This window comes from Bos mutus, chromosome 1 (assembly GCF_027580195.1).
Source record: "Bos mutus isolate GX-2022 chromosome 1, NWIPB_WYAK_1.1, whole genome shotgun sequence".
NCBI lineage: Eukaryota > Metazoa > Chordata > Mammalia > Artiodactyla > Bovidae > Bos > Bos mutus.
This window is the reverse complement of record NC_091617.1, coordinates 10,502,704-10,646,882: the sequence shown is the minus strand read 5'-3', so window position 1 is coordinate 10,646,882 and position 144,179 is coordinate 10,502,704.

The following is a 144,179-nucleotide window of genomic DNA, read 5'->3' as shown; positions in this document are numbered from 1 at the left end:
CCTTCCACCTGGTATGTTTTACCATTTCTATTATTCTATTATTCAGACATTATTTTCTAATATCAAACTACCATTTACTTTTTTTCCTAAAATAAGTGCATATCTCTCTATGCGTTTACTCCAAATCAGTTCTGCTGCTTGATTTCCAGCCCCCTATCCATTCTCACGGAGAAGGCAATGGCATCCCACTCCAGTACTCTTGCCTGGAAAATCCCATGGACGGAGGAGCCTGGTGGGCTGCAGTCCATGGGGTCTCTAAGAGTCGGGCACGACTGAGTGACTTCACTTTCACTTTTCACTTTCATGCATTGGAGAAGAAAATGGCAACCCACTCCAGTGTTCTTGCCTGGAGAATCCCAGGGACAGAGGAGCCTGGTGGGCTGCCGTCTATGGGGTCACAGAGTTGGACATGAATAAAGCGACTTAGCAGCATCCAGTCTCAACATTTATATCCACTTAGTACATCTGTGAAGTGAAGTGAAGTGCAAGTTGCTCAGTCATGTCCAACTCTTTGCAACCCCATGGACTATATAGTCCATGGAATTCTCTAGGCCAGAATACTGGAATGAGTAGCCTTTCCCTTGTCCAGGGATCTTCTCAACCCAGGAATCAAACCCAGGTCTCCCACATTGCAGGCAGATTCTTTACCAGCTGAGCCACAAGGGAAGCCCAAGAATACTGGAGTGGGTAGTCTACCCCTTCTCCAGGGGATCTTCCCTACCCAGGAATTGAACAAGGGTCTCCTGCATTTCAGGTGGATTCTTTACCAACTGGGGCTTCCCTGGTGGCTCAGAGGTTAAAGTGTCTGCCTGCAATGCAGGAGACCTGGGTTCAGTCCCTGGGTTGGGAAGATTCCCTGGAGAAGGAAATGGCAACCTACTCCAGTATTCTTGCCTGGAGAATCACATGGATGGAGGAGCCTGGTGGGCTACAGTCCATGGGGTTGCAAAGAGTCAGACACGACTGAGCAACTTCACTTTACCAACTGAGCTATCAGGGAAGCCCTTAGTACATCTAGAAAATTTTCTTTTGTGATTTATTAACTTTCTCTTGATAAAGATGAGCTATGGAATCTAAAAAATAGTACAAATGAACTTATTTACAAACTCTATTCACAGACACAGAAAACAAACTTGTGGCTACCAAAGGGGAAGTGGTTGGGAAGGGATAAATTAAGAGTTTGTAATTAATGCATATACACTACTATGTATAAAATATATAACCAACAAGGTTCTATTGTATAACACAAGGAACTATACTCAATATTTTGTAATAACCTAGAAAGGAGAATGTAAATATATATATATATATATATATATACATACACATACATATGTATGTATAATGGAATCACTTTGCTGTACATCTGAAACTAACACATTATAAATAAACTATATTTCAATTAAAAAATACAGAAAGTTGAGCTTTTCTTCCAAAGGGAACTCAAGTAGCCAGCATGTGCTTTTAATTCTGAGAAACTTAAATCTGAAGGATTCAGGGATTCAGGATCTCTCCAGAGCCTCATTCAGAACTTTGTTTTTTTATACTTTCCCATCTTTTCTTCTGAACCAGAGAAGAAAATTTCGATGCTGACCTTCTTTTTGACCAAAGCAGAACCTAGGGAATGTCACATATTGAGGACACAGAAACTGTTAAATTAATGGAACATTGAACAGATTAAAGTTGAGGAAAAGGAACAGTTAGGTTGCTTCTTCATATTTCTATAATCTCAGACATATGTTCCCTTTTTAGATCCATTGCAAAATGTCATCTTTTTATGCATCTTGACCATCTATTTCCTATACTCACATAAAAACTTTTAGTGTATTAAAAGCTCCATGAGCCTTTATGAGTCAAGATTTTTTGCTGTGCGATTGAATAGAACTGCATTTTCCTCTGTAAATCATTAGCTTCACAATGACATGTCTAATTATAGCAAATGTCCTTGTAGAATAAAAAAGTCACAATTTTTTTCTTTAATAATTGATAGGAAAAGGAGTATGTCAAGGCTGTGTATTGTCACCCTGCTTATTTAACTTATATGCAGAGTACATCATGAGAAACCCTGGGCTGGAAGAAGCACAAGCCGGAATCAAGGTTGCCGGGAGAAATGTCAATAACCTCAGATATGCAGATGACACCACCCTTATGGCAGAAAGTGAAGAGGAACTCAAAAGCCTCTTGATGAAAGTGAAAGGGAGTGAAAAGATTGGCTTAAAGCTCAACATTCAGAAAATGAAGATCATGGCATCTGGTCCCATCACTTCATGGGAAATAGATGGGGAAACAGTGGAAACAATGTCAGACTTTATTTTCTGGGGCTCTAAAATCACTGCAGATGGTGATTGCAGCCATGAAATTAAAAGATGCTTACTCCTTGGAAGGAAAGTTATGACCAACCTAGATAGCATATTCAAAAGCAGAGACATTACTTTGCCAACAAAGGTCTGTCTAAGTCAAGGCTATGGTTTTTCCAGTGGTCATGTATGGATGTGAGAGTTGGACTGTGAAGAAAGCTGAGTGCCAAAGAATTGATGCTTTTGAACTGTGGTGTTGGAGAAGACTCTTGAGAGTCCCTTGGACTGCAAGGAAATCCAACCAGTCCATTCTAAAGGAGATCAGCCCTGGGTGTTCTTTGGAAGGAATGATGCTAAAGCTGAAACTCCAGTACTTTGGCCACCTCATGTGAAGAGTTGACTCATTGGAAAAGACTCTGATGCTGGGAGGGATTGGGGGCAGGAGGAAAAGGGGACAACAGAGGATGAGATGGTTGGATGGCATCACCAACTCGATGGACATGAGTTTGAGTGAACTCTGGAGATGGTAATGGACAGGGAGGCCTGGCGTGCTGCAATTCATGGGGTTGCAAAGAGTCGGACACGACTGAGCGACTGAACTGAACTGAACTGAACTGAAACTTATCTCAAGCTTCCCAGGTGTGCAGTGGTAAAGAATCCACCTGCCAAAGCAGGAGACACAGGAGACATGGGTGATTGCTGGGTAAGGAAGATCCCATGGATAGAGGAGCCTGGTTGCTTACAGCCTATGGTGCAGCAAATGGAACACAACTGAGCCACTGAACATGCATGCACATTTACCTCAAATATAAAAATAAGTATGCTTATAATACTCTGGATTTTAAGGGCAAATTTATATATTAATCTGATTTGAAATTAATTATTGAAAAAATAATTATAAATATTTAAGAAGAAATATATAATATGATCCAAGTTAAACAGGTAATTGGGCTTCCCTTGGGGCTCAGATGATAAAGAATCTGCCTGCAATGAGGAAGACCCAGGTTCAATCCCTGGATCAGGAAGATCCTCCGGAGAAGGGCATAACTACCCACTCCAGTCTTCTTTCCTGGAGAATTCAATGGACAGAGACTGGAAGGGTATAGTCTATACAATCTGAAAGAGTTGGACATGACTGAGCAACTAAACATTTTCACTTTCAAATAGGTAATAAATTAGACAATAAAATATTAGCTAAGTCAATTTGAAAATATCATTTAAATATATTAATTATCAAGAAAATATTTTAGAATTATTCAAAAGAATGATTCACATTTACCAGTAGCACAGGCTTTGAAATCAGAAAAATCTATGTTTGAATTTCAGATGTTATAACTGTTATGCCCTCAGACAAGTAATTCATTCACTTGACCCCAGTACTAGTTCCTGTAAAACTGAAGTAATGAATGGTCTTGCACTGAACTTTAATCCCTCCTTCTTTGTGTCTAATCTTTCTCCTTATTTCATATTTTTTCCATTAAAAAAAAAAATGAAGCAGTCATTGGATTTCAGCAGATTCTTAAAGATTCAAGTGTCTATTCCATACAGAGAAGTGGTTAAATAACACATCCTTTTAAGAACGTCCTATCTCTTTTATTTATAAATTATGAGGACAGTGACTGATGGATAAAATGTTGCTTATTTGCTTACCTTACTGAAACATTTATTTTCTGTCCCTCTTTACCGCGTACATTGAGTGAAAACAGGCACCAGTGATGGAATATGATTTTTAAGGGATATAAAAATAACCTCCACTGAAATTCAGATCACATGTAGATCTGATTCAATTATCTTAACAAGCTAACTTTTCTGATGATTTAACCATATTACTAATGTCTGTAGATAGCTAAGGTATGGCATGATTATTAATTAATCAGGAAGGATATGGATGATTTATCTTAATCTTGGACAAAATGAGTCTAAACATCATTGAAACAAATAAAATGTCAAATTGTTAGCAAAATACAACTCTTTATACATACATCAGAAAATAGATAGGTGAATAAAATGCAGTGAAAAGAGCATTAACAATAGAGTTAAAGAATATAGCACAATAATTTTTGGCTAAAGGAAATGTGTTGTTCTTAAACTCAGATGTAGCCTTAAATTTCTAACTTTCATCAAAACTAGGAGTATCTTTTCATGAATGAATGCTATCTTTTTCTCAAAAGTACCAAACCAACACAATATATTTTCACAAAATTCAAACATAGAATAAAGCTTCACTGACTCATTAGAGGATCTGCTTCTCATCAATATGCTCATGCAGTTTGCTTCTCCCAGAGCCTACTGAAAGAGATTAATTTTTCCAGTGTATATGCATTTTAGATCTGCGCCTTCTTAAGTATGTCCATTCTCTAACATCCATTTTCGGACATTGCATTATTCTGAATTTTAAAACCAGAACACACAGCCATGGATAAGCCCTGAAGCAGTTATTTTTTTTATATCTCCAAGATTTAGTTCCGCCTTTGTAATTTTTAATAAGACAATATGTAAATAATGAAATTTTAAGTCAGTAAAATGTTTCATTTATTTTTTTTAACTGCTTGGAGAGAGAGAGAGAGAAAGAATGCATTGAGTGGATGTTAACTTACTGTTTGAAATGTGTTAGCTGGTTTCTAGTAACTTCTAACAGTTTCCATATAAATGACTGGTTGTTGTTGTCAGATCACTGGAAGGTACTCATTCTCAAATTATTATGATACCAAAATTTTTCAATTACATCTACAGCAATTTAAGGCAGTTCTTACTCTTTCAATCTGACCATCTTTCAGTTCAGTTCAGTTCAGTCGCTCAGTCGTGTCCGACTCTTTGTGACCCCATGAATAGCAGCACATCAGGCCTTCCTGTCCATCACCAACTCCCGGAGTTCACCCAAACTCATGTCCATCGAGTCGGTGATGCCAACAAGCCATCTCATCCTTTGTTGTCCCCTTCTCCTGCCCCCAATCCCTCCCAGCATCAGAGTCTTTTCCAATGAGTCAACCTTTCAAATGATGCGGCCAAAGTACTGGAGTTTCAGCTTTAGCATCATTCCTTCCAAAGAACACCCAGGACTGATCTCCTTTAGAATGGACTGGTTGGATCTCCTTGCAGTCCAAGGCACTCTCAAGAGTCTTCTCCAACACCACAGTTCAAAAGCATCAATTCTTCAGGTCACTTTTAAAGAAAGAGATAAACTAGTGTACAAACTATATTACTTTTTACATGCTTATTTTATTTAACTATGTAATATCTTATTCTGTGATACAATAGCAAATAATATTCCATCTTCTGTTTCCTTGGACATCTTCAATTTAGATTCTACCTCAAGACGCCTATTGAAAATATATCCTTTCAAGATTTTACCTCTTTTCATCGGATCAGATGTGAAATCCAGTGCTTACTTAAATTCATCAAGGTAGGAACAGATGCAAAGAACACATTTAAAATCCTTCTTCCCAAGATTAGAAAACAATTTTTTGCCAATGTATTAGTCATAGTTCCTGTTTTATTTTTTGTTTACACCCAGGAAGAGACTTTAAATAATAAACCTTATTTTATTTGAAAAAGAGCATTAACTGTACTTTAAGCCATATCTTGGCAGCTGGTAGTCAACTTCCAAATGATCTGCTTCTGTTGTGAGAGATAACAGAAGCCCCACTGAGACCACTGGGCCACGGGATTTGCTCACAGCCAAAGGAACCAGGGGAAGACTGTAACAAGTGCATTTTCCCAAACTCACACAGGTAAATAGATCATATGCATGATTTTATACATTTCCAAAGGAATTTTTGTTATAAATATAATAATTATCTATTATAAATATATCAACTTATACATATTAAATGCATGCAGATATGTACCTATTTTTTATTTTTTTTTTTATTGAGGTATAGTTGCTTTACAGTATTGTGTTAGTTTGTGCAGTACACAAAATAAATCAACTATATAGGAGACCCAACCAGTCAATCCTAAGGGAAATCAGCCCTGAATATTCATTGGAAGGACTGATGCTGAAGCTGAAGCTCCAATACTTAGGCTACATGATGCGAAGAACTGACTCACTGGAAAAGACCCTGATGCTGGGAAAGATTGAAGGCAGGAGAAGGGGACTACCAGGGGTGAGATGGTTGGATGGGACCACCAACTTGATGGACATGAGTTTGGGTAAACTCCAGGAGTTGGTGATGGACAGGGAAGTCTGGCGTGCTGCAATGCATGGGGTCGCAAAGAGTTGGACATGACTGAGCAATTGAACTGAACTGACATATATATCCCCTCCCTCCTGGAACTCCCTCCCGCACATGTTTTAAAAAAAAAAAAAAAAATCTCTCTTCTCACTGTAATTTTTCTCTCCTCATGACAACAAATCAAGAGATAATGCTTTGAAAAGTTGAGTGAACCTCTGCTCCAACTTTATATAGTTGGTCGGTAATACTTGGGAGATAGAAAACAGGGCTAAAGTCAGTTTTAAGACAGAAATTCAGCACCTTCCTCAAAGGATTTGGTTTGAGGACTGCAGTAGACGGTGTGTGTGAACCCTAAGCTGATAGTGAACAAAATGTAGGTGTCTGATTTTAATTAACTAATTAACCATAGGTAATTAAGGCACTCTGTTTTAAGAATAGGAAGGAAATGCACAGTCTGGAGTCCTGAGATCAGATTTCAGACCTTCCACTTACTGTCTCTGTGACCTTGGTCTGGGTACTTAGCATCCCCAGTGGCTCACTTCCATTCCTTTTCTCTGAAATGAGGATAAAGACAGGTCTCTGACTCAAGAGCTTGTAATAAGGATGAAAAAAATGACTATTTGCAAAGTGCTGAGAATGCTATATAAGTACCTATGCAATAAAGTATCAATTACAAAATAGAAGATTCATAAGAAATAATTAATAGAACTGAAGCACCTCAACAAATTAAAGTAAATGTAATGACATATATAAGACAAAAGGAGATTAATAATTAGTTTTATGTTGTATTAACACTCATCACAGAGATATTCATTCTTCATATACATGTGCCTATATATATATGCATGCGGGTGGGGTGTGCTCAGTTGTGGCTGACTCTTTGCAACCCCACGGATTGTAGCCCACTATACACAGGCTCCTCTGTTCATGGAATTTTGCAGGCAAGAATACTGCAGTGGGTTGTCAATTCCTTCTCCAGCGGATCTTCCCATTGGCAGGCAAATTTATTACCACTGTCCCACCTGGGGAGTCCACATATATATGTATATATGTATATGTATATATACCAGTTATATTATCTAGGGTGAGGAAATTCCTAATGAAATTCCAGAGTTCCTAGGTACTCTGTATTCACTTGTCCTTAATATGCTTACTTCATCAGCCTCTGCTGGTAAGATACCCAGCCACTACTTCATCGAAAGGTCCCATGTTTGTGGCAATGAGAGCTCCACCTTCTACCTTGGGAAGCGCTCACACTGCCTCCTTTGAAGGCAACCCAGCCTTCCAGCAACTGCTCCTCTACCAAGTGCCCCTCTTCATTTCCCTACAGGCTCCTCCACGTGACTTCAGTAGCTGCTCTTTCCTTTATGACAGCCCCTGATGTGAACAGACTACGCAGCAGTGTGTGTGTTACCAGGCTAGCCAGCAGTAGGCACAGTGAAGTGCAGGTAGGGAATGATACTTTAAAAAATGGGGGAGAAGTAAGATCAAGAGAAAACAGTTACAGACCTGTGGTTTTCCAAGTCATAGGGTTGAGCTGGGTTTCAGGATGAAAGGAAAGCGCTAGTTCAAGCAAAAAGAGAATTTGGGGTAAGGTGAGACAATGGAGTGAATTGGGGTATAAGTAAATTGTTAAGTTAGTCTCATTACTGAGAGTCCCCCAGTATCTCAGATTGCAGAAATTTCTGAGAGCATTAAATATAGTACCATGAACTGTATTTCAAATGTTATAAAAGCACATTTTTTCCTCTTTCATTTTCCCTGAAGTTCATCATCATTGAACACATCTACTGAGACCCTGTTAAATGCATGTTTGATTAAGCAGCACTAAAATTAAGATCAAGAAAAATCTTCACTAGCTAATATTTTGTTGGCTAAGCAAAGGCATTTATTGTCTATCATTCTAATTTCATTTTCACTGAGATTATTTTTGTTTCTTTTGGTTTAAATTATGCCTCCCATCCATCCACTTTTATTTACATTTATATTTTAAATCAATGTTGTATATCATTTAAAATTGCACATTTTAAAACATCTGGTTTAATTATGCTTTCTCTCTTATTACCATCTCTGCTGCAGCTGTTTCCCTCATTGACTGCTACCAGAAGTTTATTTTGCCTTATTTTTCAATTTTGTTTCCTTGTTTTATACAAGAACGTTTTGTTTCCCCCACATTAGAGAATCTATTCTCTTAATTATTTTCTTTTTCTAATAGTTGATTATGGGTCCTACAGGGAAGATACAGTGTTGATGCAAACCATAGGAGATAAGCAATAGTGAACGTACTGCAGGGACGGAACAGCTTTGCCTGTTTAGCTGGAGATTTGCTGCACTTAACAATGGCTTCCACCCAGCCTGACCCCACCTTTGGCAGGGCTTGATGAGCAGAGAACCTGAAACTGGGAACACAAGATTGAGGCAAATTTCCTGGTGTCCAACACTACCTCAGTAACTCTCACTGAGATCTTAAATAACATTAGGAAATACTTATGAAACAGATACACATGAACGTTTCCATTTTAGAGGCATAGTTGTTTTTTGTTTTGTTCTTTTAATTTGCTGAGCTGGCAATTACTTTAGTACTGAAGGAGAAGCAAAGAGATAAGGGTTGGATATAACTTCTCCTAAGTTAGATAAAATAGTGTTTAAATCTTCTTAATACGAAGTTGAGTTTTAAAACCAAGATGGCTATACAATATTGAAATTAAACGTAGATCCCATGTTGTACTATTAGAGTAATATCTAAAATTAAAATATTACTTCTAAAGGACAGCTGACTCATTTGAAAAGACCCTGATGCTGGGAAAAATTGAAGGCGAGAGGAGGAAGGGACGACAGAGGATGAGATGGTTGGATGGCATCACCGACTCAATGGACATGAGTTTGAGTAGACTCCAGGAGTTGGTGATGGACAGGGAGGCCTGGACTGCTGCAGTCCATGGGGTCACAAAGAGTTGGACACGACTGAGCGACTGCACTGAACTGAACTGAAAGGAGACACAGAGCAGTGCTTCTATGTTTATAGCATTATATCAAAAACACCTACAGTGAAAAAATGTTTGTGATAATGAAATAGCTGATGTTCAATGGCACCACATGTGTTCATGCTCAGTCATTCATTCATGTCCAACATTTTTGTGACTCCATGGACTATAGCCCACCAGGCTCCTCTGTCTATAGAACTTTCCAGGCAAGAATACTGGAGTAGATTGCCATTTCTTACTCCAGGTGATCTTCTTGACCCACGGATGGAATCCACTTCTCTTGGGTCTCTCCTACTGGCAGGCGGATTCTTTAACACTGCACCACTTAGGAAGCCCCAGTGAAATTTTGTGTGTGTCTGTATGTGTGTGTGTTAGTCACTCTTTGTGACTCCATGGACTGTAGACCACTGGACTTGTCTGTCAATTCTCCAGGCAAGAATACTGGAGTGGGTTGTTATTAAAAAAAAAAAAAAAAATGTTGTTGTCGTTCAGTCGCTCAGTCATGTCTGATTCTTTGCAACTCTATGGACTGCAGCACACCAGGCTTCCCTGTCCTTCATCATCTCCCGGGGTTTCTTCAACTCATGTCCGTTGAGTCCATGATGCCATCCAACCATCTCATCCTCTGTCATCTCCTTCTCCTTCTGCCTACAATCTTTCCCAGCATCGAGGTCTTTCCAATTAAGTCAGATCTTCACATCATGTGGCCAACATATTGAAGCTTCACCTTCAACATCAGTCCTTCCAATGAATATTCAAGGTTGTTTTCCTTTAAGGTTGACTGGTTTGATCTCCTTGCTCTCCAAGGGACTCTCAAGAGTGTTCTCCAACACCACAGTTCTAAGGCCTCAGTTTTCAGGGGTCAGCCTTTTTTATTGTCCAGCTCTTACATCTGTACATGATTCCTGGAAAAATCATAGCTTTAACTATATGGACCTTTGTAGGCAAAGAAATGTCTCTGCTTTTTAATATGCTGTCTAGGTTTCTCATTGCTTTTCTTCCAAGGAGCAAGGATTTTTTTAATTTCATGGCATTCATGGTCCATAGTGATTTTGGAGCCCATGGAAATAGTCTATCGCTGTTTCCATTGCTTCCCCATCTATTTGCCATGGAGTGATGGCAACAGATGCCATAATCTTAGGTTTTTGAATGTTGCGTTTTAAGTCAGCTTTTTCACTCTCCTCTTTCACCTTCATCAAGAGGTTGCTTAATTCCTCTTTGCTTTCTGCCATAAGATGGTGTCTCTGCATATCTGATGTTATTGATATTTCTCCTAGAAATCTTGGTTCCAGCTTGTGTTTCATCCAGCCTGGCATTTGACAGAATGTTTTCTGCATAAAAGTTAAATATGCAGGGTCACACATGCAGCCTTGATGTACTCCTTTCCCAATTTTATATCATCAAATCTTCATAATGATAAATTGTTACAGTCTTCACTAAGCAGATGAGAAAGGTGAAAATCAGAAAATATAATGAATATGCTGGATGTCACAAATATTTTAAGAAACAGAAGTGGCATTGGAATTCTAGCCTGTTGACTGCTCCAGTAAGGTTCTTTCCTCCTTTGTGAGGCTAATAAAGTTTCAGCAGTCTACAGGTCAAGAAGCTGAGATTCTAACTCAAGATTTGTCATTCATGAGATATTTGACCAATGAAAAGTCATTTTGCATCTCTGGGACCAGATCCAGAGGTAAATCTCAGTATTTCCCTTTTTAACAATAATGGTAAATGATCTAACAACACTAACCTCCTGCAAAAAGCCCACAGTGTCACTGAGACCATATTCTCTTAGTATTTGTGACAAATTAATAAATGTTATAATCACATGGTAATGAAATTTCCAAAATGTATTTATTTAATTTACCTGTCATATAAATGAATGTTTATTTAATTTTAAAAATTGTCACCTTAAATAAGAGTGAAATATTTAACAAGAGATTCTGAAATTTCCAAATTTCAGTGGATATTATTTTATTTAACCCTTCTATATCAAACCAGTAAACGTCTAACTTTTTAAAATAGTTATTTTAGGAACAGAGATTCCAAATACATTTTCATTTGTGATTATTTTGGTTATAGTAATAACTTCTTAATATTTAATACTTGGTTTTTCATTATGTCTTTGGTATGCCAGAGTTTTCACATTATTGCAATAATATAAAAGAAGAGAGCTTAGTGAAATACACATTTAATTGTCAAATGCTAAATGACAGGAACGAAAAGCTTTTCTTTTACTCTTTAAAAACTACATTTGAACAGCTTGCATTTGAATAGTTTGCAATTTACAAACTGATTTATATTTGAAACAGTACACTTATTCATTTAAATGTACAAGTATAGAAATTTATTTATTATGGCAAATTACTTCATTTTATTCTGTAATTATTACAGAACCATATTCTGAGGTTTATATTCATAGATTCTGATTATGGATAATATTCCTCTTACAATAGGACAAAAGAGGATAAGAGGAATTTATCATAATTTGGTATCTAAATGGAATGAGAAAAATCTTGCATGATTGCTATGCTAATTGCTGGGGTAGTTCCTAGCTAAGAGAGCTAAAAGAATTTTAAAAATTCTTTTGAAAACATTAAAATAAATTCTTCATTTTATAACCAGATGTCTAACTGTAAGAAGTAGTCAAATAATTTTTTTAAAAATTCAGAATTGCACTGACCTAAATACACACAATACTTTTAAATGAATTATTGGAATGATGAATATATTAACCTTTTCAGACACGAAAGTACTAAGAAACCATCATAATAAAGTTCAGCTTTTAGAGCAAGTTTAAATTATAATTTATAAAAGAATGAAATTTGATGAGCTTGTGATTCTAGAGTAGAAAAATTCTGAAAATTTTGGTAAAGACCAGATCATTTTACAGTCTCTTCATCTGAGCTGTAAAGTTGTTTATGGTTTTGCCATGGGCTAACTGATTCTATATCAATAACCTCAGATATGCAGATGACACAAACCTTATGGCAGAAAGTGAAGAGGAACTAAAAAGCCTCTTGATGAAGGTGAAAGAGGAGATTGAACAAGTTGGCTTAAAACTCAACATTCAGAAAACGAAGATCATGGCATCTGGTCCCATCACTTCATGGGAAATAGATGGAGAAACAGTGGAAATAGTGTCAGACTTTATTTTTGGGGGCTCCAAAATCACTGCAGATGGTGACTGCAGCCATGAAATTAAAAGACTCTTACTCCTGGGAAGGAAAGTTATGACCAACCTAGATAGCATACTGAAAAGCAGAGACATTACTTTGCCAACAGAGGTCTGTCTAGTCAAGGCTATGGTTTTTCCAGTGGTCATGTATGGATGTGAGAGTTGGACTGTGAAGAAAGCTGAGTGCCGAAGAATTGATGCTTTTGAACTGTGGTGTTGGAGAAGACTCTTGAGAGTCCCTTGGACTGCAAGGAGATCCAACCAGTCCATTCTGAAGGAGATCAGCCCGGGATTTCTTTGGAAGGAATGATGCTAAAGCTGAAACTCCAGTACTTTGGCCACCTCATGCGAAGAGTTCACTCATTGGAAAAGACTCTGATGCTGGGAGGGATTGGGGGCAGGAGGAAAAGGGGACGACAGAGGATGAGATGGCTGGATGGCATCACTGACTCGATGGACATGAGTCTCAGTGAACTCCGGGAGTTGGTGATGGACAGGGAGGCCCGGCATGCTGTGATTCATGGGGTTGCAAAGTCGGACATGACTGAGTGACTGAACTGAACTGAATTGAACTGATTCTATTCTTTTTAGTTTCTCTGGCTGCAAGTAGTAGTCATATGTGTGTGCTAAGTTGCTTCAGTTGTGTCTGACTCTGTGACCCCATGCACACTAGCCCAACAGGCTCCTCTGTCCATGGGATTCCCCAGGCAAGAATAGTGGAGTGGGTTGCCTCTCACTTCTCCAGGAGTAGTCATATGAGTGGCTTGAATAAGAACCTTTTCGTTAATACCAATGAAGGATTATCATACTGGTGGCCTATTTTGGCCTATTTTTTTTCTCTTTGTTACATTTTTACTTATATGCCCTAAAATATCAGTATTAGACAATTGTAGGTTCCTCAAATACTTTCCTAGGACATGAATAATGGCTGGTTGACAATATTGACATTTATGTTTCTGAAAGATGTGAAGGGCTTGGGGAAAAGATACTAATCAGACCCAAATGCTTTAAAATTCATCTAAGTTTTGACTGTTCTGAAATATGTTTCACCTCAGTTCAGTTCAGTTGCTCAGTTGTGTCCGACTCTTTGTGACCCCATGAATCATAGCACGCCAGGCCTCCCTGTCCATCACCAACTCCTGGAATTCACCCAAGCTCGTGTGCATAAAGTCGGTGATGCCATCCAGCCATCTCATCCTCTGTCGTTCCCTTCTCCTACTGCCCTCAATCCCTCCAAGAATCAGGATCTTTTCCAATGAGTGAACTCTTCGTATGAGGTGGCCATAGTATTGGAGTTTCAGCCTCAGCATTAGTCCTTCCAATGAACACCCAGGACTGGTCTCCTTTAGGATAGACTAGTTGAAACTCCTTGCAGTCTAAGGGACTTAAGAGTATTCTCCAGCACCACAGTTCAAAAGCACCAATTTTCATTTTAATATTTGGCAAAACTAATACAATTATGTAAATTTTAAAAATAAAAAAAAAAAAAGCATCAATTTTTCGGCACTCAGCCTTCTTCACAGTCCAACTCTCACGTCCATACATGACCACTGGAAACACCATAACCTTGACTAGACAGACCTCTGTTGGCAAAGTAATGTCTCTGCTTTTCAGTATGCTATCTAGGTTGGTCATAACTTTCCTTCCAAGGAGTAAGCATCTTTTAATTTCATGGCTGCAATCACCATCTGCAGTGATTTCGGAGCCCCAGAAAATAAAGCCTGACACTGTTTCCACTGTTTCCCCATCTATTTCCCATGAAATAATGGGACCAGGTGCCATGATCTTCGTTTTCTGAATATTGAGCTTTAAACCAACCTTTTCACTCTCCTCTTTCACTTTCCTCAAGAGACTTTTTAGTTCCTCTTCACTTTCTGCCATAAGGTTTGTGTCATCTGCATATCTGAGGTTATTGATATTTCTCCCGGAAAACTTGATTCCAGCTTGTGCTTCATCCACTCCAGCGTTTCTCATGATGTACTCTGCAAATAAGTTAAATAAGCAGGGTGACAATATACAGCCTTGATGTACTCCTTTTCCTATTTGGAACCAGTCTGTTGTTCCATGCCCAGTTGTAACTGTTGCTTCCTGACCTGTATATAGGTTTCTCAATAAATAACATAGCCTTAGCTAATTACACATTCCTTCAATGTTCAAGCCTTCTTGAGACTTCATTATAAGATTATATAACAAAATATAACATGTCCTGAATATCTCTTTCAAAGAGAGTCTCTTCTTCCCTTACTTTTGTGGTTATTCTTGAACATAGTTTCTGTTGGGAAAATTGTTCACCTGCCCTGTGGAAATATTTAGAAAAATGAGCCAGTAACTCTGGATGGCTCCCATTTCACTAAATATTAATGAATAGTTCACAGTAAACTTATAAAAATTGTTTTAGATGGCAGGAAAAAGTTCAATCTCAAATTTATTATACAAGTGGAAAATAGTCTTGATGTCAAAATCAAACAAAAAACAGTGGGGGAAAAAAGGGTAGGTGTACATTTATCATACTCATAGCAATTGATTCAAGAATCGTAATCTAAATATTAGTAAATTGAGTTCAGTGACACATGAAACCAGTCAATCTTAAAGGAAATCAGTCCTGAATATTCATTGGAAGGAATGATGCTGAAGCTGAAGCTCCAATACTTTGGCCACCTGATGGGAAGAGTTGACTCATTAGAAAAGACCCTGATGCTGGGAAAGATTGAAGGCAGGAAGAGATAGGGATGACAGAGGATGAGATGGTTGGATGGCCTCACAGACTCAGTGGACATGAGTTTGAGCAAGCTTTGGGAGATGGTGAAGAACCGGGGAAGCCTGACCTCCTACAGTTCACGGGGTCCTAAACAGTCAGACTCGACTGAGCCAACAAACAACAACAACAACACATGAAAAAAATAGTAATACAGAATGAACACATTTGGGTGAATCATGAATGCAAGACAGTATTTTAGTATCAATTAATTGATAAATGTGGCTTCATATAATGAAAGAAAAACTAAACTCTTTTATGCCCAAACTCATTACAATTAGGAAAAGAACAACTGAATCCCAAAGAAATGCAATTTCGTAGTTGCCTTTCTCCATTCCCAGTTAGAGAGGCCAGCCCCATACACTTTCATATGGAAACTTGTGCCTGAAGAGGCAAATCCCAGCAGAAACTTTCTTTTTAAAGAAAAGACAGTGGGAAAATTTGTAAAATAAAAGCCTTTTCTTCTGTCTCTACACTCTTTGTGTTTGAGCACTTCACTTCTAGTCACTTTCTTAATAAACTTGTGGGGCTTCCTGAAATTCTATGTCACTCCCTCTCCACTCTCACCCCATACGCGCATCATACATCAGAACTCCATTTGCTCCCATGTTTTCTAAGTTCAGCTTTTAATGCAAATATTGTCATCTTACACCTCTGTTCAGAAACCCTTGATGGTGTCCCCCCTTTTAGGGATAAGTCTAAAATCTTTAGCATGCTAAATAAATGTGTCTTCAAATTCCTCACAAGTATATTTTTGAGGAATAATATCACTTTAAGATTGTTGTAGACATCACTGTTTGTGACCCAATGAACATTCATGCCATTCTCCTTCCAAATAGAACCCATTTGTTGAAGATATATACTTGTTCCCTCTGCCCCCATGATGACCCAGGGGAGGGTGAATTCCGTTGGCATAATCAACCTTAGGACAATCTCTGATATCTTTCCAGAGATTGGTGCAGCAGTGGACTGCATTTCTACTACTATGACTGGTAGCAGTGACCTCAGAAACTTCAGGGAATTTTCCCATTTTAAAGAGAAAAAGATAAGAAGAGAGAGGCTTCTCATTTTCCTCATGATATGAATGTGCGTGGAGCTGTGAAAATTAGAATGGCTATAGCTATCTTCCTACCAGCCTGAGAATGAATTCAGAATTTCTAAAGAGTCCAGTGTTTCAAAATATTGTTGAACTGTTGAAACAACTACCCTCAAGACAACACCACTCTAGTCTTCCTTCATGTAGGAATATATGTTTTATTATTGATTAAGCCAACTTGAGACTAAATTCTGTTTCTTGTAGGCAAAAATATCCTAAAATGTATGCAATATCAAACAGTGACATTCATTGCTTCAGGAAGAACGGTACATTTCTAAATAAATTATTTTTCATGTTTACAAGAGATACTAGTCTTAAAGCAGAAACACTTTGAAAGCTAGGCTGTTTTACAGATGAATTTTAGCGCACCAATGCAAAGAGTCTGAAAGATTCATAGCCTACAGTTTTCACCATGAAATCTACAGAGTGGGAAACAATGGAAAATTACACAAACGCTAGAATTTCTCCCGCAGAGAAAAGAAATGCACATTCAAAAGACTAGAGGAAAGAAAAGAGTAAGAATGCTTGAGGTGAGAAGACAGTGTGCCTACATCTCCAAAGAGTAGTTAGTGTGACTGCGCAACTAACAAAATGTCCAATTCCATTGTCGATTATCTATATTTTATGATATTGAAGTTAAAGGTAGACATAAAAATGTCATCGAGTAACCTCACAGAGACCTGCACACCTCAGCAGAGTGTAGCTGAGCAGTCCAATGGTCAGGAATAAAAGCAAAAAGCCTGAGGATGTTTGGGTGGATCAGATGGAAAAGCCTGCAAAGTGCATGGCCCAGGAGAATGGAGCCCATGACACAAGCATGGATTTCAGTATCTGATTCCAGTGTATGATTATTCAGAATGATTTGAGCAGAACAATATGAGATTTGACTCAGCAGATGCCACCCAGAGAAACTGGTGGTTAAAGACAACCTACCCAAACTGGGCAATATTTATACTTCCCTGCTGACCTCCAATAACATGTGGGATCATCCTTGTTGATCTGGAAGTTTATTCTGAAAGAGAATGATCAGCAAGAGAAAAAGCCATAAATTACCAGCATCATTGTTCTTAAACCTTAGCATTTGGAATGAGAAACTATGCTGCTTTTTTAAAATTTTATTTATTTATTTTAATTGAAAGATAGTTTACAATATTGTGATGGCTTTTGCCATACATCAACATGAATCAGCCATAGGTATACATATGCCCCCTGCTAGCCTGAACTCCCCTCCTACCTTCCTTCCCACCCTATCCCTCAAGTTGTCACAGAGCAACAGCCCTGGGTGCCCTGCTTCATGCATCAAACTCTCACTGGCCATTCATTCTACATATGGTAATGCACATGTTTCAGTGCTATTCTCCCAACTCATCCCATCCTCCCTTTCTCTCACTGAGTCCAGAACTCTGTTCTTTATGTCTGTGCATTCTTTGCTGCCCTGTATGTAAGATCATCAGTACCATCCTACTAGATTCCACATATATGTGTTAATATGCAATATCTGTCTTTCTCTTTCCATCTTACTTCACTCTGTATAATAGGCTCTAGGTTCATCCACCTCATTATAACTGACTCAAATGTGTTCCTTTCTATAGCTGAGTACTATTCCATTGGGTTTTCTTACAGGGGAAGATGATTGTATGTCCTTCTACTCCACTGTCTTACCCTTACCTCAACTTCTTTATCCATTTATCTGCTGATGGACATCTAGGTTGCTTAAATGTCCTAGTTATTGTAAATAGTGTTGCAATGAACATTGGGGTACAGATCTCTGCTTCCTCAATTCGTGTGATTGATTTCTATTGGAAGATAACCTTGTGTCTGTCTCTGGGTATTATGATAACTAAGAAAGCTCAGGAGTTCACTGTTAGTCACTAATTATCAATCAACTATTTGTACGAAAGATCCATCAATGAGTCTGAATTGACCGGAGCTGAAACATTTAACCCATTTACCTTAACTGACTATGAAAGTAAGCAGTCATTTTTAATAATTAAGTGCAGTTGAGGTAGAGGTCAGGTTTGCCAGGATGACCATGATGATTCCTCATGGAAGAGGTTCAGAATTTCATTAAAATGAATTCTTAAAAACATAGATGCAGAATTATTTTCCCAGACTCAAAGTTTGTGTACAGGTCGTGTAAGAGATGCATATGTGCTAAGTCACTTCAGTCATGTCAACCTCTTTGCAACCCCATGGACTGTAGCCTGCCAGTCCTCTGTCCACGGGAGTCTCCAGGCAAGAATACTGGAGTGGGTTGTCCTGCCCTCTTCCAGGGGATCTTCCCAACCCAGGGATCAAACCCACATCTCTTACATCTCCTGCATTGCAGCCGAGTTCTCTACCACTAGCTCCACCTGAGATGGCTTGCTGTAAGTTAGAAAGCTAAGATTGTGGAGAAGTTATAGATGTGGTTGACTCCTACTTGATGATATTGAGGAAAGGGCTGCCAAAGTCTTTATTATGGTGAGTACTACTCTTTGAAAACAAAAATAGGAAAGAGAAACAATATATATGAAGCAGATGAGCATAATTAGAAAGTTGTGAAGTTAAAGATCCCAAAATGATTTGGAAAGACATAGGAGAAGGCAATGGCAACCCACTCCAGTACTCTTGCCTGGAAAATTCCATGGGCAGAGGAGCCTGGTAGGCTGCAGTCCATGGGGTCACGAAGAGTTGGACATGACTGAGCGACTTCACTTTCAATTTTCACTTTCATGCACTGAAGAAGGAAATGGCAACCCACTCCAGTGTTCTTGCCTGGAGAATCACAGGGACGGGGAGCCTGGTGGGCTCCCATCTATGGGGTCGCACAGAGTTGGACACAACTGAGGTGGCTTAACAGCAGCAGCCACTGAGAATGAGGGAAAAAGACAAGATAACACATGTTTTTAAGATTCTAGCTTATTGAACTATATAAAGGGGAATGTCATGAACCAAAATGCCTTAAAAATGTTCTTTGAGGGATATTGATGAGGATGACTTTAGTTTTGAGCCTATAAAATTGAACATTCCATTCTAAATTAGTCAGATTCCATGGTTAAACAAATGTTATATTCACTTATACAGAAGTGGTCTGGAATAGGTGATTTCTGTGTTTTTTTTTTTCTTTTTAAGGAAGAAGGTGTAATATTTTTAATTCTGCTTCACACCACAGAGAACACAGTAACACACCCACAATGACACACACATATGTGCATACATACATATATACATGGTGAGAACACACAGATCTGTTTTTGATCCTCTTGTGTACCTTCTTCTCCAATTGAGTACTTAGTGGTGACAACCAACTTCAAGGCTAGGCAAAAAAAACATGTTTGTTTTCTTAATCGTGCCCCACCCCCATCCTCCACCCCTTGAGTACTTCACTCTTCTCCGTGCATAAAGGGGAATGTCATGAACCAAAATGCATTAAAAATGTTCTTTGAGGGATATTGATGAGGATGAGTTTATTTTTGAGGCTATAAAATTGAATATTCCCTAAATTTCTAACATTTAGGGAATGTTCTAATGTTTCTAACATTAGAAATGTTAGAAAAGTTTCTAAATGTTCTAACATTTCTAAACACTTACACACCATTATACATACTCTGTTCATTGAATTTCTCAACATTCTCAACAGGAAAGTAAGTTGTATGTGAATGTGTACTTCTTTCCAGAAATAAGAAGTTTTAAGGTTGTGGCTTCTTGACTTACAGTATAGCATACATTGTCTATTACTCAGAACATACTTCTATACATTAACTGACTGATTAACTTGTATATCTCCTCAATATGAACTTATCCCTTGTTATATTTCCTGTGTGTCCTAGTGTCTAGAACACAGTAGTATATGTTGACTTAATTAATGAATTAATTAGCTATTTGTAAAGAAGCTTGCCCCATGAGGGCTTTTGTGTACATATCAGAATATGTAAATGAAATGGTAACTTTTTAAATTAATCTACTTAGTATTCTACCACCTAAGTTGCCATTGTAAATAAAGTTCAATTTTACCCAAACATTTGAAACTAACTCAGATTTCATAAACATTAGTCACTAATTCAGCATGTGTTTGTTCAAATTCTGTAAAGATTTGTCTCTAACTCCTAAGCATCAATATAATCACTACCTTTGCCAATGTGATTGTTGAAGGTTTTGTTTCTTTAAACAGTCTGTGCTGCTGCTGCTGCTAAGTTGCTTCAGTTGTATCCAACTCTGTGCGAACCCATAGACAGCAGCCCACCAGGCTCCCCTGTCCCTGGGATTCTCCAGGCAAGAACACTGGAGTGGGTTGCCATTTCCTTCTCCAATGCATGAAAGTGAAAATTGAAAGTGAAGTCGCTCAGTCATGTCCAACTCTTCGTGACCCCATGGACTGCAGCCTACCAGGCTCCTCTGCTCATGGGATTTTCCAGGCAAGAGTACTGGAGTGGGGTGCCATTGCCTTCTCTGAAACACTCTGTAAACTAATCTAAATAGATCCTTTAAAAATCACTGACTTAGTTACAATTTCACTCCAAAGTGCATGCTTCCATTTCATCCCATGATCTCTTTATGTCATCCTTTACATATCCTTGTCATGTGTCCTACAATCATAGCCAAGAAATAGTGATATGTAAACAGCAATAGATGTGATCTCAAGGGAAACAAATGTGTAAAAGCAGTCATGCATAGTGAACACAGAAGCGCCAGATAAAGTTCTCCAGGTAATTGTTCCTGCAGGATTAACATAGAGATGAGGCAGTAAATACCAGCAAACAGATTCAAGAACACTTTAGGTTGACCTCTTACTGACCAATTCTTTCACATTCTATAATTGAACTCACCTAAACAACAGTTATTGTGGACTGTGATTGGAGTTTCTCTTTTGAATTATAAATAAATGTCAATTGAAAGTTGTTTTCCTCCTATCATAGAATGAATGTGTATAAATAGCAGCCAAACCAAGCTTGCTGCTGCTGCTGCTAAGTCGTTTCAGTTGTGTCCGACTCTGTGTGACCCCATAGATGGCAGCCCACCAGGCTCCACTGTCCCTGAGATTCTCCAGGCAAGAATTCTGGAGTGGGTTGCCATTTCCTTCTCCAAAACCAAGCTTAAGGAAGTATTTAAGATTCAAGTGCAGGTGACACGTGCAGATGGCCTGACAGAACTTTGTCATATGTGGTTCTGGAGCTTGTTCACAATGTGGATCACAAATGAGAACTAGGGCAGTGTCTACAACAAAGAATTCAGAACACATGAAGTTATACCAACCAGAGTCATTAAAGGTCAAGACCAGCAGGAACTTAACTGATGTGCAGAGAAATACCTAAGAGAAGGAAAGCATCCACAACCTTAGAATTATAGTGTCCAAACTCTAAAGGCAAGGAAAAAGAGAAGGTTATACCTGTGGTCATGATGAAGCAATAGGTCACATTTCTAGAAAATTTGCATACTAAAAACTATTTTCTTTCCTAAACCTGAAGAATTTAAGTAGTTTTGATTGTGATTTATGATCAAATTACAAATGTCAAATTATATATATATGATTTATATGTCTAATACCCCAGTTATATTTTGTAAGTGAGATATATACATATATATGCTGTATATATATGCTGTGCTGTGCTCAGTGGCTCAATCATGTATGACTGTGACCACATGGACTATATAGCCCACCATGCTCCTCTGCCCATAGAGATTCTCCAGGCAACATATATGTATGTATATATATGATTAGTAGTGTGATGTAAAGATTTCCAGTGGATCAGTCCATGAAGAATGTGCTTGCCAATGCAGGAGACTTAGGCTTGACCCCTTTGTTGAAAGATCCCCTGGAGAAGGAACTGGCAACACAATCCAGTTTTCTTGCTTGAGTATCCCCATGGACAGTGGAGCCTGGGGGGGCAAGGGGCTACAGCCTATGGGATCTCAAGAGTAAGACACAATTCAGTGGCTAAACAATCACCACTGCCTTAGTGTGATTACTTTATCGAATTAACTTTTGAGACTACAGTGGTAAAAATAACTTGAGTATAAGTTGTGAGACAGACGTTTTACAAATATTTTCTCTAGGCTTTAAAACACTGGAAAGATTAGTCTTATATTTCTTATATTATCAATGACAATCTAGATCTGAAACCTAAGTCCAAAAGTTTGCTCAAAAACAACAAGAAAAAGCAACTGGCAGAATAATTCAAACTTGGAAAAAGAAACTATATTTCCAAAAGTTGAAGTCATCGTTCTACCTTCATTTTCCCACTATCAGACATAGATATAATCATGTATGATTTTATCCAAATTATGTTATATTGTTTATCTCTTAAGAGCTTATTGCCATCTGGATAATTTACATAACAGAAAAAAATAAGACAATTGCATGAGGAAATTACAACAGCTCTGAGTTAATTTGCAGATTCATGCTGTGCTTTGAATGGCCATGTGAAATAAGTCTGATGTCACCAATCAGCAAAGGGGAAATGGAATTCAAAGACGTAATTTTCACATGAAATTATGATCTTAAAATAATCACTCCATGCTTTTCCTTCTATTATGAAAATAAGTTTAAATAGAAGTAAATCAAATCAAAATTGCTACAATATCTTTTGAGCTATAAGTAAATTCTCTGGTACAGATATCCTATTAAATTTTCATTTAAATTAAGTATATATATATATATATACACACACATGTATGTATATGACATATGCATGTATGATTATTATTTTCTATAGAATTTATTATATCATATAATGATTTACTATCTATATTATATATTTTTATATATAAATAATATGAAAGTGAAAGTATTAGTCACTCAATCCTGCCTGACTCCTTACAACCCCATGGACTGTAGTCCACCAGGCTCCTCTGTCCATGGGATTCTCCAGGCAAGAATACTGGAGTGGGTTGTCATTTTCTTCTCAGGGATCATCCTGACCCAGGGATCGAACATAAGTCTCCTGCATTGCAAGCAAATTCCTTACCATCTGAGCCATAGGATGCTTATTAATAATACACTTATACATTAATAATATATTTATTTAATATAAATAATATATTTATTAATATTATGTATAATATGCCTTGGTATATATATTAATGATAGCTCTGAATTTCTAAGACTCATAGGTACTACAATTTGGCTTTTTAAAATGGTTGATGCCGCAATGGCAACCCAGTCCAGTACTCTTGCCTGGAAAATCCCATGGACAGAGGAGCTTGGTAGGCTGCAGTCCATGGGGTAACGAAGAGTCAGACACAACTGAGTGACTTCACTTTTACTTTTCACTTTCATGCATTGGAGAAGGAAATGGCAACCCACTCCAGTGTTCTTGCCTGGAGAATCCCAGGGACAGGGGAGCCTGGTGGGCTGCTGTCTATGGAGTCGCAGAGTTGGACACGACTGAAGTGACTTAGCAGCAGCAGCAGCAGCAGCATTGTCATTATCATCCATGCAAAGTACATAACATTAAGACAGAATCAGTAACACCAAAATATAGAACAGAATTAATCTCCCAACTTCACTTTCCAAACAGGTGCAGTGATACCAATCACATGCTGAAACTTAACTGGTAAGATATATTAAAATAGCTTTTAATTGCTTTTTTTACATATACATGTATCTATTCTTTTTCAAATTCTTTTCCCATTTAGATTATTACAGAATATTGAGAAAACTTCCTTGTACTATACAGTTGGCCTTGTTGATTATCTGTTTTGAACATATTAATAACAGTGTGTACATGTCAATACAGTGGAATTTAGTGGGAAGACTAAGACAGAGTGATTAGCAAAGACATTCCAAGATACCCTGAAATGCAACTGAAAACAAAGCAGCATGCCCTCAGCACACCAGGGAACTGCAGGTTAAGTGTCCCTGAGCTGTTGTCAGATTAAGGTGACTTGTTTAGCAAAAGTTCTAAACGTAGTTCCACGTTTTTCACTCTCCAGCTATGGAACAGAGAGTGCTGGAAATCCATCAGTCTTTCAGGCTATAGATGCTCAAACAGGTGGGATCAATGTCAATGGAGCATTACTATTTCGTTCTCACTGTAGCCACGGGAGACAAGAAGGAGACCGTAGAGGAGAGTTCAGTATCTTAGACTCTCAGAACAGGGGCAAGCATTCAAGTCAGTAAATGATGTTGTTCCCACTCTGACTGATTATTCTAACAACCTGTCATACTTTATGAATGTACTGATTTATATCATTCAAGCTTGCCTAGTCTAAATTGGTAGTGTTGGTAATGGGACTCTGGAATCTATACATTTTCAAAAAGTCACAACCCCACAGAAAAAAATTATAATCAAGATCCAATTTTCAGAATCACTGATTTATTCAAGCCCTCTTTTTACCTCTAAAAGTGAAAGTGAAAATCGCTCAGTCATGTCCAACTCTTTGTGATCCCATACACTCCATGGAATTCTCCAGTCCAGAATACTGGAGTGGGTAGCCTTTCCCTTCTCCAGGGGATCTTCCCTACCCAGGGATCAAACTCAGGTCTCTCACATTGTAGGTAGATTCTTTACCAGCTGAGCCACAAGGGAAGCCCTTTTCCCTAAAACTCACCACTTTAGTCACTTGCTATTTATATATCCCTGAAGAATAGATGTCTGATTTTGCCCTGAAAGAACTAATGGTGAAAAAATTAATGGAAGGGGGAAAATTACATTACATTTTCTAGCAACAAAGGTAACAGTGAAGCTGTGTTCCTTTGGCATCACTGACAGCCTGTTTTATTTTTATTTTTTCCTTTTCTTTATCATCTGTATAAAGTACACATTGCCGATGCTTTGTTCTCCCATCTTTAGAATCCCCGTGTATTTCCAACATCCTTTCCTTACATTGAGTAATTTGATCCCAGATTCCAGGAAACTGTACACACACACACACACATGCACACACACATACACAATGGTACTATACTTTCCAATGAACCCCATTTATCAGGACCAAATAGTCCAGAAATCCATGGCTAAATGCAATTAACAGAATAGCCAAGCTACACACTAAGCTCTCACAAAGAAATGGAAAGAACCCAATGAGGCAGATAGGAAACTTGGTTTCAGAACGACGTACAGGATACAGCATATTTCTGATCCAGATTATTTTTGCTACATTATAATGCTTAATAAAACAAAACTTGGTCTATGGTCCCACCTAGGGAAGTAAGTAGTCCCAGAACATACAAGTTAAGCTGCTTAACAGGACTGCTGGAGGAGATACTACCATCACAAGTATTTTAAAATGATTAGACATTTTCCTCCCTAATGTTGAAAGGCTAAGGTCAATGGTTTATACTCCCATTTAGAATAATAAATTGTTTCAATATTTTTCTTATTTCTGGTTGGTCCACATTTTTCTAATATCCTAAATACAATATTATGAATCATTTTTGCTACCTCTGATTGATATAATATGATAATTGTACATTTTATATATCCTAAAGTAATAACTCCACTCAGCAGTCACTCAGCAGCCCCTTAGAACAAAACAAGCAAGCAAAATAACTAACAAAAAATATAAATTCTCTTCTGTTGTTGAGAAATTCCTATTTGGTTTCAGAAAATAAAGTTGGCTAGTTAATCATTCCACCAAATTAGTCCACAAATATGAATGCTTAAATAGTAATTATCTGTATAAACTAAATCTGAAACTTAGATACTATCTTACCCTAATACTGCAGAAATAATAATAAAATCCAGTTCTCAGGGTTTTTTGAAAGGAACAAATTAATTAATTCAAATATGGTCATCAGAAATCTTGGTTTAATATCATAGTTGACATGACTTGTGTTGAAGATAACTATTTCATATTATGAGACAATTGCTTTATGTTTCAATCATCTCTTTAAAATGAATTTGTCCATCTATTTATTGATTTGTATCAATTAAAGAAATTTTTTTTAATGTGTCCTATATTTCAGACAATGTTCTAGGCACTGGGAATTTTAGAGAGATTAAGGTAAAGATCCCTGCCATCATGGAGACTAATTAAGGAGAACACCACACATTCATAAGCAGTCACACAACATAAGAACATATGAATGTTCTCAAGAATGACAAACATCGGTAATGAAATAAAGCCAGGGTAGGGAAAGAATAAATTTGGGGCTGCATGTTAGGTGCTATGATCCAGGAAATTCTATTTGATGATTTCACCTCTTAGCAGAGATTTGAACATATTGAGAGAACAGTACACATAGCTGGTAACAGACAATTTCAGTGAAAAAAGCAAATGTGAAAGCTCAGTGTGTTCTTGACATGCATGAAGAAATGAAAGTGGTCAATTAAGATGAAATGAGCAATGGGTAAAGAGGTAAGACATGATATTGGAGAATTGTTCACAAGCCAAATCAGGTAGCTCTTTATGAAAATAGTAAGAAACTTAGAGTTGGAAATGAAGAAATGAGGGCTTTAGAAGAAATGTTTTTCTTTCCTCTAAAAATATAAATTTGAGCATATATCTGCTTTGAAACTCTTATATACAGAATATTTACTAACTAAAGAGTTAAAACCTCTGAAATCACAAGATGAAAAAGAGAAATAAAATACATTTGGTAAAGTAGTATACATTTAAAATGGATGAACTAAAGCTGGTTTAAAAAATAATATACACAGCAGTTTAATAACTTCATAGTTTTAACATTGAGTGATTAATGGTTTATAAATGATTTACTCTTATATTAAAATTGCATATTTTGTCAACTCACAATTACCTGTGCATTCTTTACCAATCACTGAGTGATCCAAATTATACATTATGTTGTTTGAAGAAGTGTATGTAATATCACAACTATATTCCCCATTCACAGATAGCACATCTCAGGCAACTCATATCATACAGGGTGCTTTTTCTCACTCAGAAACCTTAGTTCTCAAATGTTCAGCTTAAAATCCTGCAGCAGTGAATGTGATGTGAGAATTGCACTGTGTGCAAGTCAAACCGTATCATTTCCTTAACTTCAAGAAGTGCAAGCATTAAGGATAACTTTGCTTTCCACTGGGACAGTCAGAAAAACTGAATTTATCTTACCTGCAGATTTTTTTTTTTTGGTCCGAAAGAAAATAATGCATTTAATAGCAGTATTGTTTATTATCATATATTATGTATACTATTTAGTACAGGGGCTCCCAACCTCTGGGATCTAATGCCGGATGATCTGAGGTGGAACAGATGTAATGATAATAGAAATAAAATACACAGTAAATGTAAAATGCTTGAATCATTCTGAAATGACCCTCTCCCCCCACCAGTCCATGGAAAAATTGTTTTCCCTGAAACTGTTCTCTGGTGACAAAATGTTGGGAACCACAGATTCAATACATAAATCATATATATGATACTCATTGATATATGTTTCATATTTGTATGTGCATGTATAAATAAAATAAGGAGCATTTAAACACATACACACAGACATAATGTGTGTATTTATAGTAAACATCCTGTCCATGTTCCCCTTTTTCATGACTTCCAACAGCAATATCTGGATCTCTTTAGCAAGGGGCTTTCTCTTACCCCTGGAACACTCAATTCTACTCTTGGGGCAGACTGAAAGTTCCAAGGAACTAATGTCCTTAATAGCGATAAGTGGATGATAGTGCACAAACATTTCACCTTCCTCTCTTCTCTGTTAATGACTCTGAATCCTCCTATTACCAGAGTTTCCAGGAAAAGTAAGCTCTACTTGTAACTTCCTTTATAGTCTAACCTTTACTGACTTCCACCTCTTATTCATTCAAATACCTCATTCCTCTACCAGTGTTTCCTGGGTTCTTTAGCTGAAAGTAGTACATCTGTTTGATCCCTTGTTTTAGAGTTGCCTTTGGGGGAAAGCCAATCATAACAATGAAATACAAAAATGCATGTAAGGTTTAAAAATTGGTGTAAATGCTGTGAAAGGTATTGCACTCACTAGATATCCATGTATTACCTGGCACTTTACATTCCCCCTTGAGGTTGAATTGAAGACATACAAATACTTCAGGACAAAGGAATGTGACTGGAGTGGTGTATTTCTGATTTAGGCCATGGCAGATAAAAGCTCAGAAAAGGCAATGGCACCCCACTCCAGTACTCTTGCCTGGAAAATCCCATGGATGGAGGAGCCTGGTGGGCTACAGTCCATGTCGCCAAGACTCGGACACGATTGAGCGACTTCACTTTCACTTTTCACTTTCATGCATTGGAGAAGGAAATGGCAACCCACTCCAGTATTCTTGCCTGGAGAATCCCAGGGACGGGGGAGCCTGGTGGGCTGCCGTCTGTGGGGTCGCACAGAGTCAGACACGACTGAAGCGACTTAGCAGCAGCAGCAGCAGATAAAAGCTAATCAGCTTCTTCCATCTTACTTTTCTTCTACCTTCTTACACCGGAGGCCAAATACCCTCCATTGCATTAAAGGGAGCCACTGCTTATTTGAATTTTTCGTTACTGGGAATTGTTATTTGTGTGTGTGTGTGTGTGTGTTAGGGCACAGAGAAATTAAAATTCATGTCTGCCTTATAGTGACCTAACATTATAACAACTAAAGTATGGTAACACTAAGTGGAGATCTGATGGAAAAAAATCTCAAATTTAGGTCATTATCTTTGTGATAGAAGTAACACATATTGTAAACTGAGACCAACATATTGTAAACTATACTTATTTTGTATTACTTCCAATCAATTCCTCATGGGCTTCCTTGATGGCTCATTATGCTTTAGAATTGTGGTGCTGGAAAAGACTCTTAAGAATCCCTTGGATAATACTGTAGTGGTTTTGCCATACATTGACATGAATAATTAGCCTCCAATTAAAATAAATAAATTTATATTAAAAAAAAAAGAATCCCTTGGACAGCCAGGAGATTCAGCCAGTCAATCTTAAAGGAAATCAATTCTGAATAATCATTGAAAGGACTGATACTGAAGCTGAAGCTCCAATAATATGGCCACCTGATGTGAAGAGCCAACTCACTGGAAAAGACCCTGATGCTGGAAAATATTGAGGACAGGAAGAGACTGGGATGACAGAGTTTCATCGGTCATGAACTTGGGCAAACTGAGGGAGGCAGTGAAGGACAGGGAAGCCAGTTGTGCTCGAGGCCATGGGTTCGTGAAGAGTTGAACACAGCTTAGTGACTGGACAACAGCAGTCAGTGCTTCATCTCAGCTCTTAGCCATGTTATGACAGGCAACTAAGTTGACGTTTCTAAGTCTCAATTTCTACATCTATAAAATGGGTTTATATTGTACGGGTTGCATGGGCTATTTTAAAAATGTGATGAGATAGTACGTATAACATTCTTAGAAATAATTTTGAACACAGAATTTTCAATAAATGTTCATCATTATATTGTTTTTCTTTTACTTGCATATACATAAAATAGATGTGCATATATCATGTATATAATTATATTTATTGTTTTGTTATTTGTATCCTAGTCACATTGAATTTCTCTCAACAAATCCAAAATACAGAATTTCCCATCAATATAGTTTTATCCCATCAAAGAATTTTCCCAAATACAGAAGAAATCTTATATTTATTATAATTATTCAATTTGTTCCTGTTCAAAAATTTGTCTAGTTAAAAGTTGAAACTATTTCAGTAGAAATGCAAAGCTTTCTAATGTTGAGTGACTAAAAGAAATAAACTTGAGTCTATAGGAAAAAATAGTTCTCTATTACTAAAGAGTTATTAATTTTAAACATTTTACTCCAAACATTGAAAAAAGTGGTTATAATCATTGTCAAAATAAGTAAAATAATCCTAGTATTCCTAATGTGTGATATTATAGGAACAATATGGTGTTTATTCAACTATGATTTACCTATCAATAAAATAATGAAAATATTTATTTTTTGTGCACGGAACAATTCTTTTGTACAGGAGTATTTTCTCTCAGAAAGCTGAAGAATCTAATTATCCTAGACAAGCAAGATTTTTGCCTCCATATAATTTCATTGGACAAAATAATATGTTTCATTTGTTGTTCAAGCTTTAAAACAAGACAATATAATTGTGCAGAACTGTAAAAAGACCTCAGAGAGCAATAGGGATTGATGAAAACCATCATTCCGCAGGCAGTAAAGAAATTTGCCCTGATATCACCCTTCCTTACTGATAAACATTCAGTCCTAAAAGTAGTCTTAAAACTGGCTTGTGGATGAACATAAACATTATTGGTAAAACTTGGGAAAATGGAAAATGTTCTCTTAATATTGCATATCAGCATGAAAATTTTACCACATTATTAGAAATGCATTCCTTTGAGAATTATTTAGTAAAAACAACCCCAAATATAATTGTAGCAATTGTGTTCTACCCTACAATGTACATTTGTGACATTATTTACTATAATTTGTCACAATGAAAACTGTACCAGGGAGACTAAGCAACCCTTTGGAAAGTTGTGCTCTTTTAAGCCACTTGGATATTATTTAGGAAATTAGCACACATTATACTGAACGATATACTTGAGACTTAGAAAAGTCAGTAAAGTTTTCTAAAATTCTAACTTGTGAGATTATGACTGAAATGGCCATAGTACTTCAGCTACATATTTGCAAAGAAGGATCTTATTTACTAATAAGAAATGAATTTTTTTCTTTGATTCAGCTACCTCAGTTTCTGAAAAGAAGATGATATATATGTTTACATAGGTAAATAAAATAAGTATTATGCAAAATTTTACAAAGATAAATATTCCTACAAACTCTGGAAGTAAATTGATGAACTCATTACTGACTGGGTGGCTATATATGTTTAATGGAGGGAAATAATCCATGTCCATTATCATGGGTCCATTAGGAGCTCAAATTAGCCTGGATTTCAGAGTCTTAGAAAATGACTGAATATTCGAAATCCTAGAAAATATGTGTTTTTTTCCCACTATTATATGCATACTTCCTAATACATATCTGGAGAAAGCAATGGCAACCCACTCCAGTACACTTGCCTGGAAAATCCCATGGACAGAGGGGCTTGGTAGGCAGCAGTCCATGGGGTCACAAAGAGTCGGACATGACTAATCGACTTCACTTTCACTTTTCACTTTCATGCATTGGAGAAGGAAGTGGCAACCCACTCCAGTGTTCTTACCTGGAGAACCCCAGGAACAGGGGAGCCTGGTGGGCTGCCATCTATGGGTTCGCACAGAGTCGAACACGACTGAAGCGACATAGCAGCAGCAGCAGCAATACATATCTAATTTATTGCAATTTCAATTCTTATAAAATTTAACAAAGATGTTTATCATTTCTATTTGACAATGTAAAAAAAAAAAATACTTAGAATGTTTAATGCAGTAGGCTGTTTAAGAGTTACTGATTAATTCTTTATGTCTATGCATAGTATAAGTTCACCATTTCCTGCATTTTGGCTAATTTTACATGTCAAATTTTCTGGGCCTCAGTTTGTTTAGACACTGGGTCCAACAGTAGTCTGGGTGTGCCTGTAAGCATCATCCTGGACGAGCTTAATATTTGAATCAATCAGTACACTGAATAAAGTATTGTCCTCCTTAGTAAGAGTGCATGCATGTTCAGCTGTGTCTGACTCTTGATCCCATGAAATCAAATGAAGACCTTAGCTGGGACATTGGTCTTTTCCTGCCACAAGACTCAAACTGAAACATTAGCTGTTCTTGGGTCTCAAACTTCCTGTTTTTCAAACTGGAGATTTCACATCTCCGAGTGCCCAGACCTTCAGATCAGATTGGCTCCTTTGGATCTCCAGCATAATATGAAATTTTAGGACTTTTCAGCCTCCATAGATCGTGTGAATTCTGTTCACATTTAAGAGCAGAAAGAGTTGAAGTCAAGTCAGAAATAACACTATCCTGAACCACGCATATAGCTAGCTGTCTTAGAAACGTCAAAACTAATACAATATTGTAAAGTTTAAAAATAAAATAAAATTAAAAAAAAAAGAAACGTCTTGTTTATGTGTGTGTTTTTTCAGACTGTATTACACACAACAGAGTGGTGAACTAACCTGTTCACTGAAATATCACTAATCTGAATCAGATGTCCAATTTTGAATCTTCTAAGCAACCTTTATTCTTGTGTCCTAAGAGACGGTGTTGCAAGTAGCACAGAGCAGTGAACTAATACAGTCCTTGCAGTCAAAGTAACACAGCTAGCAGAAAGGAGCTGGGGGAGCACAAGAGGGCTAAACAAGCTATCAATAGCTGTTCTTCCTCAGACTGATATTGAAACATGTGCTCACCGTAAACACAGAAAGGATTCTCAGAAGGCTGTTCTACAGAGTTTATTATCTTTGGCTACAGTTCTTGTACCTACTTCCCTTTAAGTAATGTACATTTAATTTAAAATATTTGAAACACTGTTTGACTTTTGCTTTAAGAAAATACACATTTTATTTGTAAATTAAACATCCCTATAAGCTAGAGAAATTCATTTTTAGAACATTATCTATTGAAATTTCTATTCTACAAATATCTGTATCATAATTAGTATATCCTTCTTGATACAACTCATTAGTAAATTTTTTCAGTAAACGTTAAAGTCCTTGGCAAAATAAAAGCTGATTTTTCTCTTACTACTGGTTTTTTAGAAAGCTGATGTTTAATAAGAGTTTTTAGTCTAAAATAAATCATCTCGAAATCCATTTCTATTAACATGTTTTGTTGTATTCAACCAAAGTAATAATCAGGAATAATTTTACTGTATAGATTCTAGTGATTTATTTATTCATTCACTTAAGAAAACTTCATTAAATATTTATGATTAAAAAAGTTTACTTAACTTTATTTTGCATGTAAGAGTTCCAACACTCTTACATTACAAAATAGATTCTGAACCTGGTATTCATACCAAGACTGTGTATACAGTTGTAGATCACATCCCTTAGCCTTATATGTATTTCTTTCTTCTGTTTTGTTTGCATAGATATTTTGGAAAATGGTATTACTAATCATGATGCTGCTACTTTTATTCCACTATCTCAAAAGTGTGTTTTAATTTATGATTCATAAGAATGGAATAATTCATGGGGCATAAAACAGTTATCAAAAGAAAATTGATAACAACTGCCTATAGCATTCTTCCGGATAAACATTCTTCTTGGGTTCATATCTGATTAACTCAGATCTACATCTTACAGAACTAATCCAAATACAAATTTCCTATCGTTAGGCCAAGTTAAAAAAAAATAGCACATTACTTTGTGAGTTCCATGATGTTGCTCAAGAAGCAGATATATTTTAGCCAGAAACTTTATGCCTCCATGTTTAATGCACTTGTGGGTTGAAGATTTATCAAATTTCTTTTCCCATGAAACTACTACAGATAATGACTGGTCATGTCGGTTAATTACTTCCTAGAGTGTATTGAAAGTACTAAATCTATGGTTTTTTTGCAGAAAGGTGGGCTACAGTCCACAGGGTCACAAAGAATCAGACACAACTGAAGTGATTTAGCACATACACACATCACAATCTTAGGTTAATAACATTTGTTTTCCAGATTATCAAAATTATAAAAATAAAAACTATAAAGTAATTAAAATCATTTTTCATAAAAGCTTAGCAATTATTCACAAACTATCAAATGTAAAAAATCAGAAAAGGAAAATGTTTATAATATCAATATGCTAGAATAGGCAAGAATTTAATTAAATTTAATTCTCTGTTGCTTAAGTGTGTGGATCAATAAATAACCAAAAACCTGTCATAACCATATCAAAATTTTAGAGTCATCAATAATACAAGACGTTTTCAAAATTCAGAGCACTAGACAGAGTATTCAGAGAAATGGAGATTATTTTAAATAACTCCAGTTTGCTAAGTCTCCCCTAGACCTTATCCTCTGAGACATTCCCTTGTCTTTGCAGATCAACAAACACCTTGCCTTAACAGAAATACTTTGCCCGTCTGAGTTTTATCAGTCTCCTTTTGTTTTCTTTCAAGGTGGTGATAGATTTTTTTTTAATTTATTTATTTTAATTAGAGGCTAATTACTTTATAATATTGTATTGGTTTTGCCATACATCAACATGAATCCGCCACGGGTGTACATGTGTTCCCAATCCTGAACCCCCCTCCCACCTCCCTCCCCATACCATCCCTCTGGGTCATCCCAGTGCACCAGCCCCAAGCATCCTGTATCCTGCATTAAACCTGGACTGGTGATTCATTTCTTATATGATATTATACATGTTTCAATGCCATTCTCCCAAATTATCCCCCCTTCCCTCCCCCACAGAGTCCAAAAGACTGTTCTATACATCTGTGTCTCTTTTGCTGTCTCGCATACAGGGTTATTGTTACCATCTTTCTAAATTCCATAGATATGCATTAGTATACTGTATTGGTGTTTTTTCTTTCTGGCTTACTTCACTCTGTATAATAGGCTCCAGCTTCATCCACCTCATTAGAACTGATTCAAATGTATTCTTTTTAATGGCTGAGTAATACTCCATTGTGTATATGTACCACAGCTTTCTTATCCATTCATCTGCTGATGGACATCTAGGTTGCTTCCATGTCCTGGCTATTATAAACAGTGCTGCGATGAATATTGGGGTGCACGTGTCTCTCTCAATTCTGGTTTCCTCTGTGTGTTATGCCCAGCAGTGGGCGGTAGATATTTTAATAGATTAAGTTTTAATCTTAGGAGTCATGTCTAGAGAAAAAGTCAGTTATTTAAAAGAGAAAGCAGCCACATACACAGTTGTGTTCTGTAGGAATGAGGGGGATTTATCAGGCTAAACTCCTTTGGTGGGTTTCCAGCACAATAAAACAACCTAAAAAATAAAAATAAATAAATAAAATCTTTAATAATGTTCAGGAGGTCCCACTTGGGCTGGCAAATGAGTTTTCTCATCTAATGACACTTTCTTTCTCAATCAGACTCTGCTTTTTTGTGATATTCCTAGAGGATTCAGTTGGCTTGGAATATTATTCACTGCATGTACTTTTTCCTCCTTGCAGGCCCATGGCAGCTAGCACAGCACTTTTCCACAAAGTAATCCAAGCTGATTTGACCAATAGTTCAGAAATGATTTATGAGATTAAACCTACTTATCACCCAGAGTCTGAAACTCTATGAGACAATTTCAATGCCATGGAATAGCTTAGAGTTACTGAAAACTGTACAGTGATTTAAAAATCTCCAAAGCTTTCTTGGGAACATCCAGTAAGAATGACACGTTAATAGTGCTCTTCCCAATACTCATTATACAGTCTAAATTGAAAGACAGAAGGTAAATCAGTCTAATATGGAGAGAATAATGTCAAGAAATCATTGAAATATGTGAAATTTTGAAGATCAGATTTTTGCCTCTGAGAAAAAAGTGAAATAATGCACCAAGAGGCAAGTCACTATAATCTTTACTGGGGGAAAAAAAAAAAAGTGCATTTTTCAACACAAATCTAAAAAAGTACACTAGTACTCCCAAGTTGGAAAGCTAGAAATAAATATAGTCATAAAAAGAGGAAGATCTTTTTGTGAATTATTTCAGCAAATGCACATTATCTATATATGGCATTTATAAAGGTGTAGAGGGCCAATCCATAGGTCACATAATAGAGAAAGCCCATGAGGTTAAGCATTACTAGAATTCATCAATATGCAGGGCTCTTTTCTTCTGGAGAACTGAACCCAGGAAGGGTACATTACCTTCCCACTTGTTAGGGTCATGTGACAAATTCCAGTGATAGTCTTTGATGTGTCAATTTTGGGTTGAAGCATAAAAAGATAAGACTTTATTTTGTTAGCATCTTCTAGATACATATCATAGACACCTATGTTCCAAATAGTACAGAAGGTGAGAAAATCAGGAGCTGTAATTTTACAGTATTTGAAGACTAACCAATTAACTTGTCACAGTTTCATTTTTGAAAAATGATCAGTCACCAGAAAATATAATGTACATATTTACTCAACTTATTTATATGTTACTTATGTTTTAAATTACTCCAGATTTTTGAACTGCTATCAATTGAACTGCCTCTCTCAAGTTATATATTTGAAAACTGACTTGAAAAAGAACTGTCTAGACACTGGAAATAAACTGTTTAATAATTTCTGCCAACCTCAATGACCAAATTACACTTTCTTTTTTTATTATTTTTAGTATAAACTAGATCATGCATACACTGAAGTTTTTTTTTTTTTAATTTTATTGATTTCAGAGTGGACTTTATAATTCACCATGCAAATATATATATATATATATATATATATATACATACACACACACACACACGTGGCATCACAGTGTTATATATTTGTCATATAGGTTATATTAAAGTCACAGAAAAAGTTAAAAATGGAAATATAATGTTTGGATGCTAGCAGAACACTTGAGACTCCTGGGTCAGAGACAAATGGCTTTATCCCTCACAGTACAACAAAAAGCAGAAGCTTCATGTTCACATAGGTTCCCCTTGCCCACAAGTCCCATGGGAAATATCCCAAGGGAATGCTGCTGTACAGTGAGTTTTGTCCAGTTGAGGAGCCCAGGGGTTCAGAAACCCCCAATATTTTAAAGGGACTTCTAACAGATCAGTCTAGCCTTTGTTCCAGAGACAGAATTTTTATTATCTCAATCAGGAAACAAGTCTTCCCTGTCTCTAAAAGATGATAATACTGCTGTTCTAAGACTATTATTCAAATTAAATACTGCTGTTCTAAGACTATTATTCTATTCTTAAAAATAGAATCTGGGAAAAAACCTTCCAACATCTCTATTAGGCACTGCAAGTGATTCATGGAGAATTCTCTTTTAACAGACAGTGTCTCCAAATGCCCAGGTATCTGAATGACTGAGAAGCTGATATTACCCTGTTAACTCATAACTGATATATAACCTGATAGGGAAATTTTTTTTTTCTGTTTTAAGCCACTGAGATGTGGGGGTCAACTGAATGTTCTAATATGATCTAGTAGTAGTAGTAAAGGCCCATCTAGTCAAAGCTAAGGTTTTTCAAGTAGTCATGTATGGATGTAAGAGTTGGACTATAAAGAAAGCTGATCACCAAAGAACAGATGCTTTTGAACTGTGGTGTTGGAGAAGACTCTTGACAGTCCCTTGGACTGCAAGATCAAACTAGACAGTCCTAAAGGAAATCAGTCCTGAATATCCATTGGAAGGACTGAAGTTGGAGCTGAAGCTCCAATACTTTGGCCACCTGATGCAAAGAACTGACTCATTGGAAAAGACCCTGAGGCTGGGAAAGATTGAAGGTGGGAGGAGAAGGGGACGACAGAGGATGAGATGGTTGGATGGCATCACCAACTCTATGGACATGAGTTTTCATAAGCTCCAGGTGTTGGTAATGGACAGGGAAGCCTGGTGTGCTGTGGTCCATGGGGTTACAAAGAGTCGGACACGACTGAATAACTGAACTGAACTGAACTGAACTGAGAAATAGTAATGTTAGTTGCTCAGTCGGGTTTGATTCTTTGCAACTCCATGGACTGTAGCCTGTCAGGCTCCTCTGCCCACAGGATTCTCCAGGCAAAAATACTGTAGTGGGTCACCCTTCCCTTCTCCAGGGAAATCTTCCCAACCCAGGAATGGAACCCAGGTCTCCTGCATTGCAGGCAGATTCTTTACCATCAGAGCTACCAGGGAAGCCCAATACTTTGGCCACCTGATGCAAAGAACTGACTCATATGAAAAGACCCTGATGCTGGGAAAGATTGAAGGAGGTAGGAAAAGGGGATGACAGAGGATAAGATGGTTGGATGGTATCACTGACTCAGTCGACATGAATTACAGTAAAATCTGGGAGTTGGCTATGGACAGGAAGGCCTGGCGTGCTGCAGTCCATGAGGATGCAAAGAGTCAGACAGGACTGAACAACTGAACTGAACTGAACTGAACTGAACTGAACTGACAGAACAATAGAATCCTAAAATGATATTTATTTTCATCCTACATATAAAATTGACAGTGATCTCATTTCTACTACTAGTACAATATATTGGAGTGTATTTCTAGTAGAAATTAAAGACATTGAACAATCAGTATAACACAAAGATTACTCTTTGTAATCAACCCTAGACTCAAGACTCAGAGGCAACAGCGCTCCTTTTGTAAAACATATCTATATATACCGCAAGTGACATTTTGACAGAGAGAGACGTTCATCTGACGTTTCCTGTTCAGAAATTTCAAAGGGTTTCAGCCATATAGTAACCACTCAACAACCTGGTAGAACTACTTCCTGATGATTTCAAAGAAATCCCTGCAGTCAGTGTCTTGAAACCGAAAGCAAACCTACTTTGAAGAAAAAAATAGTAAATGTTTACTTACTAGGTTGAAAAACTGAAAATGAAATAACCATAAACCTATATTTTTATTTTGATCTTGTATTATGCTTAATGTTTACACAGTAACTGGATACATGGTGGGAAATCCGGAGACTGTCATGTACTCATGAGCATTCTGTTTCTGGAAAGTAAATTGTATGTGGTTGTAAAAGATCTCTGATATCTGTAAAACTAGATGACTCCAGAACATTTACAGACTCTGCAGCTGCAACTTGGCTCCTAATTCAAATATTTATTGTTGTTCAGTTGCTAAGTCATGTCTGACTCTTTGGGATCCCATGGCCTTTAGCATGCCAGGCTCCTCTGTCCTCCCAGAGTTTGCTCAAATTCATGTCCATTGAGGTGGTGATGCTACATAAGCATCTCATTCTCTGCAGCCCCCTACTCCTTTTGCTTTCATTCTTTTCCAGCTAATATGTACCACAGAAAATTTCCACACCCCTGGGAAGATGCTAGGAATCATAAAGGAAATGAGAAATTGGTCCTGGACAATAGGGTTTTATGTTTTGCTCTAATTAAATAGTTTTAAAGTTACATCTTAAAATTTTAAAAGTATTCAAGCCAAAAATAAATAGATAGAAACATTCTTGTCTATTCCAAACATCTTTCTCAGCAAGATCTATCTATAACATCCCTTTTGGTATATGTGAAGAAATTGTTAGACACTTTATTTTAAATCTTAAATGTTGCCATTCAAATTTTACATTTTTAGAAAAAATGGAAAAAAATAACTTTAAATAGAAAGGATGAGAATACATTGACATTAACAGCCTGAATATCAACAAGTCACCAGTCTAAATGCCACAGAAAGATTTTCTATGGAGATATAAGCAGTTTGAAGAACTGAGGCCACATATAAGATATGTAAAAATATGGCCCAATGGACATGAATTTGAGCAAACTCCAGAAGACAGTGAAGGACAGGGAAGCCTAGCATGCTGTAGTCCATGGGGGTCACAAAGAGTTGGACATGACTTAGTCACTGAACAACAACAACAAAAAAAGGTAGCTGAAGTTTCCTGCTACTGAGAAATATGAAATGATCCCTGTAGAGTGATGTGGAAAAGATTAATGTTTTCATGATCAGATTAAAGATGAATGTCTGCCCTGTGGTATAATGCAAAGAATGAATACCAGGATATGAGCTCCAGAGGATGGAGGGATTTTTAAACTTTGCTCACTGCATCCATCCTAGCTTCTGATCGATGAAGATGCTCAGTGAGTCTGCTCAAGGTATGAATGCATTAAAAAAAAGAAACATAACAAATTAAAGAAGAAAAGAAAAAAATTCCTTCAGAGCTGTAGCAAGCATTAAGGTAAAATCTTTATATATTTGAAAGAAGACTTTCAAAACTAGATAATGAATCTGAGGAAGCCTTAGAGGTGATAGCCAGTTAGAGATGTTGTGTGAGTGTGAAAGTCGCTCAGGTGTGTCCAACTCTTTGCCACCCCTTGGACTATAAAGACCATAGAATTCTAGGCCAGAATACTGAAGTGGGTAGCCTTTCCCTTCTCCAAGGGATCTTCCCAACCCTGGAATTGAATCCAGGTCTCCCGCATTGCAGGTGGATTTTTTACCAGCTGAACCACAAGGGATGCCCAAGAATTCTGGAATCAGTAGCCTATCCCTTCTCCAGAAGATCTTCCCAACCCAGGAATCAAACTGGGGTCTCCTGCCCTGCAGGTGGATTCTTTACCAACTGAGATATCAGGGAAGCCGTTAGAGATGTTAGTAACAACAGAATAGGATGAGACAGTAATATAGTACTGCTTTTTCATTATACAACAGAATAACTTGTACATGGTGTAAGCACTCATTTAATATTTGCTTAAAGACTAAATAGAACTTTGAAAGGGTCAGGTCTGAGACATTTTGTATTACATGTTGTCACTAGATATAGTAGGTGTTAATTACTGACCACAATAAGTAGGAGTCAAACACATATACCACAATTACTGGAAGGTTTTATACAGACAGTATTTACCAATGTATAGGCAGGTTGTGAAAAAACCACAGGGAACACTGCAGCAACACAGAAGCAGAATGATCAGTGTTGCCACTTGTATTCCCTAAGTAAGATGAGAGGGAAAAGAGGTTACCTAGATCCAGAGGAGAGAGTCCTGTAGAGAAATTACAGAAAGGGAAGCAGTTGAAGTCCCACACAGGGGAAAAGGGAAATATGTACCCTGAACATATTCTCTATCATCATTGGCCAAATAATGCTGGAACGCAGAGGGCAATGAATTATTTTAATATTTCCTGTGAGTTAAGTCCCTTACATTAGGAAAAGTCAAAAGCAGCCTAGGCATTAAGTGGATACTAAGGAAGCATAATGCTGTTGCTTAGTCGTTAGTTGTGTCCAACACTTTGTGACTTTATGGCTCTTCTGTCCATAGGATTTTCCAGGTAAGGATACTGGAAAATACTGGAGAGGTTGCTATTTCTTTCTCCAGAGGATCTTCCCAATCCAGGGATCGAATCTGTGTCTCTTGCATTGGCAGGGGGATTCTTCACTGCTGAGCCACCAGGGAAGCCCAAGGAGGTATAATACCAAAATATTAAAAATTGAGCATTCATAATTATGAGAAAAATAGTTTGTTTTCTCTAAGGTATTTGATTGATTTATATTTACCCGAATAATTGTCTATGGGAGCACTGCTTGATAGACATATTAATGTTCTGATGATTATTTCAAAACTGTTTCATTTTTTTCATAGATCTAGATATACTAGATTGAGATGTCACAATAGAGGAATCACAGTAGAATGACTGAATATTCATAATGAATAGAAGTTCTCATGAGTTCTAAAGGTCAAAAACTGAACTGACACACAACAAGGAAACCTGAGAAAATATTTTATTTTATTCTTAGGAATCTCCTGTTCTTTTGTTCTTTTAAACCCCTACACAATGAATCTAGGAAAAAGAGAACACTATGTTCTCTCTGCTTCAAATGGATTGTCAACTTTTAGATATTATGAAGACTGAAATTTCTTTTTTCTGTAATAGCTATTATGATTTCATATTTGTGAAGTACTTAGGAAATAATTCAATTAATATGTTTTATAGCCATTGGCTATTCATCTGTTTCATTCTAGTCATTCATTTTTATGATCAGAGAAAGTCACAGGGGTTCTATATGGAATTCAAAATTGCTCTAAAATACAAAGGAAAAAGATTGCTTGTATTTCAAACTGTCTGAAAAATGATTTATTGCTACATTTCCTCTGAGTACTTTATTGTTTTGGATTTCAGAAATACATTGGTTGTAAACTCTTAAGCCTTTCCATTTTTGTAAGTAATTAAATGTAGATCAAACATTGTAAATGTTTTGACTAGGGTGTAATTTTAGTCATCTTCTTCATTCCCACACTCACTGGTTTATCTGAGTTTGAAAAAGCTGAAGGTCACAGAGATCAAAGCCACACAATTATAGTGTGGCTATATAGAAGCTATGTCAGGATAACACTGGCTTTCTAAATTTGCACTGAGATCTTATCCAGCATCCTAGTGGTTTTAAAAATGATATATTTGGGAATTTTGGAATTCCTAGTAGGGAAAGTTCTTGTTTAGTTACTAAACTGTGTCTGATTCTTTGCAATCCCATGGACTTTAGCTGTCAGGCTCCTCTCTCCATGGGATTTCCAGGCAAGAATATTGGAGTGGGTTATCATTTCCTTCTCAAGGGGATTTTCCTGACACAGGGATCAAACCTGGGTTTCCTGCTTGGCAAGCAGATTCTTTACCACTGGGCCATCTGGGAAAACCATAGTAGAGAAAGTTATTGAGAGACAAAAGTGTAGACAATCTAGGTCCTGCTATCTTGCTTGATTCAACCAGAGTCTGCCAATATTATATTCCTTTATATGTCAGTTTTATGGTTTTATCTCTTCTGTTATTTGGTATAGTTTTATATGGTTTCATCTTTGGGCGAAATGTTCCCTTGAAATTTCCAATTTTCCTGAAGAGATTTCTAGTCTTCCCCTTCTGTTGTTTTCCTCTATTTTTATGCATTATTCATTGAAGAATGCCTTATCTCTCCTTACTATTCTTTGGAACTCTGCATTTAATGGGACATATTTTTCCCTTTCTCCCTTGCTTTTCACTTGCTTTCTTATAGGATCTTCTTTACTCTTTAATTAGTTTACTTGTTCACTAGTTGATTTTCTCCAAAATTGTTTCCTCATGAAAACATAAGCTCCATAGGGGCAAGCTGAGTGTAGCTAGTTTTTGTCAATTCCTTGTAGCCAATATAACTTGGTATATGGTAGGATTTCCATAATAAGCTATTGAACAAATGAATCCATCAAAGACAGCTTCATAATATAAAAACAATAATAACAAACAATGAAACTAGCAATTATACTAAAAACAGCTAACAGTTATTGAGTGTGTGTTACATTTAAGGCATTGAGGATAGTTTTGTACTTACTCTCATTTACATAGCAAAACACCCTATGAAAAAGGTCTTATGTTTTCCATATTTTCGATAAGAAATGAATGAACTTGCTCTGTATAACATGTCTAATAAACAATTTAGATCCATTTGATTTCATGTTCTATAAAATTAGTAATCAGTATATGACACTCTCATAGCAATAGTAAAGCCATAATCTACCATTGTCATTGATCTGGTTTATCTGATTTTATTGTGCTTTTGTAAGTTATACTTTATATGCTCTTTAGCAGCTAATTTAAACACATTTTAGAAATAATGAGATGTTTATATTGGGTAGATATAGAAGTAGATTTAAATTTTATGTAAAGATAAAGGAGCTTCCCAGGTGGCACCAGTGATAAAGAACTCTCCTGCCAATGCAGGAGATGTAAGAGATGTTGATTTGATCCCTGAGTCAGGAAGATCCCCTGGAGGAGGGCATGGCTATCCACTCCAGTACTCTTTCCTGGAGAATCACATGGACAGAGGAGCCTGATGGGCTACAGTCCATGCACAAAGATATAACAAGACTAACAAAACTAATCTTAAGAAACCCTACTAAGTGTGAGCCTGTCTGCATGCTATAGGGTTTTCATGGAAATACAAGATACAGTGGCTGCCAGAGAAAAGCTAAAACACTAAAAAAGAAATTTCTATATTTAAAAAATAAATTAGTAGTGCAAAGTAGTAATGAAACGAACATCTGGATTTGTAAGCAGATACACCATCCAGAAGATCAAGGAAGGGAAAAGCTTATTAGCATCTAAATATGAAGCACAGTTAACTGGCTAGAGAAGGATATATAATTCAAACTGGGCCCAACAATGACTCCCTCCTGGGAATGTGCATTGAAGCATTGCCACTCTATCATGTGGTGTGGCCACTTAAGCCAAAATATTGTATAGAGATGATCCTAGAGGTGTTGACTTGACCAGTCAGATCTACATGTGAGAAAAATAATCTAAGGGAAGAGAATTCACAAGTGAACAAAGGGAACTATTTTGCAAAAAAAGCATGAAACAGATGCAGAGAAAAAAACAAAGATGAAAGAAAAGAGTGGCCCCATCAGAAGGAGGAAGCAATTTCTGCTTCCGCTTTTCCTCTTAACTACGTTTTTTGGTTTTGCAAAACCAGTGAGGTTATCTGCTAATTCAATGTGGAAATATCTGTTTTCTTGGGATAAAATCTATAATGTAAAGCTATAAAGGAAAGTCTCTGATTAAGACAAGGTAGTTGTGGGACTCCCCTGGCTGTCCAGTGGTTAAGGTTTCGCCATGCCATGCAGGGACTGCAGGTTTGATCTCTGGTCGGGGAGCTGAGATCTCAGAAGCCTTGTGGACCAAACACCAAAACAAAAAACAAAAGTAATATTGCAACAAATTCAATCGAGACTTTAAAAAATGGTCAACATCAAAAAAAAATAATAATAATTTCAAAAAACAAAGTAGTTGCTTAAAGAATTGAGTGTATAGTATGTTTTGAGAGAGTACTTAAATAAAGAAGTAAAGTTTTAGTTTCAGTCTTTTTTTAGTTAATTTATTTTTTTCAAATTTATTTTTTTAGTTGGAGGCTAATTACTTTACAATATTGTAGTGGTTTTGCCATACAGTGACATGAGTCTTGTCTGACTCTTTGCAGCGCAATGGACTATAGTCTGCCAGGCTTCTCTGTCCATGGAGTTCTTCAGGCAAGAATACTGGAGTGGGTTGCCATTAATATGCAAAAACTTGGTGGAACTCATTTCTGGAATTTAAGATGTATCTTTGGCAAAAGTTTAGAAATGATGTAGATATCTTTGGAGACTATTGATCTAAATAAATTCAGAACAATGAAAAAATAACATTGGTTGAGGCAATAAGTAAGGGGATTTAACTATTTAATTTATATATAAATAAAATCAAAGTGAGTGTAGCTTGGTTAAGAATTAGTTTTCCGTCTCAATCTCTAGGCAAGTTCAATTTATTGCATATTTGTTAAGACCTTTGAATGTAAGAACAGAAGTTCAAATTGACTTCACTAAAAATAAAGTGTGTATATAACTTTGGTTCTTAGAATTCAAGGTCAAATTGAACTACTGGTGTAGGAAGGGCAGAGACAGATCTGGACCTCAGGGGCCTTATGAAGATTTAAATAATGTCAATCTTACTTTATCTCTGGCTCTTGTCTCTAAATCTGCATCTGTGATGGATTCTCTTTACTGGCATATTGCCTCCAAATGGAGAGAAACATGTCAGCTAACACTTTTATAATTTTAAAATGTATAGCTTTAGACACCATAAAAGAGAATGGCCAGCAAGCAGTCCCAAAACAAAATCCCATGGATGCACTCCTTGATCCAAATTAAATCAGGTATTCATATTCTTATGGGTCATCATCAACTGTCAGCAGACAGAATAGAAATTAAATTAGGATGAGAAGGATGGTTGGATTTTACTAGATTATCTGAGCAGAGTACCATCTAATCAAGGGAGTTCTTAAAACTGTAGGACCTTTTCCAGCTGTGATCAGAGAGAGAAGGCAACATGAAAAGAACGTCTGGCCACACTGCTGATTCTGGCATGCAGGCAGCCATACGCAAGAAGCAGAGGGAGACCTCTAAAGGCAGGAAAAGGCAAGAAAAATAATTCTTATCTAGAGCACCAGAAAAAATGCAGCCCTCCTGATGCTAGTGAGACCCATATTGAATTTCTGACATACAGAATCTGGAAATACAAGTTTTGCTAGTTTTTAAGTCACTAGGTTGCAATGATTTGTCCCAGCAGCAATAGAAAAGCAAAACAGGGAGGAAGGGAGATACCCTATAAGAGGGATATTTTGATGGCTCTCACATATGCATCTAGTATCAATTGCATTTTTATGGGTGATTCTATCAAAGTCTATTATAATCTTTTACAGTTCTAAAGGCTGATAGATGCATAAATAATAGATAGATAGATAGATAGGCTAGTATGACTCAAAATAGCCTTAAAAATCAAATCATCAAATTGTCTTTCTTCATAGTTCATGTTAATTATTATACCTTCGGTTGTTTGCTTTAAGTGCATTAAATTTTTAAAAGGGCATGTTCAACAAAATACTTATTGCAACCCTGGTTCATGGCACAAATATCAGATCCTAAAACCCTTATAAGTAAGGGTGCTAAGAGATCTTTTTTTTTTTTTCTAATATTTAGTTTTTGACTACAGTCCCTGACACAGAACTCCTAAATCCTTTGGAATTTCCTGGGTGATAGAAACACCTTTTGTTCCAATGTTGTTCAGTCACTGAGTCATGTCCAACTCTTTGTGACCCCATGGACTACAGCACACCAGTCTTCCCTGTCCTTCACCACCTCCCAGAGTTTGCTCAAACTCATGTCCATTGAATTGATGATGGCATCCAAACATCTCATTCTCTGTCACCCCCTTCTCCTCTTGTCCTCAATCTTTTCCAACATCAGGGCCTTTTCCAATGAGTCAGCTCTTCATATCAGGAGGCCAAAATATTGGAGCTTCAGCTTTAGCATCAGTTCTTCCAATGAATATTCAGGGTTGATTTCCTTTAGTATTGACTGGTTTGATCTCCTTGCTATCCAAGGGACTCTCAAGAGTCTTCTCCAACATGACAGTTAGAAAGCAACAATTCTTCAATACTCAGCCTTCTTTATGGTCTGACTCTCATATCCATACATGACTACTGGAAAAACCATAGCTTTCACTATACAAATATTTGTTATAATAAGGTAGCTCATTAGGTTTCTGGAGGGGCTTGGTTACCAGAAAGACCAAGCCATGATTAGAAACCTAAAACTTTCAATCCCCCTCCTCAAAGAGAACTTTCAACCCCCCTTCTCCAGAGAGACGAGAGAAGCTAAAATTGGATTTAGTAACTGACCATGCCTACGTAATAAGGCTCCATAGAAATCCCACTAATACAGAGGCTAGGGAGCTTTGCATTGGTGACCACATCGATGTACCTGTGGGTGTTGCACACCTATTTCCATGGGGACAGATGTTTCTGCCTTTGAGATCATTCCAGACCTCTTGTTATACACCCCTTCATCTGAGTGTTCACCTGTGTCTTGTATCATATCCTTTGTTTTATAGGCTCCCCTGTCCCTGGGATTCTCCAGGCAAGAACACTGGAGTGGGTTGCCATTTTCTTCTCCAATGCATGAAAGTGGAAAGTGAAAGTGAATTCACTCAGTCGTGTCCGACCCTCAGCGACCTCATGGACTGCAGCCTACCAGGCTCCTCCGTCGATGGGATTTTCCAGGCAAGAGTACTGGACTGGGGTGCCATTGCCTTCTCCGAGTTAGTTAGTAAACATAAGTAATTCCAGTTAAGTTCCAGAACATTACACAGTTCTGTGAGCTGTTATAGAAGATAATCTGATCCAAAGAGGGGGTTGCAGGAAGTTCCAATCTATAGCCAAGTCAGAAAGAATGGGAAAACTCCTGGAGATAGTGGATGACAGAGGAGCCGGGCATGCTGCAGTCCATGGGGTCAGGAAGAGTCAGTCGTGACTTAGCCACTGAACAACAACAGAAGGAATGTGCAGGTAATGGGGACCTACCACTTGCAATAGCCATCTGGAGTGGATGCAATCTTGTGAGACTGAGTCCTTAACCTGTGGGATCTGTGCCAACTCTGGTCAGTGTCAGAACTGCATTAATTTCAGGAAACCCAGCTGGTGTTAGAGAATTGTTTAATAGGTGAAAAACCCACACATTTGGTGACCAGAAATCAAGTAGTATTGAGAGTACAAAAATATTTCTTCGATAATGAGTAAGCGAGAAAGAAGAACATATTAGATACATTTTGTAGAGTTATTTTTAAAAACAAAATTTTTTGCAACATAAAGAAATCATAATATCTAAATTGTTTTGTGTGTGTGTGTGTTCAAATTTTACCATGGTATTTATTTTATGGCAGTAGGGTTTTACTTGAATTTGGAATCATTATATGGAAAGTTTAAGCAAAAACATCATACAGGCTTGTGCCTATTTCTAGAATAAGTACATGAATAGCTTTTTAAAATACACACCAAATACTGACCTTTAATTTTCCTTGGATATTTATTGGAAATCAATCTCTGTTTTAGAAGAAATGAGCAAAACTATCCAAACATATTATCCTAAGCATGGCAATGAGACTTGGAATAATAAAAAGTCATCAAATAGTAACTTGAATTCTTTTAAGAATAGAGCAGGTGTGTAATTAGCCTTCAAAATAATGGGAGTTGTTATTGTAAATAATAACAATAAAATACTCAATTTTGGAAATGTAGAATTGGCTATTGTCTTTATCTCATGAAGAAGTGGTTAAAATATTTAAATAAAATAAAAATAATAACTTTAAGATGTTTACTTTCACTTACTCAGGATTATAATCACCAGATGATTCCCTAATCGTCTTAATCACATAATACTGAACAAAGAAGAGTGAATTTAGTATTAGAGTTTTATATTATGAATAAAACTTGCTCTTCCAAGACAAAATCCTGGTGATGATCACTTGGCACTATGATTTCTATGTACCAAATTCTGCACTTCCATATTTATATGTTGAAGTAAAATTTCAGAAATAGAGAACTAATTAAAATAAAGAGGTACTTATTTGAGGTTTATCAGGATTATAGTCCAGGAGACACAAATTTGAGAAGCACTTGAATTATGTTCCACTAGAATTAAAAATGGAGGAGGCTTATGAAGGCAAAAACTTAAAAGCTCCAGTTAGTAACATAAGTTATTTTTCAAGAATTTTAATTGGAGCTGTCAAGATCTAAGGCTGTTGGTTAAGCAAAGATTGGTTGAGTCTGAAATAGTTATATAGTAACAAGAGGGGATTTTGAGATCATAGATTTCTCTGGTCAATGTTGTTCTAATATAGATGTGGTGTCATTGAATTCGGTACAGTTCAGAGAAAACCCAAGTTTTCAGAGATGCATAAATATGTTTGAGATTAGATACTCAATGGCTGCCCAACTCCATTTTTATGCCTGAGCTATGCTTACTCCCAGAGAAGGCAATGGCAACCCACTCCAGTACTCTTGCCTGGAAAATCCCATGGATGGAGGAGCCTGGTACACTGCAGTCCATGGGGTCGCTAAGAGTCAGACACGACTAAGCGACTTCACTTTCACTTTCCAGTTTCATGCATTGGAGAAGGAAATGGCAACCCACTCCAGTGTTCTTGCCTGGAGAATCCCAGGGACGGGGGAGCCTGGTGGGCTGCCGTCTATGGGGCCACACAGAGTCGGACACGACTGAAGTGACTTAGCAGCAGCAGCATGCTTACTCCATTATCCTTTTATTTGTCATCAAGCTCTAGTCCCCAGTGTGACTGTATTTGGAGAGAGAACTTATTAGGAGATAATCAAGGCAAAATGAGGTGACATGAGTGAGCTGTAGTCCAATAAGACAAATGGCCTTATGCAAAAAAGGAGGAAAGGCCAGGAACGCACACAAAGGAAAGGCTGTATGAGGATAAAGTGAGAAGGTAGCTATGCCCAAGGCAGAAAGGGAGGCCTTGTGAAAAATTAAAGCTGCTAACATTCTGATCTTGGTTGGATTTTCAGCCTCCAAAACTGAGAAAATAAATCTCTCTTGTTTAAGCCACCCAGTTTCTTGTATTTTGCTATGGCAGCTCTACCAGATTAAAACAATGGTGTTGATCACTCCTATATTAAGACCAAATAAAATTTTACAGCATAATATCTCTTATTACATCATCTGCTATGCTTCACATTGTAATATATTTCATATTATTCTTATGGAAGTATTTTGCAATGATAGATTAACAGTATAGTTAAATATGCATCTAAATAAGATCATGGCATCTGGTCCCATCACTTCATGGGAAATAGATGGGGAAACAGTGGAAACAGTATCAGACTTTATTTTTGGGGGCTCCCAAATCACTGCAGATGGTGATTGCAGCCATGAAATAAAAACACGCTTACTCCTTGGAAGGAAAGTTACGACCAACCTAGACAGCATATTCACAAGCAGAGACATCACTTTGCCAACAAAGGTCCATCTAGTCAAGGCTATGGTTTTTCCATTGGTCATGTATGGATGTGAGAGTTGGACTGTGAAGAAAGCTGAGTGCCAAATAATTAATGCTTTTGAACTGTGGTGTTGGAGAAGACTCTTTTTTTTAAATTTTTTTTATTATTATTATCATTATTTTTTTTTACTTTACAATATTGTATTGGTTTTGCCATACATCAACATGCATCCCCCATGGGTGTACACATGCTCCCCATCTTGAACCCACCTCCCTCCCCATACCATCCCTCTGGGTCATCCCAGTGCACCAGCCCCAAGCTTCCTGTATCCTGCATCAAACCTGGACTGCTGATTTGTTTCTTATATGATATTATACATGTTTTAATGTCATTCTCCCAAATCATCCCACCCTCCCTCTCCCACAGGGTCCAAAAGACTGTTCTATACATCTGTGTCTCTTTTGCTGTCTCACATACAGGGTTGGCATTACTATCTTTCTAAATTCCATATATATGCGTTAGTATAAACCAATATATATGTATTGGTTTTCTTCTTTCTGGCTTACTTCACTCTGTATAATAGGCTCCAGCTTCATCCACCTCATTAGAACTGATTCAAATGTATTCTTTTTAATGGCTGAGTAATACTCCATTGTGTATATGTACCACAGCTTTCTTATCCATTCATCTGCTCGTGGACATCTAGGTTGCTTCCATGTCCTGGCTATTATAAACAGTGCTGTGATGAACACTGGGGTACACGTGTCTCTTTCAATTCTGGTTTCCTTGGTGTGTATGCCCAGCCATAGGATTGCTGGGTCATATGGTAGTTCTGTTTCCAGTTTTTTAAAGAATCTCCACACTGTTCTCCATAGTGGCTGTACTAGTTTGCATTCCCACCAACAGTGAAAATGTCTCCAGCATTTATTGCTTGTAGACGTTTGGATCGCAGCCATTCTGACTGGCCTGAAATGGTACCTCATTGTGGTTTTGATTTGCATTTCTCTGATAATGAGTAATGTTGAGCATCTTTTCATGTGTTTGTTAGACATCTGTATGTCTTCTTTGGAGAAATGTCTATTTAGTTCTTTGGCCCATTTTTTGATTGGGTCATTTATTTTTCTGGAATTGAGCTGCAGGAGTTGCTTGTATATTTTTGAGATTAGTTGTTTGTCAGTTGCTTCATTTGCTATTATTTTCTCCCATTCTTAAGTCTGTCTTTTCATCTTGCTTATAGTTCCTTTTGTTGTGCAGAAGCATTTAATTTTATTAAATACCGTTTGTTTATTTTTGCTTTTATTTCCAATATTCTGGGAGGTGGGTCATAGAGGATCCTGCTGTGATGTATGTTGGAGAAGGTTTTGCCTATGTTCTTCTCTAAGAGTTTTATAGTTTCTGGTTTTATGTTTAGATCTTTAATCCATTTTGAGTTTATTTTTGTGTATGGTGTTAGAAAGTGTTCTAGTTTCATTCTTTTACAAGTGGTTTGACCAGTTTTCCCAGCACCACTTGTTAAAGAGATTGTCTTTTCTTCACTGTATGTTCTTGCCTCCTTTGTCAAAGATAAGGTGTCCATAGGTGTGTGGGTTTATCTCTGGGCTTTCTATTTTGTTCCATTGATCTATATTTCTGTCTTTGTGCCAGTACCATACTGTCTTGATGACTGTGGCTTTGTAGTAGAGCCTGAAGTCAGGCAGGTTGATTCCTCCACTTCCATTCATCTTTCTCAAGATTGCTTTTTTGCCTAGATGTATTTTTTGTCTAGATGCATTCCTACTTACTCTTAAAGCTATGGTTGAAAGTCCCTTGGACTGCAGGGAGATCCAACTGTCCATTCTAAAGGAGATCAGCCCTAGGTGTTCTTTGGAAGGAATGATACTAAAGCTGAAACTCCAGTATTTTGGCCACCTCATGCGAAGAGTTGACTCATTGGAAAGACCCTGATGCTGGGAGGGACTGGGGGCAGGAGGAGAAGGGGATAACAGAGGATGAGATGGCTGGATGGCATCACTGACTCGATGGATGTGAGTCTGAGTGAACTCCGTGAGTTGGTGATGGACAGGGAGGCCTGGCGTGCTGCAATTCATAGGGTCACAAAGAGTTGGACACGACTGAATGACTGAACTGAAGTGAACTAAATATGCATTTACTACTTGTAACTCCATGGACTATAGCCCACCAGGCTCCTCTATCCATGGTATTCTCCAGGGAAAAATACTGGAGTAGGTAGCCATTCCTTTCTCCAGGGGATCTTCCCAACCCAAGGGCCTAACCCAAGTCTCCTGCATGGCAAACAGATTCTTTCCCATCTGAGTCACTAGGAAAGCCCATGTATTTGGAAGAAAACTCTTTATTCCAAAAACATTTGCTGTTGTTCATTCATTAAGTCATGTATGACTCCTTGCAACCACATGGACATCAGCTCATCAGGCTTCCTTATCTATTGAGTCAGTGATGCTATCCAACCATCTCATCCTCTCTCTCCCCCTTCTCCTCCTTCCCCCAAACTTTCCCAGGATCAGGGTCTTTTCAAATGAGTGAGTTATTCACATCAGGCGGCCACAGTATTGGAACTTCCTAAAACATCCCTTCATGGTTCAAAAAAATATTGGTACTTTATCAATGTACACTGTATAATCAGGAATTAAACATTTGAGGATGATTTAGTGCCAATACAGATGGACTTATGTCTGTTTCTAAAATTCCTGAAGTGTTTCATAAATATTAAAAGCTAAATTCATGGTAATGTACATTGGTGGGAAAATCATCATTAATTTCTATTATTTGAGTAGAGTGAATAAGTTTCTATTCCTCTTATTCTCCTTTATCCAAAGCAGCCTTGCTTTATGTGTTTTATACATTTTCCTTGTCTAATCTTTTTAAGAAAGGATTTAGGATTAAAAAATTTAAAACTACCACTGAAATACTAAGTTCAGTAGTTAGGCTGTAGTTTACTTACAAATTAATGATAAAACATCTGAATTAACAAACATCAAATTATTGAATAAACTATTACCAATAACCTTCCAAAAGTAACAGACACAAAATATTTTATTGACTTCTTTCTTAACTGTAAGGAACGGTGTTCAGATCAGATCATATCAGATCAGTCGCTCAGTCGTGTCCAACTCTTTGCAACCCCATAAATCGCAGCATGCCAGGCCTCCCTGTCCATCACCGACTCCTGGAGTTCACTCAGACTCACGTCCATCGAGTCAGTGATGCCATCCAGCCATCTCATCCTCTGTCGTCCCCTTCTCCTCCTGTCCCCAATCCCTCCCAGCATCACAGTCTTTTCCAATGAGTCAACTCTTCACATGAGGTGGCCAAAGTACTGGATTTTCAGCTTCAGCATCATTCCTTCCAAAGAAATCCCAGGGCTGATCTCCTTCAGAATGGACTGGTTGGGTCTCCTTGTAGTCCAAGGGACCCTCAAGAGTCTTCTCCAACACCACAGTTCAAAAGCATCAATTCTTCGGAGCTCAGCTTTCTTCACAGTCCAACTCTCACATCCATACATGACCACAGGAAAAACCATAGCCTTGACTAGACAAACCTTTGTTGGCAAAATAATGTCTCTGCTTTTCAATATGCTATCTAAGTTGGTCATAACTTTCCTTCCAAGGAGTAAGCGTCTTTTAATTAGGCATTATTTAAGTGTTTGCAGAAAGACTTACAGATTCAACATTGTATATACTCAACTGTAGGATACAGTGTACAAATGGAATGCACAAGTGTAAATGGAGTAGTCTTCCTTGTCCTTCTCTACTGCTGGGTCTCTCAGGGCATGTTCTGTACAAGATTCAAACTACAAGGGGTGTGCATGTAAACCCTCCACCACCAGGGACCACTGAAGAAGCCCAGAGTCTACTTCTGTTGGGAGTCTAACACGGTGTCACATAGGGACTTTCTAGCTACCTGGAAAGTCTCAACTCTCAATCCTCCAAAAGCTTTGGTGTAACCAAATTTAAGTCATAAATCCAACTGCTATAGTATCACTATAATGCTGAGAAACTAATACATCGTGCCTTAAAATAACTCATGAAACTACAGGTCCAAGAATATCATTTATATACAGTTAATATATTCCATATTGCTCCTCAGGAGTCACTATGGTACTCTAAAATTCTGTTTAAAGCATTCCATGATATAATAGAAGCATATGCATGTCACAATCTGTTATCATCTGACTCCTCACTACCTCTCTAGCTTTACTTGATTGTTTTCCCTGCCATTCTCTGCTCATGTTCACCCTGTCTCAGTCTGCTTCCAGATACAGACTTCCTGATTCTTCCTCCAATGTATGGCCTCCCCTCCCCATCTTCAGGCTGTTTATGCTCCTTGCAATGCCTTCCACATAATCCTTTGTGAGAACATTTCTTTTCATCATAGATCCACTCTCATGTTCTCAGACAGAGCTCCCTGCAACACACTGCCCAACAGTCTGCCCTGTGGCACTGAACATAGTCTGGTTGTATTTACCTCTGTCTCCTGCTTAAATGTATGGTACATAGTAAGATCAAAAATGATATAATTCCAGTGCCTAGAATTGTACTTGTCATATGTTGTTATGCTGACATACTTTTGTTGCTTATTTAAGAATTCAGTTTATTTGACCTATGACTTAGATAAACAAAATAATTTGATTTAAAAACAATGTAGGTGCTGAAGCTATTTTAACTGTATATCAGTAGCATTCATAATCAAATTGGTCCATATATTGTCAATGTTAGTCTTATAGATGTTGGTCCTACTAAGTCATTTAATTTTGTTTTGTTTTTAATTGCATTAGATATTAGGTGGTTGACAACATCAAACAAACCCTGTGTCTCTAGGCTTTTATGCTGTGAATATATGATAATATATATGGTACATATCTTGCATGTTCTATCAGTCTTACATACCATGCCTTTGAAGTTGTTTTTTTTCTTTTTCCTAATTGTTGATTCATATAGAAAATTTGTGGTTACCTCCTTGCAATCCTTCCTTTCCTTTTCTTTTCTTTTTAGATTTCAAAAACACTTGAGAAAGTCTCCCCTCAGGAACTGAATAGCATCAAAGGCAAAGACATGCCTCACCTTCTAGATTGCTTTATAATTATATATAAAAAGAAAGTTCACAGGGATTAATATCATTTGCATGCAATAATATTGTTTAATCATTTGCTTTGGGGGAAATGATTTGTACAATTTCATTTTAGTTCTCATTTCCTCAGGTTAGCAAAACCTATCTCTTCCTTTCAAAACACACTGGAACTTAAAACATTGATAATTAGGGCTAGCTACTGCAGTTCAGCCTTTGGGGGGAAGTCAGTCACCTTTAAACCTAAGGTATTAATCTGAACATCAGTATTAAACTGATCCTGGGCCAGAACCATAACTAAAGGTTTCCAAGTCTCAACCATTCCTCCAATGATGAATGGAACAGATGCTACAAAATACTGTGAAGAAATAATGCTTTTGGATTGCTTGTTGGGCAAAATATCTTGTGCAAATAAAGATTTCATATTGCTTGCTTTGCCATCTTGGAGCTGAAAGATCTATTTTTCTTCTAACTCTTAAGGATAAAAATGCATTAGTCTTCTTACTTCTAATCCAAATGGTACCATTTTTCCTTTTGTGATTGATGGGTTGTGTGGAGCATGTCTGCCATTTTAGCTACTGGTTTATGAAAACTTTGGTATAATTCATAACTCTTGTTACCCTCAGTGCAGGACTGAATGACTGGAAATGAAAAGGTAAATACTTTCACATAAAGCTACTTTTAAACTTTATTGTTTACCTTTAGGTCACTGCAGATGGTAACTGCAGCCATGAAATTAAAAGACGCTTACTCCTTGGAAGGAAAGTTATGACCAACCTAGATAGCATACTGAAAAGCAGAGACATTACTTTGCCAACAAAGGTCCATCTAGTCAAAGCTATGGTTTTTCCAGTGGTCATGTATGGATGTGAGAGTTGGAGTGTGAAGAAAGCTGAGTGCCGAAGAATTGATGCTTTTGAACTGTGGTGTTGGAGAAGACTGTTGAGAGTCCCTTGGACTGCAAGGAGATCCAACCAGTCCATTCTGAAGGAGATCAGCCCTGGGATTTCTTTGGAAGGAATGATGCTAAAGCTGAAACTCCAGTACTTTGGCCACCTCATGCAAAGACTTGACTCATTGGAAAAGACTCTGATGCTGGGAGGGATTGGGAGCAGGAGGAGAAGGGGACGACAGAGGATGAGATGGCTGGATGGCACCACCAACTTGATGGATGTGAGTTTGAGTGAACTCCGGGAGATGGTGGTGGACAGGGAGGCCTGGCGTGCTGCGATTCATGGGGTCGCAAAGAGTCGGACACGACTGAGCGCCAGAACTGAACTGAACTTAGGTTGGTCTTTAAAGAATATCACTGTGATAATTATCCTGTATAGAGGAGTAACAAGTGAGTTTTTAATATTTACATTTTTTTTAAATGCAAAATATTGCAATTATTATGAGAGGCAGCATAATGCATTGGCTAAAATAATGGATTTAAGGCAGATTTTATTTGTTGTTCAGTTGCCCAGTCATGTCCGACTATGTCCAACCCCATGGCCTGTAGCATGCCAGGTCTCCCTGTCCCCAACCATCTCTTGGAATTTGCCCAAGTTCATGTCCATTGCATAGGTGATGCCATTCAACCATCTGGTCCTCTGATGCCTTCTCCTTCTACCCGCAATCTTTCCCAGCATCTGGGACTTTTCCAATGAGTCAGTTGTTTGCATCAAGTGGCCAAAATAGGCAGATTGTCTGGATTCAAATCTCTTTCAGAACCAGTAATCTATTGTGTAATCTTAAGCAAATCACTTATTTTTATTGTCATTAATCACTTCTGTTTTCCCACTACAAGATGCTAATAAAAAGTGTAAGAATGTAACCACTATGTAAAACTATACGAGTGTTTGTATATTTCTCAGCTGTGTATATTTACTTCATGCTGATTTTAAAATATTTCATGAAAAATTAATAAATCTGGATGTGGCTAGTTTTGCATTGCACATAATTGTGTCCAATAACTAAAAGTTGAGTGTGTAATAGTTTGAAACAAAACAGCATAGAAAATTTATGTTAATCTTTTGTTGTATCAGTTTTGTGCTAATCATGACAGCACATTATTGCTAAATAGGCAAATATCTGTACATGTTTACAAAGAAGATGATTTTGCTCTGAACATGCCTGACACAATCTTTCAGGTATGTGATTCATGATACAGTTTCACTATGAACGATATTTCTATTTAAGGGAGAGTTCAGTTCAGTTCAGTCGCTCAGTCATGTCCGACTCTTTGTGACCCCATGAATCGCAGCACACCAGGCCTCCCTGTCCATCACCAACTCTCAGAGTTTACTTAGACTCACGTCCATCGAGTCAGGGATGCCATCCAGCCATCTCATCCTCTGTCATCCCCTTCTCCTCCTGCCCCCAATCCCTCCCAGCATCAGAGTCTTTTCCAATGAGTCAATTCTTCGCATGAGGTGGCCAAAGTACTGGAGTTTCAGCTTCAGCATCATTCCTTCCAAAGAAATCCCAGGGCTGATCTCCTTTAGAATGGACTGGTTGGATCTCCTTGTAGTCCAAGGGACTCTCAAGAGTCTTCTCCAACACCACAGTTCAAAAGCATCAATTCTTCGGCGCTCAGCCTTCTTCAAAGTCCAACTCTCACATCCATACATGACCACAGGAAAAACCATAGCCTTGACTAGACGAACCTTTTTTGGCAAAGTAATGTCTCTGATTTTGAATATGCTGTCTAGGTTGGTCATAACTTTCCTTCCAAGGAGTAAGCGTCTTTTAATTTCATGGCTGCAGTCACCATCTGTAGTGATTTTGGAGACCAGAAAAATAAAGTCTGACATTGTTTCCACTGTTTCCCCATCTATTTCCCATGAAGTGATGGGACCGGATGCCATGATCTTCGTTTTCTGAATTTCTCTGTTACCTGGAGTAACAGGCAAATTTGGCCTTGGAATATGGGATGAAGCACGGCAAAGACTAATAGAGTTTTGCCAAGAAAATGCACTGGTAATAACAAACACCCTCTTCCAACAACACAAGAGAAGACTCTACACATGGACATCACCAGATGGTCAACACCGAAATCAGATTGATTATATTCTTTGCAGCCAAAGATGGAGAAGCTCTCTTCAGTCAGCAAAACAAGACCAGGAGCTGACTGTGGCTCAGACCATGAACTCCTTATTGCCAAATTCAGACTTAAATTGAAGAAAGTAGGGAAAACCACTAGACCATTCAGGTATGACCTAAATCAAATCCCTTATGATTATACAGTGGAAGTGAGAAATAGATTTAAGGGCCTAGATCTGATAGAGTGCCTGATGAACTATGGAATGAGGTTCGTGACATTGTACAGGAGACAGGGATCAAGACCATTCCCATGGAAAAGAAATGCAAAAAAGCAAAATGACTGTCTGGGGAGGCCTTACAAATAGCTGTGAGAAGAAGAGAAGCGAAAAGCAAAGGAGAAAAGGAAAGATATAAACATCTGAATGCAGAGTTCCAAAGAATAGCAAGAAGAGATAAGAAAGCCTTCTTCAGCTATCAATGCAAAGAAATAGAGGAAAACAACAGAATGGGAAAGACTAGGGATCTCTTCAAGAAAATCAGAGATACCAAAGGAACATTTCATGCAAAGATGAGCTCGCTAAAGGACAGAAATGGTATGGACCTAACAGAAGCAGAAGATATTAAGAAGAGATGGCAAGAATACATTTTATGATAGTTTCTATTTTTATGTCTTCAAGTTAACAAATGTTTATTCATTCAAGTTTTAAACTTTTGTTTTTCCCAATTAGTGCATTTTGTTATAATCTTGAACATTTTAGCTTTCCCTATGAAAATTTAAGATTCTTTATATTCATGTCTCTACTTTAAAATATGCAATCTTTTTTCTGGCTTCTTGTTATTGCTGTTCAGTTGCTCAGTCATGTTCAGCTCTTTGCAACCTCATGAACTGCAGTATGTCAGGCTTTTCTGTCCTTCACCATCTCCTGGAGCTTGCTCAAATTTTATGTCCATTGAGTCAGTGATGCCATCCAACCATCTCATCCTCTGTCATACTCCTCTCCTCCCACCTTCAGTCTTTCCCAGCATCAGGGTCTTTTCTAATGAGTTGACTCTTCACATCAGGTGGCCAAAGTATTGGAGTTTCAGCTTCAGCATCAAGTCCTTCCAACAAATATGCAAGAGTGATTTCCTTTAGGATTGATTGGTTTGATCTCCTTGCAATCCAATAGAGTCTCAAGAGTCTTCTCCAACACCACAGTTTATTTTTTTTTTTTTTAGTTTTTTTCTTAATCTTTATTTTGAATATAAATTTATTTATTTTAATTGGAGGCTAATTACTTTACAATATTGTATTGGTTTTGCCATACATCATCACAGTTTAAAAGCATTAATTCTTCAGCATTCACCTTCTTTATGGTACAACTCTCACATCCATACATGACTACTGGAAAAATGACAGCTTAGCATATACGTACCTTTGTTGGCAAAGTAATGTCTCTGCTTTTTAATACACTGTCTAGGTTTGTCCTAGCTTTTCTCCCAAGGATCAAGTGCTTTTTAATTTCAATTGTAGCTATTTTAATATTATTGCTACTAATTAAACAGCTATTAATTAACAAAGCATCTCTTACATCTTGTTACCAACTAAACATCATGTCAGTTCTATACTAGGTCAGCACTGATTTTTTTCTATATTATGATTCATATTTTCCTTCTCTTTGCCTGCCTGGTCATTTTTGGTTGTATGATAGACACTGAGAATTTATCTTTTTGGACCCTGGATATTTTGTATTTCTATAACATTTCTATAGTTTTTTCTGTGATAAAGTTAAAAAAATATATATATATATATACACATACACACACTATTCAGGTATATGGATATTTTCAATAATTACTATAGTTATATAGTTAATTTAGATATATGGTTAATTTTAATATTACTATGTTTCAATAATTCAATAATAAGGCAATAACTTTCTGAGTTATCTTCATCATGGCCCATAATTATCAAATCTTCCATCCAACTTAAAAGAATAGATATACTATTCCTTGTCTTGTGTTGGCTCCAAGTACTCTTTCCTGAAACACTTTTGTATGGTTCTTTCCTTGACTTACCCAGTTTCCTCATACATATACGCTGATTAACACCCAGAGGAAGGCTTGAAGAGGATCTTACAGATTGCCAGAATTTTCTCTCTGCAAAGCATTCTATTCTCTGTTGGCCTGCTTTGGAACTCTGGTTGCCTAGGCCTCCACAGAAGACTGCTTTATCATTATAACTCAATGAGAGCAGCATTCCTCACCTGTGTGCCTTCTTCCTGTGCTACAATCTTGGAAAATGTTTCCAACCAGGAATTAAACTGAACTTTAGTGATGGAAAATCTTGGATACTCATTCTCAGGACTCATTCGTTTTTAAGAGCATGTATTGACTCAGGATCAATTCGAACAGGGCTCCTTCAGTATTGGACAGATCAATCATTGCAGCATTTGCTTTACAGAAAACAAGAGTGATTACGAATAAAACATCTTCTCAAAAAATTCTTGAAAAGGAATGAGCATCATAGGTTCCAAAAAGAAGAAAAATACATTACTCTAAAACCAAACGTATGTTTCAATTGAAATAATCCAAAGAAAAAATTAAAATTCTTTACTCAGATCAAAGAACTATTAAGGCAAATTTAATGGTTGATTAACCTATTAATGGCAGTAAAAGAGACTCTTGATTGTCATTAAATCAAGGGCGTTTCAAACTATAAGGCCATAGGGCTAAAAAATGGTGATACAATTTGCAGTAACATGACATAATTTGGGTCCTTAATTCTCTTTACTCATTTTGGTGTCTGCACTCTTATAACCATATTAAATTGTACAAATAAAACCATAAGTGAAGATCTGCTTAAACATTTGAAAAATGATCAAATACCAGAAAATATAATGTACATACTTACTCAACTTATTCATATGTTACTCATATTTTAAATTACTCTAGATTTTTGAGCTGGTATCAGTTGAATTGCTCTGAATTCACATATTTTAAAATTGTCTTTTAAAGGAAATTTCTAGGTACTGGAAATAAATGTCATTAATTTATGCCAGGCCCAACTTCTAAATTATACTCTTTTCTTTATTTTAGTATAAGCTAGATCATGCAAATATTTGGATATTTCTGTGTATTGATTTCAGAGTAGAAACTATATAATTCACCACACAAAATGATAAATATTCTGGTATCACGGTGTTACATGGTTGTGATACAGGTTACAATTAAGTCACAGAAAAAAATAAATTGGAAATATGTTATTTGAAAGCTATTTTTTTTATCCAAAAGTACTTTAAATATTTCTTCTTTCTCATATATTTATTTGGTTATGAATGTAGCTTTTAAAATATTATAGATTTCAAATTTTCCATTCAATCATATCTTGGGCAATTATAATTGAAATTAGCAAAAGGAAAAATGTTACATTTTGCATTTTTTAATATATAAACTGCTGCTGCTGCTGCTAAGTCGCTTCAGTCGTGTCCGACTCTGTGCGACCCCAGAGACCGCAGGCCACCAGGCTCCCCCATCCCTGGGATTCTCCAAGCAAGAACACTGGAGTGGGTTGCCATTTCCTTCTCCAATGCATGAAAGTGAAAAGTGAAAGTGAAGTCTCTCAGTCGTGTCCAACTCTTAGCGACCCCATGGACTGCAGCCTACCAGGCTCCTCTATCCATGGGATTTTCCAGGCAATAGTACTGGAGTGGGTTGCCATTGCCTTCTCCGAATACATAAGCAGAAGAAAATAATTATCAGGTTGGTACAAAAGCAACTGAGATTTCAGATAATGAATTTTACATCGTTATAACTAGACTCAAAGGTATTTTTATTAATAAAAATAGGAACGGTTACAATCAACACATTTTTGCCAATGAGAAATAAGCTTGTTTATTCCTATAGGGAAAAAATCATGTTTTAGGATTTGAACCCTGGAAAGCATTTTCTGCATCCTGCTGGGTGTGGAAGTGTTTTCCCTACATAAAGTTGTGGAGATGCTTGAAGAAGTGGTGGTTGGCTGGTGAGAGGCCATGTGAATATGAAATATGAAGCAAAACTTTGTAGCCCAATTTGTTCAACTTTTGAAATATTGGTTGTATGAAGTGTGGTCTGGCATTGTTGTGGAAAAGAATTGGGCCCATTCTGTTCACCAATGCCAGCTATAAGCGTTGCATTTTTTGGTGCATCTCATCAATTTGCTGAGCGTACTTCTTAGATGTAATGGTTTTGCTGGGATTCAGAAAACTATAGTGGAAAGATGGACAGCAGACCACCAGTGACCATGATCTTTTTTTGGTTCAAGTTTAGGTTTAGTAAGTGCTTTGGAGCTTCTTCTCAGTCCAGCCACTGAGCTGCTTGTTGCCTATTATATAAGATCCACTTTTTGTCACACATCACAAGTGAAATGTCATCATGTAACACAATCAAATTGAGAAATGGTTCATTGTTGCATAGAATAAATATAATACATTTGAATCAGTTCTAATGAGGTGGATGAAACTGGAGCCTATTATACAGAGTGAAGTAAGCCAGAAAAAAAAAAAAAACAATACAGTATACTAATGCATATATATGGAATTTAGAAAGATGGTAACAATAACCCTGTATACGGGACAGCAAAAAGAGACACTGATGTATAGAACAGTCTTATGGACTTTGTGGTAGAGGGAGAGGGTGGGAAGATTTGGGAGAATGACATTGAAACATGTATAATATCATGTATGAAAACAGTCGCCAGTCCAGGTTCGATGCATGATACTGGATGCTTGGGGCTGGTGCACTGTGACGACTCAGAGGGATGGTGTGGGGAGGGAGGAGGGAGGAGGGTTCAGGATGGGGAACACAAGTATACCTGTGGTGGATTCATTTCAATATTTGCAAAACCAATGCAATATTGTAAAGTTTAAAAATAAAATAAAATTAAAAAAAAAGAAAACGACACTTCAAAATAATGATTTTTTTGATTTGCAATCAGCTCATGAGGCACAAATTTATTGAACTTTTTCACCTTTCTAATTTGTTTCAAAAGCCAAATTATTGTAGGACGGTTGATGCTGAATTCTTTGGCAACTTCTCCTGCAGCTGTAAGAGGATCAACTTCAAAGATGGCACTCAATTGTTTATTGTTAACTTTCGATGGCAGGCCACTACCCTCCTCATCTTCAGATTCTTATCTCCTTTGCAAAAGGTCTTGAAGAACCAGTGCACTGTACATTCACTAGCAGCTCCTGGGCCAAATGCTTTGCTGATGGTGCAAGTTGTCTCCACTGCTTTGTGACCCATTTTGAATGTAAATTTAAAAATCGCTCAAATTTGCTTTTGGTCTAACATCATTTCTATAGTCTAAAATAAATATAAAATAATCAGCAACTAGTGAGTGATTAGCAAAAAACACACACACACACACAAACACACACACACAAGGAAAACCATCAGAAATGAGCATTAAAGATATATAATATAGCCACATTTATTTCAGAATATATTCCAATATCAAACAGCAAAATTCAACAATGCAAAACTGCAATTATTTTTGCACAAACCTATATAATAAATATAATAAAAAGCAAGCATTGAGAGATGACATATTTCCACCACAACTTTGTCTAGGCAATTGATTAATGTGTGGATTTATTTATGAGCTAAGAAAGCAACAACATTCTTCCCTAGAAAACTCTATGGACAGAGAAGCCTGTGTTCAACCATGGGGTCACAAAGAGTCAGACATGACTGAGTGACTGAGTGCCACCCCCATACACACACACACACACACACAAAGCAAATCCTGTTGCTGTGTTTTGTGTGGATTACTAGACCAGAGAAAATTCAGTAAAGATACAGTAAATCTGATTGACACAGTTAACAAAACCGACAAATGAAATTTATGGAAAGTCAATTGCATCTGAGTAAAACTAATTATGCATTATTTCATGCTGGCATAAAACGTTTACCAAAATTGATTGGTAAATAATGATTAATTGACTATAAAATGAGACAAGTTACTTTTAAGGACTGTATCTATTTGTTTATATTCTCTAAGAAGAGCAGAAATAAATTACATATATTTAGAAATCAAGTAACAGAATTTTAAATAACCTTGACAGGAAGAAATAAATTACAGAGAAACATAAAATATCTTCACCTGAAGTATAATAAAATACAGTAAGTCAAAATTTGTGCAATGAATTCTGGCAGTGCTTTAGGGATATTCTGGTCTCATATGCTGTATTAGAAAGAAAAAAAAATCTGAAGATAAATGATTCAAGAATCCATATTATAAAGCCTGAAAAAAAAAAATTGGTACAATTTAAATCTATGAAAACTAAGAGAGTTAAGAAAGATATCAATGAAACGAGACAAAACAAAATATAAAAATAAATTTAACAGAAAAAAAAACACTAAGTCATAATTCGTTATTTTAGAAAGGCTAAAAAATTGTACCTAAACAGACTAATCCAGGGGAAAGGAGAATAAAAAAAGTTCTCGAGATCTCTCTAGGTACTAGAGATAATGAAAATATATGATAAAATTAGAAACACTTTTATGCCAATAAATGTAAAAACAGATGGAGTAGAAAATTAATGATTGCAAACATCCTCTAACTTAAAGATATAAAAGACTTGAATATTCTCAATTATTAAAAAATTAAATCAATATTTCAATAACTTCTTTCTTTGAACAATTTAGTTTAAAACTACAAGTATCATGGGGAAAAATCATTAAAATTAAATCAGAAAAAGTATATAACAAAGTATCCTGTATTTATTCCAACAATTTATCTCCTAATTAAAAACCTTCTGTGAAATTAAATACTGGCTTAAATAGCTTCATTGGTAATTTTTCTCCATTATGTGAAGAAAAAATAAATAAAACCAATATTTTAAGAAACACCTTGCAACAATTTTGTGAAGCTGAAATCACCTACCGAAATCAGGCAAATATATTTTAATATACAAATAAAAAAACTAAATTAAAATTTGAAAGTTAATATCCTTAATAACTGTAAGATTTCTGAATAAAGCATTAACAAAAGTGAAGTAAAGAGAAACACTGTGTTTTTACAGGGGAAATATCCTTAATGTAAAAGATTTTACAGAATGCTACAAGAAGTGGAAAACATAATTATTGAAAGTAAGCCAGTGGTATACATTAGAATAACTCGAAAGTGGGTACTCTTCATGTGAAAACTCTGATTGCAGTGGAGGTAGACACATTTATCAATAAGGAAAAAATCACTTAAATAGTTTTTATTTAAAAAATAACTGCTGACTTCTAATTTTCAAAAAATCAATTTCTACACAAGATAATATAACACAATATATATAATATAAGACAATAATAATATAACACAATGTGACCCAGGATAATATTTTTATGATCTTCAAATTGTGTAATGTCTTAAATAAGGCAGAAAATATAAAGCAATCTATGAATTGAAAATAAATGCAAATTTGTAAAAAAAAAATAAAATAAATACAAACAATGCCAAAGAAAAATAGATGCAGAATATAAGTAAGTATTTTACCAAGTAAACACAGCGTGTAGCCAACATATCCAATACTAAATTCTCAGTCATTGGAAACTTAGATGATACAAATTAAACCTCTAAAAAGAATTAAATTCTATTTTTCACATAGGTTTAGCAAAAATTGAAGTCTGATAATAATGAATTTAGAGAATATCAGAATCAACCAGAACTCAGGCATTCATCAAAATAAAAATTTCACAAGTATGTTGGAAAACAGTTTGGAATAATCTTCTAAATTTAAATATGCATGTGTGGTTTCAACTTTTTTTCATCCATGTCTTACAGTTTTTAGAATACAAGTTTTGTGTTTTTACCTCTTTGGTTCAATTTATTCCTAGGTATTTCATTCTTTCTGATGCAATGGTAAATGGGATTGTTTTCCTAATTTCTTTATATATTTTTTTAAAATTTATTTTAATTGGAGGCTAATTACTTTACAATATTGTATTGGTTTTGCCATACATCAACATGAATCCGCCACAGGTGTACTGTACAGCAAAGTGAATCAGCTTTATATACATATACATATATATACCCTCATTTTTGGATTTCTTTCCCCCAGGGGGGAAAATGGTGGGGTGGGATGAATTGGGAGATTGGAATTGACACATATACACTATTGATACTATGTATAAAATAGGGCTTCCCTGATGACTTAGTGGTAAAGAATTTGACTACAATGCAAGAGACACAGGAGATGTGTATTTAATCCCTGGGTGGGGAAGATACCCTGGAGAAGGAAATAACAACCCACCCCAGTATTCTTGCCTGGGAAATTCCTTGGGCAGAGGAGTCTAGCTGGTTACAGTCCATAGTGTTGCAAAAGAGTAGGTCATGACTTAGCAACTAAACAACAGCAACTGGTGAGATCACTTTCTGCTTTCAGACCAAGATCAGATCAGATCAGATCAGTCGCTCAGTTGTGTCCGACTTTTTAAGACCCTCTGAATCCCAGCACGCCAGGCCTCCCTGTCCATCACCAACTCCCGGAGTTCACTCAGACTCAAATCCATCGAGTCAGTGATGCCATCCAGCCATCTCATCCTCTGTCGTCCCCTTCTCCTCCAGCCCTCAATCCCTCCCAGCACCAGGGTCTTTTCCAATGAATCAACTCTTTGCATGAGGAGGCCAAAGTACTGGAGTTTCAGCTTTAGTATCATTCCTTCCAAAGAAATTCCAGGGCTGATCTCCTTCAGAATGGACTGGTTGGATCTCCTTGCAGTCCAAGGGACTCTCAAGAGTCTTCTCCAACACCACAGTTCAAAAGCATCAATTCTTCAGCGCTCAGCCTTCTTCACAGTCCAACTCTCACATCCATACATGACCACAGGAAAAACCATAGCCTTGACTAGACGAAACTGTTGGCAAAGTAATGTCTCTGCTTTTGAATATGCTATCTAGGTTGGTCATAACTTTCCTTCCAAGGAGTAAGTGTCTTTTAATTTCATGGCTGCAGTCACCATCTGTAGCGACTTTGGAGCCCAGAAAAAAAGTCTGACACTGTTTCCACTGTTACCCATCTATTTCCCATGAAGTGGTGGGACCGGATGCCATGATCTTCATTTTCTGAATGTTGAGCTTTAAGGCAACTTTTTCACTTTCCACTTTCACTTTCATCAAGAGGCTTTTGAGTTCCTCTTCAGTTTCTGCCATAAGGGTGGTGTCATCTGCATATCTGAGGTTATTGATATTTCTCCTGGCAATCTTGATTCCAGCTTGTGTTTCTTCCAGTCCAGCGTTTCTCATGATGTACTCTGCATATAAGTTTAATAAGCAGGGTGACAATATACAGCCTTGACGTACTCCTTTTCCTATTTGGAACCAGTCTGTTGTTCCATGTCCTGTTCTAACTGTTGCTTCCTGACCTGCATACAAATTTCTCAAGAGGCAGATCAGGTGGTCTGGTATTCCCATCTCTTTCAGAATTTTCCACAGTTTATTGTGATCCACACAGTCAAAGGCTTTGGCATAGTCAATAAAGCAGAAATAGATGTTTTTTCTGGAACTTTCTTGCTTTTTCTATGATCCAGCGGATGCTGGCAACTTGATCTCTGGTTCCTATGCCTTTTCTAAAACCAGCTTGAACATCAGGAAGTTCACGGTTCACATATTGCTGAAGCCTGGCTTGGAGAATTTTGAGCATTACTTTACTAGCATGTGAGATGAGTGCAATTGTGTGGTAGTTTGAGCATTCTTTGGCATTGCCTTTCTTTGGGATTGGAATGAGAACTGACCTTTTCCAGTCCTGTGGCCACTGCTGAGTTTTCCAAATTTGCTGGCATATTGAATGCAGCACTTTCACAGCATCATCTTTCAGGATTTGGAATAGCTCCACTGGAATTCCATCACCTCCACTAGCTTTGTTCATAGTGATGCTTTCTAAGGCCCACTTGACTTCACATTCCAGGATGTCTGGCTCTAGGTCAGTGATTACACCATCATGATTATCTGGATCATGAATATCTTTTTTGTACAGTTCTTCTGTGTATTCTTGCCATCTCTTCTTAATATCTTCTGCTTCTGTTAGTTCCATACCATTTCTGTCCTTTAGCAAGTTCATCTTTGCATGAAATGTTCCTTTGGTATCTCTGATTTTCTTGAAAAGATCCCTAGTCTTTCCCATCCTGTTGTTTTCCTCTATTTCTTTGCATTGATCACTGAGGAAGGCTTTCTTATCTCTTCTTGCTATTCTTTGGAACTCTTCATTCAGATGTTTATATCTTTCCTTTTCTCCTTTGCTTTTCACTTCTCTTCTTTTCACAGATATCTGTAAGGCCTCCCCAGATGGCCACTTTGCTTTTTTGCATTTCTTTTCCATGGGAACGGTCTTGATCCCTGCCTCCTGTACAATGTCATGAAACTCATTCCATAGTTCACCAGGCACTCTATCTATCAGATCTAGGCCCTTAAATCTATTTCTCACTTCCACTGTATAATCATAAGGGATTTGATTTAGGTCATACCTGAATGGTCTAGTGGTTTTCCCTACTTTCTTCAATTTCAGTCTGAATTTGGCAATAAGGAGTTCATGGTCTGAGCCACAGTCAGCTCCTGGTCTTGTTTTTGCTGACTGTATAGAACTTCTCCATCTTTGGCTACAAAGAATATAATCAATCTGATTTCAGTGTTGACCATCTGGTGATGTCCATGTTCAGACCAAAGTTAGGGAAAATTTGTTTCTAGGACTTGGTTGGACTCTACTCTCCTAGCTGAACTGATCTATCAGGTTGCCAGGCACCTGTTTTCCTTAGAGACAGAACACTCTACAGGGTTCTAAGAGGTCAGCTGTGACCCATAGAACCAGGGCCCTCTGAGGCAGAGTTGTGGAGTTCTACACAGCCATGGAGGGCTAGCTACCTGTCAACTGATCCACTTTCCTTATCCTTGGAGCACCTGGAGGGTACTCTGCTGGTGACTGCTGAAGGCTTGAGAAAAATGCCAAATCTCCCTTCATTTTCCTGGGATATACTGGTATGCATTGTGATGCTAGTAATAAAGAGACTTCACATTTTAAGTTGCTAGGCAAGAAGTATTTTGTGCACATTGAAGTCTGTGGAGAATGCAGTGAGAACATCAGACCAATGACAAAAGCCGCAGAAGCCCTCAGGAACCCCTAGGATGGACGTGAGTCCTCTCGTGGTACAAACCTTGTGCTTGTTGGCACTGAATATGAACCTGAAGAGGTCATCTCTTCTGAGCACTGTGGACTTACTGGAAAGGCACAGAGGAGCCAGATTTCTCAACTATCCCAAGTGAATGATGGAAAACCCACCATAAATGCAGGAAAAAATGGAGAACAACTTCAGAAGAAAATAATGAATGATGTGAATGAAAATACTTATTTTCCAGAAAGTCCAGAAATGCTCAATTAAGAAATTGTGAAATGGAAGCAGAGAGTTCAAGGAAGAGGAGAAAGAAAGGCTGGAGCAGTCAAACACACAAATGGAGCAAATCCTGAATGATGAAGTCAGCCAGCTAACACCAGTGGCTGAACACCCGCCGAAGACAATCCACTTGCTTGACCTCTTTGGAGACCACGTGGATAATGGGAACTTGAAAGTCCTGCAAGTGCTCTTCATATGGAAGCTGTTTGTCAACATGATTCTGGAAGAGGAGAGGAAAGTGGTGGCATCTGAGCCCAGTGGCTGCTGTCACTAGAACAGGAAAAACTGCTCCCAACTTCTGTTCTCCTGCCTTCTGGTTTACTACTGCAGCCAAGACCAGAAGATTCAGCCCTCGGCGCACAGTGGATCAAATGAAAATCTGAAAAATTCTGGTGAATGACCAGACACTTACACTTAAAACTTGTGTATGTGCATGTGCGTATGTGTGTGTGTGCTTTGCCTTCATTCACATCTGTTTATTTGGTAAATATCTATGAAGCTTATAAGATATCCTCAGCACTATTTTATGGACTTCCCTGGTGGCTCAGATGTTAGAGAATCTGCCTGCAATGCAATAGACCTGGGTTCAATCTCTGGGTCAGGAAGATCCTCTGATAAGCTGCTTCAGTGTTCTTGCCTGGAGAATTCCATGAGCAGAGAAGCCTGGCAGGCTAGAGTCCGTGGGGTCACAAAGAGTCAGATATGACTAAGTGACTAACACTCTCATTTTCACTCTTTTAGCACTCTTTTGTGTGTTTGGGATGTAGCCATTAAAAAAAAAAAAAAACTCACCAGGTTTGAGACCTGTGTATTCCAGAGGCTAAATTTTAGTGAGGACTAGGTCCCAAAGAAAGGCAATGCCAAAGAATGCTCAAACTACCGCACAATTGCATTCATCTCACACGCTAGTAAAGTAATGCTCAAAATTCTCCAAGCCAGGCTTCAGCAATATGTGAACCATGGACTTCTTGTTTTCAAGCTGGTTTTAGAAAAGGCAGAGGAATCAGAGACCAAATTGACAACATCTGCTGGATCATCAGAAAAGCAAGAGAGTTCCAGAAAAACATCTATTTCTACTTTATTGACTATGTCAAAGCCTTTGACTGTGTGGATCACAATAAACTGTGGAAAATTCTTAAGCAGATGGGAATACCAGACCACCTGATCTGCCTCTTGAGAAATTTGTATGCAGGTCAGGAAGCAACAGGTAGAACTGGACATGGAACAACAGACTGGTTCCAAATAGGAAAAGGAGTATGTCAAGGTTGTATATTGTCATCCTGCTTTTTTAACTTCTATGCAGAGTACATCATGAGAAACGCTGGCCTGGAAGAAGCACAAGCTGGAATCAAGATTGCCGGGAGAAATATCAATAACCTCAGATATGCAGATGATACCACCCTTATGGCAGAAAGTGAAGAGGAACTCAAAAGCCTCTTGATGAAGGTGAAAGAGGAGAGCGAAAAAGTTGGCTTGAAACTCAACATTCAGAAAACTAATATCATGGCATCTGGTCCCATCACTTCATGGGAAATAGATGGGGAAACAGTGGAAACAGTGTCAGATTTTATTTTTGGGGGCTCCAAAATCACTGCAGATGGTGACTGCAGCCATGAAATTAAAACACTTACTCCTTGGAAGGAAAGTTATGACCAACCTAGATAGCATATTCAAAACAGAAAGATTACTTTGCCAAAAAAGGTCCGTCTAGTCAAGGCTATGGTTTTTCCTGTGGTCATGTATGGATGTGAGAGTTGGACTGTGAAGAAAGCTGAGTGCCGAAGAATTGATGCTTTTGAACTGTGGTCTTGGAGAAGACTCTTGAGAGTCCCTTGAACTTCAAGGAGATCCAACCAGTCCATTCTGAAGGAGATCAGCCCTTTCTTTGGGATTTCTTTGGAAAGAATGATGTTAAAGCTGAAACTCCAGTACTTTGGCCACCTCATGCACAGTGTTGACTCATTGGAAAGACTGTGGTGCTGAGAGGGATTGGGGGCAGGAGGAGAAGGGGACAACAGAGGATGAGATGGCTGGATGGCATCACTGACTCGATGGACTTGAGTCTGAGTGAACTGCGGGAGTTGGTGATGGACAGGGAGGCCTGGCGTGCTGCAATTCAGGGGGTCACAAACAGTCAGACATGACTGAGCGACTGAACTGAACTGAATTGAGGTCAGATTTGCAATTCTAAACTAGAAGTTATTTAGATTATTTATTAAATAAGCTTGTTTTGGATTATTTAGCATTACAATCGGAGAAGGCAACAGCAACCCACTCCAGTACTCTTGCCTGGAAAATCCCATGGACGGAGGAGCCTGGTGGGCTGCAGTCCATGGGGTCTCTAAGAGTCGGGCACAACTGAGCAATTTCACTTTCACTTTTCATTTTCATGCATTGGAGAAGGAAATGGCAATCCACTCCAGTATTCTTGCCTGGAGAATCCCAGGAACAGAGGAGCCTAGTGGGCTGCCGTCTATGGGTCGCACAGAGTCGGAAACTACTGAAGTGACTTAGCAACAGCAGCAGCTGGTCAGATAATAAAGGACAAAGAAACATAGATTGCTGCTATCTGCTTTGCTTGGGCTATGGGGCAGGGGGGAGGGTGTCACAGGGTAACACCAGGAGGTGATGTTTATGCTGACATTTATCAGGTAAGAGGAGTTAGACTGGGAGGTTGGGAGGCAGGATATTTCTGGCACAGAGCTCAGAAACTATGAAGGCCTTAGGACTGGGCTTCTGCGGCAGGGGAAGGTGGCAAAAATGACAGTGAAGAGTGGGTATGAAACAAAGCCCACTGCAGAGGTTAGGGGCTCTACTGCAGTTAGTGACACTATATGGAAGAGTAGACCTGGAGAGAGAGTGTTGAAGGATATGGACACAATGTGACTTGGTTTCAGAGAGATTGTAATGTGGGGAGGGAAATGCAGGGCAGGACTTAGGGAAGGGCTGCATAGGGATCTATATGGAGCTGTGGGGAATGGCACTGGGGTGTTAGTCACAGAGATGCAGGAGAAAGACAGATGGGGGTGTGTTTGGGAGGTTTGAGTTCAGGAAAAACAGATGAAGAAGGGCTCATAGAACTTTTCTAATAGTGCTCTGTGTCATTTAGCACTAAGTAAATCCTAATAAATTTAAGGGACCCTGATAAAGGTCATCAATTCATGGAAGTATTACAACCAGTGAAAGCATGGTTTTCACAGGAAAAGAGTGTGGAGAAGGTATGTCAATCCATATGGACACCGTGGTGTTTATTCCATTCCTGAAGACCCCCCATGATCAAGGGATCCATCTCTCTGGTGCCAACATAACAGAGACTCCAAAAGCAGGTGGTACAGTGGGGTTTGAGTGCAGGGTGATGATTCCAGTGTGATGAATTTTCTATTTGAGTTGAGCTTATATAATCCTACTCACGGGGAGAGCAAGATGAATAACAAATGTATCCACAGAGTACACAGCCAGTGGAAGAGAAAGACCCATGGACTAGAAGCACCCATGAATGTGACCTTTGCACTCATTGTTGCCACCATGCCTGACCCTAACTGTCCTTTCAGTAGACTGGGTGTGGGATGGGTAGGTCATATGGGGCTCTCTGGAGGAGATAACCCCTTTGCTGAATACTGAGAATAAGTGGGATTTATCTACAGTGCTTTTCACACTTTAATGGGCATATGAAGCCCTTGGAGGTCTTGTTACAAAGCAAATCATGATTCATCAAGTCTATGTGGGTCTGACCTCTGCATTGGTCCCAAATGATGCTCATATTGAGATCAGGCATGGAATAGCAAGGATTTTTAGATGATTATGGGGTAGGAGTTTGGGGAAGATAAAGTAGACTGGGACATTTCTGGCCAAAGGCATTCCAAGCAGAGGCATGAATGGCCTGTCAGAATTGATGTACAATTTATACAGGTGAGTTCTTTGTGATATGACTCTCCGAAGCTCCTATCTGCCATGGAGAAATCTTGTCCTGAGGACAACATATTTCAGAGAGACACAGTGAATCAAAGACTTCAGTCCTCCTTGGGTGATCCAGTCTTAGACTATTAATCATATCTAGAATCTCCTGTGTCAGTAGATAATCTCATGTCCCCTCACTTGCCCAGACCAGATACTTGAGGACCCCTCCTGACCTTTCCTTTGTGCCTCATACCTGCATACAATCCATCATGTAGTTCATAGATTATTCCTTCAAACTCCCTGTTTGCTCTTAGTCTCAGGTACCGTTCTCCAGTGAAAACCACTATTCTCTGTTCCCTGGTTCATGCTAATGATTGTCCCTCCTACTGGGACCCACTCTATGTGCTTCCTTCTGCCCATCCTCTCCCAGCATCCAGAATGGACTCTTTATCCTATGACCTGAGTGAGATAAGAAGGAAGCTATACCTTGACATGTTGAAGATAAAAGTACAGCTGACCTCTGCCTTCAGTCCCCTGTCTCTTAACTCTGGGTCGCAAAGAGCAAGGGTTACCATCATTCCAGTGCACCCTGGACAATTCTGAGGCTACATGGTACTGTCTGCTCCCATTTCATTCATAAAATTAGTCAGTTAGGAGAATATATAGTCACAAAATTAGTGGTTCACTTGAATATCAATTGATGTGAAAAACATCTGTTAAGATTGAAATTGCTTCTGCTTTTTATCATCTTTCTTTCTAAAATCTGTCAGTAACTTCTTATTAACAGAGATATAATTTTCCAGTAGCAAATTTTGTCTGTTTTAATTTCAGACTTAATTCAGATTATTTCATTTAAAAATTATTGGGGTATAGTTGATTTGCAATATAGTATTAGTTTTTGCTATACAGCAAAGTGAATCAGTTATACATACATATACATATCCACTGTTTAAAAAAATTTTTTCCCACATACATTGTGTGTGTGTATGTGTTCTCCGTCACTCAGTTGTATCTGACTCTTTGCGACCCCATCGACTGTAGCCTGCTAGTCTCCTCTGTCCATGGGATTATCCTTGAAGGAATACTGAAATGGGTTGCCATTTCCTCCTCCAGGGGATATTCCTGACCCAGGGCTCAAACCTGCATCTCCTGTGGTTCCTACAATGGCAGGCAGATTCTTTACCACTGACCCATCTGGGAAGCCTCCCATTTAGGTCATTTGTATTCAAACATTACCAGAGAGAACTACAAATTGAAAAACACACAAAACATATAGTCTAATGAGATGGACAATGTGAGTTAACTTGCAGGGACAGTTAAATAAACACCATCATTTTTTCATGTGGGCATATCACATTTTTGTTTAAGATTATTCTACATTTGTGAAGGGGAAGTAGAGGCCATCTTAGTTTTTTGAAGGTCCCAATGAAAACAGAGATATGTGGAATAAACACAATGCACAATTTGCTTGGATTCAATTCAAAGCCCTTCTGATTTACCATGGAATCAGCAAAACCACTTCATGAAAATCTTTTCACCAGATTCTGTCTAACGTAACCTTCATGATATGCAATATTCATGTGGATTGTAGACAAAATATTTGTCTGAATCTGATTCAGGGGCATTTTGAGGTATGTTAAGATATAAAGTTACTGTGCCTAGGAAAGCTCCCCAAGAAAGACAAAACAACTAGGAAGACACTGCAGTAGCCAAGAGGCATTCTCTGGGGCCCTTCGCTGGGAGGCTCTGATTCAATTGCTCTTGGGTAGGACCTTCCTTGATATTTGTATTGAATATTTTTTCCAAGCTCCTCCCAAGATTCTGATGCATATAAATGATGGGGAACCCCTGCAGGGGGATATTAAATCCAGACATATGATGAAGAGATCAGAGTACAGAGAATTCCCAAGTATACTCTGTATCTTCTCACTCATCTTCCCGATCAAAGTGGACATTTGTTGTGATTGACATATCTGCATTGACACATTAGCATAAAATGTGGTCCACAGTTTACATACGGGTTCCCTCTTGATGTTGCACATTCTGAAGGCTTTGACAAGCATAAATGCATGCATTCATTATTATAGTATCAAACCAAGTATTTTATATGTTATAATTGGCAAAACTAATACAATTATGTAAAGTTTAAAAATAAAATAAAATTAATTAAAATTCCTCCTTGTTCTGCCTGTTAATTTCTCTCCTCCCAGCCCCTGGAAACTGCTGATCTTTTTACCATTTCCATAGATTCATCTTTTCCAGAATGCTATAAAGTTGGAATCATAAAATATATAGTCTTTTCAGTTGGGCATTTTCAAATAGCAATGTGCATTTGAGTTTAATCATATTTTTCATGGTTTGATAACCCATTGTTTTAGGGTGAATACTACTCCATTGGGTCTATTTGAAGTTTTTAACTCTCAGATTGTCCCATTTGAGCCTTCACAGTAACAATATATGATTGTTACTTTACATATGCGGAGGTCAAAAGTCCAAAATGAGTCACCCTGGGTTAAAGTCAAGGTGTTTGCAGGATGAGTTTCTTCTGAAATCTTCCGCTGCCTTTTCCAACTTTCAAAAATTGTCTACATACCTTGGCTTATGGGCTCTTCCTTCATCCTCAAAACCAGTGGTATACTATTTTCATCTCTTGCTCTCTCTGGCTCTCTTCTGCATCTGTGATCACATCTCCCCTTACTGTGACCCTCCTGCCTCCCTGTTTTAAGGTTAGGATTGATTATATTTAGAGCTATTGTTGTTCAGTCACTAAGTCATGTCCAATACTTTGTGACCCCATGGACTGCAATACAGCAGGTTTCCCTGTCCTTCTCTTTCTCCCAGTTTGCTCAAACTCATGTCCATTGCATTGATGATGGCACCCAACCATATCGTCCTCTGTTGTCTGCTTCTTCTCATGCCTTCAATCTTTCCCAACATTAGGGTCTTTTCCAATGAGTTGGCCATCATGAGTTCTCATCAGGTGGCCAAAATATTGGGGCTTCAGATTCTACATCAGCCCTGCCAATGAGTATTCAGTGTTGATTTCCTTTAGGATTGACTAGTTTGATCTCTCAGCAGTCCAAGGGACTCTCAAAAGTCTTCTCCAGCACCACAGTTCAAAACCATCAATTCTTTGTCATTCAGCCTTCTTTATGGTCCAACTCTCATATCCATTCATGACTACTAGAAAAACCATAGCTTTGACTATATGGACCTTTGTTGGCAAAGTGATGTCTTTGCTTTTTAATATGGCGTCAGATTTGTCATAGTTTTCCTTCCAAAGAGCAAGCATCTTTTAATTTCATGGCTGCAATCATTTAGAGATATAGAAAGTAGACAGAAATCTCAGTTACATAAAGTCAGGAGATCAGAAGGAGCTGCTTTCATGCTCTGTGAAGATAGTTGAGCCCAACAGAAAGGAAACTCCTTTGCTAGTAAGGACTAGGCCAATAAATTTATGAACTCTGTATTTGCTATAGTCTTCCCAAATTCCTTTCTCCTCTGTAAAAATATTCTTCTTCCCATGCTGTGAAGTGATTTCATTTGGCTTAGCACTGTTGTGGACTGTAAATTGCAATTCTCTGCTGATCCCAAATAAACCCATTTTGGGGATAAATACCTGGTAGTCTATTTGTTTCAGGTCTGCATTTTGGTGGCCTGTACTGGGATCAGAGAAGACTCCCGAAGGCCCCAGACTGGTGAGAAGACAAGTGCAGTATTGGCAGTTGAGTCCTTTGGGTTCACTTCTTTGCTCCCTGACCCTGAATTTGAAGGCATGTCTTTCTCCTGGTTCCAAACTCATGACCTCTTTGCATCTGAAGCTATCCAGGATATATTTGGGATTGATTTATTTATATTTTTAAAAAATTATGTATTTATTTACTTTTGGCTGTACTTGGTCTTTGTTGCTGCACGTGGGCTTTCTCTAGTTGTGGCAAGTGGGGGCCATTCTCTAGTATTAGTGCAGGTCTCTCATTATGGTGGCTTCTCTTATTGCAGAGCATTTTGATAGCTGTGACACATGGGCTTAGTTGCTCTGTGGCATGTGGGGTCTTCCTGGGCCGGGGATTGAACCTGCATCCCTTGCATTGGCAAGGGATCTATAGACCACCAGGGAAGCCTGGGACCTATTTAAAGGTTTTGTCCTTCTGGCTAAGGTCTTGTTTTGTATATGAGTAGTTGTCTGAACCCTCTATCTGATCTTAAGACAAGACTGTTTCAACCAAAACTAGCTGAAAATGCCTTTGGCCCAGTTCTTTCTGGAATGGGTTGCTTCAAATGAAACTGTGCCAGTTCAGTCTTTGGTATAGTCCTTTGAAGGGCTATTCCCTGGAAACTGGCTTAAAAAGCCTTTGACCTGGTTCCTCCAGTAAGAGGTTTGTTTATGTTTTTGTTTGAATTGGCTAGGATTGGCTTGCAAGCTGTTGGAATTGAACTGTCTGTGCTGTAAGCTGTTTGAACTGCTTTACAATTGTTCTTTACTCTAGAGGAAAAATCTCTAGGAAATGGGATCCCAGCCATCTTAGTACTTTGAGGGCACCCCTCCCAACAAGAACTTCAGACAATTTTATCTTTCAAAACCACAGTCTACCCTCATGTGCATTTCTAGCTGGATGGTCAGTCAAGGCAAAAAGCTATTTAGAGTACTCTGCTCAGTCCCTGAGTTGTGTCCAACTCTTTGGGATCCCATGGGCTGTAGCCTTCCAGATGACACTGTCCATGGAATTTCCCAGGCAAGAATATTGAAGCCAGTTGCCATTTCCATCACCAGGGGAACGTTCCAACCCAAGAATCCAACCCACGTCTTCTGTGTTTCCTGCATTGACAGGCAGATTCTTCACCACTGAGCCTCCTGGGTAACCCCATTTTGGATATTAATTAACTCCTTATTGCATGTATCATTTGCAAATACCAGACCACCTTACCTTCCTCCTGAGAAATCTGTATGCAGGTCAAGAAGCAATAGTTAGAACTGGACATGGAACAACAGTCTGTTTCCAAATTGGGAAAGGAGTATGTCAAGGCTGTATATTGTCACCTTGCTTATTTAATGTACATGCAGAGTACATCATGTGACATGCTGGGCTGGGTGAAGCACAAGCTAGAATCAAGATTGCTGGGAAAAATATCAATAAACTCAGATATGCAGATGGCACCACCCTTATGGCAGAAAGTGAAGAAGAACTAAAAAGCCTTTTGATGAAGGTGAAAGAGGAGAGTGGAAAAGCTGGCTTAAAACTCGGCATTCAAAACATTAAGATCATGGCATCAAGTCCCATCACTTCATGGCAAATAGATGGGAAAACAATGAAAACAGTCAAGACTTTATTTTCTTGGGCTCCAAAATAACTGCAGATGGTGATTGCAGTCATGAAATTAAAAGATGCTTGCTCCTCGGAAGAAAAGCTATGACAAACCTAGACACCATATTGAAAAGCAGAGACATTACTTTGCTGACAAAGGTCCATATAGTCAAAGTTATGGTTTTTCCAGTAGTCAAGTATGGATGTGAGATTTGGATCATCAAGAAGGCTGAACACCAAAGAATTGATGCTTTTGAAGTGTGGTGTTGGAGAAAGTCTTGAGAGTCCCTTGGACTACAAGGATATCCAACTAGTCCATCCTAAAGGAAATCAGTCCTGAATATTCATTGGAAGGACTGATACTGAAGCTGAAGCTCCTGTACTTTGGCCATCTGATGCAAAGAACTGACTCATTGGAAAAGACCCTCATGCTGGGAAAGATTGACTCAGGAGAAGGGGATGACAGGGCATCACCAACTCAATGGACATGAGTCTGAGTAAACTCCAGGAGATAGTGAAGGGCAGGGAAGCCTGGCATGCCACAGTCCATGGAGTTGCAAAGAGTGAGACACAACTGAGTCAGACACAACTGAAAAACAATGGCATGAAGTGAGAGTTGAAGTTCTTTTTCTCCATGTCCACTTGTTTCATATCATTTTTAAAAGGTACATTTGCTTTGACATCTCTGAGAACAAACAAACAAACAAACAAACTATGAAACCAATAAGCTTGGTTTATTTCTGGAAACTCTATTTGGTACCATGTACTTATTTTTGCCTATTCTTTAACCAGTACAGTGTTGACTTGATCACTCTAGCTTTGTTTTAAATCTCAAAGTCAGTTATTGTAATTTCTCCAAATGTAGTCTTTTCAAAATTGTGTTGGCTATTCTAAGAACTTTGAATCCCCATATAAACTTTAACACCAGTTTGTCAATTTTTATTATTAAATTTTTTTTTGATTTTTGAGTTGGGATTGTGTTGCATCTATTGATAAATTTGGGAACAACTGACATCATAGTGATGTTATCTTCCAGTCATTGAACACTGTCAGATTTCCATTTATTTAAGTTTTCTTTCTATTTCCCTGTTTTGTTCTATAATTTTTACTATAGTGGTCCTACATGCATTTTGTTAAACTTATCTCTAAGCATTTCAGGATTTGGATTCTATTCTAAATATATTTAAATTTTTTTTATTTTCCAACTCCATTCCAGTGTTTCCTACCCACTCTAGTATTCTTTTTTTTTTAATTTTATTTTATTTTTAAACTTTACATAATTGTATTAGTTTTGCCAAATATCATAATGAATCTGCCACAGGTATACATGCGTTCCCCATCCTGAACCCTCCTCCTGAAAAATCCCATAGGAGCCTAACATGCTACAGTCCAAAGGGTTACAGAGTCAGGCATGACTGGGAGACTGAGCACACAGCACACCCGCCCCCCTCCCCCACACACACACAAACACAAGTATATATGTATGTGTAATTGAGGTTTTATCTACATGCACAGTTATCTCTATTTGACTACAGATTTCTCTATCTACCATCTATCTCATTTGTTTGAATTTCCATTGTTCTGAGTTGGATAAATTACATTGTAAGTCCATGACAAAAATTCACTATTGGTACATGATTGGAAGGCATGTTTCATGTACCAGTTGCATTTATTTTTAGTAATGTTAAAAGCACCCATTTATCCACCTCCAAAAACAAAAGCTTCACTGACAATAAACTACATCTCACCATAAGTCTCCTCCCAAAATCCTCTCCCCTGTTCCCCATATTCAAGTACCAGCTTCCTGAATCTACCATTGAGTTTATTGAATCTTTCCTCTGTGTGTAGACTTTAAGTGATGTTTCAGGCTTCTGTCATTACAAGTAATTCAATAATAAATATTTGCAGTATATCTGCAGCGTGCATATGTGCTAGTCACCCAGTCATGTCTGACTCTTTGAGACCCCATGAACTATAGCTCGCCAGACTCCTCTGTCCATGAGATTCTGCAGGCAAGAATACAGGAGTGGGTTCCATGCCCTCCTCCAGGGCATCTTCCCAACCCAGGGATCAAACTCACATCTCTTTTGCCTCCTGCATTGACAGGCGTGTTATTTACCAGTAGTGCCACCTAGGGAAGCCCTTATGCTACCAACTTCAAGGAATAATGTTGAGTGACACACCTAAAGAAAATACTGACTGCTAGCTGGACCTACAATTATCTGGAGACCAGAAAGTAAACATTTCTCAGAACTGAAACTGATGACATCTGAAGAAGACCTGCTGAAGCCACATTTATGTAACAAGATGGGTAGAAGAGAGAACTCTGAGATAATTTTCATCTAAGAACTTCCTTTTCCTCTCTCTGAAAGCATCTTCTTCCCTTGCCCTTTAGGGACTTGCATGTAGCCCTCCATGGTTGCAGACACTAAACTTCAATTGGCTGACCCCGAATAAACTCATCTTTTCTGGAGAAATACCTGACAATCTATTTGTTCAACAACTCTATAATTTAATTATGCATTTATATTCTAAATCACATAAATTCTCAAGGATAAATTACAATTAGAACAAAAGGAGGAGTGCATTTCCAAACATCCAACATTCAGAGTTCTTTGGCTGCTAAGGGAGAGCTTACAAAAGAAATTCAGATTCTAAAATCATTTCTGCAAAAGATTTTTAGCCAATTCAAATGAAAATTGTAAAACTCTTTCTTTTTATATCCTGAAGTCATACCTCAGACCTAAGAGACCTTATTCCACTATTCCTTTTTTCACCCTTATAATTCTCCATTATGCTTTGCTCTGACCCCCTCTTCTGACCTACTTCCTCTCCCCGCTGCTGAACAGCAAACCTTCATATTTTAATTACCTTCTTAAGTTAAACATTCTTGGATTAGAGCAAGCTCTTTGTGACCAATTTTAAGCCTTAGCTTCATTCTTGTAAAGAGCTTTCCAAAGCCTAGACATCAAAGAACAAAATTCCCAGAAGGATTCAGAACAGATCTAGGAAGATACAGAGTTCCTGTCCATATTAATTTTTTTTAAGATAGTAGAGACCTCAAGTTCAAACAATTGGATGGAAATGCAAGGCAGAAAAATCTCAGTGTTAAGAGAAAATCTTTCTCCCCACTTCAGTCCATTCATTACATTGAAAATCAGAGAAGTTCTTAGAAGCTTCACAGGTTCTTTAAGATATTTTGGAGACTATCTCTAATGTCTTTACTAAGAAAGTAGATTGGACTCTAATCTGTACTTGCAGGTAAAGAAGAAATTAGTCCATTTGAAATTTCAGGAATAGATTTTCTAACACGTTTAGGTAGCACTAAGCAGTTCATCCTGAAGTATATGTGAGCTAAACTCTTCTTTTTGAGAACAATATAAGCCAGAAATGAGAATATAATGTGAAAAATATATAGCAGTGAGCATTAGTCCTGTTACCAAAACTCCGATACTTCTATAGATATTTTGAAAGAGCCTACGAACCAAAGCATAAAAAGATACAGACTGAGTTGGTGGCCTTAGATTCTTCCACATCTGTTATTAATCATCAAGGTGAGGGAGACTTTTGATAAAGAAAAGTGTAGATGTGATAGATGAATGAACATTGGAAAAATAATTGTCTTATACTATCTAAGACACTGAATGAAAAAAAAAAAAAGGTTGAAGATTAATAACACTGCTCAAGGGACGGCCAAGTGTCTATTTTACACTTAAATTCACAATGAGAATTTCCATGCAAATATTTGAACAAAACACTTGAACATGTGTGATTGACTTGCGTGCCACAATATTTAATGTGCACCCTTTAACCGGGCACAGCTTCTTCCTCAGGGTCAAAAACTAATTACAGGACAGGTATCTCTCATACTTCTCAGGTTTCTCTCACCTCTCATCCTATAATCAATATCTTCAGACCTTAAAATTGAGGGATAGTCTTTTCTATTTTGTGATATCACATCTGCTAATCAAGAAGAGGTTTCCTATGCAAATAGAATTCTCAGATCAAATGCTCTCTAATGTACTGTTTTGTTTTGTTTTGTTTTTAACTTGAAGGACAGCTCAATTTATAATCAGGCCATAGCTATTTTGAACACTGCCTTAGCAATATCCGTGTGTGTACGTCAAGCCCAAATTAAAGATCTCTCTTTGCAAGCCAAATTTCTACTGAATCACATAATTATTGGGGCTAAACCCACAAAGGTACCAATTGATACATAATAACTGCAGAAGCAGGCTTGCACAGCACCCCTTAAAACTAGAAATTAAAGAAAAACTAAAAGACTTGTTCCTAATAGGGAAAGGAGTACATCAAGACTGTGTATTGTCACCCTGCTTATTTAACTTATATGCAGAGTACATCATGAGAGATGCTGGTCTAGAAGAAGCACAAGCTGGAATCAAGATTGCTGAGAGAAATATCAATAACCTCAGATATGCAGATGATACCACCCTTATGGCAGAAAGTGAAGAATTAAAAAGCCACTTGATGAAAGTGAAAGAAGAGAGTGAAAAAGTTGGCTTAAAACTCAACATTCAGAAAACTAAAATCATGGCATCCGGTCCCATCACTTCATGGGAAATAGATGGGGAAACAGTGGAAACAATGGCAGACTTTATTTATTTATTTATTTATTTTTGGAGGGGGGGCGCTCCAAAATCACTGCAGATGGTGACTGCAGACATGAAATTAAAAGACGCTTGCTCTTTGGAAGAAAAGTTATGACCAACCTAGACAGCATATTAAAAAACAGAGACATCAATTTGCAAACAAAGGTCCATCTAATCAAAGCTATGGTTTTTCCAGTAGTCATGTACGGATGTGAGAATTTGTCTATAAAGAAAGCTGAGCACCAAAGAATTGATGCTTTGAACTGTGGTGTTGGATAAAACTCTTGAGAGTCCTTTGGACTGCAAGGAGATCCAACCAGTCCATCCTAAAGAAAATCAGTCCTGAGTATTCGTTGGAGGGACTGAAGCTGAAGTTGAAACTCCAATACTTTGGCCACCTGATGTGAAGAACTGACGCATTTGAAAAGGCTGGGAAACCTGATGCTGGGAAAGATTGAAGGCAGGAGGAGAAGGAGACTACAGAGGATGAGGTGGTTGGATGGCATCAGTGACTCAGTGGACATGAGTTTGAATAAACTCTGGGAGTTGCTGATGGACATGGAGGCCTGGCATGCTACAGTCCATGCGTTTGCAAAGAGTTGGACATGACTGAGTGACTGAACTGACTGAACTGAAAATCAATATTTGAAGGCCTTGCAGATTTCAAGGTCATCCCTTGCACCTTTCTATGTAATTATAGTCTCTCAGCAAAGAAACTCATCTGAAGAGGCTTATTGAAATAGTAATCACCCCAGGGCCATATTGAAATAGTCATACTACACTTTCTTGTGGTATTGAATGTAAATAGTTATTTATCCCTTGGGCTGCATTATAATTGTCAACCTATGTTCTACCTTCTTTAGTGTCCTTCAGGTAAATACATAATATTTGTTTGTCTTTTCCGGGAAACATCAACATATCTGGATTACTCAGGCATTTCCTTGCACACAATTCTTATAAAGAATTATTCAAGAACTTAAGTATAATTATGTGATTGTCTAATCGCTCTGTTCTAATGGTGGAATGAGCACATTGATTATATTTATTGTCTTATTGTTTGAGCTTCAGAAGGATTTAAAATTTTCAAAGGAAGCTTTACATTTTTATATGAAAGGACTTGGCATAGCCAGAGGAGATAGTCATCTTGCTTCTGACAGATTACAAATAATTCAAACATTCCTGATCTCTTACAGATAATTAAGACAATTTTTGAATCCCACTGGTTCCGGTAGAAAATGGATTCCCAACTTTTATGCAACTATAATGGCAATATTTGACTTAGGTGGTGCTAGTGGTAAAGAACCTGATTGCCAATGCAGGAGATGTAAGAGATGTGGGTTCAGAAGATGCCCTGAAGGAGGGCATGGCAACCCACTCTAGTATTCTTGCCTGGATAATCTGATGGACAGAGGAACCTGGAGGGCTCCTCAAACTATATTTGACTGAAGTGACTAAGCACAGTCAAATATAGTAAAGTAAACATTCTTCCTTAGGAACTAAAAGAGCATTAAAGATTATGCAACTTAAAATTATCACTTCCAACAACTCTCAAATTCAAATCTGCCGTATAATTACCGATCTATCTACCTTTTGGTAGAGTCGTCTGGAGAAGCACTTGATAGAATGATGGCTTTATGGAAATTATCAATAATCAATAACTTACTACAGCTTTTCACCTGGACTAGTGCCAGAAATTTCCCCATTTTGCCTCAATGAAATAACAGCTAAATCTAAACTGGTACAACCCAATGCTGCCTTATTTTAAAGCTTTCACTAAACTACATGGCTCTTAGTGTTTTATAATCTTTTTTAGTCACTGAAAATACACTTTTTTTTCTCCTCTCAAAAATATGACACACTTATCCTATAAAACCCTATTATTTTTCTTTTCATCAATTTCATTCATAATACTTTAAATCTTCAAGTCTTTTCCCATTTCCTAAACAATGAAAAACTCATAACTTTCCAGCATTTCTCTGAAAAACTGCCTGGCTCTGAAGAGATTTATTAGAAACTCTTATAAAAAGAAATCCAGATTTAATATCACTTGTTGATGGGTCACAGTTTAAGATTGATAAAGGAGACTATCAGGTCAGATATACATCAACAGATCTTGACTTACCCCTAGAACATGACTCCTTACCAAATAAAAATCTGCCCAGGACAGATTTCACTGTTCACTACTTGTCACTAAGATAGATAAAGGGATACTGGAAAAAGAATCTTCACAAATTAGAAGAGAATAATTCTTGACACTTTCAGGATGGTCAGTTGTTGGCACCAGAAAATCTAAAAAAAAATAAATAAATAATGAAATCTTTCACTATCATTAAGGACAAGTTGGCCACTGTAGTGAACTGGCATTTCTCAGTCATTGTCAAAAATGTTATGCAGTTGTTATCCCATGAGGATTTCTAACAAGTGATTAGTCAACAGTTTTTTTTCCAAAATAAATGTTGAAAGAGCTGCAATGAGCACTTCACATGTGGCTATATTCATTAGAGTTGATTAAGAAAAGTAGAATCAGTTCAGTTCAGTTCAGTCACTCGGTCGTGTCCGACTCTTTGCGACCCCATGAATCGCAGCACGCCAGGCCTCCCTGTCCATCACCAACTCCCGGAGTTCACTCAGACTCACCTGCATCGAGTCAGTGATGCCATCCAGTCATCTCATTCTCTGTCGTCCCCTTCTCCTCCTGCCCACAATCCCTCCCAGCATTAAGGTCTTTTCCAATGAGTCAACTCTTCACATGAGGTGGCCAAAGTACTGGAGTTTCAGCTTTAGCATCATTCCTTCCAAAGAAATCCCAAGGCTGATCTCTTTCAGAATGGACTGGTTGGATCTCCTTGCAGTTCAAGGGACTCTCAAGAGTCTTCTCCAACACCACAGTTCAAAAGCATCAATTCTTCAGTGCTCAGCCTTCTTCACAGTCCAACTCTCACATCCATACATGACCACAGGAAAGACCATAGCCTTGACTAGACGGACCTTTGTTGGCAAAGTAATCTCTCTGCTTTTGAATATGCTATCTAGGTTGGTCATAACTTTTCTTCCAAGGAGTAAGCATCTTTTAATTTCATGGCTGCAGTCACCATCTGCAGTGATTTTGGAGCCCCAAAAAATAAAGTCTGACACTGTTTCCACTGTTTCCCCATCTATTTCCCATGAAGTGATGGGACCAGATGCCATGATCTTCATTTTCTGAATGTTGAGCTTTAAGCCAACTTTTTCACTCTCCATTTTCACTTTCATCAAGAGGCGTTTTAGTTCCTCTTCACTTTCTGCCATAAGGGTGGTGTCATCTGCATATCTGAAGTTATTCATATTTCTCCCGGCAATCTTGATTCCAGCTTGTGCTTCTTCCAGCCCAGGGTTTCTTATGATGTACATTGCATATAAGTTAAATAAGCAGGGTGACAATATACAGCCTTGACGTACTCCTTTTCCTATTTGGAACCAGTCTGTTGTTCCACGTCCAGTTCTAACTGTTGTTTCCTGACCTGCATACAGATTTCTCAAGAGGCAGTTCAGGTGGTCTGGTATTCCCTTCTCTTGAAGAATTTTCCACAATTTATTGTGATCCACATAGATAGATGTTTTTCTGGAACTCTTTTGCTTTTTCCATGATCCAGCGGATGCTGGCACTTTGATCTTTGGTTCCTCTGCTTTTCTAAAACCAACTTGAACATCAGGAAGTTCATGGTTCACGTATTGCTGAAGCCTGGCTTTGACAATGTTGAGCATTACTGTACTAGCGTGTGAGATGAGTGCAATTGTGTGGTAGTTTGAGCATTCTTTGGCATTGCCTTTCTTTGGGAATGGAATGAAAACTGACCTCTTCCAGTCCTGTAGCCACTGCTGAGTTTTCCAAATTTGCTGGCATATTGAGTGCAGCACTTTCACAGCATCATCTTTCAGGATTTGAAATAGCTCAACTGGAATACTATCACCTCCCCTAGCTTTGTTTGTAGTGATGCTTTCTAAAACCCACTTGACTTCACATTCCAGGATGTCTGGCTCTAGATGAGTGATCACACCTTCGTGATTATCTGGGGCATGAAGATCTTTTTTGTACAGTTCTTCTGTGTATTCTTGCCACCTCTTCTTAATATCTTCTGTTTCTGTTAGGTCCATACCATTTCTGTCCTTTATCGAGCCCATCTTTGCATGAAATGTGCCCTTGGTGTATTGAGAGCTGGATCATAGGAAATTGGCTAATGTGTTTGTGGGAACTGATTAGGTAAGTCCTAAATCTGTAGTCAGATTTCCACAAAGGATAGACAGGAACTTTCAGGCATAGAGTGGAATTCTTCTTCAGAGAACACACAGCTCTGTTTTAAATGCCTTGTAATGAACTGAACCAGTCCCACTCGGATGATCCAGAATAATCTTCTGTCCTTAAAGTCTCTTGATTATTGACTATAATTACTTCTACAAAATATCTTCACAGAAACACCTAATTTATCTTGAGTCTATAGCTTATCCACGTTGGCATATTAAATGCCCATCACAGTTGGCCTGTATTAGTTTTCTATGGTTGCCATAACATGTATGTTCATACACTTAATGGGTGTGCCACATTTCCCTGAGGTGGGGGACGGTTCATTTTTCTTCTCTTTTTTTTTTCCTCTTTCTTCTTCAGATACCCCAATCCATATCAATCTATCTTCAAATTTGCTGATTATTTCTTCTGTCAATTCAAGTATAAATAATCGAGCTCATCTGATGTATACTTCACTTCAGCTATGACACTTATAGCTTCAAAATTTCAATTTTTTCCTTTTATATAATCTCTATCTCTTTATTGATATTCTATTTTTGGTGTGAGATTGTCATCATATCTTCCTTTACTTTTTATTTCATGATTCACTTTATTTATGAGAACATATTTATAGTGATCACCTTGAAGTCTTTTCCTGTTAATGTGACATCTGGTTGCTCATACACACAGCCTGCTTTTGTTCCAATGTATGTACTCTACTTCCCAGATTTTTTGCATGCCTTATACTTTTTTCTTGCAAAGTGGACATTATAATTAAAGTATTATAAGAACGTTGGATACTGCTGGTCTCCCCCACTTCAGAGCTGAATTATATTAGTGATGTCTATATCCCTCACTCAACATTGCTATATCTGTGGTGTTATTCATCAGGAAGGCTTTTTCTTTAAATAATTGTCACTAGTTTCATTGAGGCAAGGCTGCTGGAGCTCCTCACACTGTCATCCTGGAAGTGTTCTCTCTGCTTCTATTTTAAAGATTATATTGTGCGCACTTAGATAATCCAGAATACATCCTATTTTTAAGATCAACTAATTAGCAAATTTAAATTTATATGTAACCTTAAATTACATGTTTCTATGTAATGTAACATAGTCACAGGTTCCGGGATTTAAGAAGTAGATATCTTTTGGGTAATGGAGAGTGTTTCTATCTACTGCAGAGACATAGCAAACAGTGATATTGGACTCTATTAAGTATATCCCCAGAATATAATGATTTATATTCTGGTTTAGCCTAAAACATCACCAACACAGTCAATGAGAATTAATATGAGCATATTCTCTCTTCTTGTGTCAAACCAGACATACTTTTCTGTCTTTGTGTAATACAGGTGCTAAGAGTATTTACATGTTCCTGTGTTAAAAAAAAAAAATACGGAAAGCAAGCAAAACCAACTTTAGGTATTTATTCATATTTATTTTTAAGACAAGACTCTGATCCAAATTCATTAACTATTCAAGAGTGATAGCATGCTTATTAAAACTCCTTTCAAGACATGTTTCTCACTGTTCAAAGCCATTAATTTATAACCTCTCCCCTAATTCAACTAGTCTCCTGCTTTGAAAGATCCATCTCAAGGTCACTCAGTTCATACCATAAAAGTCCTGAACACTTCTTTCCCAAATATCCAAAACTTGTTGACATTACTGAAGCTCTGTTTAGGAGTGTGTGTGTATGTGCATGTGGGTGTTTTGTGTGCCTGTTTTTCTCCATTACTATAAGAAGTCTAAATGCTAAGCTTTGCTTTATTATCTGATTTTCCTGATGATCATTTTTTTTAATTTGACAATTGACAATGAATCAAGAAGGTAAGTAGAGACAAGATATTTACAGTGGAAAGCTAGAAAGTTAAAAGGAAGTAATCCATACTGTGATGTTGTACATTACTGTTTGGCATATCTTTAGAATAAACTAATCTTTAGAATAGGGATAATGGAAGCAGAAAATGATGCTGCAATCATTCAGTTACAAAGAACTCCAAAGTGCAGAAATAAGGGTTTCAGAGAAACCTTAAGAAAAACACAGATTTTTTGATGGTTGTTGCTTTTTTCTCCTCCAAGATTTCTATGGTTTACTTATTGAGATTGAAATATGTATGGTTGCTTTGCTTATTCATTTTCTATTGAATCTATTCTTAGAATATTCAATGTCTCTATTGAAACTAAGATCATGGCATCTGGTCCCAACATTTCATGGCAAATAGATGAGCAAACAGTGGAAACAGTGACAGACTTTATTTTTGGGGGGCTCCAAAATCACTGCAGATGGTGACTGCAGCCATGAAATTAAAAGATGATTGTTCCTTGGAAGAAAAGTTATGACAAAACTAGACACCATATTAAAAAGCAGAGCCATTATTTTGCCAACAAAGGTCCATCAAGTCAAAGGTATGGTTTTTCCAGTAGTCATGTATGGATGTGAGAGTTGGACTATAAAGAAAGCTGAACACTGAAGAAGTGATGCTTTTGAACTGTGGCGCTGAAGAAGACTCTTGAGAGTCCCTTGGAGAGCAAGGAGATGCAACCAGTCTATCCTAAAGGAAATCAATCTTGAATATTCATTGGAAGGACTGATGTTGAAGCTGAAACTCCAATACTTTGGCCACCTGATGTGAAAAACTGACTCATTAGAAAAGACCCTGAAGCTGGAAATGATTGAAGGCAGAAGGAAAAGGGGATGACAGAGGATGAGATGGTTGGATGACATCAGCGACTCAGTGGACATGAGTTTGAGTAAGCTCTGGAAGTTGTTGATGGACAGAGAGGCCTGGCGTGGTGCAGTCCATGGGGTCACAGAGTCGGACACGACTGAGCAACTGAACTGAACTGTACTGATTGAACCATTCAGTCTTTCTTTCCTATTCATTTCACTAATAAGTTAACAGAAGTGAAATGTGTTTTTCTTTTGTGCCACCATAAAGAAAGAGGAATTAAATAGTTATAGATGTTTTGCAGAGGCTTTCTACTCATTATTTGCATCAATATTCTCTGAAGTTATACTATATCACTGTTGAATACTATGCTAATGTAAAATATACAGAAGGTAAATACTTGAACTTATGGAGCAAGAAGAGATCTGGATATCATAACCATTAGTTTTCAGCCCTGTCTGTAGGTTGAAATCCCCCTGTGAAGCCACATCTCTCAGTGGTAGGCCTTGGTTTCTCCATAGATGATCCTGATCATTGGTGATAGTTTGGCACTACTGATATAATTAACCTGCCCTACTCTGAATTTTTGGAAACAGATTCGCAGAGGTCATGTCTTCATTCAAGGCTTTCAAACTAGTGGTAGTTGTGAAATTATAATCTGTTATCGCTGATGTCAAAGTGTGAAACCTGACAAAATAAATCATGAAAATAAAGCTGATATTATAATCCGTGCATTGAGACATTTATATTGGTAGTTGATTTAGGTCGTGGTTGCAATATTTAAATTAAATGTTGTTGTTTAGTCACTAAGTTGTGTCTGACTCTTGCGACTCCATGGACTGTAGCTCACCAGGCTCCTCTGCCCATGGGATTTCCCAGGCAAGAACACTAGAGTGGGTTGCCATTTCCTTCCCCATTAGATTAAAAAAATCACCTTAAAACATTCTGATTCCTGTGTATCAAGCATCAAGAAATAATTACCTCTGGGCCAAATTGAGCCTGTCACACATTTTGTATGGCCTGTGACATATGAATTGCTTTTGTATTTTTAATTAGTTCACAAAATTTTTAGGAAGAATAATAGTTGGTACATATGAAAATTATATGTAATGAAGGTTCAGCATCTGTGAATAAAATTTTATTAGGAAATTCATTCTTATTCTCTCTAGTACTATCTGTGGTTACTTCCATGTGACAATTTGGTAGTTATAACAGAGATTACTGTGCCCATAAAGCATAACCTGATAACGTTATGGACTCTTGCAGAAAAGATTTATCAAACCTTGCTTTATAACAAGGAATTAAAAGTTCTGGATCTGTGCAAATTAGTGGGTGTGTGTGTAACTGTGCAGCATATGGAGTGGTTGAATGCATTCTTGTGTGTGCTCCTATGTATTCGTTTAATGACATTCATTATTCTATTTGACTTTAATTGTGTTCTTGAGTTGATATGTTAAAGATTAATGACACATTTATACTAAATCAAGATTCACAGAAACGTGAAGATAAAGCAGCGAATAGAAGGCAGAATGGTTAAAGATTTTGTTTTTGTTTTTTTTTTTTTTTTCTGGAGAACTTCTTAGAATTTTATGTGTAAGGGATTTAAGCAGTTATAAGAAACTTCCCAGAGGATGCATAACTCTGCCAGAAACTTGTCATAAAGCTGACAGGACACCTAAGCTATACTATGTGGAAAAAATATGGCAAGCTGATGGGCAGTGTTAGTCATTTTTAGTTTAATTGAGTATGAGTATACATAATATACTAAAAAGATATATATACTGGGAAGGACTAGAGATCTCTTCAAGAAAATTCGAGATACTAAGGGAATACTTCATGTAAAGATGGGCTCAATAAAGGACAGAAATGGTATGGACCTAAGAGAAGCAGAAGATATTAAGAAGAGGTGGCAAGAATACACAGAAGAACTGTACAAAAAAGTTCTTCATGACACAGATAATCACGATGGTGTGACCACTCACCTAGAGCCAGACATCCTGGAATGTGAAGTCAAGTGGGTTTTAGAAAGCATCACTACGAACAAAGCTAGGGGAGGTGATAGAATTCCAGTTGAGCTATTTCAAATCCTAAAAGATGATGCTCTGAAAGTGCTGCACTCAATATGCCAGCAAATTTTAAAAACTCAGCAGTGGCCACAGGACTGGAAAAGGTCAGTTTTCATTCCAATCCCAAAGAAAGGCAATGCCAAAGAATGCTCAAACTACCACACAATTGCATTAATCTCACATGCTAGTACAGTAATGCTCAAAATTCTCTAAGCCAGGCTTCAGCAATATGTGAACCGTGAACTTCCTGATGTTCAAGCTGGTTTTAGAAAAGGCAGAGGAACAAGAGCTCAAGGTGCCAACATCCGCTGGATCATGGAAAAAGCAAGAGAGTTCCAGAAAAACATCTATTTCTGCTTTATTGACTATGCCAAAGCCTTTGACTGTGTGGATCCCAATAAACTGTGGAAAATTCTGAAAAAGATAGGAATACCAGACCACCTGACCTGCCTCTTGAGAAATTTGTATGCAGGTCAGGAAGCAACAGTCAGAACTGGACATGGAACAACAGACTGGTTCCAAATAGGAAAAGGAGTACGTCAAGACTGTATACTGTCACCCTGCTTATTTAACTTAATGCAGAATACATCATGAGAAACGCTGGGCTAGAAGAAGCACAAGCTGGAATCAAGATTGCCAGGAGAAATATCAATAATCTCAGATATGCAGATGACACCACCCCTATGGCAGAAAGTGAAGAGGAACTCAAAAGCCTCTTGATGAAAGTGAAAGAGGAGAGTGAAAAAGTTGGCTTAAAGCTCAACAGTCAGAAAACTAAGATCATGGCATGTGGTCCCATCACTTTATGGGAAATAGATGGGGAAACAGTGGAAACAGTGTCACACTTTATTTTTGGGGGCTCCAAAATCACTGCAGATGGCGACTGCAGTCATGAAATTAAAAGATGCTTACTCTTTGGAAGGAAAGTTATAAACAACCTAGATAGCATATTGAAAAGCAGAGATATTACTTTGCCAACAAAGGTCAAGGCTATGGTTTTTCCTGTGGTCATGTATGGATGTGAGAGTTGGACTGTGAAGAAAGCTGAGCACTGAAGAATTGATGCTTTTGAACTGTGGTGCTGGAGAAGACTCTTGAGAGTCCCTTGGACTTCAAGGACATCCAACCAGTCCATTCTAAAGGAGATCAGTCCTTGGTGTTCATTGGAAGGACTGATGCTAAAGCTGAAACTCCAGTACTTTGGCCACCTCTGGGAAGGGTTGACTCACTGGAAAAGACCCTGATGCTGGGAGGGAATGGGAGCAGGAGGAGAAGGGGACGACAGAGGATGAGATGGCTGGATGGCATCACTGACTCAATGGACTTGAGTTTGAGTACACTCCGGGAGTTGGTAATGGACAGGGAGGCCTGGCGTGCTGTAATTCATGGGGTTGCAAAGAGCTGGACACTACGGAGCAACTGAACTGAACTGATACATAATATTTGCATATGTCTCTAGCTGAGAAGGAAATGGCAACCCACTCCAGTGTTCTTGCCTGGAGAATCCCAGGGATGGGGGAGCCTGGTGGGCTTCTGTCTATCACGTCATTTGTCAGACACGACTGAAGTGACTTGGCAGCAGCAGCAGCAGCTAGCTGAGAAAGATAACTTCAGTACTGGGTTCTTGATGAGATAGTAGTAAAAACAATGTCGGTCTCTGTCCCTAAAGCAAGATATTATATTTTAATTGATATAAAGTATTGAAGGGCTTCGTGAACAAATGTTGCTATAAGTGATCAACATTTCCAGTGGTTAACATGGAATGGTGAGGAGAGTTTCCTTTGATTATATGAATATGAGTCAACTTGTTACCCATTGGAATTAAAACAACAATGGCAACAATAACAGTATTAACAATAGGGGCAGCATCAAAACTACTTATACAACACTCATTCAAATCCTCACAGACACCCCACAAGGTAGAGGCTATTACACTGTGCTATGTACACTGGTTCCAAATAGGAAAAGGAAAAGGAGTATGTACGTCAAGGCTGTATATTGTCACTCTGCTTATTTAACTTATATGCAAAGTACCTCATGAGAAACCCTGGGCTGGAGGAAGCACAAGCTGGAATCAAGATAGCTGGGAGAAATATTAATAGCCTCAGATATGCAGATGACAGCACCCTTATGTCAGAAAGTGAAGAGGAACTAAAACGCCTCTTGATGAAAGTGAAAGAGGAGAGTGAAAAAGTTGGCGTGAAGCTCAACATTCAGAAAACAAAGATCACGGCATCCTGTCCCATCACTTCATGGGAAATAGATGGAGAAACAGTGGAAACAGTGGCTGACTTCATTTTTCTGGGCTCCAAAATCACTGCGGATGGGGATTGCAGCCATGAAATTAAAAGATGCTTGCTCCTTGGGAGGAAAGTTATGACCAACCTAGACAGCACATTAAAAAGCAGAGACATTTCTTTGCCAACAAAGGTCCATCTAGTCAAGGCTATGGTTTTTCCAGTGGTCATATATGGATATGAGAGTTGGACTATAAAGAAAGCTGAGCGCCGAAGAATTGATGCTTTTGAACTGTGGTGTTGGAGAGACTCTTGAGAGTCCCTTGGACTACAAGGAGATCCAACTAGTCCATCCTAAAGGAGATCAGTCCTGGGTGTCCATTGGAGGGACTGATGTTGAAACTGGAAGTCCAGTACTTTGGGTACCTGATGTGGAGAGCTGACTCATTTGAAAAGACCCTGATGCTGAGAAAGATTGAGGGCAGGAGAAGAAGGGGATGACAGAGGATGAGATGGTTGGATGGCATCACCGACTCAATGGACATGGATTTGGGTGGACTCAGGGAGTTGGTGATGGACAGGGAGGCCTGACATGCTGCAGTTCATGGTGTTGCAAAGAGTCGGACATGAGCGAGTGACTGAATTGAACTGATGTACACTGTACATCATATTGTACAGATTAGGAAAATAAAACACAGACAAATCAAGTAGATTGACCAAGGTCATACAACTAGGAAAAGGAAGAATTTGATTTGGAAGGAAGAAGGCAATTTGACTGCAATTTTTGCTCATAAATATCTTTCACTGCTTACTTAAACTACAGATTATATAGCATTTACATTAAACACCAGAATCATGTTTTAGCAAAAAAAAGAAAAAAATGTGATTCAAGATATGAGTTTTTTTCCAAGGGATTTGAAAACATGCATAGATAAATAAGTAGATAAATTTATTTTGGCTTTTTAAAATGAAAAACAGGAATTCTACTAATGGGACCATTTTCAGGATACAGACTGTTAGGTGTGTGAGCTTTTTCTAAGGAAAACAGAACACTCTAAGCTTCTAATAAAATGGCTACTTTTCCCCTTAACTTGTTAACAATGACTACTTTTCACCTCTGCCAACCTGAGTATAAGGGGATATTTTTCTGGTTTTATCTGTGATAATCTGATACTGCTTCTGGAGGTAAAACTCACAAAAGGGCCTCAATAGTTTTAACTCTAGTTCACACCTAACCTCCAGCAATTTGTTAATTACTATGTAAATCTTCCAGTCAGTTATTTCCAGAGCTTTCTGCTTACACTACGCTGTGATTCTCTGTATTCGGCCCTTTCTTCAGTTTTTCATGTTGGCAGTTTACCCATGACCTCAATATTCTAATGGATCTAAGAAGGGTTGTAGATTTTCAATTTTTGAGTCTTTATCTGCAGTGAGAACAGAAGTGATGGCTTTAAAGCTCTTTACATGTAGCATCAGATACTACCTCTTCTTCACCTGTAAGTCATTTATGATAAACTTATTTGTGCCTATATTCCTATGGCAGTTCTCATATATATTTTTGATTTATATGTATAAGTTGGCATTTTAAATGCAGTATAAATTAGTAAACTATTTCAATATATTTCCAGTAATGTTCATTTTTCCCCCCTAATTTAGACATTTAGACAAATTTCAGCTAGCAATCTCAACTTGGAAACAAAATTAAATATTTGAGCTGAGTTGTAAAATATTTATGGCTTTACAGGTGGCTTGTATCAGAAAAGTGATTTTCTTTCTAGGAAAATTTGCCCTTTAATTTCTACATAATATACAAATATATATTTTAATTTATGCATTAATTAATAACCATGACAAAAATTAATTAAATGTATACATATACATATGTTTATACTTCTAGGTTCTTTATTATAATACTTTTTCTTTCTTTTCTGTCTTTAATTTTCACTCTAAATATAAAATAAGAACACTACTTATAAAAATGTTTTAACTGATGAAATCAGCAAGACACAATTTCAGTGCTGATCATTCTTCCTTTTATTATCTGATCTCTTCCAAATTAACCTTATTGCATAAAACAGATTGTAATATCTATTTGGCTGAGTTGCTGTGAGAATTAAAAATTATGTATGCAAGTTTCACTCTCCACAGTACATGCCATGTAGTTAGAAATTAAATGAAGGGCAGTGACAACACATTATTGTACATGTACATTTTATTAAACATCATCAAAGTGTTATCCTACAAGACTATTAAATGTCAGAAATAAAAGTTCAAGTTCAGATCATGAACTCCTTATTGAAGACTTCAGACTTAAATTGAAGAAAGTAGGGAAAACTAAACCATTCAGGCATGACCTAAATCAAATCCCTTATGATTATACAATGGAAGTGACAAATAGATTATAGGGATTAAATCTGACAGACAGCCTGAAGAACTATGGATGGAGGTTTGTGACATTACACAAGAGGCAGTGATAAAGACCATCCCCAAGAAAAAGAAATGCAAAAAGGAAAAATGGCTGTCTGAGGAAACTTTACAAATAGCTGGGAAATGAAGAGAAGCAAAAGGCAAAGGAGAAAAGGAAAGATATACCCATTTGATTACAGAGTTCCTAAGCATAGGAAGGAGAGATAAGAAAGCCTTCCTTAGTGATCAATGCAAAAAAATAGAGGAAAAAATAGAATGGGAAAGAGTAGAGACTTCTTCAAGAAAATTAGAGATACCAAGGGGACATTTCATGAAAAGATGGGCTCGATAAAGGACAGAAATGGTATGGACCTAACAGAAGCAGAAGATATTAAGAAGAGATGGCAAGAACACACAGAAGAACTATACAAAAAAATGTCCTCATGACCCAGATAATCATGATGGTGTGATCACTCACCTGGAGTCAAGCATCCTGGAATGTGAAGTCAAATGGGCCTTAGGAAGCATCATTACGGACAAAGCTAGTGGAGGTGACGGAATTCAGTTGAGCTATTGCAAATCCCAAACGATGATGCTGTGAAAGTGCTGCACTCAATACACCAGCAAATTTGGAAAACTCAGCAGTGGTCACAAGATTGGAAAAGGTCAATTTTCATTCCAATCCCAAAGAAATGCAATGTCACAGAATGTTCAAACTACCACACAATTGTACTCATCTCACACACTAGCAAAGTAATGTTGAAAATTATCCAAGCCAGGCTTCAACGGTAAGTGAACCATGAACTTTCAGATGTTCAAGCCAGATATAGAAAAGGCAGAGGAACCAGAGATCAAATTGCCAACATTCGTTTGATCATAGAAAAAGCAAGATAATTCCAGAAATACATCTATCTCTGCTTTATCTATTACACCAAAGCCTTTTGTGGATCGACTGGTTCTAAAATGGGAAAGGAGTATGTCAAGGCTGTATATTGCCACCCTGTTTATTTAAGTTATATACTGAGTACATCATGTGAAATGCCAGGCTGGATGAAACACAAGCTGGAATCAAGATTGCTGGGAGAAATGTCAATAACCTCAGATACGGAGATCTGTACGGCAGAAATTTAAGAGGAACTGAAGAGCCTCTAGAAGAAAGTGAAAGAGGAGTGTCAAAAATGTTGAGTTAAAACTCAACATTGAAAAACTAAGATCATGGCATCCAGTCCCATCACTTCATGGCAAATAGATAGGGAAACAATGGAAACAGTCAAGACTTTATTTTCCTGGACTCCAACGTCACTGCAGATGGTGAATGTAGCCAGGAAATTAAAAGACACTTGCTCCTTGGAAGAAAAGCTATGACCAACCTAGATAACATATTAAAAAGAAGAGGCATGTTTTTGCCAACAAAGATCCATCTTGTCAAAGTTATGGTTTTTCCAGTAGTCATGTATGGATGTGAAAGTTGGAATATAAGGAAAAGTGAGCACCATAGAATTGATGCTTTTGTACTGTGGTGTGGAGAAGACTCTTGCGAGTCCCTTGGACTACAAATAGATTAAACCCGATGGCATCACTGATGCGATGGACGTGAGTTTGAATGAACTCTAGGAGTTGGTGATGGACAGGGAGGCCTGGCATGCTGAGATTCATGGGGTCACAAAGAGTCAGACATGACTGAGCTACTGAACTGAACTGAACTGAACAGAAAGAAAATCAGTCCTGAATATTCATTTGAAGGGCTGATGCTGAAACTCCAATATTTTGGTCACCGATGAGAAGATCTGAGTCACTGAAAGGGACCCTGATACTGGGAAATTTTGAAGGCAGGAAAAAAAGGGGATAACAAAGGATGACTTGGTTGGATGGCATCATAGACTCAATGGGTATGTGTTTGAGCAAGCTCTGGGAGATGGTGACAGACAGGGAAGCCTGGGATGCTGCAGTCCATTGAATTGCAAAGAGTAAGACACGACTGAGAGACTGAACTGACTGATTTTATCAAGTGAATTTGGCACAACAGTACGGGCAGGTCTTTGCTGTTTCAAGTTGTGCTGTTGAGCTCAAATTTTTTCATTTTCTCAAATTGTTTCACTGAGTCAGTTAAATTTTAGAGTCATATTTAAAAACCAAAAAAATGATTTTGTATCTATAAAACTGTTAAAGAAATAAAGACATATAAAACAATACTTTTTTCCCCCACTTGGTACAAATGTTTGTGTTCTAAACTGTACCTATTTTACTAAAAAAAGCACAACAACCTCCATCCACTACTGTTCCTCCTGCATAATCAGTGTCCTCCACCCTCACTCCCAGAGTCCAGACATTCTTCACCCTTCCTGTTGGTTCAATCATTGTCTTTCAGATTCACACAAGCAAGTCTTTAGGGTTAGATACAATAGCAGAAAACTAGCAAGCCCCAAGATCAAATGGGACAGACATTCTTTATTTTATTATTGTAATTTGTAGTGCTTTTTGTACCTTCCCTATGTCATCAGAATTTCTCTATATTAAAGAAAATGAAATTCAAGTTCAACCTCTCATCCAGTCTGTGAGTCTTAAAGGTATTATGATCAGTTCATCTAGTCACTTTAGGAATGTTGTACTCATGGTCTGAGCAACTATTAACTCATAAAAAGACAGATTGCAGATGAGCCTAACATGCTACCAGTCAAGGCTATGGTTTTTCTAGTAGTCATGTAAGGATGTGAGAGTTGGACTATAAAGAAAGCTGAGCACCAAAGAATTGATGCTTTTGAACTGTGGTGTTGGAGAAGAGTCTTGAGAGTCGCTTGGACTGCAAGGAGATCCAACCAGTCCATCCTAAAAGAGATCAATCCTGGGTGTTCATTGGAAGGATTGATGTTGAAGCCGAAACTCCAATATTTGGCCACCTGATGCAAAGAGCTGACTTATTTGAAAAGACCCTGATGCTGGGAAAGATTGAGGACAGAAGGAGAAAGGGACAACAGAGGATGAGATAGTTGGATGGTATCACCAACTCAATGGACATGAGTTTGGGTAGGCTCTGGGAGTTGGTGATGGACAGGGAGGCCTGATGTGCTGTGGTTCATGTGGTTGCAAAGTGTTGGACATGACTGAGTGATTTATCTGAACTGAGCTAACATGCTACCCTCCGGTTTACTCCCCATGACTTTGTAAAACTATCTGGACTGAAGTAGAATTATTTCTTCTTTCATTCTTTATGCATGAGACTGAAATCTATTAAACCCTACCAGGTACTGATCTGTGTTTTGGTGGTTAGTAGTGAACAAAATGGAGAAGGCAATGGCACCCCACTCCAGTACTCTTGCCTGGAAAATCCCATGGATGGAGGAGCCTGGTAGGCTGCAGTCCATGGGGTCGCTAGGAGTTGGACACGACTGAGTGACTTCACTTTCACTTTTCACTTTCATGCATTGGAGAAGGAAATGGCAACCCACTCCAGTGTTCTTGCCTGGAGAATCCCAGGGACGGGGGAGCCTGGTGGGCTGCCGTCCATGGGGTCACACAGAGTCGGACACAACTGAAGTGACTTAGCAGCAGCAGCAGCAGCAGAGAACAAAATAAATATAAATTCCGCTTTCATGACCTTCAGGTTTTAGTAGAATCGAGATCATGAACATAAAAAATAAGAAAAATATATATTGTAACAGGTGGAATGGTGTGGTAAGTGGGCAAATACAGAGAGGAGGCTAGAAAGTGTTGCATGTGTGTGCATGCATATGCGTACAGGATTTAGCGACTTAAGTAGGGTGACTGTGGAAGTCCTCACTAAGCAGGTGACTTTTCAGTGATTGAGATAAGGAAAACCATATGTATAACTGGAGGAAGATTCCCAAGCAAAAGAAACAGCATTACAGAGACCTCAAAGCAAAAATAAACAAATGGGACCTAATTAACCTTAAAAGCTTTTGCACATCAAAGGAAACTATTAGCAAGGTGAAAAGACAGCCTTCAGAATGGGAGAAAATAATAGCAAATGAAGCAACTGACAAACAACTAATCTCAAAAATATACAAGCAACTCCTACAGCTCAACTCCAGAAAAATAAACGACCCAATCAAAAAATAGGCCAAAGAACTAAATAGACATTTCTCCAAAGAAGACATACGGATGGCTAACAAACACATGAAAAATGCGCAACATCACTCATTATCAGAGAAATGCAAATCAAAACCACTATGAGGTACCATTTCACGCCAGTCAGAATGGCTGTGATCCAAAAGTCTACAAGTAATAAATGCGGGAGAGGGTGTGGAGAAAAGGGAACCCTCTTACACTGTTGGTGGGAATGCAAACTAGTACAGCCACTATGGAGAACAGTGTGGAGATTCCTTAAAAAACTGGAAATAGAACTGCCTTATGATCCAGCAATCCCACTGCTGGGCATACACACTGAGGAAACCAGAAGGGAAAGAGACACGTGTACCCCAATGTTCATCGCAGCACTGTTTATAATAGCCAGGACATGGAAGCAACCTAGATGTCCATCAGCAGATGAATGGATAAGAAAGCTATGGTACATATACACAGTGGAGTATTACTCAGCCATTAAAAAGAATACATTTGAATCAGTTCTAATGAGGTGGATGAAACTGGAGCCTATTATACAGAGTGATGTAAGCCAGAAGGAAAAACACCAATACAGTATACTAACGCATATATATGGAATTTAGAAAGATGGTAACAATAACCCTGTGTATGAGACAGCAAAAGAGACACTGATGTATAGAACAGTCTTATGGACTCTGAGGGAGAGGGAGAGGGTGGGAAGATTTGGGAGAATAGCATTGAAACATGTAAAATATCATGTATGAAACGAGATGCCAGTCCAGCCCCACTGGATGCTTGGGGCTAGTGCACTGGGACGACCCAGAGGGATGGTATGGGGAGGGGGGAAGGAGGAGGGTTTAGGATGGGGAACACATGTATACCTGTGGTGGATTCATTTTGGTATTTGGCAAAACTAATACAATTATGTAAAGTTTAAAAATAAAATTAAAAAAAAAAACAGACAAAAAAAAAAGTAGGCAGTTTTATCTGATTTACTCCATGATTGTCTCTGAACTATTTATCAGTTACTAGAGTGTCATTCTAGAGAAGGAAATGGCAATCCACTCCAGTGTTCTTTCCTGGAGAATCCCAGGGACGGGGGAGCCTGGTGGGCTGCCGTCTCTGGGGTCGCACAGAGTAGGACACGACTGAAGCGACTTAGCAGCAGCAGCAGCGTCATTCCGTACTTTCTTCAGTTGAAAACTCCAGTGTTTTTCTGCACATCACAGATAAAATAATTTAGACATCCTTTAATAACAGAGTGACCTTTATGCTGGGAATATTTTCTACTTTATTTTCACCATCTTGTTCACATTTGCATATGTGAAGTCTCTCAGTTGTGTCCGACTTTTTGCAACGCCGTGGACTGTATCCTACCAGGCTCCTCTGTCCATGGGATTCTCCAGGCAAGAATACTGGAGTGGGTTGCCATTTCCTCCTCTGGGGGATCTTCCTGACCCAGGGATCGAACCCAGTTCTCCTGCATTGCAGGCAGACGCTTTAACCTCTGAGCCGCCAGGGAAGCCCAGTCACATTTTCATAGAATAATACTAAATATTCTATTATATCTGTTCAGAATGACTGAAATGAAGGAATGGATTGTTTTTATGTCAAACACTCTTTATCTCTCTCTTTTAAAGTATAGATCTGGCATGATTAAAATTTTTGTTGGTATTCACCTCTCTTTTATACTACTTCTATTTATTTTCTTCTGCTCTCATCATACTTTTTGATCCACATTTCCACCCCCCACCAAAAGCCACTCTATTATAGGTTCCTGTTAAAAATTTTAATGATTGTATTTCTCAGTCAAAGCTGAAAGAGCAAAGAAGTATTGAGTGTTCACAAAGTTCACTCCTTCATTTAATCTCTGTACTTAAGTATCTATCTCATCTGGCACCAAGTAGAAGAATTGGAATTGCTAGGTAACAAATTGCTGAATACTAACAAATCTCTGGTAAGTGTCAGCATTATGTCATTTTTCTCTAAAAGTCAAAGTTATAAAAGTCAATGAAGCATCAGTAAATGACATTACAGACTTCATCTCCTTCAACTCTATAAATCTCTCTCTAGGTTTCACATACTCAGTATAAATCATGTCAATCAATAATGCCTATTATAAATAGGGTGATCATACAATTTACCAAACAAGCAGGAATTTTTTGCAAGTATCCATAAATGGGCACTGTAAAAATTAATCCACAATAACAGATATAAAGCAAAACTGGACTTATGTTTACTCTACTTGTATTACTTTTTTTTTTTTTTCTTTTTTTTAAATTTTATTTTATTTTTATTTTTTCAATTTTATTTTATTTTATTTTTAACTTTTTTTTTTATTTTATTTTATTTTTAAACTTTACAATATTGTATTAGTTTTGCCAAATATCTAAATGAATCCACCACAGGTATACCCGCGTTCCCCATCCTGAACCCTCCTCCCTTCTCTACCCTCCCTCTGGGTCGTCCCAGTGCACCAGCCCCAAGCATCCAGTACCGTGCATCGAATCTGGACTGGCGACTCGTTTCATACATGATATTATACATGTTTCAATGCTATTCTATGAAGGTAGTATCACATAGCTGCTACCAGATCAGTTTTTAGAACCACAGAGAACAGAGTTTGTATCCCACTGTTTGTGAAACAGCTGTAGGAACTTGGAGAAATTTAACATTTTTAAACCTCACTCTCTACTTTTGCAGAGTGTAACTATCTATAGCATTTATCTCATAGGCTTGTCTTAGAGATTCATTGAGGTTATGTGTATATATTATTTATTAATAGCTTAAGGGTTATGTATGCTGCTAAGTCACTTCAGTCATGTCCAACTCTGTTTGACCCCATAGACTGCAGCCCACCAGGCTTCCCCGTCCCTGGGATTCTCCAGGCGAGAACACTGGAGTGGGTTAGGTATATGATGAATTAAAAAAAAAAAGAAGCAAAAGATTTGTGAGACTTTATATTAAAACACTAAAAGAACTTATTTTAAAAATGGAGTAAAAATTATAAGGACTGTCAGTTAAAAGGGAGGAAATAAAATTTGGGGAGTGATGGAAATTTTATGCTAGTTGCTAACAAATGTATGCATATACTCACATTTACAGTGAAAACTTACTGAAAATTTATAGCAAATTTTAGTGTATTAAAATTATGTGTCAATAAAGCTGACCTTTAAAATCTGGGTAAAGTAATTTTAAATATGTGGAGGTGGCTAAAGAAATGTCTAACAATAAATTATAATAAATATACAAATGAATATGTGTAGAAAACTAACCTGATAAACATTTTATAAAGTTATTGCGAACTATAATTTCTTAATGAGAATTTTGGATTTAATTAGTAATCATGCATAGTAAGTATGAATTCTTTACTATTAAAATAAACTAGAAAGCTAAGCAATATCAGCGACATTGACTCAAATAAAAATGTCAAGCTTCAAATTTATTATTTCTCAAATTACAATTAAAAATACTTTAAAACAAAAAAGTTTAAATACAGAAGAATTATTAATTGAAAAGATTCCAAACTGGATGTAAAAATGAATTGCTTTAAAAGAGAAAGTATGGCTTTTAAAGTACACCATTTATTTTAAATGAAAACACAACCTCAAGTATAATACGCCATAGTGCTATTTATAAAAGTGCTACCAAAACTCTTATCATTTTGACAGATCATTTGAAAATATAGCAAAAATTGTCCAAAATTGCTGAAAAACTTTTTGCCATATGAGTAAGATCAAAATAAGTAATGAAACTTTTTTTTAAAGAAGAAAATGTTAGAATATTTTTATATGACTCTGAAATAAATAAATAAAAATAAATTGGAAGTCATAGTGTTGTTTAGCCACTCAGTGGTGTCCAGCTCTTTTGCGACCCCATGAACCTGTCAGGCTCCTCTGTCCATGGGATTTTCCAGGCAAGAATACTGGAGTGGGTTGCTGTTTCCTTTCCAGGGGATCTTCCTGACCCAGGAATCAAACCCACATCTCCTGCATTGGTGTGTGTGTGTGTGTGTGTGTGTGAAAGTCACTCAGTAGTGTCCAACTCTTTGCGACCCCATGGAATAAACAGTCCATGGAATTCTCCAAGCCAGAATACTGGAGTGGTTAGCCTTCATCGGTAGGCAGATTCTTTACCATTGAGCCATGAGCTTCTCTTGGAAATAAATTACAGGGTATTAATAGAACTGTATAATCATTGGTCTATAATATAAAAGTACCTACTAATATCTGAAGCTATTTAAGTATAATTCTACATGAAATTTTTGAGGTGTAGTTGCTCATTCCACTTCAGTCGCTTAGTTGGGTCTGACTCTTTGAGACCCCATGGACTGTAGCATGCCGGGCCTCCCTGTCCAGCACCAACTCCCGGAATTTACTCAAACTCATGTCCGTTGAGTTGGTGATGCCATCCAACCATCTCATCCTCTGTCATCCCCTTCTCCTCCTGCCTTCAATCTTTCCCAGCATCAGGGTCTTGTTTTCAGTGAGTCAGTTCTTCTCATCAGGTGGCCAAAGCACTGGAGCTTCAGCTTCAGCATCAGTCCTTCCAATGAGTATTCAGGACTGATCTCCTTTAGGATGTACTGGTTGGATCTCCTTGCAGTCCAAGGGACTCTCAAGAGTCTTCTCCAACACCACAGTTCAAAAGCATCAATTCTTTGGCATTCAGCTTTCTTTATAGTCCAACTCTCACATCAATACATGACTACTGGAAAAACCATAACTGTGACTAGGTGGACCTTTGTTGGCAAAGTAATGTCTGTGTTTTTCAATATGCTGTCTAAGTTGGTCACAACTTTTCTTCCTAGGAGCAAGGGTCTTTTAATTTCAAAGCTGCAGTCACCATCTGCAGTGATTTTGGAGCCCCCCAAAATAAAGTCTTTCACTGTTTCCTCATCTATTTGCCACAGATAAGAAAGCCTTCATCAGTGATCAATGCAAAGAAATAGAGGAAAACAATAGAATGGGAAAGACTGGAGATATCTTCAATAAAAACTGAGATACCAAGGGAAAATTTCAAGCAAAGGTGGGCACAATAAAGGACAGAAATGGTATTGACCTAACAGAAGCAAAAGACATTAAGAAGAGGTGGCAAGAATACACAGAAGAACTATACAAAAAAGATCTTCACAACCCAGATAATTACAATGGTGTGATCACTCATCTAGAGGCAGACATCCTGGAATGTGAAGTCAAGTGGGCCTTAGGAAGCATCACTATGAACAAAGCTAGTGGAGGTGATAGAATTCCAGTTGAGCTGTTTCAAATCCTGAAAGATGATGCTGTGAAAGTCCTGCACTCAATATGCCAGCAAATTTGAAAAACTCAGCAATGGCCACAGGATTGGAAAAGGTCAATTTTCATTCCAATCCCAAATAAAGGCAATGCCAAAGAATGCTCAAACTACTGCACGATTGCACTTACATCACACACTAGGAAGGTAATGTTCAAATTTTTCCAAGCCAGGCTTCAGCAATATGTGAACTGTGAACTTCCAGATGTTCAAGCTGGATTTAGAAAACGCAGAGGAACCAGAGCTCAAATTTCCAACATCAGTTGAATCATTGAAAAAGCAAGAGAGTTCCAGAAAAACATCTATTTCTGATTTATTTACTATGCCACAGCCTTTGACTGTGTGGGTTACAACAAATGTGGAAAATTCTTAATGAGTTGGGAATACTCAACCACCTGACCTGCCTCCTAAGAAATCTGTATGCAGTTGTAGTTATTAACATTGTGGAAATGAAGGCTGAGTCCCAGGTAGCATGAGTGAGGGAAAGCCAGTATTGTAACTGTATGGGACTCCCAGAGATTGTTGGATTCTGCTAAATGCACCCCTAAAAACTGCACTCTACTTGTGAACTTCCAGGAATGCTAATTGGACATATTTGGTAAAGCTGAACAAAGTTCAAGAATGAAATCTTACTGAAATGAATTTTAAACTTATATTTGATGGAGAAGGCAATGGCACCCCACTCCAGTACTCTTGCCTGGAAAATCCCATGGACGGAGGAGCCTGGTAGGCTGCAGTCCATGGGGTCGCTAAGAGTCGGATAGACTGAGCGACTTCACTTTCACTTTTCACTTTCATGCATTGGAGGAGGAAATGGCAGCCCACTCCAGTGTTCTTGCCTGGAGAAACCCAGGGGCAGGAGAGCCTGGTGGGCTGCCCTCTATGGGGTCACATAGAGTCAGACATGACTGAAGTGACTTAGCAAGACTTATATTTGAGAGATAATGGAAGTGAGTATAGTAGTTTTTAGGAAAACCTATTTTTAATTTTTTTCATATCACAACATGGTTTTAAAACCCTTTCACAACAACTTTCACATTTGATAATATTTCCCCCAAAACTTGTTCATTTAAAGGATAAGCCTAAAAATTAAATAAATAAAATGGAGACATCCTTAATGCCAACAGTAGGGAAATTAATCACTTTTTTTTTCATAACTACACATTTCCTAGACTTGAGGTCCTTAACCTGCTCTCTTCATTTGGAAGACTCCTTGCCATTTTAAGGATCTATGTTTTTGCCTAACATTCCCTTCCCTTTTTCTCTGTCTGTAATCTCCTATCCACCTTTCAATGCACAGTTTGGGGACTTCCCTGGCAATCCAGTGGTTAAGACTTGGCACTTCCACTTGATCCCTCTTCAGGGAACTAAGATCCCACATCCCCCATAGCATGGCCAAAACACACACATACACACAGCTCAAAATTACCTACAAAGATGAATAAAATTACCTACAAAGATGAATACCTGCACCTAGCTCAGACTTGGCAGATAGAACTGCTCACTCAACCATATATTGAATGAAGGAAGGGACCATCTAGTAAAGGAAAGCCTAATAAGTATGTCTCTTAACTCTATCTAGAACTGTTTTTTTCTGACTTTTTTGCCCAAGACCTAAAACCAAAAGAAAAATTCTAGTGTCTAAATTTATAGTTTGGCATAAACGTTCCACAAATTTTTGGCCAATTCACCATCTTTTCAGAGCAGCTTTTCCCAGTACCCACTCCTCTGAGCACAGCAGCCTTGTTGAAACCACGACAGAGGTGGTCCAGGTCACAAAGAGGTGTTAGAGCCAAAGGGTCAATCCAGCAACCAAAAACTCAAGATGACTCAATATGACTTAATTATGTTTCTTAAACACTATAAAAGGGACACATCATTTGCCATAAAAAAATAAAATAAAGGATAAGCCTTACATAAATCCTAAGGCTGAAATATTAATTTAGAAAAAAATTTCCCTGAGAAAGATAAAAGAATTCAGTAACTGATGCCCTCAACATAAATATAATGTTAACTAGTAAAGAAAAATATAAAAATCTACTTTTCTCTCCATCAAAGTCACTGATGTTGATTTCAATATTCCTTGAGAATCCCATGTTAATTCCTACTTCAAGATTTTACTCTTACTCTTTCCAAGGCCTGGATCTCTCTTGTTCTGTTTTTATATTTTCCCATTAGATTTTAGGTTCCATGAGGTGCACTAGTATATCTCATTTATTTTTTTTTCTCTTAATGCCTAGAACAAGTACTGAGACATAATGTGGGTTAGTTGACTTATTTTAAATGGAGAGAAATAAATATATTTATCCAATTGCATACAGGGAAGAGGGCTTCCCACGTGGCTCAATGCATACTGGGAAGAGGGCTTCCCACGTGGCTGAATGGTAAAGAATTTGCCTGCCAATGCAGAAGATATGAGTTTGATTGCCTTTGTGGATCACAGCCTTGTCATGGCAAAAGGGTTTGCATAATTTAGTGAATCTATGAGCCGTGCTGTGCAGGACCACCCAAGATGGACAGGTCATAGTAAAGAATTCTGACAAAATGTGGTCCCCTGGAAGAGGAAATGTCAATTCACTCCAGTATTCTTGCCTAGAGAACCCCATGGACAGTGTGAAAAGGCAAAAAGATATGACACTGAAAGATAACCCCCACCCCCAGGTGGGAAGGTGTCCAGTGTGCTACTGGGAAAATGTGGAGGGCAATTCCTAATAGCTTCAGAGTGAATGAAGTGTCTGGGCCAGAGTGGAAGTCGGCTCACTTGTGGATGTGTCTAATGGTAAAAGTAATGTCTGATGCTGTAAAGAATAATATTGCATAGGAACCTGGAATGTTAGGTCCATGAATCAAGGTAAATTGCATGTGGTCAAACAGGACATGGCAAGATGAGCATCTACATCTTGGGAATCAGTGAACTAAAATGGATGGGAACTGGCAAATTTAATTCAGATGACCATTATATCTACTACTGTAGGCAAGAATTCCTGGGAATAAATGGAGTAGCTCTCATAGAAAACAAAAGAGTCCAAAATTCAGTACTTGTGCGCAGTCTCAAAAATGACAGAATACTCTGTGTTTATTTCCTCGTGGCTTCCCTGGTGGCTCAGAGGGTAAAGTTTCTGCCTGCAATGCAGGAGACCTGGGTGCAATCCCTGGGTCAGGAAGATCCCCTGGAGAAGAAATGTCAACCCACTCTGATACTCTTGCCTGGAAAATCCCATGGACGGAGGAGCCTGGTAGCCACATTCCATGGGGTCACAAAAAGTCGAACATGACTGAGTGACTTCACTTTTCCAAGGTAAACTATTAGACATCAGAGTAATACAAGTCTAAGCCCCAAATACTGATGCTGAAGAAGCTGAAGTTAAATGGTTCTATGAAGATCTACAACACCTTCTAGAACTAATAGCAAAGAGGATGTCATTTTCATCATAGGGGTTTGGAATGCCAAATTCGGAGGTCAAGAGATCCCCAGACTAACAGGCAAGTTTGTATTGATGTGTAAAACGAAGCAGGGCAAAGGTTCACAGAGTTTTGTGAAGATGACACTGCTCATAGAAAACACCCTCTTCCAAAACACAAGACTACTTCACACGTGGATATCATCAGATGATCAATATTGAAATCAGATTACTTGTGTTCTTTGCAGCCAAAGACGGAGAAACTCTATAGAAACATCATAAAAAAGACCTGGAGCTGACTGTGGCTCAGATCATAAGCACTTTATTGTTAAATTCGGACTTAAATTGAAGAAAGTAGGGAAAACCACTAGGCCATTCAAGTATGATATAACTCAAACCTCTTATGAGTATACAGTGGATGTGATAAATATATTCAAGGGATTAGACCTGGTAGAAAGAGTGCCTGAAGAACTACGGATGGATGTTTATAACATTGCACAGGAGACAGTGACCAAAATCATCTCAAAGAAAAAGAAAATGAAAGAAGACAAAGTAGTTGTCTGAGGAGGTGTTACAAATAGCTGAAGAAAAACACGAAGTGAAAGGCAGGGGAGAAAGGGAAATGTATACCGAACTGAGTGAAGAGTTGCAGAGAATAGACAGGAGAGGTAAGAAAGCCTTCTTAAATGAACAATGCAAAGAAATAGAGGAAAACGATAGAAGGGGAAAGACTAGAGATTTTTCAGGAAGATTGGATATATCAAGGGACCATTTCATGCAAATGTGGGCACAATAAAGGACAGAATTGGTAAGGACTTAAGAGAAACAGATGAGATTGTGAAGAGGGGGTAAGAATACACAAAACTATACAAAAAAGGTCTTAATGAACCTCTGATGGTGTGGTCACTCACCTAGACACAGGCATTCTGGAATGTGAAGTCAAGTAACCCTTAGAAAGCACTGCTATGATCAAAACTATTGGAGGAGATGGAATTCTAACTGAACTATTTCAAATCCTAAAAGATGATGCTGTGAAAGTGCTGCACTCAATACGCCAGCAAATTTGGAAAACTCAGCAGTGGCCACAGGACTGGAAAAGGTCAGTTTTCATTCCAATCCCAAAGAAAGGCAATGCCAAAGAATATTTAAACTACTGCACAATTGCACTCATTTCACATGCTAGCAATGTAATGTTCAAAATCCTTCAAGCTAGGCTTCAGCAGTATATGAACTGAGAACTTCCAGATGTACGGGCTGTATTTAGAAAAGGCAGAGCAACCAGAGATGACATTACCAACATTCATTGCATCAAAGAAAAAGCAAGGAAATTCTAGGAAAACATCTACTTCTCCTTCATTGACTATGCTAAAGCCTTTGACAGGGTGGATCATAACAAACTGTAGAATATTCTTAAAGAGATGGGAATACCAGACCACCCGACCTGCCTCTTGAGAAACCTGTATGTAAGTAAAAAAGCAACAGTTAGAACTGGATATGGAACAACTGACTGGTTCAAAATTGAGAAAGGAGCATGTCAAGGCTGTATAATGTCACCTTGCTTATTTAATTTTGGTGCAGAGTATATCATGCAAAATGCCGGGTTGGGTGAAGCACAAGCTGGAATCGATTGGTGGGAGTAATGTAGGCAACCTCATATAGGAAGATGATACTATTTTAGTATCAGAAAGTGAAAAGGAACTAAAGAGCCTCTTGATGAGGGTCAAAGAGGAGAGTGAAAAAGGTGGGTTGAAACTCAACGTTAAAAAACTAAGTTCTGGCATCTGGTCCCATCACTTTATGGCAAGTAGAAGGAGAAACAGTGGAAACAGTGACAGATTTTATTTTCTTGGGCTGCAAAATCACTGTGGATGGTGACTAGCAGCCATAAAATTAAAAGATGCTTGCTCCTTGGAAGGAAAGATATGACAAAATAAGACAATGTATTAAAAAGCAGAGGCAACAATTTGCTGACACAGGTTCATATAGTCAAAGCTATGGTTTTTGCAGTTGTCATGTATGGATGTGAGAGTTGTACCATAAAGAAGGCTGATCCCTGAAAAATTAATGCCTTTGAATTTAGGTGCTGGAGAAGACTCTTGAGAATCTGCAAGGAGATCAAGCCAGTCAGTCCTAAAGGAAATCAACCCAGAATATTCGTTGGATGGACTGCTACTGAAGCTTCAATACTTTGGCGACCTGATGTGAACAGCTGACTTATTGGGGAAAACAAACAAACAAACAAACAAAAACAAAAACCTGAAAGATTGAAGGCAAAAGAAAAAGGAAGTTTCAAAGGATGAGACGTTTAGATAGTATCACTGACTCACTAAATATGAATTTAAGCAAACTCCATGATATACTGGTGGACAGAAGTTCCTGCAAGTTGCAGTTCATGGGGGAAACCGTGAGTGACTTGACTTAGGGACTGAACAACAACTGTAATTGAGGAGGCAATAAATTATAAAAGGTAAAAACTGATAAGCATTGAGAAACAACTGGAAGCTCCAACAGAGATGATGAAATCCAATCTGTCTACGTTCCAGCTGCAACTAAAATCTTTTGCTTCACAATTAAGAATGCACAGGAGTACTTCTGTGACAGAAATGACTATTCTGTAAAAATAAGTTTAAAGCTATTTTAGATTATACTTGAAATCATGGAAATCACAAAAACAAGAAATTTTTAATAGTTAATAAAAAGCTTAGGGCACACTTTGCAACTGAGGAAATGTTATTTTGGTAGGTCATATTTAGAGAGAGAGTGGATAAAAGAAAATTGCAGAACTCTTTCAGTGGGGTTAGGGGTTTAAACAAGAAGCTAATGATCAGGTCACTGGAAAGATGCAGATGACTTTCCAAACAGCAGAGACTTTGAAAGATAATGGTAATTAGAATCACATTAAGCCATTTTCTACTGAAGCACGATGTTTTAATAAAGCAAAGATAAGGTAAATATATCTGTGGAGCCTTGTATGAAGTGTAGGAGGTAGAATTAGGCTTTTTGCTTGTCAACACTATCTACTTCTGTGGTCTATCACTATGCAATTTTGGAGTCAGTTATCCAGCAACTTCTAAGTGCATATCTGTATATAGAGAACATGATAGGAGAAATAAAACTGCAATGAAACATTGCAAACAGAAAGTTAAGATAAGGATACTCATCATCCAATTAAATGAATCAGCCTTTTAGATTGGAACTGGGTTTTCTTGGAACCGTACCTTAAAGCTCAGTTGCACATACTAGAGCAGGGTAAAAGCATTCAGGGATGGGCATTTAGGAGGAACTTGGCACCACTGGTAGGGTGGATGTGTACTTTTGGGCTGCTGCCCATAGAGTTTTCAGTAAGCCAAAGCACAATAAAAGGAACAGAAGCAACTTTGGCTGAGTCACACTTGAAACCAGCAGAATCTGCCAACTCTGGAAGCAGAGGCAAAGGCTGCAATAACGATAAAGTAGGAGCACAGCTTTTCAATCCTTTCCAAACAAAGGGGGCTTAGACAGAAATAACTCTTTTCAGCATCCCGACTGAAAAAATGTTGTCTTTGCCCACCCAGTCTATTCATCTGATCTCACCACCTTGACTTTCACAACTAGTTTGCATATACCTCTTGACACAATCTATTGTCTTTTAGCAAGCTGAAATTAAGTATCCATAGAGAGACATTTTAGCAATTACAGACTGCTGATCTGTAGCACATGTGGAGAATGAACCTAATAACTTTAGAAGATGTGTCCTAAAATTAGTTTGCCTTTGTAAGGCTTTCAGTTCTTACATTTTATATAGCCCTTAATTGCTCAGCTTATGCTATAGAAACCTAGTGCCCATTTAGGATAGTGTGTGCACGCATGATCTGTTCTCGGTCATGTCTGACTCTTTGCTACCCCATGGACCACCAGTGTATTGCTGTTGTTGTTGAGTCACTAAATTGTGTCCAACTCTTTGCAACCCTTTGAACTGCAGCATGCCAGGCTTCCCTACCCTTCACTATCTCCTGGAGTTTGCTCAAATTCATGTCCTTTGAGTCTGTGATGGTATCCAACCATGTCATCCTCTGTCACCCTCTTCTTTTGTCTTCAGTCTTTCCCAGCATCAGCGTCTTTTCAAGTGAGTCAGCTCTTCACATCAGGTGTGTATGCTCTGTTTAATTCTGAATCAGGACATGTCTTCCTTCTGATCACTACTGCTTGGTACAACTAATGAAGATAGAAAAGAGTTGAATTTTCCTTTTCCCTCTTGTCTTCGAATATCCACAGAGGATGTGCTGGATGACTCAAGTTGTGAGGCAACAATAACACTTTTCTCCCCTGTATCTTTTGCACACAACATCAAGTGCAGAAAGAGGAATGGACTATCTCATTCCATATAAGTAAATAAGAATGTCAGTTATCAGCAATTACAGCCCTCCACATGAGCCAGTGAACCCTGAGAAAACTTAGAAAGGAAAAGCCATCTAGCAACCATCAGACTGCAGACACTCCATATAGTGATCCCTGAGGAAACTCAGGATGAGAAAACACAGGATATTAGCCTCAGACAGTTGAGGTCCATGTCAAAGACATGGTTTCAGTGACCTCACACTCTTGCATATTCCCATATACAGAAAGGCACTAAATTCCTTAACTTGAGATATTTGGCTTTCTTTAATTAACAGCAATTTTTTGATGTTTCAACTACCTGCCCTTTGTTGAAAATCTCCTGTATATCCTGGCACACCCTTCAGATCATTTGAGCAGTTTTTTAGAGCTATCTGAAATGCTGTCTCCTGGGCTGCAGTCCTCATTTTGCCCCAAATAAAATTTAATTTACAACTCTCACTTTGTGCTTATTTTTTTAAATCAGCGAGGGAGAGCAAAACAGTGTATGCCTTCAGAAAGTACAACCTTGAGCTGCCACAAGCAAATTACATCCTGATCTAGAGGACAATTGATGTTTAAATAGTAAGATGGAAGCTGCCAAACACCTAGATAATCTCACAAAATTTAATGCTCCAGATTTCAGTTTTGTTACATTCTCCACTAATGATTGGCTGTGAGCCACTACTGAGTCACTTTATTCTTTGTTCTTTAAATCTTCCATTTAATGTGAGGACAAAAAAAGCAGAACAGTGCCAATATATAAACATATTTATTTTCTAAGAAAAATTAGGAAACTAAAATTTCAATAATGGAGGAATATGATACAAAAGATAATTTTAGAATAATTTATTAATTCTTTTGATACATGAACATTCTCTCGTTCAACAGATATTTACTGAGCCTGTCCTGTGCACCATGACTTCTTCAGATTCTTGAGACACTGGTGAAAAATAAAACTCTCTGCTTTTAGGTTTTACATTCTCTTATGGGTGGGGAAGGGGAAAGACATTAACATATACATTCATGATATGTCAGTGGGTGATATGAAGTAGTGGAAAAATAAAGCCAAGTAAGAGGGCAAGTGACACAGATATAATGTAATACTATACAAGAGAGCAATGCAGAATTTGGTACTGAGAAGAAACATTCTCTAAAATTAATACAGATAAGCTTCTGCTGATGGTTGTACAATTTTACCAATCTCTCTTTGTGATGGTTTATTTTATGTATCAACTTGGCTGAGCCACAGAGCGCCCAGTTGGTGAAACATTATTTCTAGGTGAGTCTTGAATATGTTTTTGGACGAGGAATGAATAAAGCAGATTGCACTTCCTTAATGTGGTGGGCATCATCCAATCCAATCTAGGGCCTGAATCAAATGAAAAGGCAGGTGAAGGTGAAATTTGTTCTCTGATTGACTGTTGAGCTGGAATATCAATGTTCACTTGACTTTGGTTCTCTTGATTCTTAAGAGCTCACACTCAGGCTGGAATTTAAACCATTAGATATCTGGCTCTTTGACATTTTCAATTACACTACTGAAATGTTGGCTTAAAACAACATTAAAAAAACTAAGATCATGCATCCGGTCCCATCACTTCATGGCAAACCATAAGAGATTTTATTTTCTTGGGCTCCAAAATCACTGCACATGGTGACTGCAGCCATGAGATTAAAAGACACTTGCTACTTGGAAGAAAAACTATGACAATCCCAGAGAGTGTATTAAAAAGCAGAGGCATTACTTTGCTAACAAAGATCTGTCTAGTCAAAGCTATGTTTTTTGTTTTTTTTTTCCAGTAGTCATGATGGATGTGAGAGTTGGACCATAAAGAAGGCTGGGCACCAAAAAATTGATGGTTTTGAACTGTGGTGTTGGAGAAGACTCTTGAGAATCCCTTGGATAGCAGGGAGATCAAATCACTCAATTGTAAAGGAAATCAGTCCTGAATATTCATTGGAAGGACTGATGCTGAAGCTGAAGCTCCAATAATTTGACCACCTGTTGTGAAGAGTAGACTCATTAGAAAAGACTCTGATGCTGGGAAAGATTGAAGGCAGGGGGAGAAGGGGATGACAGACAACAAGATGGTTGGATGGCATCACTGACTGACTGGATTTGAGTTTGAGCAAAGTCCAGGAAATGGTGAAGGACTGGGAAGCCTGGCGTGCTGCAGTCCATGGTGTCACAAAGAGTCAGACATGACTGAGCCACTGAACAACAACGGGCTTTCCTGGATCCCTAGTCTGCAGACAGGAGATGGAGGGAATTCTTGGTTTCCATAATCTATCTCTTTCTCTGTCTCTATCTCCTCCACTGGTTCTGTTTCTCTGGATAACTGTGACTAATATACTCCCAAATTTTCCACTTATGTAATCAAAACATGCCACACAGATTTGAAGATCTAGAGTAATTAAGAAAGGAGACAGTATGAGAGGCTTTCTATGTTTGCTCATTTTGTTGTCTTGTTCCTTTAAATTTCAATGTTTCCTTCTGCTAAAGTATTATTGACAAATAAAACTTAAAGAGAAATCTGTATGCAGGTCAGGAAGCAACAGTTAGAACTGGACATGGAACAACAGACTGGTTCCAAATAGGAAAAGGAGTACGTCAAGGCTGTATATTGTCACCCTGCTTATGAGAAACGCTGGACTGGAAGAAGCGCAACCTGCAATCAAGATTGCGGGAGAAATATCAATAACCTCAGATATGCAGATGACACCACCCTTATGGTAGAATGTGAAGAGGAACTAAAAAGCCTCTTGATGAAAGTGAAAGTGGGGAGTGAAAAAGTTGGCTTAAAGCTCAACATTCAGAAAATGAAGATCATGGCATTCAGTCCCATCACTTCATGGGAAATAGATGGAGAAACAGTGGAAACAGTGTCAGACTTTATTTTTTGGGGCTCCAAAATCACTGCAGATGGTGACTGTAGCCATGAAATTAAAAGATGCTTACTCCTTGGAAGGAAAGCTATGATCAACCTAGATAGCATATTGAAAAGCAGAGACATTACTTTGCCAACAAAGGTCCATCTAGTCAAGGCTATGGTTTTTCCTGTGGTCATGTATGGATGTGAGAGTTGTACTGTGAAGAAGGCTGAGCCCGGAAGAATTGATGCTTTTGAACTGTGGTGTTGGAGAAGACTCTTGAGAGTCCCTTGGACTGCAAGGAGATCCAACCAGTCCATTCTGAAGGATATCAGCCCTGGGATTTCTTTGGAGGGAATGATGCTAAAGCTGAAACTCCAGTACTTTGGCCACCTCATTGAAGAGTTGACTCATTGGAAAAGACTGTGATGCTGGGAGGGATTGGGGGCAGGAGGAGAAGGGGATGACAGAGGATGAGATGGCTGGATGGCATCACTGACTTGATGGATGTGAGTCTCAGTGAACTTCAGGAGTTGGTGATGGACAGTGAGGCCTGGCATGCTGTGATTCATGAGGTCACAAAGAGTTGGACACGACTGAGTGACTGAACTGAACTGAAAGCAGGCAATGTAATAATTTATGCACATTTTTATTGTAAGAGGACTTCCCGGGTGACTCTAGTGGTAGTCAGTCTACTGCCAATACAGGAGATGCAAGAGACACAGTTCAGTCCCTGGGTCAGGAAGACCCCTAGAGTTGGAAATGACAACCCACTCCAATATTCTTGCCTGGAAAATGCCATGAACAGGGGAGCTTAGAGGGCTACAGTCCATGGGGCCACAAAGAGTCAGGACATGTCTGAGTGACTAAGTACACATTGAATGAATTCTCACAATCAATTAATTCCCACCATCAATTAATTAACACAGCAATCACATCACATATTTATTTTTTACATTATACTGTCAATAAAGTTCTAAAGAGCAATATTTCCAGTCCTCATCAATGACTATTATAATCCTTTAAAACCATATCTATTACCACACTTAATAGTAATTTGAGAAAATTAACTTTTCAACATTCCCTTAAACCTTATTTTTTCTCTATAACTCTATTTGCATAAACTATTTCTCTAAGAAAAAATCCTTGTAGATTACATGCAGGAAAAACAACTGTATCAGTCTTGAGAAACTTTAACTAAAATAATTTTAGAAAATAGCACACTGAAAGGTCATGAATATTTCATAAGCGAGTAAGTACTAGATAGATTTAATGGATCAAATAGGTTCAGGTCAGAATTATTTTGAAATAAATTGTTATTAGTAAATCTACTTAATATGAAATAGGCATTCAAGAAATTTATCACTTATAGAAGATGGTACATATGTCCTCTGTGCCTTATTTTTCTCATCTGTATTAGGAATAAATGAATAACATATTTGACTTAATGATCTAAGAATATGGGTGTATATATCGGTTCAGTTCAGTTGCTCAGTCGTGTCTGACTCTGTGACCCCATGAATTGCAGCACGCCAGGCCTCCTTGCCCATCACCAACTCCCGGAGTTCACTCAAACTCACGTTCATGGAGTCAGTGACGCCATCCAGCCATCTCATCCTCTGTCATTCCCTTCTTCTCTTGCCCCCAATCCCTCCCAGAATCAGGGTCTTTTCCAATGAGTCAACTCTTTGCATGAGGTGGCCAAAGTACTGAAGTTTCAGCTTCAGCATCAGTCTTTCCAAAGAACACCCAGGACTGATCTCCTTCAGAATGGACTGGTTGGATCTCCTTGCAGTCCAAGGGACTCTCAAGAGTCTTCTCCAACACCACAGTTCAAATGCATCAATTCTTTGGCACTCAGCTTTCTTCATAGTCCAAATCTCACATCCATACATGACTACTGGAAAAACCATAGCCTTGACTAGACAAATCTTTATTGGCAAAGTAATGTCTTTACTTTTTAATGTGCTATCTAGGTTGGTCATAACTTTCCTTCCAAGGAGTAAGCGTATTTTAATTTCATGGCTGCGATCACCATCTGCAGTGATTTTAGAGCCCCCAAAAATAAAGTCTGACACTGTTTCCACTATTTCCCCATCTATTTCCCATGAAGTGATGGGATCGGATGCCATGATCTTTATTTTCTGAATGTTGAGCTTTAAGCTAACTTTTTCACTCTCCTCTTTCACTTTCATCAAGAGGCTTTTTAGTTCCTCTTCACTTTCTGCCATAAGGGTGGTGTCATCTGCATATCTGAGGTTATTGATATTTCTCCCGGCAATCTTGATTCCAGCTTGTGCTTCTTCCAGTCCAGCGTTTCTCATGATGTACTCTGCATATCAGTTAAATAAGCAGGGTGACAATATACAGCCTTGACGTACTCCTTTTCCTATTTGGAACCAGTCTGTTGTTCCATGTCCAGTTCTAACTGTTGCTTCCTGAACTGCATATAAGTTTCTCAAGAGGCAGGTCAGGTAGTCTGATATACCCATCTCTTTCAGAATTTTCCACAGTTTATTGTGATCCACACAGTCAAAGGCTTTGGCATAGTCAATAAAGCAGAAATAGATGTTTTTCTTGAACTGTCTTGCTTTTTCCATGTTCCAGTGGATGTTGGCAATTTGATCTCTGGTTCCTCTGCCTTTTCTAAAAACAGCTTGAACATCTGCAAGTTCACGATTCATATATTGCTGAACCCTGGCTTGAAGAATTTTGAGCATTACTTTACTAGCATATGAGATGAGTTCAATTGTGTGGTAGTTTGAGCATTCCTTGGCATTGCCTTCCTTAGGGACTGGAATCAAAATTGACCTTTTCGAGTCCTGTGGCCACTGCTGAGTTTTCCAAATTTGCTGGCATATTGAGTGCAGCACTTTCACAGCATCATCTTTCAGGATTTGATATAGCTCAACTGGAATTCCATCATCTCCACTAGCTTTGTTCATAGTGATGCTTTCTAAGGCCCACTTGACTTCACATTCCAGGATGTCTGGCTCCAGGTGAGTGATCACACCATCGTGATTATCTTGGTTGTGAAGATCTTTTTTGTACAGTTCTTCTGTGTATTCTTGCCACTTCTTCTTAATATCTTCTGCTTCTGTTAGGTCCATACCATTTCTGTCCTTTATCGAGCTCATCTTTGCATGAAATGTTCCCTTAGTATCTCTAATTTTCTTGAAGAGTTAGCTAGTCTTTCTCGTTCTGTTGTTTTCCTCTGTTTCTTTGCATTGATCGCTGAAGAAGGCTTTCTTATCTCTTCTTGGTATTCTTTGGAACTCTTTGGAACTTCATGGCTATGTCATGGAGTTAAAAACCCTTGAACTTTTGTTTGATATTGAGATAGTAACAATATCAAAAAACAAATACTACTGTATTCACTTGAGATATTGTTTTCATGAGCAGGAATAAGTTTAGCTCATGACATCCACATGGATATTTTATTGGGATTTTTGCTGTAGCTTCATTATTTTGGAAATATTATGAGAATTTGTATTGCTGCACTTTTTCAAAGATAAATTGATTTCTGGAGTAATCATGCATGCAACATGTTTCCTTTTCCTAAGTCAGCATAGAGGGGAAAAAAAAAAAAGACATATTTCAAGATATTTAACAGAAAGTAGGAGATATGTGAGTCCCACCACCAGCGGTACAGAGATTTCTCATGGGAGAAAAAAAAAAAATTCAAAAACAAGCTAAAGGGTCTGGTGTTACTTCTCAAGAAGCGACTGCATGTGACAACAAATGATGCTCACCATTCTGTCTTTCCTAATGGCAGCTTTCCTGCCAATATTGAAGAGGTCTACTGCATTCATTGTCCTTGAGTCTCAATGCAGAATTCCTGACAGAGTCTAAGACATAACCAAGTGTGACAGTAGAAGGCAGAGGTGATCTGTATTATTCCTGTCATGCTCTTGTGATGTTTAAGTGATTAGCAAATTGATCTTCAGTTAATACAATAACAAGAGAGAGAGGTTGGGTTCTAATTAGTGTATAATAACTTTAGGGATGATAATATATGGAAGTTCAAGAAATCTTCCTTGCCTTATAAGTCATTCATCAATACTTGTGCTTCTGAGATAATTGAGTTAGAGAAATTACTCTTTAAAATACTAACCTAATTTAGCCAACACATGTTACCCTAGACTTTAAAGAAAAAAAATTTTTTATATAAAAAGTCTGTGTTATCCATAGGCTTTTATAATTAAACTCACAAAATAAACATGTGCTGATTTCAGGTTAATGGAAGTATGACTCGGAAAATGGCCAAATCTTTATGATAGTCTTTTAAACATTTTCTACAGACCATTATTTTAGTGAGGCAGGATACAGGTGACTCACTGCCAGCTACTGTTCCATGTGTCCTCAGACAGTCACCTGGTGGACAGTAGCCCAGTGGGAATACAGAGACTCCCTTAATTTCATAATTACATAATGAATTTAAGGCATGCAATGTTTCAGTATATTAGCCAATGTAAAGTGAATTATGTTTACTACGTATCTGACTCAAACTTACAGTATAGTGCAGAAACAGACTGTAGTCTACCAGACTTCTCTGTCCATGGGATTTTCCAGGCAAGAGTACTGGAGTGGGTTGCCATTTCCTTCTCCAGGGATACAGATACACCTTTGCTCAAAAACTCATAAAGAGTTACATTTTCCTTCAGAAGTGAAAGAGTGAAGTCGCTCAGTCATGTCCGACTCTTTGTGACCCCATGGCCAGTAGCCTACCAGGCTCTGCCGTCCATGGGATTTTCCAGGCAAGAATACTGGAGTGGGCTGCCGTTTCCCTCTCCAAATAATATTCACAGTACATGTGATCTTTCACAGTTGTACAACCTTATCTCATCTCCTATGATAGTACTTTTGAAAGCCTGATTTCTCTTATTCAGTTTTCTATTTCTTTATATCAATCTGTACACAGTTTCCATTTGCACATCTCTAGATTTTCTTATGGTTTTGTGTTTGTTCTTTAGATGATGTCCTCTTTGTTTTTCCTAAGTTGACCACTCTTCAAAATTAGGATGAGTCCCAGCTTCATCATAAGCCCTATTCAGACGTTTGTAACAGATATTATCGTTTCATCTTAATGACTACTCAGGGCACATATATTTGGAGTCAAGTATTATGAAAGGCCCTTCTCAGCTTTTGCTTTCAAATTAAGTTATAGTCTCACCTCTAGCTTTATATATATACATTGCTGCAAGATTATTGATTCAATATTCAAATATTGCATTTCTATCAACTCTATAGTTAACTGAGGCAAAATCTTGCCATCTTCTTACTCTGCACTTGTGGGATACTATAGAACAAAGCTAGGCACATATTACTCTCTCAATAAATAATTGTTGAATTAAACTGAACAGAAAAATAAAATGCTACTTTATGATGACTGGTTTTAGAAGTTTTACCTAATGATGTCATTTTATAACTTTTTCTATGACATTATTTTATTGACTTGAGAACCCCTAAGGGTTTCATTTCTTGTTAATAAATTGTTAGTGAAAGTGTTAGTTGCTCAGTCATGTCTGATTCTTTGCAACCCCGGGGACTGTGGCCTGCCAGGCTTCTCTGTCCATGGACTTCTCCAGGCAAGAATATTGGAGTGGGTATCAATTCCCTTCTTCAAGGGATCTTCCCAATCCAGGAATTGAACCCGGGTCTCTTGCATTGCATTGGTAAGGAGACTCCAAATCTTATTTTATCCTCAATTGAAATATAAAATGTATTGGTCTTAAAATTAACATAATTATAAAATAAGTACTTACTATAATGGCGTGTATTATTTGTTGGAATTTTTCTTTTCTTAAATCCCCAAATACCCTGTAATACTATGACTCCACATAACAATAAGAAAGGTTATTAATATAATTAAAATTTGAATCCAGATAAATCCTGTTTGTTGCAAACCATCTGATAAAACAACACAAAAACCACCATTCTTAATTTTTAAACATTTTTTTCATTACATCTGTAATTCTTAGACATTTGACTGGGAAATTTGTATAATTCATAGCAATGTCTAATTTGAAAACACAGGTTAAAATTTGGTCATATAAAAAGGTTTGCAACCATGTAAGTAGGGAAGAATAGCTTTGTACATAGCAAAGCTATCATGTAGCATAATGAAAAACTGTAAAGTTGTTTAACTCACTGATTTCCCTCATTAACTTTACTAATCCAATCTGGCCAATTTGCATATTCTGTATATCTTATACTCACCACTATAGAAAACACACAGATAAACAAAGTTTGTTATTGATCTATCCATCTATCTATCATCTACCTAAATATGTATCTATATGTGTGTGTAAACTAATATGATATTATTCTCCTTTAAAATAATCCCAGCTTATTTTTTAAAATAGTAATAATTGTATGGAATTATTTCATTAAACTTATTCTTTGCTATACCACTCACAAAAATTGTTTTGCACAAGTTGCTTTAAATATTCTCAGAAAACTTCAACATTATCACACATAATATTGAAGTTTCAAACTGTAAATTTTAAATCATCATAACTAGGCTCAACCACAGCCTTGTTAATCAAAACAGGAACCTTTGCAATCAACACATTTTTGCCAATGAGAAACACGATTATTTATTCCTGTAGCATAAAAGTCCATGTTTCAGGATTTTATGAACTCCTGGAAAGCAGCCTTTGCCTCCTGCTGGTGGTGGAAGCGTTTTGCCTGCAAAAGTTGTCCAGATGCTTGAAGTGGCAGTTAGTTGGCTAAAGGCCAGGTGAGTGTGGCAAATGAGGCAAAAGTTCATAGCCCAATTCATTCAACTTTGAAGCATTTTGTTGTGTGACCTGTGGTCTGGTGTCATGGAGAGGAAATGGGTCCTTTCTGTTGACCAATGCCAGCTACAGGCATTGCAGTTTTCAGATCCTCTCATAGATTTGCTGAGCAGGCTTCTCAGATGTAATGGTTTTATAAGGATTCAGAAAGCTATAGTGGATCAGACTGGCAGCAGACCACCAGTGATCATGACCTTCCTTGGTGCAAGTTTGGCTTTGGGAAGTGCTTTGGAGCCTCTTCTCAGTCTAACCACTGAGCTGATCATCACCAGTTGTCTGTCATATAAAATTCATTTTTCATCACAATCTGATCAAGAAATGGTTCATTGTTGTGGCATAGAATAAGAGAAGATGACACTTTAAAATGATTTTAAAATTCGTTCAGCTCATGAGGCACCTATTTACTTTTCCAATTTACTTCAAATGCTGAATGACCACAGAATGGTCAACACTGAGTTCTTTTGCACCTTCTTATGTAGTTGTAAGAGGCTCAGCTTCGATGATGGCTCTCAATCAGTCATTGCCACTTCTGATGGCCGACCACCATGATCCTCTTCTTCAAGGTTCTTGCCTCCTTTGCAAAACATCTTGAACCAACACTGCACTGTACATTCATTAGCAGTTTCTGGGCCAAATTTGTTGTGTAGTTGGAAGTTGTCTCTACGGCTTCATGACCCATTTTGAACTCAAAAAGAAACTCTCTCAAACTGCTTTTGGGTCTAACAGTATTTTCCTAGCCTAAAATAAGGCAAAAGTTTGTAGTCCAGTTCATTCAACTTTGAAGCATTTGTTGTGTGACGTGTGGTCTGGTGTTGTCACAGAGAAGTTGGTAACGAACAGGGAGGCGGGGCATGCTGCAGTCCAGGGGGTCGTAAAGGGTCGGACACAGCTGAGCGATTGAATTGAACTGAACTGAAAATTAACAATGACAACAACAACAACAAACATACAGTAAATAACAGTCATTCAGTTCAGTTCAGTTGCTCAGTTGTGTCTGACTCTTTGCAACCCCAGGAATCACAGCATGCCAGGCCTCCCTGTCCATCACCAACTCCCGGAGTTCACTCAAACTCATATCCATCAAGTCAGTGATGCCATCCAGCCATCTCATCCTCTGTTGTCCCCTTCTCCTCCTGCCCCCAATCCCTCCCAGCATCAGAGTCTTTTCCAGTGAGTCAACTCTTCACATGACGTGGCCAAAGTATTGGAGTTTCAGCTACAGCATCAGTCTTTCCAATGAACACCCAGGACTGATCTCCTTTAGAATGGACTGGTTGGATCTCCTTGCAGGCCAAGGAACTCTCAAGAGTCTTCTCCAACACCAAAGTTCAAAAGCATCAATTCTTCGGCACTCAGCCTTCTTCACAGTCCAACACTCACATCCATACATGACCACTGGAAAAACCATAGCCTTGACTAGACGGACCTTTGGGGGAAAATTAATGTCTCTGCTTTTGAATATGTCATCTAGGTTGGTCATAACTTTCCTTCCAAGGAGTAAGCATCTTTTAATTTCATGGCTGCAGCCACCATCTGCAGTGATTTTGGAGCCCAAAAAAATAAAGTCTGACACTATTTCCCCATCTATTTCCCATGAAGTGATAGGACCAGATGCCATGATCTTAGTTTTCTGAATGTTGAGCTTTAAGCCAACTTTTCACTCTCCTCTTCCACTTTCATCAAGAAGCCTTTTAGTTCCTCTTCACTTTCTGCCATAAGGGTGGTATCATCTGCATATCTGAGGTTATTGATATTTCTCCTGGCAACCTTGATTCCAGCTTGTGCTTCTTCCAGCCCAGCGTTTCTCATGATGTATTCTGCATATAAGTTAAATAAGCAGGGTGTCAATATACAGCCTTTACGTACTCCTTTTCCTAATGCAAAAAAGCAAAATGGCTGTCTGGGGAGGCCTTACAAGTAGCTGTGAAGAGAAGGGAAGCAAAAAGCAAAGGAGAAAAGGAAAGATATAAGCATCTGAATGCAGAGTTCCAAAGAATAGTAAGGAGAGATAAGAAAGCCTTCCTCAGCTATCAAGGCAAAGAAATAGAGGAAAACAACAGAATGGGAAAGACTAAACACCTCTTCAAGAAAATTAGAGATACCAAGGGAACACTTGATGCAAAGATGGGCTTGATAAAGGACAGAAATGGTATGGACCTAACAGAAGCAGAAGATATTAAGAAGAGGTGGCAAGAATACACAGAAGAGCTGTGCAAAAAAGATCGTCAGGACCAAGATAATCATGATGGTGTGATCACTCACCTAGAGCCAGACATCCTGGAATGTGAAGTCAAGTGGGCCTTAGAAAGCATCACTACGAACAAAGCTAGTGGAGGTGATAGAATTCCAGTTGAGCTATTTCAAATCCTGAAAGATGATGCTATGAAAGTGCTGCACTCAATATGCCAGCAAATTTGGAAAACTCAGCAGTGGTCACAGGACTGGAAAAGGTCAGTTATTATTCCAATCCCAAAGAAAGGCAATGCCAAAGAATGCTCAAACTACCGCACAATTGCACTCATCTCACACGCTAGTAAAGTAATGCTCAAAATTCTCCAAGCCAGGCTTCGGCAATATTTGAACCATGAACCAGATGTTCAAGCTGGTTTTAGAAAAAGCAGAGGAACCAGAGATCAAAGTGCCAACATCCACTGGATCACAGAAAAAGCAAGAGAGTTCCAGAAAAACATCTATTTCTGCTTTATTGAGTATGCCAAAGCCTTTGACTGTGTGGATCACATTTAACTGTGGAAAATTCTGAAAGAGATTAGAAAACCAGACCACCTGACTGGCCTCTTGAGAAACCTATATGCAGGTCAGGAAGCAACAGTTAGAACTGGACATGGAACAACAGACTGGTCCCAAATAGGAAAAGGAATACATTTAGGCTGTATATTGTCACCCTGCATATTTAACAAGTCATGAGCAAAAAACATAAAGTGAGAAATGTGCATTAAAATGGTGACCACGTTAAGAATATATCCCAATATGAAATGGTAAATTTCAACAATGCAAGACTGCAATTACTTTTGCACCTACTTAATAGTTCAATAATTTGAAATAATATGAAAACCATGTTAAAATATAGAGCTTAAACCTATTTTACATCAAGAGCTTCGGTCTCATTAGTGCTTTATAGGTTATTACTTTTTTCTATTAGTTTTTCTATAGCAGTAGCTTACCCAAGAGAGAAATTAATTCTGCCCAAGAGCAAAAAATTATTAAAAATATTAAAAAGAACCTTTAACATTCATGCCAGAGAACCTAAGCATTATATTCCAAGAACTTCACATATATTGATCCTAATAGTTGCAGAATCTCTGTAAGAGAATATTCTTCCTTATATACTGAAAAACTGCAGCCCTGAGAGTTTAGACACCTTAACTAATAGATAGTGGGGAAATTAATCGATGCCTTTCTCATTTCAGAAAACTGCCTCTGGCTGGTCATTCTATTCTCAGGTATTTTCTCTTCATTTTCATCCATGTCACTTAATTTTCACAAATGGACAACTGAATTTTGTTAAAATTAGAAAGCAATATTTTTACTGTACTTTATCCTGGAGTGTGAAGTCCAGTGAATCTTAGGAAGCATTACTACAATCAAAGGTAGTGGAGGTGATGAATTCCAGCTGAGCAATTTCAAATCCTATACGATGATGCTATTAAAGTGCTGCACTCAATATGCCAGCAAAACTGGAAAACTCAGCAGCAGCCACAAGACTGGGAAAGGTCAGTTTTCATTCCAATCCTAAAGAAGAGCAATGACAAAGAATGTTCAAACTACCACACAATTGTACTCATTTGACGTGCTAGCAAGGTCATGTTTAAAATCCTCCAAGCTAGACTTCAACAGTACATGAGCCAAGAACTTCCAGATTTACAGGCTGGAATTAGAAAAAGCAGAGGAATCAGAGACCGAATTGTCAACATTTTTTGGGTCATAGAAAAAGCAAGAGAATTCCAGAAAAACACCTACTTTTTCTTCAATGACTATGCTAGAGCCTTTGCCTGTGTGGATTACAACAAACTGTGGAAAATGCTTAAAGAGATGTGAATACCAGACCATCTTACCTGCCTCCTGAGAACTCTGTACTCAGGACAAGAATCAACAGAACCAGACATGGAACAATGGACTGGTTCAAAACTGGGAAAGGACTACATCAAGGCTGTATACTGTCACCTTGCTTATTTAAACTATATGCAGAGTATATTATGAGAAATACCAGGCTGAATGAAGCTCAAGCTGGAATCAAGATTTCCAGGTGATTTATCAATAATCTCAGATATGCATATGACACCACCCTAATGGCAGAAAGCAAAGAACTAAAGAGCCTCCTGATGAAGGTGAAAGAGGAGAGTGAAAAAGCTGGCTTGAAACTCAACATTCAAAACCCTAAGATCATGGCAAATAGATGGGGAAACCATGTAAACAGTGAAATATTTTATTTTCCTGGACTCCAAAATCACTATGAATGGTGAATGCAGCCATGAAAAAAAAAAAAAAAAAATGCTTTGTCCTTGGAAGAAAAGCTATGACAAACTTAGATAGCATAATATTAAAAAGCAGAGACATCACTTTGCCCACAGAGGTCAGTACAGTCAAAGCTATGGTTTTTCCAGTAGTCACGTATGGATGTGATATTTGGACCATAAAGGCTGCGTGCTAAAGAATTGCTGCTTTTGAACTGTGGTTTTGAGAAGACTCTTGACAGTCCCTTGGACTGCAAGGAGATCCAACCAGTCCATCCTAAAGGAAATCAGTCCTGAATATTCATTGGAAGGACTGATGCTGAAGCTGAGACTCCAATACTTTGGCCACCTGATGTGAAGAACTGACTCATTTGAAAAGACCATGATGCTGGGAAAGATTGAGGGCAGGAGAAGAAGGGGACGACAGAGGATGAGATGGCTGGATGGCATCACCAACTCAATGGGCATAAATTTGAGTAGACTCCGAGAGCTGGTGATGGACAGGGAGATGCAGTGTGCTGCAGTCCATGGGGTTGCAAAGAGTCAGGCACGACTGAGCGACTGAACTCAACTAAAACTGACTGATACTTCAAAATATTTTAGAAGAGTCTTGCCAATGGTCACTCACGCTTGTACTTTTTTTTTTTTTTTTGCTCACGCTTGTACTTTAAACCTTAGGCAATAAAAAATTGATTAAAAAAACATTCTGAATATCATAAAAACTCTCAGGATTTTTCAGGTGAATAATGGATCCTGATCCTATGGTCTCCGTATGATCTCCAAAAGGTGGTGAGGAGGGAAGTGAGCCACTTTATTTGTCTTGAGTGTCCACCCCTTAAATAGTCTGTGCAGTTGACAGTAAAACAGTTCTTACATTACTAGAGTCATGCTGTAGAAACTTTGAATGTATCAATCATGTTCAGTTCTTCTTAGCATCACCTGTTTATAAACATGTGCCAGGGTAGGGGTGCCATTATGGAAATGAGGAGTAAATACTTTTATATTTTGACTGACTATCTGGGGAGCATCAGTGATGATCTGTGTGGAAAAAAAAATACTGAATGTCTTCACATCAAAGTTACTTTGTCTTTCCTTCCCTCTTTTGTTTATTTGTTTTTAATTAATTAAGAAAAGGGCAATATCTGAAAGAGTTACCAAGGGAAATTGCTCTGCTGGTGAAGTAGAGTGTGAGAGTAGTCTGAGAATGAGGAATGAGCACAGCTTTAGCTGTGTTATTAGGCAGAAAAAAAAAGTATTTTTTTTAAACAGACTGAGTAGAAGGTAACATAAGTACCATTAAAAGTTTAGCTTTTCAAGAAGTAAAAAAAAAAAAAAACCTCATTACTTTCACAATTTTTCTCAGCCAAGAGGTACCCAAGGGCATCATGAAAAGGATGCTAGCTGATGCTTTTTAATATGTGAGTGTACATTCTCCAAGACAGCTGCCGGTTCTGCCACCTGGGCAGAATGCAGAGGCAGCAGAAAATTTGAAGACTTCATAGAACACAGACTACAGACCTTAGCTCCATACCATAGTGTGGAATAAGAAAAAAAAAAAAACTGAAAGAAATGTATACCATAAAAAATCATAACATTTGGTGATTTTATGATGTTACATGATGGCATCACTGACTCAATGGACATGAACTTAAGCAGACTCCAGGAGACAGTGAAGGACAGGGAAGCCTGGCATGCTGAAGTCCACGGGCTTGCAAAGAGTCGGACACAACTTAGTGATTGAACAACAGCACGATGTTACATAATGAAAATATTTGTTACTATGAAATTTTAAGGGGATAATACAGGAAGGTTATACATGTATAACCTTAATTGAAGGTTATAACACATATAACCCCTATATATTGTATAGGGGTTTAACTCCCTATACAAGGCATAGGGGGTTTATGGGAAATTGTACTTTCCTCTCAGTTTTGTTGTTAACAACAACAAAATATGTATATGTATATATATATATATATATGTTGTGAACCTATATATATATATATATATATATTATTTGTGTGTGTGTATGTATATGTATATGGAGAGAGAAAGTAAAATGGTGGTTTCAGGACACAAAAATAGGGAGATTGGGGAAATGTTTACAGCACAAGCCTCTGTACAGCATAGTAATTATAGCCAACAATACAGTATTATAATTTTCCAAGTTGCTAAGAACCTGGATTTTAATTGTTCTCACCACACACAAAAAAAAGATAATTATGTGACATGCTAGAGATGTTAGCTTGGAGAAGGAAATGGCAACCCACTCCAGTGTCCTTGCCTGGAGAATCCCAGGGACAAAGGAGCCTGGTGGGCTGCCATCTATGAGGTTGCACAGAGTCAGACACGACTAAAGTGACTTAGCAGCAGCAGCAGAGATGTTAGCTAATTCTATGGTGGAAATTATACTGCAGTATGTAAATATACCAAGTTAACATGAGGTACATCTTAAACTTACATAATGTTTATGTCAATTATTTATCAATTGAAAAAAAAAATCACTCACCAGAATGGTGCATTTGTCTTAAAGATGAAACTGTATAAATGAATCATAATCAACCACAGTTAACCTTAGGGTCCAACCCTTGGAGTTGGAAAAATGTATAATGACTTATATCCATCATTATAATATCATAGAGTATTTCCACCACCCTCAAAATCCTTTATGTTCTGTCTATTCATCCTTCCTCCCTGCTCCCTGCCAAAATCACTTTTGGCAACCACTGAACTTTTCATTGTGTTCATAATTTGTTTTTCCTTTTCCAAAATGATACATAGTTGGAATCATACAATATGTAGACATTTCAGATTAGCTTCTTTCACTCAGCAACATATTAACACATTTAAGTCTCTTTCATATATTTCTATGGCTTGATTTATTTTTTGTAACGAATAATGTTCCGTTGTTTGGATATTCCACAGTCGAGTTTACCACTCACCTAACTGAAGGACATCTTAGTTGCTTTCAAGTTTTGGCCATCATGAATAAAACTGCTATAAAAATCAATATGGGGATGTAAGTTTCTAACGTTTTACATAAATGCCAGAGAGTATGATTGCTAGATCATACAGTAAGGGTACATTTAGTTCTGTAGTAAAACATCAAACTAATCTCCAATGTGACCATGCTATTTTACTTTCCCACCAGCAATAACTGTGAGCGTCTCCTGCTCTCTATTCTCCCCACATCTGATGGTGTCAGTGTTCAGATTTGTGCCATTCTAGCAGTTACACAGTTGTATCTTATTGGGGTTAAGAACTTATGATGTGGAACATCTTTTCACATGCTTGTTTGCCATCTGCATATCCTTTCTTGGTTACATATTTGTTAAGGTCTTTGGTTCATATTTAAATCAGTTTTTTTTTTCTTATTTTTGAGTTTTAAGGTTTCTTTATTTTGGATAACAGTCCTTCATCAGTGTGCTTTTTGAAAATATTTTTCTCCCAGTCTGTGACACTTAGCTTTGCAAAGAAGAAATTTTAATATTAATAAATTTCAGCTTATCAATTATTTCTTTCATGGATCCCATCTTTGGTATATAAAAAGACATTGTCATGCTCAAGGTCATCTGCAATTTCTCCTGTGCTGTCTTCTAGGAGTTTATAGTTTTGCATTTTTACATTTATATCTAGGATCCATTATGCATTCATTTTTGAAGCATATAAAGTCATTCATTTTTTCTGCAGGTGGATGCCCGGTTGTTTCAGCACTATTTATTAAAGAGATTATCTTTGTTCCATTGTATTGTCTTTGTTTCTTGTCAAAGATTAGTTGACTGTATTTATAGAGGCCTATTTCTGGACTCTCTATTCAGTAGCATTGATGTAGTTGAATACTCTTTTGCCAGAACCACACTGTCTTTATTTATAGCAAGTCTAGAAGTCAAATAGCCGCAGTCTAATCTTTTCTTCTCTTTTACTCTGTTTCTTTTCATATTTCTGTTTGCACAAGGACTATTCATAGAGGAGGAACTAACTGCTAAGACTTAGACAATATTTCCCGAAAAGGTTTGATTTAAAAACTTTTCACTATTAAGAAGAAATGCTTCTGGAAACAGGTGAGTGTTGGGAATTGTAATTATTATGTGTCCACTTGGCTAGGACTGAAGCATTCAATTATCTATTCAACACTAACAAAACTGTTGTTAACCTAGGTGTTGCTGTGAAGGTATTTTGTAGATGTGACTGATATCTATCATTAGTTTATTTCCATTAAAGGAGATTAGCTTTCATACTTTGAGTGGACTTTATATAATCAGCCAAAAGAACTTAGAAAAATAGCTTTTCCCTGAGGAAGAAGAAAGCCCACTTGTGGACCCCAACATAAACTCTTATCTGAGAGTAAACAGCCTGCCAACCTGCCCTGTGGATTTCAGACTTCCTTGACCAGACCCTACATTTGTGTAAGCCAAGATCAGTCCTTGAAATAAATGTCTTTATGCACACCACACATACACACATTCTACTGATTCTGTATTTGTCTGATAGATACAGGAATCATATTAGCTATTTATTTTACTCTTTCCATCTCGTATTTGACCTGACCTTAACAACATACTAGATTTTTCTCTTGCTTTAAGCTGTGAAGAGGCACATGGAACTCCTAATGCATGGTGTGTATGCATTTTAATCATTTCTGTTTAGAAAATTAAATCAGGATCATTTTTAAACAACAGATAACTAAAATTGAAGAAGCTCAAATTAATCATTTTCTAAATATAAACTTATTTACTAGGAAATTGTCTCTAGAGTAGCATAATTTTAAAGATACTCATTTTTCTCCTCTAATTATACTAAGTCAGCACTGGGAAAAGTCCTTGAACTCTGGAGATATTGTCACTGGAATCAGCCTTTGGAATATGCACTCAATCATAGCTGCTTTTATATTTGGTATGTCTATCCTTCAATGTCAGTTCTCATTAATGTTCTGGTTCTGATACTGTCATTTGATGACTTCTCCATTGCCATCTTACTTTATTAGCTAATTATTTTCTAATTACTATTTTATGCCACTCTTTGATTCATTGGTTTTTAATATTTAACTTAATTGACTTTGTTTAAATGATATGAGAAAAAATGAATTTAAATTTATCATTTAATCTTGCAAATTCTGATTTGAAAAAAGTGAAAGTGTTAGTTGTGTCCGACTCTCAGCGACCCCAGGGACTGTAGCCCTCCAGGCTCCTCAGTCCATGAAATTCTCTTGGCAAGAGTACTGAAGTAGGTTTCCATTTCCTTCTCCAGGGGATCTTCCCAACTCAGGTATTGAACCCAGGTCTCCTGAATTTCAGGCAGATTCTTCATCATCTGAGTCAATAGAAAAATAGGGAAGCCTGGCATGCTGCAGTCCATGGAGTCACAGAGTTGGATATGACTGAGCGACTGAACAGCAATAACTCTGCTTATAAGTTAAATAAGCAAGGTGACAATACACAGCCTTGAAGTACTACTTTCCGATTTTGAACCAGTCCGTGGTTCCATGTCCTGTTCTAACTGTTGATTCTTGACCTGCACACAGGTTTCTCAGGAGGCAGGTAAGATGGTCAGGTATTCACATCTCTTGAAGAATTTTCCACAGCTGTGGAAAATTGTGAGTATAATTTCAAGTAAATATAGTATAGTTTAATTTTCTTATATGAAAGTTCTAAAGCCAAACATTTAAGAGATAAACAAGAAGAAAGCTCAACATGGCACAAAGTAGAATAAAAATTGTTTTTTAGATTAATTTTCAAAATACAAGTTGTTTTAAAATAATATTGTTTTTCTGTTCCAATTTGTTTATAATACATAATGCATGAGAAAAAACTGAATGGATTAAAAGCAAACAAAAAAACACATTTAGCTAGAAGGAGGGAATGTTGATGAACACTTCCATTATTTTCATTTTTGTAAGAAAAACACCTTAATTTTTTTTAATTTGTTAGTGTTACTTAATTGATGGAGAGGGACACAAAATGAAGCAAAGCAAAGCTATCCTTCCACTGCAAATATTCTTCTTTCAGACAATAGAATAAATTTTTTCACTCCTTCTTTCAGAAATAAAGTTCAAAGTAATTACCATTACTTAGAGACACAGAAAATAGCCTTCCAGTTAGACAAATGGTTCAACAAGCTTCTTAATGAGAGTATCTTCCCATCTGGATCCCTCTGCAGGCAGACTCAACAGGAAAACAAAACAATAACCCTAGGATATCTGATTCCAAAAACCTGAATAGAAAAATTTTAAATAAATTATGCAAAAACAACAGAAAATACTGTAGAATGAAGTTCATAACCATCTCCTGTCTCAGTTCAGTTCAGTTCAGTCACTCAGTCCTGTGTGTACTCAGGACTGCAGCACACTAAGCCTCCCTGTCCATCACCAACTCCTGGAGCTTGCTCAAACTCATGTTCATTGAGTTGGTTATGCTATCCAACCATCTCATCCTGTCATCCCCTTTCCCCTCCTGCCTTCAATATTTCAGTCAGTTCTTCTTATCAGGTGGCCAAAGTATTGTTCTTCCAATGAATCAGCATTAGTTTTTCCAATGAATCTTTTCAGTTCAGTACAGTTGCTCAGTCGTGTCTGACTCTTTGCGACCCCATGAATTGCAGCATGCCAGGCCTCCCTGTCCATCACCAACTCCCGGAGTTCACTCAAACTCACGTCCATTGAGTCAGTGATGCCATCCAGCCATCTCATCCTCTGTCGTCCCCTTCTCCTCCCACCCCCAATCCTTCCCAGCATCAGAGTCTTTTCCAATGAGTCAACTCTTCGCATGAGGTGGCCAGAGTACTGGAGTTTCAGCTTTAGCATCATTCCTTCCAAAGAAATCCCAGGGCTGATCTCCTTTAGAATAGATTGGTTGGATCTCCTTGCAGTCCAAGAGTCTTCTCCAACACAGTTCAAAAGCATCAATTCTTTGGCACTCAGCTTTTTTTTTTTTTTTTTTTCCAATGAATATTTAGGACCAGGTTCCTTTAGGATTGACTGGTTTCATCTCTTTGCAGTCCAAGGAACTCTCAAGAGTCTTCTTCAACACCACAGTTCAAAAGCATCAATTCTTCAGTGCTCAGTTTTCTTTATAGTTCAACTCTCACATCCATACGTGACTACTGGAAAAACTATAGCTTTGACTGTACAGACCTTTGTCAGCAAAGTGGTATCTCTGCTTTTTAATATGCTGTCTAGGTTTATCATAGCTTTTCTTCCAAGGAGCAAGCGTCTTTTAATTTCATGGCTGCAGTCACCATGTACAGTGTTTTTGGAGCCCAAGAAAATAAAGTCTCTCAATGTTTCCATTGTTTCCCCATCTATTTGCCATGAACTGATGGGACCAGGGAGAAGGAAATAGCAACCCACTCCAGTGTTCTTGCCTGGAGAATCCCAGGGACGGGGGAGCCTGGTGGGCTGCCATCTATGGGGTGGCACAGAGTTGGACACGACTGAAGCGACTTAGCAGCAGTAGCAGATGGGACCAGATGCCATGATCTTAGTTTTCTGAATGTTAAGTTTTAAGCCAACTTTTTCACTCTCCTCTTTCACTTTGATCAAGAGGCTCTTTAGTTCCTTTTCACTTTCTGCCATAAGAGTGGTGTCATCTGCATATCTGAGGTTATTGATATCTCTCCCGGCAATCTTGATTCCAGCTTGTGTTTCCTCCAGTCCAGCGTTCCTCATGATGTACTCTGCATATAAGTTAAATAAGCAGGGTGACAATATACAGCCTTGGTGAACTCCTTTATCAATTTGGAATCAGTCTGTTGTTCCATGTCCAGTTAAAAATGTTGCTATCTATCTCCTGCCTACTCTTTTCCATTCCATTTCATGGTTTTGTTACTTTTTACATTAAATTCTATAATAGACTCCTAGATGTTCTGCATAACTCCCAACTTTTATGTCTTCATATTTTTTCCAATTTCTACTACACAAATTTTTCACTGGGTTCAACTTGAACAACATCAAGTCCCTGTGCTCAAGCACTCAAGATGATTTAAACTGACTGTAACAATCATACCTAATCAAAATTCAATGCCTGATTTTAAGGCTGTTATATACTGGTTCCGTCAAAACCAGCTTTTTCATCCTCTTTATCTTTTTCAACTGAGTTGAAGTATAGTTAATTTACAATGTTGTGTTAGTTTCAGAGGTACAATAATTCAGCTATATATCTATTCTTTTGCAGATTATTTTCCATTTTCAGGTTATTAAGAGATAATGAACATAGTTTCCTGTGCTATATAGTAGGTCCTTGTTGTTTATCTATTTTATATATAGTACAATGTGTTTATAAATTAAACTCCTAATTTATGTTGCACACCACTGCCACTATCCAAAATGGTAACCACAGGTTTTTTTTTCTGTGTTTGTGAGTCTTTATTGACCTTGCAAATTCACTTGTATTATTTTTATAATTCCCACATATAAGTGATGTTACATGATATTTGTCTTTGTCTGACTTATTTTACTTAATATGATGATTCTAGATCCATTCATGTTGCTACAAATGCATTATTTCATTTTTTTGCTGAGTTAACTGTCCATTGTATGCATTTGTGTGCATATACCACATCTTCTTTATCCAGTCTTCTGTTGATGGACATTTAGATTGCTTCCATGTCTTGGTTTTTGTAAATAGTGTTGCTACAAATAGTGGGGTGTACTTACCTTCTTAAATTAGAGTTTTCTCCATATATACTCCCAGGAGTAGGATTTCTGGATCATTTGGTAGTTCTATCTTAAGTTTTTAAAAGTAATTTCCATATTGTCTTCCATAGGGGCTTCATGAATTTACATACCCAGTAATGCTGTAGGAGGGTTCATTTTTCTCCACACCATCTCCAATATTTATTATTTGTAGACATTTTAATGATGAAATTCTGACTTGTTTAAGGTGATACCTCATTGCAGTTTTGATTTACATTGTTCTAATTATTACTTTTATTGAGCATCTTTTTATGTGCCTGTTGGCCTTCTATATGCCTTTGGAGAAATTTCTATTTAGGTATTTTGTCCATCTCTTAATTGGGTTGTTTGGTTTTTTGATATTGAGCAGTATGAGCTATTTTTGTACTTTGGAAATTAATCCTTTGTTGGTGACATCATTTGCAAGTATTTTCTCCTGGTCCTTAAGTTGTTTTTTCATTTTGTTTATGGTTTTCTTTGTTGTGCAAAGCTTTTAAGTTTTATTAAGTACCATTTGTCTATTTTTATTTCCATTACCCTAGGTCAGGAGAAGAATCTGAAAAAAATATTGCTGCATTTATATCAAAGAGTATTCCATGTATGGTTTTGGACTTCCGAGGTGTCTTAGTGGTAAAGAAACTCCCTGCCAATGCAGGAGATGCAGGAGATGCAGGAGATATGGGTTTGATTCCTGAGTGGCAAAGATCTCCTGGGGTAGGAAATGGCAACCCACTCCAGTATTCTTATCTGGAAAATTCCATGTACACAGGAGCCTGGTGGGCTAACAGTCCAGGAGCCACAAAGAGTTGGACATGACTCAGCACACACACACACACACACACACACACACACGTGTGTGTGCACAAACACCTATGTTTTACTCTAGGGATTTTATAGCCTCCAATCTTACATTTAGGTTTTTCATCTATTTTGCCTTTATTTTTTAACATAGTGTTAGAGCATATCCTAATTCCATTCTTTTCCATGAAACTGTCCAGTTTTCAGCACCATTTATTGAAGAGACTGTCTTTTCTCCATTGTATATTCATGTTTCCTTTGCCATAGATTAGTGACCATAAGCATGTGGGTGTATTTCTGGGTTCTGTATCCTATTCCATCAATATATGTGTCTGTTCTTGTGCCAGCACCATATTGTGATTAATGTCTATTTTCAGTAAAGATCAGTCAGATAGCATGATTTCTCCAATTCCACTCTTCTTTCTCAAGATTGTTATGAACAATTATGGGTCTTTATGTTTCCATACTAATTTTGTTCCAATTCTATGAAAAATGCCTTGGATAATTTGATAGTGACTGCATTTAATAAATAGATTGCCTTAGGTAGTATGATCATTTTAACAATGCTTATTTTTCCAATTCAAGAGCACAGTATATCTTCCCATCTGTTGGTGTCATCTTTAATTTCTTTCATCAGCATCTTACAGTTTTCTGAGTACAGATCTTTTTTCCCATCACATCCTATCTTCTCATCTAATAATTATTCATTTTCTTCTTTGATATTTACCTTCTTTTCAAGTGAGCCTTTCTTATTGCCTTAAAAAAAAAAAAAACACACACACTCTTCCACCATGCTATATTTCTGCCACCCACATTCTCCTCTCTGTTCACCTTTTTGAGCTCCAGGTCAGAATATTCAACGGATTTTATAAGATGTTTACTTGGATATGTCCAAGTCATTTCAGGCTCAACATGCCCAAATTGAAATTCATAATTTCATTAATTCCATCCCAATGGAGGAAAAAGAGTGAACAAATAAAATAGCCACCCCTGGTCTTTTTATAGTGTGTCTTGTTTTGGTAAATACCTGCAAGTCAGAATACTCACACTCATAATTCATTTTATATTTTTTCTTTTTTTATAGAGTCCATTATAAACTCTGATCCAATTTACATCCTAAATACCAATGAAATTCACATCATTCTTTCCATATCCCTATCAGGAAAGCTATCTCTATTCATTACTCTAAGCATGTCAAGTCGGTTTCTGTCCACAGCATTCCACTGTCATCTTGATTTGATATCATTGCCACTATATCTACAAAGTATCAGAATGAGTCAACAGAATTCTTTTCACAGGTTGACTTGGACAAACAGTGTCATGGTAAATGTCTGGGAATCTTATTCTTATTAAGGATTTTCAACTAAAAACATCACTAAATCTTCACTGGAAAAGCCTTATGGTCTCCTATCTATTAATTTGTTGTCAAGTGCCAAGATCTACCATCTTGGATCTATGCTCTAAATATTAGAAAATGTCTGTGGCACCCATTAACCAATTTTGTAATATTAATTTATTTTAATTATTAGAAACATGACCAGCAACCCACTTCTTACTTGAATTTCACTCTGGCAGTGATGATGGATAAGAAGACCCTGTAAGCAGTTGATCGACCCTCAAACTTAATCTCTTCCTGCTGACCAGTAAAATTAAATTTCAAACAAATTTTTTCCTGCGTTATCCAAACATTCTATTAATGAGTTCCATTTTGTACTGTGTGGTTAACATACTCTCCAGTTGGGCAGCATTCCTGCCTATCAATAGGAGACAGTAATTTATTTTCTTTCTCACTTTCCTCTCACCTCCCATAGATTATGTATAGATCTTTTGTACTTCATTCACTAGTCAGAGCACAAAACTAACTTTTCATCATAAAAGTCTCCCTACTTGAAACAGTGTAGGAATTGGACAAGATTGCTAATCCCCTCTTCTCCCTTGAAGAAAATCACCTGATGACCACTGTCAACAGTTATGCCTAAAAGCAAGTATCTTGGGAAATGCTAGTTACTTCACTGAGCTGGAATTTTTGTTCTCGACTCCTAGTTCAGATGAGTAATAAGTACTACTGCCTCAGTGAAATTGACAGACATTGCCAAGTTATTGCTATTGTCATATTGCATAAAAAGCCCCACAAAGATACAATATTAATTCATGATTTCTCTGTTATTAAATGTCTCATTATTAAATTTGCTCTTATTGTCAATTGTTTTGAGGAAGAAATTCCCAGTAGAGATGACAGTTCCTGGTATAAGAGGTATTTCAATGAGACAGCTGGAGTTGAAAATATTCTTTAAAATGATCATCAATTAACTACCTCTGGTTTGCAAAAGTGGTAATTTCTACTTTACCCTACTCAGTTAAAAATGTCTTCCCTTTAGTAGTCCCTGTCCTTGGGTTATTTTACCAAGATTTTTACTGTTTCTGGGTAACCAGATTTATTAATAAAACTGACACTGTACTAAAAATTCAACTTTTGCAGGGCATAATAATATTATATGTCATATGTAAATTATAATAATTTGAAAAGGTTTATTTTTTATTTGTAGAAGTTGGGTTTTTCCATGGTTCCAAGGTAATTTGTCTAACTGATAGATGATGGATAATGGCACCCCAGCCATGAACTATCTCCTGACAATTCCCTTAGGGAAAGAGACATATCCATGACATGAAGAACCACAATGGTCCCACCTTATAAAATTTCTAGCTCTGCTAGAGAGACCAACTTCCTAATTAATGTTACAAGAAAATTTAGTGATAATTGGGCAAGTTAATGATAAGATCACTGGGATAGTGACTTTAGAATAACTATTTTATGTAACCTATGAATGGATTTTATTTTAACCAGCTAAAGGAATATGTTAACCTATTGGCAAGAATTTATCATGTGCATGTATGACTTATTAATAGTTTTAAGATCCAATTGCCAAAATTAAGTCTTCAAATTTTGCCATACTGAAACTGAGTCCTATTTTCAAGAGTTGGTGGCCTTTAAAGAAACTGAAGTATAAAAACATAAGCACTTGCTACTTTACTAACACTGAGAATTATAGCATTTGTCTTTAGTGGATGCTTAGAAAATGTTGCATATTCTGTAGCCATAAAAGGGTATATGACAAATATTTTTACCTAGATACTGAACATGAGTAATGCCTATTATGATTTAGATAGAACACAAAATCTGAAAAACAAGAGATAAATGCTTTATCTGTGAATAAATTATTAACAAATTTTAGAGTCTGCAAGTGGTGCAATAAAAAATGACATTGTTCCATATTTTACTTGTTAATTCTGTCTGTAGTTTTCTTTTGCAATATTGTAAGCTGAGGCTCCCAAAGCCTGTTTTGTTTTTTGTTTTTTTCTTCAGCTACCAAATGATAGAATTCCGGTGCTTAGAAACTGGAGAATGCTTCCTATGAAAACAACCTCAGAAAAATATTAAGGGGAAAATTATTAAATGTCTATATCAACACTTTCTCAGGAACACTTGGTATTCTCAATTTTTGATGGTATGTGTATGTATGCTCAGGCAATAAGTCATGTCTGACTCTTTTGTGACCCCATGGACTGTAGCTGGCCAGGATCTTCTGATGATGGGAGTTCCCAGACAACAATACTGGAGTGGATTGCCATTTCCTCTTCCAGGGGATCTTCCCAGCCCAGGAATTGAACCTGCATCTCCTGTGTCTCCTGCACTAGCAAGTGTATTCTTTACTACTGAGCTACCTGGGAAGCACATTGATGGTACAGTTTTCTTTTAATTTATACTTTGATGATTGTTATTAGGGAGGACGTTGCCGCACCAGGGTTGAAAACCACTAGTATACAACAGAAAAAAACTGGAGAACGTGAAACTGATTGCTATTTATAAATTATTCCCAAAACATATCACTGTGCAGATGAAGATAATTTATCTTCTCATTTCAGTTCAGTTGTTCAGTTGTTGTGTCCGACCCCATGAACTGCAGCATGCCAGGCCTCTCTGTCCATCCCTGTTGGAGTTTATCCAAACTCATGTCCGTTGAGTCAGTAATGCCATCCAAACATCTCATCCTCTGTCATCCCCTTCTCCTCCTGTCTTAAATCTTTCCCAGAATCAGGTTCTTTTCAAATGAATCAGCTCTTCACATCAGGTGGCCAAAGTACTGGAGTTTCAGCTTCAACATCAGTCCTTCCAAAGAACACCCAGGACTGATCTCCTTCAGGATGGACTGTTTGGATCTCCTTGCAGTCCAAGAGACTCTTAAGAGTCTTCTCCAACAACACAGTTCAAAAGCACCAATTCTTCGGTGCTCAGCTTTCTTCACAGTCTAACTCTCACATACATGACCACTGGAAAAACCATAGCCTTGACTAGACAGACCTTTGTTGGCAAAGTAAGGTCTCTGCTTTTCAATATGCTATCTAGGTTAGTCATAACTTTTCTTCCATGGAGTAAACGTCTTTTAATTTCATGGCTGCAATCACCATCTGCAGTGATTTTGGAGCTCAAAAAAATAAAGTCTGACACTGTTTCCACTGTTGCCACATCTATTTCCCATGAAGTAATGGGATCAGATGCCATGATCTTCATTTTCTGAATGGTGAGTTTTAAGACAACTTTTTCACTCTCCACTTTCACTTTCATCAAGAGGCTTTTTAGTTCCTCTTCACTTTCTGCCATAGGGGTGGTGTCATCTGCATATCTGAGGTTACTGATATTTCTCCTGGCAATCTTGATTCCATCTTGTGCTTCTTCCAGCCCAGCGTTTCTCATGATGTATTCTGCATATAAGTTAAATAAGCAGGGTGTCAATATTCAGCCTTGACATACTCCTGTTCCTATTTGGAACCAGTCTGTTGTTCCATGTTCAGTTCTAATATAGTATTAAGAGTTACTTTCTCATAAAATTGCACATTAAAGAAAGCAGCTACGTATTTTAATTATACAAGTAATTTACAGGCCTGGTGAGTTTGTGAGCTTCCAAATTTAGACACCATTTCTAGAAAATGATCAGTCACCTAGGTGTGCACAGTCTGAAATCAAGTAACTTTTGAGTCAGTTTTCTAAGATTCTTTTATCCAGCAGCTCTACAATGAGCTGCTAAGGTTATTGAGACAGTCTGATTAAGGCAATATTACAGCGTATTTTAAAGCTATATTGAGAGCAATTTAATGCAGTTTAGCAGGCACTTCTCTATTTTGTAGTGACCTAGGAACATAAAACTGTATAATCCAAAAAAAAAAAAAACATGCAGCAAAGTAGATACAAAATGTAAAAGATTAGATTCACAATGTGTTGACCTGGTAAGTTCAATTCCTTTTGCCAAGTTACTTTTGGATCTTAACTGATTTTCTGAAATTTGTAAGATAGAATCTAGTGTGGGTGATAATTTTCCTGCATATACTTAGCATGCTACTTGAGAAACAATTCTCTTATTTTGAGTTGTGTATGTGTCCTTTTAATGGAGTAAGCTATTTTGTAGGATAATATTATTTGGCAATGGATATTGAATGAGAAAACCTATTTGAATATCCATCTAGCCATATGAAGGCATTTACAAATATACATATATATATATATATATGCATACAAATACATACACTGTTCAGTTCAGTTCAGTTCATTTCAGTCTCTCAGTCGTGTCCGACTCTTTGCACCCCACGAATCACAGCACGCCAGGCCTCCTTGTCTATCACCAACTCCTGGAGTTCACTCAAACTCACATCCATCGAGTTGGTGATGCCATCCAGCCATCTCATCCTCTGTCGTCCCCTTCTCCTCCTGCCCTCAATCCCTCCCAGAATCAGAGTCTTTTCCAATGAGTCAACTCTTCTCGTGAGGTAGCCAAAGTACTGGAGTTTCAGCTTTAGTATCATTCCTTCCAAAGAACACCCAGGGCTGATCTCCTTTAGAATGGACTGGTTGGATCTCCTTGCAGTCCAAGGGACTCTCAAGAGACTTCTCCAACACCACAGTTTAAAAGCATCAATTCTTCAGCATATACTGTTATGCATACATAATTAACTGAGGTTTACTTCTTGCAAGCCAAGTTCTGTTTTACATATGAGACGTATTTAATTTTTACAAATCTATAGGTTTGATAATATTTCTACAAAGAAAGAATCTGAGATTTAGATAAATTAACTGAATTTCTCAAAATTATATGCCCTATAAGTGGGAAAATTAGAATTAAAGTTTAATTTTAACTATTTCAGTATGAGAGCTCTTTAACATGGCATTCTTCTCTTCCAGACTCTGTCAAATTGATTCCATATTTTAAATTTTATGATCTAATAACCATAAATGATTACTAGCAGTTCTTCACTTAATTATGTATTTGTAGGAATCATAAAGCATTAAG